Source organism: Chionomys nivalis (assembly GCF_950005125.1).
Source record: "Chionomys nivalis chromosome 23 unlocalized genomic scaffold, mChiNiv1.1 SUPER_23_unloc_1, whole genome shotgun sequence".
NCBI classification, from domain to species: domain Eukaryota; kingdom Metazoa; phylum Chordata; class Mammalia; order Rodentia; family Cricetidae; genus Chionomys; species Chionomys nivalis.
Window position 1 is genome coordinate 960,299 of NW_026646869.1, and position 140,144 is coordinate 1,100,442.

The window sequence follows — 140,144 nt, forward strand, 5'->3', positions numbered from 1 at the left end:
TTGTCCCCGAATAAAAGAGCTATCATAGCCACATGAATAGTGAGGTGAAGAGCTGGTGTGTTTTCAGAAACATCAGGCATCAGAAAATAGCAGAATAAATTCTCCAATGTGCTAAAAGAAAACAACCGCCCATCCCGACTTACACTTTGCAAAACTACTCAAAAATGTAAGATAGGGCAGAGAAATTGCTATTGAAGGTAAACATAGGACACCTAACTGGGTAGGCGAGATCTTACAGAATGGTGATGAATATAAATATTTGGAATTTATTCAAACAATGTATGGATGTTTGATGTGACAGAGACTTGCACATCAGCGTTTACTGCAAGCACCACTCATAACAACTAAGTTATGGAGCCATATGTTAGCAGCCGCAGAGGGATGGGCGTTAAATATGTCCGTATACTCAATGCATTTTTTTTCTGTCATGAAGAAGTTACACACTTTTCAGGAAAAGGGATGCAACTGGGGCTCATCTGAAGCCAGCTAAGCCAGCCTCAGAAGGACCAGCACCAAATGATCTTTCTCATTTGTAGTTCCTAGATTTTATATAGATACAAAAAATCATAAGCGTAACCATGCCGCTAAAGCAGAAATGTAATTACCTGCAAGAGTAAATGAAACCAATGAGGAGACAGTGAAGACGAGTGGAGGAGGAAAGGGGGATTGTGCTCAATGTACAACACTTACTCTATGAAATTATTCTTATGGAACAATGCCATATACAACAGAGATACACTGTGAAGATGATTTTTTAAATAACGCATAGCTATTTAAACATAACACAAGGATCAATACATTACACCATACTACTGCATAAGTAGGAAACTGTCATGTCATCTCACTGGTGCAGAAAAATAAAAACAAACATCCAACAAATTAGAAATACCAGGGAACTTCCCCCGACATACACTGGGTCCAGTGCTATCCCCCAACTTGATATGTAGAAACCCTAACCCCAAGGTAATAGTGTCAGTAGGTGGGGTCTTTAGGAGGTAGCTATGTCATGAGATAGAAAACTACAAAACATTGCTGTAGAAAGTAAATAGTAATTAAGACATTCTTTGTTCATGACTGGAAGGTTTGATGCTAAAATGACATTACCAACACAATCTATAGATTCTGTAGGGATACTACACAATTCCTATCCAAGGCCCTCTTTTGTATAAATGACAACTCTGTCCTAAAAATCCCTGTGGAATTACAAAGGTCGCTCAGGAGCCAAAACAATCTTGAAAAAGAAGAGTTGGAAGGCCCATATTTTCTGATTTTAAAACTTTGTACAGAGCTGTGTGGTGGTGGCATAAACGTTTGATCCCAGCACTCGGGAGGCAGAGGCAGGCAGATCTTTGTGAGTTCGAGACCAGCCTGGTCTACAGAATGAGCTCCAGGACAGCAGGGCTGCACAGGGAAACCCTGTCTTGAAAAACAAAGCAAAACAAAGAAAAAGAAAAACTGTGTACAAAACAAAACTACAGTGCTCAAAAATAGTTGTGGTTTAAGAATCTAATATTAAAAATCAGCTGGTTCTCTATAGAGACTCCATGACCATTCAATGAAAAAAAAGAACCTTCAACAAATGGTGCCGGGACAACTGCATAACCACGTGGAAAGGAATGAAATTGGGCCTTTACTCATATCCTATTTAAAAACGGACTTGAGATGGAGTAAAAACCTAAATGTAAGAACTACTTAAGTCATGAAACTCTTTACAAATAGAAAAGAAGGGGGCTGGAGAGATGACTCAGTGGTTAAGAGCACTGGCTGCTCTTCCAGAAGTCCTGAGTTCAATTCCCAGCAACCACATGGTGGCTCACAGCCATCTATAATGAGATCTGGTGCCCTCTTCTGGCCTGCAGACACACATGGAAGGAATGTTACATACATAATAAAAAAAATAAGTCTTAAAAAAAACAAATAGAAAAGAAGAAAAGAAAGAACCGGGTTTGGAAAGATGGTTCAGCAGTTACAGCGCAGCTCTTGCAGAGGACCCAGGTTTGATTCCTAGCACACACAGCAAATGCTCACAATTGCCTGTAGCTCCAGCTCCAGGGGGTCCAGCACCTCTGGCTTCTGCTGGTTCCTGTGCTCATGTTCAGACTCACAATTACACAAACACAATTTTGTATACACACACACTTTTAAAAATGATAAGTCTTTTTTTTTTGGTTTTTCGAGTCAGTGTTTCTCTGTGTAGCTTTGGACCTGTCCTGGAACTCACTGTAGACCAGGCTGGCCTCAGACTCACACAGATCCACCTATCTCTGCCTCCCAAGTGCTTGGATTAAAGGTGTGTGCCACCACCACCTGAATGATAATAATAAATCGAAGCAAGAGAAAGGAGTGTAATGGTTAATTCTTATGTCGACTTGGCCCCCATGGACTCATATGTTTGATTTTTGTTTGAGACAGGGTCTCTCTATGTAGCTTTGGCTGTCTTGGAGTTTGCTGTGTAAACTATGCTGGCCTCAAACTCACAGAGATCCTCCTGCCTCTGCTTCCTGAGTGCTAGGATTAAAGATGTGTACCACTACGCCTTGGCCAGGCTCATATATTTGAATGCTTGTTCCCTAGTAGGAGGAACTATTTGGTAAGGATTAGGAGGTGTGGCCTTGTTGGAGGAGGTGTGTCACTAGGGGTGCACTTTGAGGTTTCAAAAGCCCATGCCATTCCTGTTTGCTCTTTCTGCCTCTAACTTGCAGATAGGAAGTAGGCTCTCAGCCACTGCTCCAGCTCCATGCATGCATACATGCATACCTGCTTGCTGCCTTGCTCCCTGCCCTGATGATTATGGACTCACCCTCTGAAACTCTAAGCAGGCCTTCAATTAAATGCTTTCTTGTATAAGTTGCCTTGGCTATGGTGCCTTTTCACAGCAATAGAACAGTAACTAAGACGCTGTGCTTACAGAGGATCAGGTTTCAGTTCCCAGAAGCCCCGACTGTCAGCTCTGACTGCACTTCCAGATAATCTGGCACTCTCTAGCCTCACCAGAGCCTATATGCATGTGGTGCACATAAACTCATGCAGGCACATTCAAATAATTTAAAAGAGAAGGAAGCAGTGCAGGCTAAGCCCATATGCATAGATAGATGACTTCGGTACTGATGTTGAGAGGCAGTGATTGGTTCCATGTCAAGGCCACACAGCATGAGTGTCCTGACTCTCTGGGGATATGGTGGTGACTAAAGGGTGCACAGAAAGCGTCAGCCCCATGCCTGACAGTGACCACTCACACCCGATGCCTGAATCTGTTGCATACTGTCTTCTTCCCATCTGTAGATCTTTTCCTGTTTGAAATAGACCTCAGATCCTGTTTTCCCCATCCCCACCTGGGAAATGGAAAATGAATGGGTATCTCATAGAACGCTGTGGTACTGTCCCTTTCTGTGTTAACTTTAATGATGCTGGTTAATGGAATTTTCTGGCATGATGAAAATGTCCTGAACCTATGATGTCCAATAGGAAAGCCACAAGGTACTTACAGCAGCTCAGCCCCTGAAATATAGCCACACTGAATGTAGAATGCTATCTGAATTAAATTAGCTGGAATTGGAGTAGCTCATGTGGTTTGTTGCTACCCCACTGGGCAAGCAGTCTTCAAATGCTCTGATTCCATTTATCAAAATTATGGGGTTTTTGGGGGGAGGGGTATTTTCTTCTCCTTTAAAGGGTTCTTTTCCACTTTTTTCCTTTTCTACACTGTCACCTAGACTGGCCTCAAACCCATGACAATTCTCCTCCTGCAGTCTCTCATGTGCTGCTATTACAAATCATGCCCAAGTTTGTGGGGTCCTTTCTTGTGGTGAGTTAACTGGTATTGAGAATGGCTAGTCGCGTGATCAGATCCTCAGTAAAAGGTGGCTTCAGCTTTAGGCTCCTGTGTGCTCGTTTCCCTATCCAACCCCTCCCTCTTCCTGATCTGAGAACTGATCCGCAGGGTCTCACCCCTCCGCAGACCCTCGAGATGCTCTTTGGTCTCTTCAGAAAGCGAACAGTTTCACTGTCCGCCAGGTCCTGCAGGCTTTCAGGAAGATGCATAGTGGCTGCTTTTCTTTGTCCTGGGAGGTGGGGGCAGAGGTGTTGGGTGCTGCTTTCTGGGCACCGCTGTCTGTGTGCTTCAAGTCCACCCCAGAGCTCAATTGCTGCAAGACAACACAAATGGGAATGTCTGAGTAGGGGTGCTGGGAGGTGGGAGCACTGGCTCAGGCTTGGGTAGGGTGGAGGCTGGAGTCAGCAACTGGTGTCAAGGGAGGACTGGGTGCCCAGAGGTGGGAGCCAGTTTGAGACCAAGGGTCCCAAGGCGGGGAAGGACGGACCGAGGGGCTGTTAGGAGCTTTAGGAAGAGAGGGGAAGAGGGTGAAGGGGTTGCTTCAGTTTTCAGTAGTCAGGAATATGGGGTGAGAACCTGCTGGGTGGTCCTGGGTGCTGGGGTAAGGGACGATAGGTTCTGGGAATGGGAACCCAGGTCCTAGAAGTTGGAAGTAGGCTCAAGGACTGTTGGAGGTCTCAGGAGCTGATAAGTGTTCTGAAGACCCTGGTATTGGGAATACAGGATGAGGGTGATGAGGGTGACAGACCTGCTGGGTTCTCAGAGTGGTTAGGGACCCCAGGACATGGGACACTAGTGAGGAGGGTTGTAGACGGGAGTCCCGGAGGGAGTGTAGCTAGCTCCCTTGGCATAGAAGGCCGTGGAGGGCCCAGGCATATCTGAGATATTCCCTGACTTGGGTCATTTCCCATAACATGAGCCTTGCTTAGGCTTTAGCTCTGTCTCAGGAAGACACATTGTCTCATACTGGGGTCTGGTCTGTCAACCGCCACTCATGGGACAACCTTCTTAGAACAGGGCCTTCTCTCACCCCAGGGGGGCGCTGCCGGAGGAGGACCACCTCTTCTCCGAGGGCCGAGGACCACCTATTCTCCGAGGGCCGAGGACCACCTATTCTCCGAGGGCCGAGGACCAGCGTTCACCTCTGGGAGATAGAATCCTCGTCTGCCTGCCCTCCTCTCCCGCTCCCCGACACCTCTAGCCTCCTTTTGGGTCCTCTTTATCCGCCTCTTCTGTTCTCTACAGGTGATTGGCTGCACCCAAGTCCCGCCCTTTCTTTTCCACCTATCCGAACTGACTAGAGGATGGGCGTGGCCTTGGCCGACGTTGGGCGGGTCGCCGTTGGCCGGGCGCGCTCGAGGGCCCGACCAGCCCCAGCCTCCGAACTTGTCGCACCCGCTCCGCCTCTCTCTTTGAAATAGCGGGCCGGGTGACGCTTCTTTGGTGCGTGCGCATACCTAAACACAGATTAGCAGTAAAGCCTGCGTAATTGAGATAAAGGCTCTTTAAAAAAAAAAAAAAATGGTTTCAAAGACCCAGGTTCTGCGCATGCGTCTGTTTGCTGAAGACTATCCTCTGGGCCCAGGATCTCTTCGTGCACATGCGCAGAAGACTCAATGACAGTCGCGCGTCGGCTAAGGTGAGGGAAGGGTGGGGGATTGCATGATCCAGGGAGGACGGCCCAGCACCCGCTATTAACTTTAACTGGTTTCTCAACACTCCCGAGATTCACCTCGCTGTCAAAGCTCCGTAGAAACCACCTGTACCACTACAGAGCCCCTGAGCCTGCAAAATGTTCCAAACTACGACCTCTGCCCCTAGTCTGTAACCCACCTAAATGTGCAGTGTAAAAGGAACCGGACAAGAAAGCTAAGATAGAGACTGTCCCCCGCAAGGGCGGGGTGCATGGAGGTACTGCCTCCAACTGACCTTTGACACCCCCTCATTTGCTTATGTTTAGGCTCTGGGAAAGGGGGCTGGGGCCATGTTGCATGTGACCTGGGGGTCCAAGGTCCGAGTATGGTCCCTGGTGCCTGCCCTTCTTGGGACTCCCCGGGCTCTGTCGTCCCTGGCGAACAAGATGGGGGTGTACCGAAAGATGTGGAATCCCACGGAGCCCCGCGACTGGGCCCAGCAGTACCGCGAGCGCTTCATTCCATTCTCCAAGGAGCAGCTGCTCCGCCTCCTGATACAGGTACTGCCCACCAGTGGTCTAAGAGCCTGGGGACTACAATTTCCAGCCGACCTTGCGACTGCACCACTATACCTGCTATTGAGGCCTGCTCTAGCGCATCCTGGGAGTTGTAGTTCCTTGTCCCTTAGCATGTCAGTGGTTGCCAGAAGAGTTAGAATGCAGGGGCAAGAGCTCCAAGATGAGCTGCCTAATGAACTCCAGACCCGGGCTTCTTCCGGGCTTTAAACAGGCACTCTGAGACCTGAGGTTTTCCCTTGAAATAGATTTAACTGTCCTCCTCATCATTACTTTCTACTATGTAATAAAATCGTACCTTCAAATCTATAATAATAATTATTATCACACTTTGAGTTCTTACTCTGTGGCCCAGGGCTACATGGTTGTCATGTATAGAACCATCAGAACAACTCAATAAGAAAGACCACCATCATCCCATTTTACAGGTGAGTTAAAAGCAGAGCAATGACTCACATTGGGCTGACTCTCCGAGTGAGTGCCTTACCTCACCCCTGATGTACTAAGAGTCTGAGCTCTCAGCCCGCCATCACTGTCAGATCTACCACTGCTGAGACGATCTTACTCTGAGTTACTTATTGATCGCCTGCCATGTATACCAAGTCCTATGCTAGACTATATACCCGTGCACATAGCGCACATATGGTCTCATTAAAATTTCCCATAGTTGGGCTGGGAATATGGCTTATTAATTAAGAGCATTTGTTACTCTGCGGGAGACCCAGGATCTGCTTCTAGCACCCACGTGGTAGTTCACAGTCATGCATTGCTCTAGTTCCAGGGGATTCAGTGCCCTCTTCTGATGGCTGTTGGCACTAGGCATATACGTGGTGTCACGTACATACATACAGTCAAAACACATATGCACAAAAAATAAATAAATTCTCCATAGCCATCTGCTCACAAGGAAACTGAAGCTCAGGCAGGTTTGGACATTTGTCTGGATAATGGCTATCTTCATGTGGCACTCTGGAGCCAGGTGGACCTATCATGACCCTCTGCAAATGGCTTCACTGAGCCTGTTTCCCCCTTTGAAAAACTGGGGTTCTAACTCCACTCACCCTCTCTCTTCTCTGGGGGATGATTCTGTCAAGAAAGAGCACCTGCCACACGGCACACATTCTGGGAATGTTTAACATTAGTGCGGAGCAGGTGCCCAGCCTCGGGCTCTCCCTATGCGATGTATACTGCGGCTGTATAATTGGTCCAGAGTTCCCATCCTGTGTGTGGGTTACCATGAGAGGTAACCTTCTCTGGAGGAAGAGGAAAGAAGCCTAACGAGGTTTTCTTCTGGCTACCAGGAGTTCCACTCTAGCCCAGCAGAGAGAGCGGCTTTGGAGGCATTCTCAATTCACGTGGACTTCTGTACCCTGTTTCACTACCATCAACTCCTGGCCAGGCTGCAGGTCTGTCATGTCTTGTCATGCATGTTTGTTCTTTGTCTGTTTAGTACTTAGTACATGCTTGGAGCCTAGTTCTCTTTTAAGTTCTGAGGATAGACCAGGACAGATGTAGCCATATGCTCATGGAGTTGGCACTTCAGATGGGGAGCCAGAAAATAAAATGAGTGTAAAATATGAAGTCTGGGTTCAGGATCTGCAGGGAGAAGGAACTTTCTTTCCCTCCTCCTCCTCCTCCTCCTCCTCCTCCTCCTCCTCCTCCTCCTCCTCCTCCTCTTCTTCTTCTTCTTCTTCTTCTCTCTCTCTCTCCAATCTCTCCCTTTCTTCCTCTCCCTCTCTCCCTCTCTCTGAGATAGTGTCTTACTCTGCAGACTAGGATCCAGGATGCTCTTGAACTCACAGAGACCCACCTGCTTCTGCTTCCTTTGTGCTGGCTGGCATTAGAGGTGTGTGTGGCAGTATGCCTGGAGGAAGTTAGTTATCTGAGCAGCTTGTTGGCCTGTGGAGGATGACAGGAAGACTCTGCAGTGAAGAAGCTTTGGAAGGATGTGATGATACTGAGACTCAGAGGATTAGTGTTTTACATCAGGATATGGTAACAAAAATGCAATCTGTTGGCTGTTTTACACATTAGTGTTTGAGCTCTAAATATCAACTCAAGGCATCCAGGATCTAGGACCTAATGAGGCTGTGTTTTGGTTTTTTGAGACAGGGTTTCTCTGTAGCTTTGGAGCCTGTCCTGGAACTAGCTCTTGTAGACCAGGCTTGAACTCACAGAGATCCGCCTGCCTCTGCCTCCCGAGTGCTAGGATTAAAGGCATGCGCCACCACCGCCCAGCACGAGGTTATTTCTTCATTCACACCTGTTGCTCTCGGCCTCGTCCTCACACATGGGAGGATTGAGCAAGAACTCTGTGGTCTCTCATAAGGATCTCCGTGAGAGCCCTGGCCTCACCACCTCAGTCTAACCTGCCAATGTCACATCTTGGCCTGGAGGCCGACCCTTTTTCTCTAGCTCGTCCATAGATTAGACAGAGCTGATAGTTTAGGTGCAGCCATACTTACAGTGACAGCAAAGGCCGCTTGAAGCCATCAAGGCTGCAGGCCAACCAGACGATCACTATGAAGGGCATCCCTGTATCCCTAGGTTAGGGATCCTTCTCACCAGCTGGTGAGGGGCCAAATTTTCTTGAGATGGTTGAGGTTGGGACCCCATAGTTGATTTCACATTCCAGCCTCGGGCTGCCCCCCTCTTCCTTGAACAACAACACTTCTGAGCCCCGCGTGCACTGTGTCTGGCTGCAGCCCGCTCTGCTACTGCTAGCCCCATTTGTACAGACAAAAAGCCAGGCTCAGGGAGGATCTAGGAATGTTCAAGTTCGCAGGGATCACAAGTACTGGATCAGTCCCAGATCTCCTCACCCGCCACCGCCACCGTGTTCTGTCACTGGGGCACATGTGGCTTCTAGAGGTAGAATTAGTTCTTTTTCAAAATATGTTGCTATGTAAAATTTACTGTCCTTCCCTCTCTTCCCCCTTCCTCTGAGTCGGGAGGTCTCACTATGTAGCCCTGACTGGCCTTGAGCTCACAGATCTCCCAGCCTCTGCCTCCTGAGTGCTGTCGTGAAAGGAGTGGACCACCATGCCTGACCTTGCTATGTAAATGTTTGAGTACACAGAGATGCAGAGTAGAATGTGAGCATACCATTATTGGTGGGGCAGATTTCCTGGTCAGGAGCAAAGAGGTAGAGGTGCCTTAGGTTGGTGCTATGCACACTCCCCCACCCCAAAACAAAGAAGTTTCTGAGGAGGGTTTTGCACAGGGGAACTGGACCTATGGTCAGTGTGAGCAGGCACCTCTAGTGGTCTCTTAGTAGAAAGTGTGGTAAAGGCATACTGAAGTCCTGCAACCACAGCCCCAGTCATTGGTCCAGTGCCCCAGCCTGTTTGGACAGTCAGTCCCCAGAACATGGGAAGTGGAGTTGGGATGGGGGAACCTTGCAGGTGCAGATACTGCTGGCCTCGGGTCTGTGTCACCAGCTGTGTGCTCAGATCAGGCCTAGACATGGTTAGGTCCTGGGTCTACTTTGAACATAGTGCGTTCAGGACTGCTTTATGCTGGGACATGGGCCAGTGAGAAGAGTCCAGGACAACCCAGGGTGTGCCCTTCTCACTGAGGAAGGGAGGATGGTGAGTGGGCAGCGTTTGGGTGCTGCCGGGGGTAGCCTGAAGCTGCAAGGACTGGATCAGCTCTGGGCTGCGCATCAGGACACAGGTGGGAGGCCCCAGGACGTGGGTTACCACCAGATAGCCATTGCCTTTTGTTCTTTAGCAACGTGAGGCTCCCCTGAGCCTGGAGATAGGCGCTGAGTGGGAATGGTGGGGACAGACAAGAATCAGAGCCCCTTGTGAGTGTAGAGGACTGGTCTGTGTAGCTACTGAGGCTGGCTGTGACTCTCCATGGAGGTCAGTATGCAGATTCTGAAGTGGTAGCCTGGCAAGATACACTGTTGTAGCAACTGACCTCATGTGGTTTTTAAGTTTAAACTTGCAGGGACCAAGTCTGGCAGTGCACTCCTATAACCCCAGCATTGGGAGGTAGAAGATCAGGGTTCAAGGTCAGACTTGGATACATAAATGTGTTTCAAAAAAGCAAGCAGCACCAATGACTCAGCTTCTAAGGGATGGGGAAACTATCGCATCTAATTAGGGTGTGGCTACCTGGGGCCCAAGTAGAAATACTGGGAGATCCAGGTGCGCCCCCCTCTCTCCCTGTGTGGTGCCCACCGGACATATAGGACGTCGGACCTCCCACTCTTGTAGCGTGTTTCCCCTTTTCAACTATTAAAGTATAACTGTTATTCTTGAGCTGGTCTGGTTATCTATCGTACAGACCTAATTCCCAACATAAGGGTGCTTGCCACTAAGTCTGATGACCTGAATTTGGTCCCTGGAATGCACATGGTGGACGGAGAGAACCAACTCCTTCAAGTTATCCTTTGACTTTCACACCTGTGTGGTGCTGTGTGTTATATATGTGCACACATACAGGCTGGAGAGATGGACGGCTCAGTGCTTTAGAGCACGCGCTGCTTTTCCAGAGGCCCCTTTGGTTCCTAGCACTCACATCAGGTGACTCATAACCACCCGTGACTGCAGCACCTGGGAGCCAATGCCTTCCTCTGGCTTCACAGTAAACACACATGCATAGTTAGAAGAAAAATAAATCTTAAAAATTATGTAATAAAGTAAAACTTGTTTCTCAAAAGCTCCATCGTGGCTATTGAGGTGATTCAGCAGGTGAAAGTTCTTGCCATGCAAGCCTGATGCCCTCGGTTCCAGCCCCAGCACCCATGTCAAGGTGGAAACAAACACACCAGTATTACATGCAAGTTTTGTACGGCCTTACAGGTGTATGATTCTGCTTCCCAACGACAATGGAAACCTTGCCAGGGCTTTATTTATTTATTGAGGTGTGGTCTCATTGGTAGCCCACGCTGGCCTCAGATCCACAAATGCACAATCCTCCTGCCTCAGCCTCCCAAGCACTAAAGGGCTTTTGTAAGTAAGTGGCAGATCTGGGTCCATAGCTCAGTCCCACATCTGTACCCAAGGATGACAGTGGTCCCATTTTCACATGCTGGAAATGTGCCTCCAACCTGCTTCGAGAATAACAGAAACATGTGCAGGATTTCCGTTTGCCCTTTCCGTCCTTCGCTGAGATGTCACAGCAGTGTGAGAGAGTGAGCTGGCTGCAGGGCCCAGTAAGGTCTTGAGACCATCCAGATGGGGAGGCCAGCCCAGGACTCAAGCAAAGTTGGCCACAGACCACATCCTCAGATGCCCAGAAGGACCTTGAAGGATTGCATGGCTGGGACTGAAGCTGCATCCTTAGAAGATGAGGATGACGATGAGGGGAGGGGCTGTATCCTTCAGGCTTCGCCACAGCCAGGTTCTCCTCTGACAGCTTTAAGGTAGACACCTAGGCATGGCGCATGGCCTGATGCGCCTCCTCCCCATGTTCCTTTTCTCCCTTCTCCCTGCCTCCCTGCTCACTGCTTTCCCTATTTACTCCTCCTCATGAGTCGCTGTCCAGCACAGACATGCTTTCCCCAGTTCACTGTACCCACCCGCAATGTAGATCTAACCACCACGAGCTTCCCATTTGTCTTTGCTTGTTTGTTTTAATTTTTTAAGATTTATTTTATATGTATGAATACTTGGTCTACATGTATGTATGTGTACCACATGCAGGCCTGGTACCCACAGATATCAGAAAAAGACATCAGACACCCTGGGATACCTGCTCAGAGATTGTTCTGATACCCTGAGACCCCGTGTCCCTCAGTTGTGGGCTGGGTTCCACTTCCCTCCAAGGCAAGTCACACTGTTTGGGACCAGATAGGCTGGCAGCTGTGATTCTCCCTCATCTTCCCCCACCCCCAGAGGGTTGGGGGTGGTTTCAGTACAGAAGATGTGGGGGGCTAGGGCAGATTTGAGGGGCTCCTAAAAAAGATTCACCTTTCATTCCCAATTCAGTGGAAAGCTGTGAGGCGAGGCTTTGCGTTAGCTTTACGTGGGGAGAGCCCATAGGTAAACGGAAGCCTCAGCTGGGAGTGGAGGGGTCAGGAGAGATGGGGTTCAGTGTGTGGAATCAGGAATTGAATATGGGGTGATGATAGGAGGGAGCCTGCAGATGAAGTATCCTGGGAGGGGAGTGCTGGGGGGCTGGAAGTGACAGGCTGGCATGTCTAGAACCAGGTGGGACATCTTGGGGAGGGAAGGAAGAGTGGCCATTTTGATGGCATGTTGGGCTGCAGCAGTGTGAGGTCCTGATGGGGTGTTGGCACTAGTTAGTGCACAGGCTCAGCTGTACACACAGATCCTATACAGGGTTGTAGAGGCAGGGAGTCCTGTGGGGCCCTGGGACAAACAATTCCTTCCATGTTACTGACCCCTGTGATCTGCTGAAAGTGTCTGTTTTTCTTTGTTCTTTTAAATATTTTTGCTATGCTGGGACCCAGGTTGCTGAGCCACACCCCAAAACCTCAACAGGGGATTCTAGGCAAGTTTTCTACCATGAACTTTATCAGAAGCCTCTTCCTTCCTTCCCTTCCTTCCTGTCTTTTCTTCTTTCTTTCTTTCTTTCTTTCTTTCTTTCTTTCTTTCTTTCTTTCTTTCTTTCTTTCTTTCTTTCTTTCTTTCTTCCTTGTCTTTCGAGACAGGGTTACTCTGTAGCTCTGTAGACTAGGCTGGCCTTGAACTCACAGAGGTCTGCCTGCCTTCACCACCTGAGTGCTGGGATTAGAAGCGTGCGCCACCACCACTTGGCCTCTTTCATTCATTTTTGAGACAGGATATTGCTAAGTTGCCCAAGCTGGCTTTGAGCTTTCCCTGTTCTTGCTTCTTCTTTAGAAGATGGGAAGACAGGCCTTGGCACAAGGTCCAGATTATGTTATCTTTTTTTTTTTTTAAATCATATCAGGGAGGTTAGCAGGTACAGCCATGGGAGGGGATGTGGGGGAGACCTGGGAAAGCATTTACTTTCCTCACTATCCTGGAGGCAGGTGCCGTCCAAACCACATTGTGCTGGGCCACACCAGGCAGGCCTGGGATGCTGGGAGCTCTTTGGGGGTTTCTGAGAAAGGCAGGGAAGAAGCAGAAACTTGGAACTGTACATGATGAGACCTTCTGCAGGCTTGGCGTGGTGGGCTGTGCGTGGTCTGGTGCCTCCGAGGAAATGGCCCCTGTGGGAGGACTGGAGGCATGTAGGCAGCTTTCGACCAACCGATCACCTTGCCCACCTCAGACACACTTCTGGCTGGGCCTCTGCTGCTGCTGGGATGGCCGTGCCTTCCACAGCCTGCGAGGTTTCATTCTGACAGAGTCTTTCGACAGCCCAGGCTCACTCGTATGTTAATCTCCTGAGCGCTGGGATGACAGTGTATCCCACCATGCTTAGCCAATACCTCTCCCAGCCCTCTTCTTCAAGGATTCTCCAGCCAAAGTACGGGAGGCCCAGTGCCCTAATGTACAAATTTTAAAGCACTCATAGTTCATCAGGCCACGTAGGGTTTGAGGCTTGCCCAACAAGTAGGAGTAGAAGTTCACGGGGCAGCTGTCACCTCCATTCAGTCCCTCCATGTGCCCTCGCCCTGGGCGGCTGGGAGGTTGCTCTCCACCTGGCAGTCCGGCCTCCTGCAGCTGCCTGGGAGGAGGAGAGATGCACTCGAGGCAGACCTAAGAAGGAAGCTGGCGATGTGGGTGAGCTTGTCCGCACAATGTTTTATTGTTTTTTTTTGTTTTGTTTTGTTTTTCTTTTTTTTTTAACATTTATCTATTTATTATGTATACAATAGTCTGTCTGTGTGTATGTCTGCAGGCCAGAAGAGGGCACCAGACCTCATTATAGATGGTTGTGAGCCACCATGTGGTTGCCGGGAATTGAACTCAGGACCTTTGGAAGAGCAGGCAATGCTCTTAACCTCTGAGCCATCTCTCCAGCCTGTTTTGTTTTTCGAGACAAGGTTGCTTTTTGTTTTGAAACAGGGTTCTCACTATGTTGCAGTGGCTAACCTGGAACTCTTTATGTAGGCCATGCTGGGCTTTAACTCACAGAGATCAACTTGAGTCTGCCTCCCAAGTGCTGGGATTAAAGATGTGCACACCGCCGCATCCAGCTGCACAGTGTTTTAGGTGTGTGTGGCAGGGTAACACTCTCTCTTGGAAGAGAGCATAGCACACCGAGCTCTGGGCTTCCCCAGGCCCCAGGGTCCATATCCCTGTGTTGTAACCTCCCTGTTTTTCCTGTTGTCTCCCCTCAGGCCTTGTATGACCCCATCAACCCTGACAGGGAGACCCTGGACCAGCCATCCCTTTCTGATCCCCAGCGTCTGTCCAGTGAGAAGGATGTGCTCCAGGCTCTGAAGCCCCTGCTGGCCCAGGCCAACTTCTCTGCACTCTCTGAAGATGCCCTGGCCTACGCACTTGTCGTCCATCACCCTCAGGATGAGGTCCAGGTACCTGTCCCCAGAGGAGCCATGTTTTCTTACCTAGAGAAAGCACCCCTCTTCCCCAGCCACTTTGGTCCTCAGTCGGGAACGGGTTATCAGATGAGGGTCTTGGCCAGGTGCGGTGCTGCCACCTGACAGTTCTGTGGTAAACAGTGTAAAGCTCATTCCGTGGGCTGGAGAGATGACACTTGTTGCTCTTGCTGAGGACCCAGGGTCTGCTCCCCGCACCCACATAGCCTCTTACAGCTGTCTGTGATTCAGTTCCAGGAGACCCAGCACCTTTTCTGGCCTTTCAGGTGGGCACCAGGCATGCCTGCAGTGCACTTACATACGTGAAGACCAAACACCTGTACATATAAAATAAAAATAAAACTTAAAAAATTTCATAGGCTGGTGTGGTGGTACACACTTTTAATCCCAGCCCGTGGAAGGCAGAGGCAGGTGGGCCTCTGAGAGTTGGAGCTCAGCCTGGTCTACAGAGTGAGTTCCAGGCCAGTCTTGACTATATAGTGAAACCCTGTCTCAATGCACCAAACAATAACAATCAAAAAACCTCTCTGTCTTCCCTTCTATAAAGTCAGCAAAGGTGAAGAAATACTAAAATCTTCCAGTTCTACATTTTAGAGAACTTTAAACTGTATTTTTTCTAGACATACTCTGTCATATTTTAGGATGTGATCTGGGCGGTGGGACATGGTTTAAGTGACGATGTCTTGTCTTTGTAGTTGCTTCATAAACGGAAACTTTTAAAACCAGTGCTGTCGTAGATTCTAAGCAGTTTCTTGTGTGCAGCCCCAACCCTATGCAATGTACAACATGGACCATGCACGACTCCCTTACCTACACACTGCATGTTCAGCAACAGAAGGCAGGCTCCATTTCTGGGTCGGATGTGTATGCTGGCACCCTGCCCTTAACACCCGGCTCATGTTCAGCTACCTCTGCTTCCTTTTTCCCCCTTGGCAGGTGACAATAAATTTGGATCAGTATATCTACATGCAGTTCTGGGCCCTGGGCCAGAGAGTTGGGCAGATGCCCCACATGTCCAGTGTGGGCTCCAAACGTGACTTCTTCAGAAAGTTGCCCCCTGTGGAGAGGTGAGGAGGCCCTTGTTCCCCAGTTGCAGCAAAGGGGAGCAAGGTTTGAGTTGAGAGGGGATGATAAGTCAGTGTCTGGCTTTGGTGTCTTTGGCCAGGGAGAAGTCCGGAAATGGGAGGTATGATTGTCAGAATGCAGCCTTTTCTTCCCAAGAGGAAGTGTGAACTACTGTCTCTAGAGGAAGAGTAGGGGAGGCCAGTCATCTCCATTTTCCAGATGAGGAAAACTGAGGGCCAGAGAGGGGAGGCCACATCCCGAAGAAGTGGCACAGCCATGCTCTGGTCCAATAAGAATATAAAGTGACCGCCCTCCGTGGCTGAACGTGTGATCTGCTTCTGACTCCTTGTGATTAAGTAGCTTTCTAAAGGCCATATAGCATGGAGACATGGAGTTTTAGGTGTGTATCAGTCAGAGCTGATTATATGTGTGTGTGTGCATATATATAATAAGTCATGTATATAATGATCTGTTAGACTGGCTTTCAGGCTGTGGTCAGGGTAGTCCAATCATGGCTGCCTCATGATGGGAAGGGTAAGAATCCAGTGTTTGTTCAGTCATGGAGGTTTCTGGAGAGCTGCTGAGGAACCCTGAAGTTAGTCCTAACCCAGGAATGAGTTTGCCAGTGGGAGTGAGAGCAGGCAGGCAGCAAGCAGAAGCCTCCTTTCTCCTGCCCCTTTATTTATTTGTTCTGAGACATGGTCTCCCCTTATGTTGCTCTGACTGGCCTGGAACTCCCTATGTAGACCAGGCTAGCCTCAAACTCAGAATATCTGTCTGCCTCTGCCTACTGAGAGCTGAAATCAAACGTGTGCACCACTGAGCTTGGGGTGGGATGGAGCATCGGATTCCCCTCTGAATGCTCCCCAGAGTGCTGTGAACGGGCAGTTGGGGGTTCTGAGGCTGTCATTATTGGGAGGAAACTGAGTGCTTCCCAGAGGTAGCTCTGCTGCCTGAGAAATTGTTTTTTAAAAAAGTTTATTAGTTTTTATGCATACAGTCTTCTGCCTACATGTATGTCTAGAGGCCAGACAGGTGAGCCAGCTCACATTACAGATGGCTGTGGGCCTCCCTTGTGGTTGCTGGGAACTAAGAAATTCTTAAAGAGACCTCGACTCAAATAAAGATGGAACTCTTTTTCTTTTTTAAATTATCACTATTTTATTTCTAAAAATAAATATTTGCTATGTATCAGGATTGCATTGTATGGTTTAAAGATTATAATTTAATTAATCGGTTATTTCTGAGTCAGGGTAGCTGGAACTTCCTATATAAAGCCTCATCTGCCCATCCCTACTGGGATAGAAGGATGAGCCACCACTCCTGGCTTTTATTTTTAAATTACATGCCTGTGGAGTGTTGTGTGTGTAAATGCATGTATGGGGGTGTCCATGGAGGCCAAAGGAGGGTGTCAGATTCCCTGAAGCTGGAGTAATGGGCTGCCAACTGCCAGACCTGAGTGCTGGGAAACAAACTCCTAGCTCGGGTCCTCTGCAAAAGCAGCTGGTGCTCCCGCGGGACAGCCAGGGCAGCCGTGAGAAGCTAAGTCTAGGCAGATCACCCAAAGAAAGTTCTTTACTTCCAGCCGTTATCACCTGCCAGAGTAGGACTCGGCCAAATTTAATAAGAGGCCTGAGTCTCAGTAGTTTACCCTGAGGCAATCAATACCTGGTTACAGGAGGAACCACAGCTGAGATTACCTGACCTCCACCCAAGATCACACCATTCAAAGGAAATGCCTGGCATTCTAACTGCTATAGATGGGAACACCTGCCAAAACACATTCACCAGGACACCCCTAGACAAATGTCAGTCAGTCAAGAGTCCTGAACCTCAGAAGCCCCTCACCCCCACCTTTACTGCTATAAAACCCTATTTTAATTGAGCTCGGGGCTCTCCATTTATTCCAATACATTGGACACACCAAGAGACCGAGTTTGCCTTAGCCGTGGTGTCTTATCACAGCAATGAAACAGTAACTTAGACAGGTGTCTTTGCGTTGTCCCTGTGTATACCAGAGTAAATAAATAAAATTTATTTTAAAATTAAATTAAGATTAAAATAAAGGCTCTTTGCTTTTACATACGGGACTTGGTCTCCTTGTTGGCTTTTGCGGGGACTTTGCGGATTTGGGCATAACACTCCTAACCACTGAGTCATCCCTCCGGCCTCGTGAGTCAGTGTGGAAACCGAATTGGAATTAAGATCTTAGGACTGAAGAGATGGCCCAGTGGTTAAGAGCAAACACCTGGGTAGGATTCCCAGGAAACACGACAATCTTCTGTGACTCCAGTGTTGGGATTTGATGCTTCTGTGTCACTGCACACGTGATGTGCATGACATCATACAGACAACACACACACAGAAAATGTTAAAAGTGAATCTCTTTAAAAAAGTGTAGGGCTGAGGACATGGCTCACTGGATTAAAAATGTTTGCCAGGTAAAATGACATTCCAAAACCCACATGAAGCCAGGTGTGGAAGCATGAAGCACCTCAGTGCCCAGAGGGAAGGTGCACACAGGAGACCCCCCCGAAACTCGAAGGGCAGTCACTCTGGTATACCCAGTGACAACGCAAAGACACCAGTTTCACAGGGTTGGCCCAAGCTCATGGTGGCGGGGAGTACAGGCGGCTGTGGTGCTGGAGAAGCAGCAGAGAGCTTCCATCCTGATCCACAGACAGGCAGCAGGCAGAGAGAGGCTCATAGGGCCTGCTGTGGGCTTTTGAAACCTCAAAACCCATCCCAAGTGACTTCCTCCAACAAGACCATGCCTCCTCTTCCTCCTAAGTCTCAAATAGTGCCACTCCCTGGTAACTAAGCATTCAAATACATGAACCTATGGGGGCCATTCTCATCCAAACCATCAGAGCACCCTGTCTCCCTGTCTCCCTCACACCTGCCTGCCCCCTCTCCCTGTCTCCCTCACACCTGCCTTCCCCCCTCTCCCTGTCTCCTTCACACCTGCCTGTCCCCCTCTCCCTGTCTCCCTCACACCTGCCTGTCCCCTCTCTCCCTGTCTCCCTCACACCTGCCCCCTCTCTCCCTGTCTCCCTCACACCTGCCCCCTTTCTCCCTGTCTCCCTCACACCTGCCCCCTCTCTCCCTGTCTCCCTCACACCTGCCTTCCCCCCTCTCCCTGTCTCCTTCACACCTGCCTGTCCCCCTCTCCCTGTCTCCCTCACACCTGCCTGTCCCCTCTCTCCCTGTCTCCCTCACACCTGCCCCCTCTCTCCCTGTCTCCCTCACACCTGCCCCCTCTCTCCCTGTCTCCCTCACACCTGCCCCCTTTCTCCCTGTCTCCCTCACACCTGCCCCCCTCTCCCTATCTCCCTCACACCTGCCACCTCTCTCCCTGTCTCCCTCACACCTGCCCCCTCTCTCCCTGTCTCCCTCACACCTGCCTGTCCCCTCTCTCCCTGTCTCCCTCACACCTGCCTGTCCCCTCTCTTCCTGTCTCCCTCACACCTGCCCCTCTCTCCCTGTCTCCCTCACACCTGCCCCCTCTCTCCCTGTCTCCCTCACACCTGCTCCCCTCTCCCTGTCTCCCTCACACCTGCCCCCCTCTCCCTATCTCCCTCACACCTGCCCCCTCTCCCTATCTCCCTCACACCTGCCTGCCCCCCTGTCCCTGTCTCCCTCACACCTGCCTGCCCCCTCTCCCTGTCTCCCTCACACCAGTTCTATCTATGTCCCTCATGGGAGCCTCCTGGTTTCTGTCTTTACCCTGTAAGCTGCCCTGTCTGTCACCCCGCTGCCTGTCAGAACCTCTGTCTGCCACATTGCATGTGACTCTACAGTACCAGCTGCTCACCTCTACCTGGGTGTCTTTCTTTCTCTGGGTCTCTGTCCCTCTTTTCTAAGTCTCTCTCTCCTCACCCCACTTCATGTGCCTTCGTTTCAGCCCACCCCACATTTTCAGAAGACAGGAGTCCTCCACCCCATACTGTACCCCGCTTCCTCAGGCTGCCCCAGGGCCTCTCAGCCTCCACCCCCAGTTTCTGGGTTCCTCTGCTGCCTCCTCTTCTCCTTCCCCTTGAGGGAACCTCAAGATCTGGCCCAGCCATCTCCGGATTCCCTTGTCCCCACACACATAGAGCAATGGGTTGAGGAAGCAAGTAGATCACAGCAGAGTGAGCCCCAGAGGTCTCAGCAACACCCACATATCCCTCAACTGCAGGCCGGACCCCCACATGTCCAGGGACTTGAGCAGCAGCAGAAGGTGGACAGGCTGGCTGCAGTGCCCCCTGGAGAACCTCCCCGAGACTCCATCCAGCTGCAGCTGCTTCTGATAACCCCAGTGGCACCCCAAACCCAGAAACTAGCTGATCCAGCGCAGGGTTCCAGGCCGAGGGGTCCTGGCCGTGCCTGGAGGATTCCAGAGTTGTCCTGTTGAGAGGGTCACTCCAGCCGTTTCAGTTCCTCAAAGTTCCCAGGGTTCTCCCAGCCAGGCCCAGCAGAAGGATCCAGAACCCACCAGCCCAGATAACTATTTGGCAAACTATATAATGACCCAGTGCCCAGGATGGTTGGAGCAAGGAGGTACAGTAGTCAACGGCCATATGAGTCAGCAGCCAGACATTGGCACTGAAAGTCAAGAAGGCCAGATGTGGATCCAGGTGGCCCAGAGGCCGGCACCTGTGGAACCAAATGAAGCTGAGAGGTAGAAGCCCCAAGAAGATGATGTCAGGTATGAGCTAGTGACAGACAGAAGAACAGGAAGAAGAGATTCTCCAGCCTAGGCCAGCAGGCTGTGACTAGCCGTGTCCAGGAGGTAAGAAACAACTACCACCAGAGAGTAGAGGAGAAAGAGAATCACTCAGGCAGGTATAGAGTTCCCAGAGGTGCTGGCTGCTGCATCTCCACAGGGTCCTCCATGGCTGTATGGGGCTGGAGGGTCAAACGAAGCCTCCACATCAGAGCACACTGTCCCAAGCCTCTCAGACCCGCACCTCAGGGACGGTTCCAGCCCCCAAATCCCAGTGTCATCTTCTCTTCCTTTGTTCCTGTGACCTCCCACAAGGTCATCTTGACAAATCATGCCTTCATCACCCTGACCCAGCTCACCCTGCCCTCCAATGACCCCTCAGTTTGTCCTGATTTGCAGGGCTGACCTCCGTCTGCACCCTCCCCTGTCCTGTCTATGTTTTCCATTGTTCCTGTGAGAAGTCCCAGTCCCTGAGTCCTTCCCCTTTTCAATACGCCCCCTGCTGTCTGACCCTCACTCCCCAGACCCTCCCCTTCACTCCTACCACATCCCTCCATTCTGAAGAACACAGTTGCTTCAAGGTCCACATCCTAGCCCATCAGTATGAAAAGCCCCACCAAGGCCATGAGGAGGACTCAGGACTTGGACCTCGTCTCATTCCTCAGTCCTCTAAGTATTGGGTGTCAGCTCAGAATTTTGACTCGGGTCCTATTACCACTTACTCTAGATCCCCTCATGCCCTGAGCTTACCGGTCATTGGGTGTGGGGGTCTTCGGGTCAGTGTCACCAGTGAGCAGGTGTGGGGGTCTCCAGGTCAGTGTCGCCGGTCAGTGGGTGTGGGGGGTCTCCGGGTCAGTGTCACCAGTGAGCAGGTGTGGGGGGTCTCCGGGTCAGTGTCGCCGGTCAGTGGGTGTGGGGGTCTCCGGGTCAGTGTCACCAGTGAGTGGGTGTGGGGGTCTCCGGGTCAGTGTCACCAGTGAGCAGGTGTGGGGGGTCTCCGGGTCAGTGTCGCCGGTCAGTGGGTGTGGGGGTCTCCGGGTCAGTGTCACCAGTGAGCAGGTGTGGGGGGTCTCCGGGTCAGTGTCGCCGGTCAGTGGGTGTGGGGGTCTCCGGGTCAGTGTCACCAGTGAGTGGGTGTGGGGGTCTCCGGGTCAGTGTTACCAATGAGCGGGTGTGGGGGTCTCCGGATCAGTGTGACCGGTCAGTGGGTGTGGGGTGTCTCTGGGTCAGTGTGACCAGTGAGTGGGTGTGGGGTGTCTCTGAACACCCAAACAGCAGCTGTTGTTCTGGTCTTCTCTTGACCCAAAGTTTAAATGGGTGGTGAGCTCTCAAAACAGGGACTCAGGCCTGCCTGGAATCCAGAGAGGCCACCCGGTAAGACTGAGTCTGAGCCTCGGTTCCCCACTCTGAGAATGGAAGGAATAGCTTGTTTATCTGAGTACCCCCAGGTAGGGTCAGAGCCCCTTGGGGTCTGTGTGTTGAGACTTTACCTACCTCAGCAGCCTCCTGGTCATCACTTCCCTTCCTCCTGCACTGTAGTACCTAGAACAAGCCACACACTTCACACACACACACAAACACACACGTCTATGCACCGTGTGTGCAATGCCTGTGGAGGCAAAAAAATATGGCAGACCCCTAGAATCGGAGTTACAGAAGTTTATGAGCCACCATGTGGGAGCTTGGAACTGAACCTGGGTCCCAGGGCTTAGTGACACAGGCCTGCAATTCCAGAATTTGGGAGGTACAGACAGGAGGATCAGAAGTTCAAGGTCATCCTCACCTATATAGCATCTCTGAGGCCAGCCTGAGCTATATAAGACCCTGTGCTAAAAAGGAAGGAAGGAGGGAGGGAGGGAGGGAGGGAGGGGGGGGAGGGAGGGAGGGAGGGGGGGGAGGGAGGGAGGGAAGGAAGGAAGGGAGGGAGGGAGGGAGGGAGGGAGGAAGGAAGGAAGGAAGGAAGGAAGGAAGGAAGGAAGGAAGGAAGGAAGGAAGGAAGGAAGGAAGGAAGGATGGCTTAGCAGGTGAAGATAGTTGTCCCAGGACCTAACAGTCTGAATTGGATCCTGGGAAACCACAAGCTGTCCTCCCACCGACACACAAACACCACGTGATTTTACACACACACTCCCAGTAGATAAATAAATGCAATTTTTAAGTTTAAATTTTGATTTTATATTTATAAGTGTTTTGCCTGCTTGTATTTCCCCTAAAAAGGGGAGGCCTGGAGGGCATTGGGTAGGCTACGGGGGGGGGGGGGGGGGGGGGGGGTGCGATAGTGGTGTTGGAGAAGAGGAAGTAGGTTAAACCAGGCTTTGTCTTGGGGTTGCTGTGGGAAGTGGGGGAGGGGACAAGGAAGGAGATGGGGTATAGAATTGAGCCGCAGTCAGCTCCCACCTTAGCCCTGCACTAACCTGCTCTCTGCCCATCAACTGCTCTGGGCTCTCCAGCCAAAGGCTGCCTCCTCTGCCCCTAGATCCAGCCCTGTCTCCTCCTGTTCTGCTCACCCACTCATGGGCCCTAGAGGCACCTTTTTGCCTTCCAGTCCTCTCTGCTCACAGACCTCACACAACCACCCCCCCACACCCATGAGACAAATCCCACCCCAACCCTGTTCCTCCCACCCCCACATCCCTGTCTGTCCTTCCTGGCCCAGCCACTGCTCAGACACAGGATGAGAAAACGCAGACAGGCTACGAGGGAACAGCCATAGCCGTGCTCCTGTTCTCAGAGCAGATTCCACATTGGGTGGGGAGATGTCAGGGACCAAGAGCTTGTGACAACTCTTTCCCACCAGGGGTGACAGACTGTCTCCTCTGGCTGAGAAGATAAAAACAGCCCAGACTGGGGGCTCTGCCTCCCCTGCCACCTCCTGGGAGAGACGCACAGGAGGTGTTAAAGGGTAAAGCCTCCTTCCAAAGGACAGGTCTGTGTACCTACCGTGTGCTTGCGAGAAAGGAGAATGAGAGAAGTCAGGGGCTCTCCAGCCCAGCAATGGGCCTGCTGTGTGATACTAACTCCTCCTCTAGCTGCCAGGCTCTTCCTCGTGAATATTAGCACCATCCTAAGATATTGGCTCCTCCCTGATTGTCCACTGTCTACCTGACAGGTGTCCTATGAACTTGATTCTGTGTATTAATGGAGTCACACCCTCCTCGCTATGTGACCCTCAGTAAGCAAGTGACTTAATCTCTCTGCTAACCACCCTCCTCCGTGACAAGAGGGTCCAGGTGCTCGCTCCACAGCTTACAGGCACACAGACGGCTGCCTGGGGCCGGGACTCAGGATGCAGTGAGCATCTCTGAGCATCATTGTCTGACAAAGGAGTCATCTTCTTATGGGGATCTCGTTAGAGATGTTCGGGTCCACTGACAAAGGGCAGCAGACCCAGGAAGGTCCCTGTGACTTCTGCAACCACAGAGAGGAGTCATCAGGAAGCCTGCTCAGAATCCTACTCTCCCTTCCAGAGGAAGGGAGGTCCAAGACTAGCAGGTGGCTGGGCAGAAGGGACCCATGGGATACAAGGAAGTGGGAACAGTGGGAAGTGAGGGGGTGGGGACAGTGGGAAGTGAGGGGGTGGGGACAGTGGGAAGTGAGGGGGTGGGGACAGTGGGAAGTGAGGGGGTGGGGACAGTGGGAAGTGAGGGGGTGGGGACAGTGGGAACTGAGGGGGTGGGGACAGTGGGAACTAAGGGAGTGGGAACAGTGTGAACTGAGGGGGTAGAGACTGAAGGGTGGTAACAGTGGGAACTGAGGGGGTGGGAACTGAGGGAGTGGGAACAGTGGGAACTAAAGGTGTGGGGACTGTGGGAACTGAGGGGGGTGGGGACAGTGGGAACTGAGGGGGTGGGGACAGTGGGAACTGAGGGAGTCAAGGAAATGGGAACTTTGGGAAATGAGAGAACCCTAGGAGTGGACTATGGGACTTAAGGAAAACATGGGAATTGTGGGAAGTAAGAGAACCCTGGGAAAGAACCGGTGGGTGTCAAACCATACTGGAATCACCCTGTGACCTGGATCCCAGGAGCTGCCCCCATAGCAGCCTTGTCTCATTTCCCCATCCACTCTCCCTTTCAGCTTTGGTGGACATATATTAGGCACTGAGAAGCAGAGCTACAGGAGGTCCATCAGGGTGCTGGGGGTGGGGTACGCACCTAATCCCAGCACTTCAGAGGTGGTTCAAGGCTAGCCACAGTCACAGAGTGAGGTTGAGGCTAGCCTGAACTATATGAGACCCTGTCCCAAGGAGAGAGCGATGAAGACACTAAGGAAGGCGTGTGAACAGGAACAACAATGGCTGCTCTCACCATAGAATTGGCTTCTCCCCGAGAATCTGTCCCCTCCCTAGTGCCTATCAATGTCTCCTCTCAACTTGTCTTGCATTTATCCTCTGATTCTTTTTCTTGCTTCTTGAACCATTTGCTAATTTCCTTTTGGACCTTGTTTTTCTCCTCCTGAGATTTAAATCTACAGATCTTCCTCTGTGTATAACCTTGATGTTCCTGAATGAAGTGTGGCTTTTGCTTGTGTATCCCTAGAGCACAGAAATTCTTTCAAAGGGCACTCTCCAGTGTTTAAGGAGGTCAGAGTTCTTTCCCTTTTCTTAAAAAAAGAAATTTACTTTTATGAGGAAAAAAAAACATCATGGTTGTTTTGCCTGTAAGCCCCTTAAGGCATGGGAGTAGCCAACTTCACCCCCACACACACTCCTGAGGACTTCCCAACCTGCTAGGCCCTGCTCCCCAGAACACTCTAGCAGGGGGACACAGCCCTCACGATGCAGGTAAACAAGCTCCACCCTACAGAGTACAAGGCCCAAGATCAGGCCACAAAATCCCACCAATGCCAGGCCACCCTGAAAAGCTCTGCCCACGCCCCCAAGAAACCCTATGTAAAGCCTGCCTCCCACTCAGTTCTTTGTCGCTTCTCTCCCATGCAGAGGCAGAGGCAGAGGCAGCCACCCACCCTCCTGTGTTTTTACCAATAACGGCTTGTGTGAGGTTTGCTGTGCTGTGTGACTGTGATATTTCTTGGCTCCCAACTGCCAGGATACCTTTCCCCTCATGTGTGTCTGTGTGCTGTGTGCCCACAGTGCCCTCACAGAAACCAGAAGAGGGTGTTGGAGCTCCCGGAACTGGAGTTACAGATGTAAGCTGCCATGTTGGCTTGGGGTCAAACTGGAGCCCTCTGGAAGAGCAGGCAGTAACTCTTGACCATTGTACTGTCTCTCTTGTCCTTTGTTTCTATGTGACTGTGTCTGTGGGGTATGTGCATTTGAGAGCATTGTCTACAGAGGTCAGGAGAGGGCGTCAGAGCACCTGCAGCTGGAGTTCCAGGCAGCCGAGAGCCTCCTGGGGTGACAGCACGGTGAGGTTGTGGCTGTTCAGCTGAAATGTCCCTGTTCTCAGTACTTGAGGCTGAGGATTCCCAGATAAATATGATCCACACTTACGCAGGCTTTCAGGGGGTTCAGGAAATTCCCTGAAATGGACTATCTTGTCATCTTGTTTAGTTTTTCTTTCCTGTTTCTCCTTTGTTTTGCTTTTTTGTTTAAGTTTTTAAATCAGCAGATAGTAATTACACCCAATAGTAAGTTTTATTATGACGCGTTCTTTCGTGTTTATAATGTAATGTTTAATCATATTCATCCCCCTTTCTTTCTCCTGTCCTCCCACTGCTACTGAACGTTTTCCTTTTTTCCTGCTAGTCCCTGTTGTGTGACATTATTCCTGGGGAGATACAAACATCTAGTCACCTAAACGGAACTGAAGACAGACCAAAGAACGGGTGCCACCAAAGTCCATCTTGATGAACCGATGAGATTTAGAAATTATGTACAGGGATGTCGGGGACCTCTGAGTGCCAGCCTCAGTGTCCCCTCGGGGTTCAGAAGAGTCACAGCAAGCACAGTTCTTCCATATGAGATGAAAATGAACTCTCCACTACATACTGTTTCATATCAGCTTCTTTATTCCTGTCCTGCTGGTCCTATTCTGTAAAGTTTTCAGTTTATACCCACACACAAAACAAAGGCAATTCTGTAAGCTTGCACACCCTTTATCTTTGAAGGTCCCAATGTGATCTATGTCCTTTATATCTGACTCCTTTCCTGACTGCATGTCCCGCCAAACGGAAGGTAGTTGCTGGGAGGTGGTTTCTGATGTGTCCTAGGGAACGAAGCAGAGATTAGACTGTGGGAACCAAAGTTATTGACTATGTGACTAAATTTCCCACTGGAGATCCCACAGAGTGTGTGGGGGTGACCCAATATACCACTACATGGGAAAGAGTTGTGTCCAATAAGTATACTCTGCTGAATCTTGCACCCAGGAAGAGCGCTCATGGCTTCACAAGAGATCCACTGTGAGAATCAGTCAATGTGCAAAAGGTGGTGGCCCAGCACCTTGCACATTGGGTTTGCCTCATCAGAACGCATTTGCTCTGGTGGGTCAGCCCTTCTGCTCTATCAGCTGGAATCACACTGTATGATTCCTACAGACCGCAGCACTGGGTTATGGGTGAAGGGTAAATACAGAAGCAGAGATGTCTCAAAGACAGCTTACTTTGGCCAAAGCCCATCCCAGCACAGGTGACAGCTCACAAAATCTGGGACTCTGAGTACAAAGGTCTGGGTTTTGGAAACTGTGAGTTCCAATTTGAGGATTAGGAATGCCGTATAACTAAAATATTCTCCAAATGCATTGTTTGCTGCTGGCAGGGTGGCACCCCCCCCCCATATTCAGGAAGATGATGCAGGAGAACCACAAGCTGAAGGCCAGCATAGACTACATGGTGAAACATCTCTCAAAAACAAAAGGAAATTAGGGAGATGTCTCAGTGGATAAGAGTGCTCAGTTTGCAGTCAAGAGACTGGAGTTTAAATCCACATTTCCTGTGTCAAAAAGCAGATCTGGGGGATGGGGTGGATGGGGTAAGGGGAGATGGGGAGAGAAAAGTGAGAAGGGGAGGATGGGAGAACTTGGGGAATGGATGGTTGGGATAAAGGAGGGTGGGATATGGGAGCAGGGAAGTATATATCTTAATTAAGGAGCATTTTAGGGTTGGCAAGAGACTTGAATCTAGAGGGCTCCAGGTGCCCAGGGCATTGTCCCCAGTTAGTTCCTTGGGCAGCTGAGGAGAGGGAACATGAAATGAACCTATCCTATAGCCATACTGATGAATATTTTGCATATCACCATAGAACCTTCATCTGGCGATGGATGGAGATAGAGACAGAGACCCACATTGGAGCACCGGACTGAGCTCCCAAGGTCCAAATGAGGAGCAGAAGAGGGAGAACATGAGCAAGGGAAGTCAGGACCGCGAGGGTGCACCCACCCACTGAGACAGTGGGGCTGATCTATTGAGAGCTCACCAAGGCCAGCTGGACTGGGACTGAAAAAGCATGAGATAAAACCGGACTCTCTGAACATGGTGGGCAATGAGGGCTGATGAGAAGTCAAGGACAATGGCACTGGGTTTTTTTTTGTTGTTTTGTTTTGGTTTTTTTGTTTGGTTTTTCGAGACAGGGTTTCTCTGTGGCTTTGGAGCCTGTCCTGAACTAGCTCTGTAGACCAGGCTGGTCTCGAACTCACAGAGATCCGCCTGCCTCTGCCTCCCAAGTGCTGGGATTAAAGGTGTGCGCCACCATCGCCCGGCCATGATACTGGGTTTTGATCCTACTTCATGTTCTGGCTTTGTGGGAGCCTAGCCAGTTTGGATGTTCACCTTCCTAGACGTGGATGGAGGGGGGAGGACCTTGGACTTTCCACAGGGCAGGGACCCTGACTGCTCTTCGGACTGGAGAGGGAGGGAGAGAGGGAGTGGGGGGAGGGGGAGAGGAGTGGGAGGAGGGGAGGGAAATGGGAGGCTGGGAGGAGGCGGAAATTTTTTTTTCAATAAAAAATAAAAAAAATTAAAAAAAAAAAAGAAGCAGGCATAGCCAAACATGCTCATACAACCCCAGCGCTGGGATAAGAAAGTAGGCAGAACAACCAGTGAGGGGCTGGGGTGTGGCTCAGGGGTAGAGCCCCTGCCTAGAATCCCCCAGTGAGGGGCTGGGGTGTGGCTCAGTGGTAGAGCCCTGCCTAGCATCCCCCAGTGAGGGGCTGGGGTGTGGCTCAGTGGTAGAGCCCCTGCCTAGAATCCCCCAGTGAGGGGCTGGGGTGTGGCTCAGTGGTAGAGCCCCTGCCTAGAATCCCCCTTGAGGGGCTGGGGTGTGGTGACATATCCGTCCTTCATCACTCAAGGCAGGGCAGCACACAGCATGTTGGCTCTCGTTCCCAGCCTTTTGAAGATTCCTTGGGCCAGATCAAGTTTGCTACATGACATCTTCTGTTTTCTTCCTTTTTAAATCTTGCTTTTGTTGGGATTGTGAATGCTATTTTTAACATTTTCTAATTGCTTATTGGCATTGTAAAGAAATAAAATGATTTTGTTATCTTCTTAATGAACGTGTGTGTGTTTCTGTGCTGCATGCAGACCCCAGAGGAAGATGTCAGGTCATTCTGTTAAGATGAGATTTGGGGCCAGCAAGGCCTGGGACATTTCCTGTGTCCTCTTCCATCAGCACCGGGGTTACAGACGTGCACAGACATGCTAGCTTTCCAAATAGTTGGGTTCTGGGGATGCAAAGTCAGGCCTTCACATGTGGTGTAGCAAGCACACTCCCCTACTGAGCTCTGTCCCCAGCCCATCGCGGAGACTCCATGTGCTCCTCTTGTCCTGGAGACTCTCTGATCTCTGCGTGTTTGTCCTAGTCTTTGTTTGGGTGGATTGACAGTGAGTGCATGCTTATATCACATTCAAATAATGACAGCTTACTTGGTTCCCTTCTAGTCTTTGGCTCTAGAAACCCAGCCCAGAATCTGGCACACACCAGGTAGTCTACCACTAAGCTCCACTCTTGACCCTTCCTTCCCCTGTTTCTCTTTTAGGATTGATTTGTTTTTTTGATTGTGTGTGTGCGTGCATGCACACACATGTACCACATATGCGTGACATACCCAAAGAGGCCAGAAAAGGATGTTGTTTGTTTCCCCGAAGCTGTAGTTACAGACAGTTTGAGCCACCATGTGGGTGCTGGGATCTAAACTCGGGTCCATCTCTCTAGCCTCTTCCTTTCCTTTTCTTTATATTTTAGACAGGGTGTCATAGCCTATGCTGGACTCAAGCTCACTGTGTCTGTAAGGATGACTTTGAGCTCCTGCACTGCCTTCACTTCTGCAGCATCACATCCTGTTTATGTAGTGGTGGGGGCAGAACCCAGGGCTTAGTGAATGCTGAGTAAACACTCGACCAGCTGAGCCTCATCTCCAGCCAATACACACCACAGTGTTCTGATTCACTTCAGATCCGAATTAATGAAGTCAGCTGATCATAGAACAATGCCTCTGAATCCAAGAGCTAAAATAAATTTCCATTCCCTACACAGCAATCTAATAGAACAAATAAACAACCTCAGAACAATGTCAGGTGCATAGCAAAATGATTGGACACTGGCTGTGCCCAACAGTGGCATCTGCAGAGAGACACTGCTAACTTACAAGAGACTGTGTGGCAAAGCCTTTGTCAAGAGGCACTCTCAGACTGAGTGGAGGCACTTTTTAAAGGGGGGAGGGGCTGCTCTTCCAAAATGTCAGTATCCCAAATATGGAGGCATTCCAGACTGAAAGAGGCTATATAGTGGGGTGCAATGGGGTATGCTTGTCACCCCAGGAGAGCAAAGCCAAGGGAGGAGGACATTCAAGGTACAGACCTGTCTGGGTTAGACAGAAAGTTCCAGGACAGCCCAAGCTATGCAGGGAAACTTGATATTAAGGAAACAGAAAAAGAAACAAGAGGCAGCTTCTGTAAAGGAGGCTTCAGGAAGTTACTACTAAACTAACGCTGACCCCGGACTGCACCCTCAGCTGGGAAGAGAAGTTCCCCTGACAAACCCCACCAAGGGCACTGCAGACTGAGGGTTCTGTGAGGAAAGCCTCCAACACTCGCATCCACAAGCTGTGAATGGCAGCACGTAATCCCAGTGCTGAGGAGGAAGGAACGGGCAGATCTAGGGGCTGACTAGAGTCAGCCACCCTAGCCAATCAGGGAATGACCCTGAATTGGAAATTAAGGTGAGAGAGACTAAGGAATACACAGGACCTTAACTTTTGGTGGGAAAAGTTAGAAGACCGTCAAGAGATAAAGTGTGTAGACATCAGGCTTGTGGGTCGAGTAACCAGGCCTGCCTCTATTCTTTGGAAGCAAATGTAGGGTAACAGGCCGGTAGAAAATCACCCTGCCCCTGACCTGCCCCCAACTCCGTGGCTTGGAAATTCCCACCCCCACAACTTAGGGTTGTTGGCCAAACAACACTTCCAGTTGCGCTGTACTTTTCCATTAGCTCGCTGCCCATGCTCCAAAACTCCTAGAAAGCCTGCCCCGCTGTTCTCACTCAGGGGCAGACAGCATTCTGTGCTACTCCCCAACGGATCTCTTGGGTGAGGTCTTCGACTTTGCAGTTCCTTGGCTCCCAGTTCCTAAGACACCTATGTGCTGGAAAACCCATTAGTTTCATGACTTGGATAAGGCTCTTTCTGTGTCTGTGCTTCCTCTTGGGATCTGAGAAACCCTCTCCTTCATCTCCAGTCCACCAGAGACAGGCTCACCAATTGCTCAGCACCCTACCAACCAGTGGCAATTGGTAAGATTCCGCCTCGGTTGGTATATATAATTCCTTGAGTAGTCTTTAAGGCTACAGCTGGCCTTCTTTACTAACCCTGCTCTTGACCTTTTCTCTGGATGAGACTTCATCCCTGAGTTCAGTTTCCTGCTTTCTAGCATCACTTAAAAGACCTGATACCAGGCGCTGAGTCTTCTATGACTGCACCAAGTGTGGTGATGATCCGCTTATCCATAGGTCTTCTCTTGGACCTCTCTGAGTCTTGGAGATGCCCTCAACCACAAACTGTGGTACCATTCTCCTCTCTGTCTGTCTGTCTGTCTGTCTGTCTATCTGTCTGTGTTGGTTTGAGTTAAAATGACCCTCATAGATGCATATGGAATGGCATTATCAGAGGTGTAGCCTTGTTGGAGTAGGTGTGGTTTTGTTGTAGAAGGTATGTGTGTGTCACTGGGGGCTCTGAGGTTCCAGAAGCTCAAGCCAGGCCCAGCAGCTCACTGTCTCTTCCTGCTGCCTGTGGATCCAGATGTAGAACTCCCAGCTACCTCTCCAGCGCCATGTCTGCACCTTGCTTCCTGCCATGACAGTAATGGACTAAACCTCCAAACTGTAAGCCAGTCATCCATTGGAACAGGATGGCCCATTTCCCCTTGTGTAGCCTTTTAGAAAACCCCAAACCCTCCACCTGGCATCCAACCTAAAGGGTCCCAAACTTACTTGGTTTTACAGTTGGATCTGGCTCGCTATCCCTTCGATATACCAATCCAAATGGCTGCCTGGTGGCACTCTGGATCCCAGTAGTTTTTGGAATCTTTACAAGTACTGTAAACAATCAGAGGGATGAAGAAAGATTCCCTACATTCAAGCCTTTTCTTAATTCCAAGCTCATACAATACCTAGATGCTCTTCTCTGTATCCATGCCTACAAATTAGCTAGGCGGACACATCTTCTCTACTCAACTTCCTGTCTGCAGACATAGGGTCTCACCCTCTAAGGTCCAGCTGTCTACCCCTCAGGTTGCTTATCTGGGACTATTATTCCAACTCTTAAGGCCATCAGCCCCGATAGAAAAGACCTAATCCAGTCAGTCACTCTTAGTCCTTACACCCTTTCTAGAGTGGCTGTTTCCCCCTTTCTCCTTTCCTGATCACCCCTATATATGACACGGCTCTTGGCCCCCACGAGTCCATCCTTTTGCCCATTGCCAAGCCTTTTTGCAAGCTTCAACAGGGCCTCCTCCAGGCCCTGACCCCACATATTCCAGATATCGGAGGGATATGTGTCAGGGTCCTGGATCACCAACTGGGAACCTTCTTTTGTGCCCATTGCATATTTATCAAAACAACTAGACCATATTGTCTAATGATGGGCACCTTTCCTGTGTGCTCTGACCACAGCCAAACTCCTTATTTGTGAATCAAAGATGTTAACCATGCTGGTGGTGCACACCTTTAATCCCAGCACTTGGGAAACAGAGGCAGGCAGATCTCTGTGTGTTCAAGGCCAGCCTGGTCTACAGAGTGAGTTCCAAGATAGGCAGGACTACATGGTGAAACCCTGTCTCAAACACACGCACACGCGCACACACGCACGCGAATTAACCTTCAGGTCACCTACCTCTGTCTTCTCTTCTCATCACCTACCCTGTCTCATAATGTACAAGGTTTCCAAACACTACTTCTTCCCAAGTTCTCTCCCTTCAGACAGAGGATGCCACACTTACCTTTCAGGCATGCCCACCTCTCAACATTCCAACGCTTCTCCACTGGTCACCTCATTCTTGCACTGAGACCTTAGAATAGTTCCTACCTCATCCCACACACATACACGAGGGCCCTCCACTGCAGACTACCTACACCTGGTACACAGATGACAGCTCCTTCCTATGCAGGGGTTCCAAAAGGCAGGAGGCGCCATCATCTGGGACACCAAGGTGGTTAAGGAATCACCTTATTGAGCCCTTTCAACTCAGCCACAAACCAACAGACTGAACTACTAGTTCTTTTTAAAATGTATTTATTTATTACTCATACAGTGTTCTGCCTCCATGTGTGCCTGTAGGCCAGAAGAGGGCACCAGATCTCATTACAGATGATTGTGGGCCACCATGTGGTTGCTAGGACTCGAACTCAGGACCTCTGGAAGAGCAGCTGGTGCCATCTCTGCAGCTACTAGTTCTTACCGATGCCTTGAACTAACAAAGGGACACTCTCTAAATCTCTTCACAGACTCCATGTATGCCTTTCATATCCCTCTGTCATACACAGCCATCTGGAAGGAGCATGGACTGCTAACAATGAAGGGAGGACCAATAACCAACTCATGGCATTGTGGCCTATACAGTTTTATTCATCAGCCAATAAAAGCAGAACATATATAGAAGGAAATCCCGCATCACCCTTCACTCCAATACTTCAAAACAATGGGATGGATCTTTATTTTACACTTCAGCTCCCTCAGGCCCTTGTTCCCTTAAACTTCAGAAGACATAGAGACTGCCTTTGACCTCAGAAGAGCGAGGCTTCACACAGTTGACCATGCTCAGCTCTCCTCTATTGGGCCTTGCTCCCTCCTTCCCTATTTCTTCCTCTCTACACCTTGGCCCTGAAATTTTTTTAAATAAAAAGATGTATCTTAGTTTCTTGTCACTTTTTAAACTGTTGTGGTGTAGCATTAGCAATTACTTTCCAAGCAAAATAAAATTTTTGAGGGCTGGAGTCCAGTTTAGTGGTAGTGTGCTTGCCTAGCGTGTAGGAGGCTCTGGGTTTAACTCCCACTAGCAGGTGAAAAATATTTTAAAAGAATATTGCCCCCATCCCATTTCAGGTGGACATCAAGTGACTTCCTTCATCACTTCTCCTCCCAATACTTTGAGACAGGGTCACTGAACATGGCTGGGTAGGCTGGCTGGCCAGTGGAGCACCAGATCCACCTGCTCCATCTTCTCTCTCTGTTTCCCGGCTCTGGGGTTGCAGACACTCTCTGCCGGGCCGGGCCTTTTCATGGTGCTGAGGATAAAAGCTCAGGTCCTCACATTTATAGAACAAACACTTTGCTGACTGAGCATCTTCCTAGCTCTCTTCAATCTGTTTGTTTTGGGTTTGTGGTATTTGTTTGATTGGTTTTTGTTTTTTTCTTTGTCCAGACAGGGGTTCATTCTAAAATCCAGGCTGCCCCAAAACCCTAGGCCCTGCCTCCTGTCTTCCCAAAAGATGGGACTGCAGGTATCAGCCTCCACTTCTGGCTGAAAAGAATTTTCGTGTGTTTTTAATATCCTACTCAGTAATGTTGTAAAGAAATAGCCAGCCTGCCTCCATCTTAGGTTTAAAATCCACTTTATAGTGAAGATAAACTGGGCTTGTTCCTGTTTATGAATGAACTCTGTTTTTCATGGATTGGGCTATGCCCTCCCTGCAACCTTAACTACAAAGGGTTCTGTACTGCCAGTTCCAGGAAATGGCAACCATGTCTTTGTTTCAAAAGGTTTTTCATAACCATCTTGCAACTCTACCTTTGTTTCCACTGTTGCCATGACTACCTTATTAGGACCACCTTGCCCCTTGCAACCTGTCTTTGTTTCAGGTCATTATGACTAACTCGTCATGCTATGATCTGTTCCTGTAACCCCACCCATTCTGCCCACCAGATCCCACATTTGAAAACCCCTCAGCTATAAAAACCTTGTCCTTCCTCACATTCAATTCCTGAACTCTCGAACCCTACCTTAGGGGGAGGCAGCTGGTGTACACAAATAAAGACTTGCTTTAATTGCTTGTTTACTTTTATTAATTCAGCCATGATTTAGGATGGTGATCTTTCTCCTCAAATCCTTGGGATCAATAGTTAACACCCAAATTTTCTTAACCATTTCCTACACATATGTATATATTTAATATGAAGCAATTTCACTTTTAAAAAGTTGTTTGCATCTGTCAATGAAAATTCACAAGTTTTCCAATTTTTTGTTTATTTGTTTGAACTCTTGGTGGAAAGGTATTATTATGCAACCATCCAGGGACTGGACTACATTTCCCTAGGTGCATGGGGCAAGCCCGGTGGATGGAGAGAATTCAGTTTTTGTTGGAGACAGCTGATCTATGGTCCTCAGGCATACTGGGAAATGTAGGCCAACACCACATGGAAGGAGAAGGTGGGGCTTGCTAGAGGACCTGCATGAGACCTGGGCTCCAAGAGGGGAAGACTGACCTAGCTTCTCGGATAGGAAGTAACTGAGGGAACCCGAGTGTTCCCAGTGTCTGACCGCATGCTCTGGAAGTTGTGAGACGTAAGGTTGGAGTGGATGTCTCTCCTCTCTGGAATGGGCTTGATGAATCGATGCTCAGGGAAAGCAGGTCTGAGAACCCTGGTCAACACAAGACAAGATTAAACGGCAGGACCTAGAGCACACTTTATCTCTCTGCTGAGGAGCAGTGACAGGGCTCAGGTCCTAAAGGCCCCTGAGGAAGCATGCTGGGCATGTTGGCATCTGCATGGGTGCATGAGTACACCAAACATCTGTGCACATCTACGTGTTCCTGTGCGCATGTGCTCTCCAACATTCTGTATTTTAAAAAGACAAGTACAAGTATCCAAAGTCAGGGTCTGGTACTTCCTGATTCTCCCCAGGCAAAATAAAAGTCAGATGTCTCCATAGTTCCTCAAATTATATTATGGAAGGGTTTATTGGCACTGAGCTTAGCTGGGAGCTTGAAGCTTCGAGGACAGATGGGGACATGGGGAGGCTGCATAGGCTATGTCTCAGGGGAGCCCAACCATCCAGGATTGGTGGCACTTCGGGGCCCAAGGAAGGTTCAAGATGCATGGAGCACTGTATAGGGTGCAAAGCGCAAGGCATACAGCGTGGGGCTCAGGGCGCACGATGTAGGTGTGGTGGTGAACATTACACTGAAAAGTTTAGACTTACTCTGTCTGCCTGAGAGACCAAAAGCAGAGAGTGGCTCTAACACGATGAGCTCCTGTCAGCCCACTTCCCTTATCCCGACCCCAGATGTGAGACTCTTCTTAAATGACCGATTTTGTAAAATGTGCTGTTTTAGCAAGACAGTAAGACTGCTACTTCTGCTTTTGTAATCAAACTTGCTTAGTCTACTCAAAAGATGACCAGGACGACTGCAAATAAGCCCCTGCTCTACACGTAGGCACTACGTGCAATCTTGTGGAGTTTGCCTTTCTAAGCTCTGGGCTGATACGGCTAGGGGCTGCATCTTTGGAGTTCTCTCGACGGCACACCTGGCCTCAACCACCCTGAGTGCCAATATCTAAAATAAAAAGCCTTTTCTTATTAAAATTTATTCATGGTTATTGTAAACCTCTGAGCGACCCCAGACAGCAGGGTACACGGAGCAGAATGTCTTAAGAGCTCTGAGGCAAGGACTGGCTCTCTAGAAAGGGTACTCGCAGACGAAGTACAGGCGCCGCTCACAGTCATGGTCCCACCAGGAACCGTCGTCTGAGGCCTGCGCCACGCAGTTCTCCAGGACGCCGCCATTGGGCTGATCCGGGCTGAGTGGATGTGATGCCGCGATAGGATGGGCGCCAGGCTCCGGGCTGGGCGCGCGGTGCCAGGCGAAGAAGGACACGCGCTGTCCGTTCTCGAAAAGGTAGAGCCCTTCCGAGCGCCGGTCGTTCACGCCCAGCCACACCGGCCAGTTGTAAGGGGCGAGCGAAGCGCGCAAGTACCGGCCTAGCGCATCCATTTGCTGGCGGTCTGCCGGCTGCGCTAGGTTACCGCCCCGCGCCTTGCACCGCGCCTGCGCGGCTTCCTGGGTCTCGAAGTCCCGCGAGAGCAAGAAGCACTTGTGGCCCAAGCGCATGCCCTTCAGACAGCCTGTGTGAATGGTGAGGCGGAGTCAGAACATAGGGGCAAGAGGGGGCGGGACCAGAGCGAGGCTCTGGGTGACCAATCAGGCGGAACCAAGGTTTCTAGAGGCGGGAGAGGGAGGGGCCTATAGGTAAAGGGAGGAGCCAAATCAGTTGATTGGTGCCTGAGGGTGGAGGGCGGGGCCAGTGAATGAGAGACTGCGATGGCCAATGAGGTAGAGGCAGGCTGCTGGGGGCGGAGCCAAAACTCTGGGTTAGACAAACCAATGAAGCAGAGCCAGCCAGGGCTGCAGGGGGCGGGGTCAGAGCGTTAGTGGCGGGGAAGAGGGCGGAGTCAGAGTGAAAAGTGAAGCTAAGACAAGGGTGGTAGGGGCGTGGCTAATTAGGGGAGGCAGAGCATTGAGGACAGAGAGGGCGTGGATGATGGGATGGATTAGAACTTCAGTGACCAATGAAGCCTGGCCATGCTGTCAGGGGCAGGACCCAAGCGTTTGTGGGTTGTAAAAGGGTGGGGCCAGAGGGCAGTCTTATTAGAGCGGCAGTGTCTAACTAGGTGGCCTTAGAGGGGCGTGGCCAGGGTGTAGGCGGTGCCAGACAGTGAGTGGGTGGAGCTTCCAGGGTGCGGCCCAGGTTGAAGAAGCGAGGAGTGTCTCACCTACCACATAATCCAGCTACTGATGTGCCAGCCCATCCCAGTTCTATGTGGACCCTCTAGTTTCCTGACACCCTTGGTCCCCAGGTGTTCAGACCTCCCTGGGGCGCCTCCTCTCACCTAGGCCCTCTAGGTGCTGCTGAGACTCACCCTCCAGGCGGCCGTGCTCCTGCTCAGCCCGGACCTGTGCCTCCTTTAGGGCTTGCACGGAGTCGTGGGTATCACTTGTAGCATCTCTCAGCTGCCGCAGTCCCTGGGTCAGCTGGACCACACGGGTGTCCAAAGTGTGCAGACGAATATGTAATTGGTGTAGGCCTGCATCCAGGCCGGACAAGCGGCCCACTGTGAAGGGACAGGATAGTCAACTGGAGACACAATCAGGGGTCCTAAGGAAAAGGGAGGGCATAGCCCTCCGACTCCCAAAGATGGAATGAGTGAGGTAATCTGGACTATATAGATGAGGTTCAGTGGTTCGGGCTCTTGACAGGCATGGGGGCGGGGGACGGAACCTGGGGCTCCCTTGATATGTCTGGGAGACATATGGGTCAGTGATTGACAGACAGGCCATCCTGGCTTCTGGATACTCACAGATGTAACTGATGGTGTCCTCCGGTGTGGGAGAAGGGCTGGGGAAAGGATTGGAACTGGAAATAGGTGATGTGGCTTCCTCTTCCTCTTCTTCCCCTTGGGTCTCCTTGGTCCCCAAGACCTCTTTGCCTTCAGAATTTCCAGCAAGACTGTCATTACTTCCCATCCCAATGGGCAGCCCCAGGGCCTCCTGTGGGACAGAGAATACACATCAGTCTCTTCACCTGCTCTCTCAGCTCTTTCTCTGAACCCCTTGCTCCATCTAAGCCCCATTTTTCCCCATCTCTACAATGCTTCACCCCAAGCCCAACACTCACCTTCAACATGAGTGACTCCCGCTTTCGCTCTTCCTCCAGGGCACCTCCCCAGCCTCCCTCCCAGGCCCTCCCAGGACCCCGGGCTCCATGGCCAAAACCCAAAAGCTGAGGGACCACTAGGGCCCCCAAAAGCCAGGCTGCCTGCATCCAGCTGGGCTTCCTAGCACTCAAACTAGTAAAGGTCAGAATGACTGGGATAGATAGGACTGTGGGAGGGGTCTCAGACTGATGAGTGTCTATCTATGGGCAGATCACTAGCCTCTTGATCCTCCACTCTGCTCGTCTCTCTCTTCTGCCTCCCTCCCGATGATCTGGTCTGTCTCAACTTTTGGTCTCCTCAGATTTTCTTGGTGTGTCTCCCCGCCCCTCTTGGCTTCCAGGAGGCTCTGCCTCTGTGGCCGGAAACCTCCAACGTTCCAAAGTTTGATCCCGCCTCGCCTTGGGTCTCCCCACACCCACTCCTTGCCACTTTCCAGAACTGTTTCTGCCCCTTTTTACTCCCTTTTGCAAGTATAAGCACTTAGATGGACAGAAGAAAGATGGAGAACATTCTGTAGGGCATCCTTGATACTGGCAGGCCTCAGCCTTGGTCCATGAGCCTTCTTAGAACAAAGCAGGCCACAATAGGATGCTGGCTTTGGCTTTGTTCCTTTCTCCGCCTCCTGGCCATTCCTGAGGAGGGAGCAGACTGCAGGGTATGCTAAGGTTGTTATTATCTGTGGTCACTACTGACCACACAGAAGGGGACTCTTCTGCCATTCTCAGGCTCCAGGCTCTCCCAGACCCCACCCAGATGGTCTATCCCTGCCCTGCCAGCCCTTGTGTATGCCTGCTTGTGGAGACATGTGTGAACAGCATCATGTGTACAGCTTGAAATATGTAACTCCAAGGTTCTCCTACAAGCCAGGCCCTGAGCAGGCTAATGCTGGGGTGGGAGGTGGTGGTGGGCCCAGTGGTCCCCATCAAAGAGAAGAAGGGGTGGGCAGTCAGAGCAGGTATCTCCAGGAAGTGAACTAACCAAGCACTGGGCTCTGAGCAGAGAACATTTTACAAGCTGCCTCACCCCAGCCTAGACCACTGCAGTCCCCTCCCCCTGCTCTCCCCCTCCTTCCTCCAAGCCCCTCCAATCTGGGCTGCTTGCCTGCCGCAGCCAGAGCAATCCGTCCAAACCATAAATCAGATCACATTACTCCCCACGCCCCTGCTTCCTCACCTTCCCATCAGAAGCAGGAGAGAAGCCAAACCTGGGCCTCAGTGCTCAGTACAGCCTGCAGCGCTGGGGCCTGGGAGAGAAGCATTTTCTGCAGGCTCACCTCATCTCCCCTCACCCTCCACCTCGGCTGTGTCCTCCCTATCCTTTTCCTCCTGCAGACTCTTCCCTCAGCTCCTCCTCATCGCTGGAGTCTCAGCTCTGAGCGCCATATGAGATGCTTTTCTAAAACGCCCCCTTTTCTTCAAGGTATGATCCAACCAGTATGGCCTTGTTTATTTACATCTGTTTCTTGCAGATCAAGGCTTGGATTCTTGGGTAGTTCTGTATCCCCAAGTCAAAGCAGGGTTTCCTCGTACCTAATAACTGCTCAATTAAGATGTTGAATAAGAAGGTTCCTGGCGGAGTAACAACAACTTGGTCAAAGGCCTCAGAGACAGACTTTTGTGTTTAGGTTACACCTGAGTTCTCAAGGTGTCTGCCTAGGTGGAGGTACTGAAGCCCATGGGAGGATCCAGTGCTGGGGGAGTAGAAGGCTGTGCCATGCCCACTCCATGCCAGCACCATAAGTCCTGCAGGGCTTTTCCAACGATAGTCCAGCAGGTCTTGCCAATTCACGAGCCAGAGCTCTAGGGGCCCAGGCTCTGCATGGAAAAAGCAATGAAGCTCAGAGAAGGGACATGGCAGTCTCATGGAGCCCTATGGTGGCATCTGGCCAAGACTGCTGGCTCCAAGCAGGTGCCTTACATCTGCCCTTGACTGCTGAGAGCCCTAGAAGGGGTCTTGGAAAGGAACACACCAGTTTTCAAGAAATCCTGGAACATGGAGGGCAGAGTGACCTTGGGCAGCCTCCCGGCTCTCTCAGAGCCTCTCGGATGCTCATCAGTAGCGCAGAGGTCCCTCACCAGAGGCTGGAGACCTCCACATAATAACAGCCTTGTAAACTATTGAGTGTGCATAGCCACTCAGTCCTGGTGCCAGCACTGACAGCTGTTCTCCATGGGCTCAGCTGCTCACCACCTGGGTGGGTCCATCAAGATGAGGGCCTCTCTGAGATGGCACTAACTCGGCTTATCCCAGGATGCTCCCGAGAGCCCGCAGCTGCGGATGAACCCAGAAGCTACCTGGAACCATCTGTAGGTGATGGTGTTCCCTTGTGGCTCTAGGGATGCAGCTGGAATTGGGACAAAGGAGAAGTCAGGACTGACTGAAGACGGCTGCAGGATGATGAACGGATCTGCCTTGCCTCTATAAATGTACCAAGCACCAGAACGCTAAGCCCCTGCACACTCTTTATGTGCCCATGTGTGTGAAATTAGAGGTGATATATGGTGAGTGAAGATACACAATGTTCTTTGGGACACCATAGCAGGCCACTGGAGACTTCAGGGACATCCTCTATGTTCTTCATCCTTGACAGAACCTCGTTAGAGCTGGGTGACCTGAAGCAAGCTACTTAGCCTCTCTGTGCTTGAATAGGAACCCCCGTACTCAGGGATAGCTGTGGAGGGGGTGCTATGAGTGGGGTGTGCAGTCAAACAGGTGTGCACACCTGTGATGGACAGGGGGTGGGTGAGCTCGCTCAGACAGCTTGCATGTCTGTCTACCGTGTGCTTCTGTGGGCAGATCTGAGCAGGCAGTTGGAGTATGGTGTGGGTAAATCTTGCAGGGTGCTGTCGGTATGCTGTGACACTGGGGTGTGACACTGTGCATGAAGCCAGGTGAGTGTCTCTAGTCCTGTGTACTGGGCAGACATGCCCTAAGGAGTAGGCAGCTGTGAGTATGTTTCCTTTCAGGACCAGTAGGGAGAAGGGACATATGCCTATCTCAGGTACTTTCGTGGGGGGGGCTTATATGAAAAGGTTCGTGCATGCATGTGTGTGTGTGTGTGTGTGTGTACACGCTCACAGTGGGGGGAACCACAGGACAGGAGTCTATAACCCTCAGCATTCACTTTGGGAATATACAGACTCTCGAAAAATACAAATAGCACCCCACCATGTGTAGAAAGAGTGGGGAGCACTCTGGGAGAGGGGCTCCTCTGGGAGGAGCAGGACCCCATTTGGGATACAAGGGGGTAAGCAGGGGTGGAATCTGGGTTTGGGGATGGGGAAGTGGAGATGAAGGGTGGAGGAGGGCGAGGGGAGAGGGGCGGAGCCGCGTTTGGGGGGGGAGGATGGGCGAGGTTTGGGGGCGCGGGGAGGGGCGATATCTCTCTGCGGGCTTCTGGAGGGAGGGGAGAGAGCGGAGGGAGGGGAGGGAGGGAGAGGAGAGGAGAGAGAGAGAGAGAGAGAGAGAGAGAGAGAGAGAGAGAGAGAGAGAGAGAGGAGAGAGAGAGAGAGAGAGAGAGAGAGAGAGAGAGACCGGGTGAGGGAGAGACAGCTAGTGCGAGAGAGCGAGCCGGGTGGCAGTGAAGGCGCCGAGCGGGAGCAGGCGGCGGCTCGGCGGCCCCAGGCAGAGGAGGAGGCAGAGCGGCCGGCCGGAGCCGCGGCGCCCGTAGCCGGGCCGGACCCCAGCCCCGGGGCGGGCGAGGAGGGGCGCACGGGCGCGACAGAAAGGGGGGCGCGCTGCGGATGGCCGGGCCCGGCCCTCGGGGGGGGTGAGGTCCGCGGTCCCCCCGCCCTCCCCCCAGCCCTCGCCCGCCCCCTCCCCGGCCCGCTCGCCCTCCGGGGCGGTGGGGCATGGCCTGAGGGTCCCCCGTGTACGGGGGGGTGGGGGGTGGGGGGCGAGGGGGGAGGGGCCGCGGGCGCCGCCGACCGGGACTCAGCAGCCCCGCCAGGCAGGTAAGGGCACGGGGCACCCCAGGGGGTTTCTGGGGTAGGGTGCAGCTGCGAGAGCTGGGGTTGCGGGAGAGGGCGGGGGCGCCCCGGATGTCCTTGGCCTGGCGCCGGCTCCAGCCTGGGTGTGCATTTAGGGTGTGTGTATGGGGGGGAGTGCGGGTGTGGAAGGGAGCGTGGCCCCTACGGGTGGCATCAAATTGGGTTGCGACCCAGTCCCGGGTGCCCCGTCCCAGATAGCATCCTTGCTGGGAGGGTGTGCCCCATCCCCCACGTGCTGCGCCCCCTAAGCCGTACTGGTTGGTCTCTTAGGCTCTTCAGGGCCACCACTGGGTCCCGGTCCCCGCCTCCCAACCCTGTTCGGCCACTCCCCCGCCTCGCCCACCCTGGCGCACCTGAGCCCCTCCCCTAGGTCACCCTGGTGCCCCAACCCCTCCAAGCCCAGGGTCTGGGCCAGAGCATCCTACGCCCGCCGCGTCTAGACCCGCCGCCCCTTACAGGCGTCTCCAGTTCCTTCCTACTCGCGCCTCGCCTGTCCATTGCACCTCCGGTTCCTTCTCCGCGGGTCGGCGCGCCCCCTCTGCTCCCGCCCCCAGTCCCAGCTCCCTCTCTGACCTGGGGCTGTCCCCTCACCAGCCTTCCTGCCTCAGCCCCAGCTCCCGCCTTCCTCAACCTCCATTCATTCTCCCGGGGCCCGGCTCCTGGCCACGCCAGCCGTCCCCTGTCCCCCCGCAGCCTCGCAGGGCACCCCCTCTCTCCCCATCGCCAGCTCCCCCCGCCCCTTGCCGATCCCTCAGCCCGTCTCGGTACCAGCTGCGTGCCAGCTATTCTTAGCCGCCGAGCTTTTGATTCATGCCGCCCCGGCGGAGTGTGCCCGCTCCCTCCCTCAAGGCCGGAGGGGGAGGGGCCCGAGCTGTCCTGGGTGTTGGGGCAGTGGAGCCCGCGCTCTTGGTCCTGGCCCATGCTGACCTTTCATCCCACCTGCCACCGGTTCCTGTAGAGCTGAGGCTGCAGAGGGGATGTCAGCCAGGGTCAGCCGAGGGGGAGTGGCTGAGGTCATACTGCCAGGTGGTATGTGGTGTAGGGCGGTCAGCGGACTGAACTGGAGGCCGGAGTCTCCTCCGGAGCCCCGTAGCTTGGGCAACAGGGCCAACTGGGGCGTGGGGACTTCGGAGCTCGGTCCCCACGAGGGGGAGGGGTCCTCAGCCCGTGGTTAGATGCCTGCTCGCCTACAGTTCTTGGAACTCTCTTCCTTAAACATTTCGTCTTTCCTTCCCCAACCCTCCTCCCCCCAGCCCATCCCCACTCCCCCAAAGTCAGCAGTACCCTCCACTGCTTCCCATCTCCATGGCAACGGTGCAGGAGCCGGGCCTGGTGTGGGGTGGGAGGGACCAGACCAGACATTCTGCTTTCCGGTTCTAGAGTGGGGAGTGGGGGGTGGCGAACAGGAGAGAAGAGGACCGCTTTTGGAAAGGAGCCACCCCTAAGGAGGCCACTTTGAGAGGGTTGACCCTCCCCACCTCCTGGTCCCATATCGCTGCAGTTCACTTCTTAGCCCTCTCCCCAGCCACCCCACCCAATCCAAGTTCTCCTCGGTGGAGGCAGCAGCACCAAACAGTGCCAACCCACCCACCCTGCTGTGCCAGCCCTGAAACACACCTACAGGTCACTCGCAGCAGCCCACGCCCACCCAGGCCACCACAGCTTGTCACCTGGACTGTTCCACCTCCACCCACACATCCTCTTCATATGCCCCAGTAACCTCTCATAGGTCCCCTGGGTACAGCTCGGGGGAACTTCTCTTTTCTGTCCATCCACCCACATTTGTGTCCCTCGATCCCCTCCAGGGACAGCTCATTCCCCAGCAGCCCTCCAAGCGTGGTCAGCCACACTTCAGTGAAGTCACCAGCTCTCGGGCACCTCCTGCTGCCCCAGGCTCAAAACTCACACCTCCATCTCGCCTTTACTATAAAAGTCAGTCTTCGCCTCCCTGGGGTGAAGAGGCCAGGCTCTGGCCAGGAGGGCAGGATACTGGGGTGGATTGGTCCACCTGTCTGTCCTTAGCTAATTTTAGCTTCATTTTCTGTGGCTTGACAAAGTGGGCCAGTAGCTCCCGTGGTGATTCTGTGATTTCTGGGACACACTGGGTCAGAAGCAAAGTGGAGCGCAGGGGGGTGGGGGCTGCAAGCAGGGCCAAGGACAGGGAGGAGAAGGGTGCCAGGAAGGCTGCAGAGGTGGTGTGAGCTTGTCTGTGCAGAGGCCTGAGGGTATGTCTAGTCTCCCTTACCTATCCCAGGGCAGAGGGAACGGGCTTCCACTGTGTCTGTCACTGAGTGGTACTAAGTAGCCTCTGAGTGGCTCTGCACTGAGGGTCGTCTTTGCCTTGCCCAGCTGCCTGTGATGCTGCTGTCCCCCGTCGCCCCGTGGCCCCACGATGACCCACAGCCCCGCGACAAGCGAGGACGAGGAACGCCACAGTGCCAGCGAGTGTCCCGAGGGGGCCTCAGAATCCGACAGCTCCCCAGACGGGCCAGGGAGAGGCCCCCAGGGGATTCGGGGCCGGGGCAGTGGAGCACCTGGTAACCTGGCCTCTACCCGAGGCCTCCAGGGACGCTCCATGTCTGTCCCTGACGACGCCCACTTCAGCATGATGGTTTTCAGGATTGGCATCCCCGACTTGCACCAGACGGTGAGTGGCTAGTCACCTGTCAGCTGATAGACATATTGACCAAGTCTCTTTCCCCACCCCCAATCCCAGCTCCAACTGGACTCTACTCCTTTTCCAACCCACCCTTCACCCTCAGATTCTTGACACAACCTAGTCCTGGCCATCCTATCTCCCACCAGAAATGCCTGCGCTTCAACCCCGATGCCACCATCTGGACAGCCAAACAGCAAGTGCTCTGTGCCCTGAGTGAGAGTCTGCAGGACGTGCTGAACTATGGCCTGTTCCAGCCGGCCACCTCAGGCCGGGATGCCAACTTCCTGGAAGAGGAGAGGTTGCTGAGAGAGTACCCCCAGTCCTTCGAGAAGGGGGTACCCTACCTGGAGGTGAGGCCACAGAACTCTTAACAGAAGTCATGCCCTGGAACATATCCACTATGATTCCAAGAGAACCCCAGTGAGCTCTTCAAGATTTCCTGAGAACTCATAGGAGAGAGTTCCTGAGTCCAAATCACCAGCTGAGTTGCCTCCTTCCTCCCCTAAGCTCCTTATACCATCAACTGGTGAGGGAATTCCAACTACAGTAGTTCTTCTAGAACATTCAATGTATGTAGGGGTTACATTGCAATGTAGGGGTTATAGTGCAATAGACCTTGATGGCCTGGTACTCCTGGAAAGGTCACCCTACCTAGGGCCATTTCCATGCTAACCCTAAACTCATTCTGGGAGGAAGGGAGGGACACTGACATTATTCCCCAGCAAGGACTCTAATTGCCAATCTGTGTCTCCTCATACCCAACCCCTGGTCTCAGTTCCGCTACAAGACACGAGTCTACAAACAGACCAACCTAGATGAGAAACAGCTGGCCAAATTGCACACGAAGGTGAGTGCCCTGGTATAGACCTCCTCTGGGTGTGCCCCCCGCACCCAGAGCGCCTTTCCATCACCTTCATAGTCAGTATTTCCCCAGCAGCTCTCCCCTCTGCCAGCCCCTCAGTTACGCCAAGTCCTCCGTTTAACTTTGAATTCTGTTTGGAGACACCCATTTATCTCCATCATAACCCCTCCCACTTCCCTTTATGGCCTCACCTGCCCAGAGCAATGCTATCTGCCTGGTGTGTGCATTTGTAGGAGGGGTGGTGGAGGTGGTGGTCATGGTGGTGATGGTGGTGGTGGAGGTGGTGGTGGTGGTCATGGTGGTGGTGGAGGTGGTGGAGGTGGTGGTGGTGGTCATGGTGGTGATGGAGGTGGTGGAGGTGGTGGTGGTGGTCATGGTGGTGATGGAGGTGGTGGAGGTGGTGGTGGTGATGGTGGTGGTGGTGGAGGTGGTGGTGGTGGTCATGGTGGTGATGGAGGTGGTGGAGGTGGTGGTGGTGATGGTGGTGGTGGAGGTGGTAGTGGTGGTGGTGATAGTGGTGGTGGTGGAGGTGGTAGTGGTGGTGGTGATAGTGGTGGTGGTGTGGGTGGTGATAGTGGTGGAGGTGGTACTGGTGGTAGTGGTGGTGGTGGAGATGGTAGTGATGGTGGTGGTGGTGGTGGAGGTGATGGTGGTGGTGGTGGTGAAGGAGGAGGAGGAGATGCATATGTGGAGGCCAGAGGACAATGGACAATTTGGAGAAAGTCAGTTTCTCTTTTCACCATCTGAATCCTGGTAATGGAACTCATGTGGTCAGACATGGTGGAAAGCACCCTTATCTGATGAGCCATCTCATTGGCCACACCTTACCTTTAATACAGTCCTTTACTGGTCTGAGGGTCACCATGTAGGCCAGGCTAGCTGACCTGGAAGCCCCAGGGATATGTCTGTCTCCACCACCCCCTGTACCCGGATTTCAAGTACACACCATCACCCGTGGCTTTTTCTACTCAGGGTCTCACGCTTGCATGACAAGCGCTTTACTCCTAGCCCTTTAGCCCATCTTTAACTCTGTCTTCTCTGCTAGAAGCACTTAGGGTCCTGCCTGGGTAGCACTTCATAGACTCCCACAGTTCCCCGCGCCTCTATCTCCATCAAGCACACACTCTGCCTTTCCTTTCCAGCCACATTTATTCTGTTGGGTGCTTTCCCTCCAGACCTTGGGTGATATCTCCCCTGTGTCCCCTGTGTCTGCCCTGGTCCCTAGGAGCTGGGAGGAAGTTAGCAGGCTGATGTGGCCAGAGAGAAGCAATTCTTGACATTTAGTGGGAAGAAACTTCCTTCTTTTTTTTCCTCCCCAAAGCTTCTCTGTCCCACACCGTCCACTCTCCTGTCCCCTGTCCCTCACCGTCCACTCTTCCCTGTCCCACACCGTCCACTCTCCTCTGTCCCACACCGTCCACTCTCCTCTCCTCTGTCCCACACCGTCCACTCTTCTCTCCTCTGTCCCCCACCGTCCACTCTCCTCTGTCCCCCGCCGTCCACTCTCCTCTGTCCCCCGCCGTCCACTCTCCTCTCCTCTGTCCCACACCGTCCACTCTCCTCTGTCCCCCACTGTCCACTCTCCTCTCCCCTGTCCCCCACCGTCCACTCTCCTCTCCTCTGTCCCACACCGTCCACTCTCCTCTGTCCCCCACCGTCCACTCTCCTCTCCTCTGTCCCACACCGTCCACTCTCCTCTGTCCCTCACCGTCCACTCTCCTCTGTCCCCCACCGTTCACTCTTTTCTCCTCTGTCCCCCACCGTCCACTCTCCTCTGTCCCCCACCGTCCACTCTCCTCTCCTCTGTCCCCCACCGTCCACTCTCCTCTCCTCTGTCCCACACCGTCCACTCTCCTCTGTCCCCCACCGTCCACTCTCCTCTCCTCTGTCCCCCACCGTCCACTCTCCTCTCCTCTGTCCCCCACCGTCCACTCTTTTCTCCTCTGTCCCCCACCGTCCACTCTCCTCTGTTCCCCACCGTCCACTCTCCTCTCCTCTGTCCCACACCGTCCACTCTCCTCTCCTCTGTCCCCCGCCGTCCACTCTCCTCTGTCCCCCACCGTCCACTCTCCTCTCCTCTGTCCCACACCGTCCACTCTCCTCTCCTCTGTCCCCCGCCGTCCACTCTCCTCTGTCCCCCACCATCCACTCTTCCCTGTCCCACACCGTCCACTCTCCTCTGTCCCCCACCGTCCACTCTCCTCTCCTCTGTCCCCCACCGTCCACTCTCCTCTGTCCCCCACCGTCCACTCTCCTCTCCTCTGTCCCCCACCGTCCACTCTCCTCTCCTCTGTCCCCCACCGTCCACTCTCCTCTGTCCCCCACCGTCCACTCTCCTCTCCTCTGTCCCACACCGTCCACTCTCCTCTCCTCTGTCCCACACCGTCCACTCTCCTCTCCTCTGTCCCCCACCGTCCACTCTCCTCTCCTCTGTCCCCCACCGTCCACTCTCCTCTCCTCTGTCCCCCACCGTCCACTCTCCTCTGTCCCTCACCGTCATCTGTTCATGTCTTTCCTCCCCTTCGTGCCTTCTCCCTCCCTCCCTGTGCCGCCACTCTGGAAGCCAGTGGCCATGTGCAATTCCACTGTGTCTTTTTTTAAGATTTATTTTATTTTCAATTTTGTATGTGTATGTGTGTGGGTATGTGCATATGAATGGATGTGATCCAGGAAGCTAGCAGCATCAGCCACCCCGGTGTTGGAGTTATCTGCCATTGGTTGGTGCTGGGAACTGAACTCAGGTCCTCTGTAGGAGCAGCACGCACTCTGAACAGCTAAGCTGTCTCTCTAGCCCCCATGATATAGTTACATACTTATTTATTATTGTGCATGTCTGGTTTTGGGGTGGAGATGGCATGTTTGTGTTATCGATCACATGTGGAGGTCAGAGGAAAATTTGTAGAGCTCAGCTTTCTTATCTCGTGTGTTCTGGGGATCAGATTCAGGTTGGTAGGCTTAGCTGCATGCCCATGATATTTTAATTATTTTCTTCTGGATTGTGTGTGGAACCGGTAACAGTAGAGATGTATTCCTTTAAGAACGTGTGTAACCAGGGTAGATTTCAACACAGTGCACAGTTCCCCTTTGTCATGGGGCATTTACTGCTGTGAAGAGACATCATGACCACAGCTACTCTTTCAAAGAAAAGCATTTCATTGGGGCTGGCTTACAGCTCTGAGGTTTAGTCCATTATCATCATAGTGGAAAGCATGGTAGCACACAGGCAGACATAGTGCTGGGTAGATAGCTGAGAGTTCTAGACCCCGACTGGCAAGCAAGGAAGAGACAGCCACTGGACCTGGCTCGAGCTTCTAAAACCTCAAAGCCCTCCCTCAGTGACACAGCTCCTCCGATAAGGCCACTCCCTATGAGCCTATAGGGGCCATCTTCATTCAAACCACCATACCCTTCTATTTCAGAATATTACTTTTAAGACAGGGTCTCACTACATAGCTCAGGCAGGCCTAGAACTCGTCATCTCCCTGTCTCTGCCCCCAAATGCTGAGATGACTGGGAGGACCCGCCACACCAGACTTCCTTTTTGCCTTGGGAAGGCACTGGCTGTGTACTCCCTGGGTGCTGTCTCTGATTGCTGCTTTCTTCACTTGATCCCCAATCTCCCTGAATCCCCTGTCTTTCCTTGTACGCGATTCAGACGGGGTTGAAGAAGTTCCTGGAATATGTGCAGCTCGGGACATCTGACAAGGTGGCGAGGCTGCTGGACAAGGGGCTGGACCCCAATTACCATGACTCAGATTCAGGAGGTAGGAAGAGGCGTGGGCTGTGAAGGACTGGGCTGAGGAGCAGCGTTGGGTAGAGAGGCCAGGGACACATCCCAGCTAGGAGACCAGGGGTGGAGTCTAAGGGCTGGCGCCCGAAGTTCTGCCTCTGAGGATCTGCTCTTGCCCTTCAGAGACACCTTTGACCCTGGCGGCCCAGACGGAAGGCTCAGTAGAGGTGATTCGAACGCTGTGCCTGGGCGGGGCTCACATAGACTTCAGAGCCCGGGATGGCATGACAGCGCTGCACAAGGCTGCCTGTGCTCGACACTGCCTGGCACTCACGGTGAGGCTGCCGGAGCCCCCAGATGGGGACCCTTCCTTCTTTCCCATTTCTGTTCAAAAGATCCCTTGTCAGCCAGGTCTGAGGTACACGCCTGCAATCCTAGCGCTCAGGGATCCAAGGGTGGCCTAGGTTACATGAGACCCTGTCTCACTGCCCTCCAGCCTAAACGGTTCCTCTGCATCCCCACTACACCATCGGATTCTGCACACTGACAGATACACAGTTCCCGCTGTCCGTCTGTCAGGTGCCCCAGCTTAGCGAAGCTGGTTGTGACTCAGTCTCTTCCCTGGGCACTCAGAATGGCCCCCTTCCCTCTGTCCAGCCAGTGTGCACCCTACCTCTGCCTCTCCAAATACCTACCCTTAAAGGCCTTAGGACAGAGAGAGTGAGTTCCTGCTACTCAGGGAGACCATCTCCACGCACACCCTGGGTTTGTTCCTGTGTTCATCCTAGCCTAGCCCTTCATCCCTCACAGGTAATCCTTCTTCTCACACCTAAGACACAAAACACACTTCCCCCCAAACAGGTGTGGTGGCACAAGCCTGGCATCTCAGCGCTTGGGAGGTAGAGGAAGGAGGATGAGGAGGAGTGGAAGGTCAACCTTGACTACATAGTGTGTTTCAGGCTAGCACAGGCGTCATAGGCCTCTCGCAACAGAGAAACAAAATGTGGTTTTCCAAACAAATAAGCCCTATGTGCCCACAAAATGCACAGAGCGAATTTGTGTGCAGTTTTCGTTTGTGGTGTGTGTGTGTGTGTACAAGTGCATATGTGTGTAACCCACGAGCAGGCATATACAAATGTGGCAGTCAGAGGACAGCCTTAGCTATTGGTCCTCAGGAATTAGCCACCATATTTCTCCACTGGAGAACCAAGGGAGCTTTCATTGGCGCATAGGGCTCACCAGTTAGGCTAATCTGGCTGACCAGGAATCCATCTGCCACTGCCTCTCCAGTGTTGAGATTGCAGCCGTGCAACACTTTTCCACGGATCACTGAGATCAGACTCAGGTCTTCATGTTTGCATGGGCCCTCCAACCCCGTAGCCCAGCCCTTGCGTGCAGCCTCATTTTAAATACTCTCTCTTCTGCCTCTGCCAGGGCACCTGGTCTCTCTTTTGGCACTGGCTGCTCCCAAAGATTGAGACACACGCATATGCACAGGTGCCCCAGTTCAGTGACCCATCCCTCTTAGCTCGCCCTTTCCCAAAGAGCCCCTTGGTGTAGCCAAACATTGGCATGAAGAATTGGTGTTTATAGCCAGAACTAACGGGTACTCTTTATGTACCTCTGTGTGTTTCCAGATCTTTGCTATCAAGTTCCCTAACCACTGGCCACACCAGGGTGTTTAGATTTAACATAATTAAAATGGAATAAAATTAAAATCACACTTCCATGGACTCGCTAGCCCCAGTCAGGTACTCATCGCCCCCCTGTGGCCACCATGTTGAATGGCACCACAGGTCACGGCAGTGTCCTACCACACAAGGGCTTCTGTGGAGCTGTCTACACAGGGGCAGCTCTCAACACTTGACCTTAAACTTCGCGTTTTTCACCCTTTCTCTCTTTCCCCTAGAACCCCCACCCTCAAGGATGCTGTCTCAAACTTGAGTTTACCCCAGCCTTGCCTTTCCCAGGCTTCCTTTTGTGGGTGTCTGTGTGGTGCTCCCACACTCGGTCAGGGGCATTCTTAAACTTAGACCCCATTCTTACCTGTATTAAAAGGCCCAAGGCTGTGTCCACCCTCCAGTGGCTCACCAACCGTCACCCCTTAGAGAAAGGGTGAGCCGCATGTCAGAGTGAGAGGGTCCTGTGAGGCATTGTCTCTAAGACTGTCAGAGGGGCTGGAGAGGTGGCTCTGTCAGTGGAGGGCTATGCAAGTGTGAGGACCTGAGTTACAAGTTCTAACACACAAACAGAAAAGGCACAGGTGTGAGCCCGTGTGGACCGTTTAAGGCTCACCTCCCTACCAGCGTCTTAGAGCTAGAGCTGCCGTCTGTCCTTTCTTCCTGAGTTGTCTGTCCCTCCTTAGGCACTTCTGGACCTTGGGGGCTCCCCCAACTACAAGGACCGCCGAGGGCTGACCCCCCTGTTCCACACAGCTATGGTGGGGGGTGACCCCCGCTGCTGCGAGCTACTTCTGTACAACAGGGCCCAGCTGGGCATTGCGGATGAGAACGGCTGGCAGGAAATCCACCAGGTATCCAGATTCAGTCCCGAGCACTGGGGAGAGCTTGGATACCTGGGCTTTACAGCATCCAAGGGCTGGGATGCAAAAGAGATGGCAGAGTTCCTTACAGAGAGGAGAGTGAAATAATCAGAGTCCTCACAGAAGAAAAGGTAAAAGGACTCGGAGAATAGATACATGGAGAGGTTGGGTGCTTGATTCACTTAAAGGGCCAGCCTGGGTATTTATACATTGGAGTAACTGAATGCTTAGAGTCAGAAAGTTAATGGCCTGGGTCCCAGAACAGGAATAAGGGCAAAACATAGAAGGGGATGCGGATACAGTCTTCTGACCTCAAGGAAGAGGGCCTTGGAAGGGTTCTGATGAGGTCTAATCGGGCCTCTCCACTCCCTGTCCCCCAGGCCTGCCAACGGGGCCACTCTCAGCACCTGGAACACCTGCTCTTCTATGGGGCTGAACCTGGAGCCCAGAATGCCTCAGGAAACACAGCCCTGCACATCTGTGCTCTCTACAACAAGGTCAGCCCCAGAAACATCTACCTGCCCCTTCAAAGACATGCTCCACAGTTCACTCAAACCTCCTAGCTCTGCAACCTCTGTTCATTCAGTTTCTACCCACCTGTCAATCCATCTACCCGTCCGTCCATCTATCCATCCATCCATCCTGTCTATCCACTCACTTCTCCATCTACCTACCCATTCACCCATCCGCCCACTCATCCATGTATAATCCACCTCCACACCCAGCCATCTACAAACCTATCCACTTATCTATCCACCCACCTACCTACTCACTCATCCACCCATAATCCAATCATCTTCTGTTGACTGAGGTTTCTGTCCTGCCCAGTTTCCGCAGTTGTTAAGTCCCAAAGAAATCACACAGAGGTCTACATTAGTTATAAACTGATTGGCTCATTAGCTCAGGCTTCTTATTAACTAATTATTATAACTTACATTAGTCTATAATTCTTGTCTATGTTAGCCACGTGGCTTGGTACCTTTTTCGGCGAGGCAGTCACATCTTGCTCGCTCTGTGTCTGGCTTCCTCTGTGTCTGGGTAACAACTGTAGACTGAGTCCTCTTCCCAGAATTCTCCTGTTCTCATTGCTCAGCCTCTACTTCCTTCCTGGCTATTGGCCAACCAGCATTTTATTAAACAAGTACAAGAAACAAATCTTTACGGGATAAAACCATTGTCTCACAGCACACCCCCATTCTGAGCTAATGGGCGGGACAGAAAACCTCAGTCAACAATCATCCAACTACCTGTCTACTCACTTGTCCATCTCTGTCTACTCATCTACCTATCCTTCATCCATCCACCCACCCATCATCCATCCAGCTATCTGTCCATCCATCCATCCATCCACCCACCCACCCACCCTTCATCCATCCAGCTATGTGTTCATCCATCCACCCACCTACCCTTCATCCATCCAGCCATCATCCGCCCATCTACCCATCATATTTAATGAGTTTCTCCCCTGTGTCTGGCTCCAAGCTTTATACTGAGCTGCTGGTCTAATCCTAGGTGTTCAGTAAAGTTATGGAGAACATGTTCCCATCTTCCCCTGGGAGCCAGATCTGGACTTGGCTGGAGGTGGCTTTCTGAATGAGGTCAAGACAGCAGGGGCAGATGAGGGGGAAAGAGTGCTCCAGGAGGGGAGCATAAGCTGTGCAAAAGACAAGCAGCTGAGCAGGGGGCCCTTTGCAGGGGACAGAGGAATGAGAAAAGCACAGCCTGGGGATGAGTCTTGTATTTTCAGCAATTCAATTTTGTGGAGGGTCCCCTCTCCAGGAATTTGGGGGAGAGATGGGCTGTAAAACAGAGACAAGGGTCTCACCAAATGGAACGCTGTCAGCAAGAGCTAAGGTCCCTTTGCCACCTGAGTACCAAGTGACCTCAGATGAGCCAGGCCCCTTGGAGCTCCAACCTCTGTTCTCAGAGATCCTTGCCCTTGAAGAGCTGCTTGGGGGACTTCAGGGTAGAGAGGACAACACCTGCTGGGATGCTGCTGATCTGCCCTCCCTTCCTCCAGGAAGTCTTCCAAAGCAGCCCCAACCCCTTCTGCCTCCAGAGAACTCTCAGTGCTGGGGATATGGCGGGTATCCAAGTGCCGCCTTGTGGCAGTGAGCAGAATGCTCAACGCCAAGGGAAGACTGGTGTTTCTCAAACCCAGCAACATCGTGCTGGCATTTCCTTCCCGCTCGCTACTGCTTTCTCTACTGCTCCTCATGCAGGCCTCTGGGCCAGGACCTCTGACTCGGAGGCAGGTGCTTTGATGGAGAGAAAAAAAGACCTGGCCTCACACAGCCAGGAAGACCCTAAACAAGCTCCTTCCACTCTCTGAGACTTCGTCCTCCCTGAAAAGGGAATCATGTCAGCTGATTGAAAGAGATGAGTGATTGTGTACATGAAGTATTCATCCCTAGAATACAGCCATGATAATAATTGTTATTATTAGTATCATCACCAGTGTCAATTGCCAGGATGTGGTCAGAAGGCTGACATTCATCTGAAAGGGAAAATTGAGTACAGAGAATTATACAGCAGCCACTATTCCCCAGAGAGGACCAGATGAGCATATTGTTTTGCTTTCTTCAGTTCTCCCATTTCCTGCCATCTGTGAAATGGGTCAGTCATGAATATCTTTCAAAGGATCAAGCAGGTGAACACTTTGCTTACTATCAGATCAAGTAGATGCTTAGCAAATGTGAGTTCATCCTCTACTTCTCACCCGTCTTCTCTGCTTATCCTAGTCAGCCAGACACCTATAGACACATGAGTGCACCCATCTACCACACACCCATCCATCTACACATTTATCCTCCCGCCCCCCATCCACCCAACAACCCATTCATCTGTCCATTCACCTCACCATCCATCCCCTTCACTCATCCTCATCTATTCACACACCACCAGTGCATCCATCCATCCATCCATCCACACACCCACCCATCCACTTACCAACCTATCTACCACCAACCCATCCATCCATCCATCCATCCATCCACTTACCTATCTACTACCAATCCATCTATCCATCCACCCATCTGTCCATCCACCCATCTGTCCATCCATCCATCCACACACCCACCCATCCACTTACCAACCTATCTACCACCAACCCATCCATCCATCCATCCATCCATCCATCCACTTACCTATCTACTACCAATCCATCTATCCATCCACCCATCTGTCCATCCACCCATCTGTCCATCCATCCATCCACACACCCACCCACCCACTTACCTACCTATCTACCACCAACCCATCCATCCATCCATCCACTTACCTATCTACTACCAATCCATCTATCCATCCACCCATCTATTCATCCACCCATCTGTCCATCCATCCATCCACACACCCACCTACCCACTTACCTACCTATCTACTACCAACTCATCCATCCACCCACTCATCCATCCACCCATCCATTCATCCATCCATCCATCCACCCACCCACCCACCCACCCACCCACCCACCCACCCATCCATCCACCCATCCACATCCATCCATCCACTCAACCATCCATCCATCCATCCATCCATCCATCTGTCTGTCCTCCTGTTCATTTTTCCACCCATTCGTCTTCTGGCAAAGGTCAGGTTCCCTAGGCTGCAAGCCTCTCAAGGGTGGGGACAGAATCTGGTAGGTTCTGGTTCTGTTCCAAGCCCCAGAACATAGTAATTCTTTTACACCCAAACACCCATCCCTGCACCCACCCATCCATCTATTTATATATCCATCTGTCCGTCCATCCACCTATCTGGGCTGAGTCTGACTGTCACTCTTTACTGTCTGTCCCCTTGACCCTGTAGTTTGCACAGACCGGTCCTAGACTGTGAGTCTGTCTCATAATGGGGATAGGATTTCATAGACTGCTCTATCCCAAGCCCCCAGAAACAGTATCCTTGTTCCTTCTGAGAGATGAATGAATGCACGGCTGACTGAGTGGATGGTGGAGCTGTGGGTCTCCACCAGAAGTGTGAGCAGCTCAGGACTTAGAACTCTGGACAGGTGGCTGCTGCCTTTGACAGATTGAATGACTCAACAACTGAATGAATAATTGAGTGACTTGAGCAAATGGGTTTTGACTGACAGCTCCACATCCTCCATCTTTATTTCTTCCAAGTGTATTTCTTGAGCACCTACTGTGTGCTTGGTGCCAGTTCTGGGGATAGGAGATGAATCAGAGATAATGCAGGCCCAGGAAAGGTAGAGGATGATCTCAGTACGGTGAATGTTTAAACAAATAATCAGAATTCCGTGAGATAAGTGCTAGTTTGTAAATAAACACAAGGTTCTTCAGGTGTCCAGTGGAGGGAGCTACTCACTAAAATGTGGGCATTTAAACTTGGTCAGATGGGATAAAGTACGGTGCTGTGACTCACACTGTGATAACCCCATCCCCCTCGAGCATGCAAAACATACAAATATGACAGCATGGGAATACGTGGTTATACGTGCTTATACACAACACAACCAGAACGCAAACTGGACTTGCAGGAAGTGATGTTAGCAGTCAGACCCAGACAGACAAACACCAGCATCTGAAGGCCAGGTTCATACCCCACCTGCTCCAGGAACTTTCTTTAAGGGTTTAGGCACAAATGTTGCCTGCTCTGATCCCATCCTGCAGAACAAGCCTGTATCAAGTACAGAGTATACACTTAAGGGTTTCCCATGTAGAAGGTGTGTTAAATAGAGGCACTAGAAATTCACATTCAAGGGAGCCAGAGCGGAGTGGAACCACAGGCCAGTGTGGGTTTGTCTCGGCTAAGACAAAGGCCAGAGGACATTTCCCCACTGAGTAAGTGTCCCTGGGTAGTTCCTGTGGGCTACACACTGCTGTCGGAGGCTGGGGTCGCAGACAGAACCTTTGTGTGACATACCGTAGAAGACAGAAATATAGAATATGGGATGTCTGGCATATGGTGTTTTGAAGGAAATGGGTTAATATTGGCTTAGAAGAATGCTAATCCACGCAAGAGAGTTCTAGAGAGATAAGGAGGAAGGGATATGTGAAAAATTCCTGCCAGCACTTAGGAGGCTGAAGAAGACTGGCATGCATTTGAGGCCAGCCTGGGCTGCACAGCTAGGAGCAGGCTATTCTGAGACCCTGTCTCAAGCAGACAGCAAAGGGTAGGGCAGTGAGGGAAAGGGCTCTCTGAAAAGATGGTGCAGTATAAAACCCAAATGAAGGTGGTGGCGCACGCCTTTAATCCCAGCACTTGGGAGGCAGAGGCAGGCGGATCTCTGTGAGTTCGAGACCAGCCTGGTCTACAAGAGCTAGTTCCAGGACAGGCTCCAAAACCACAGAGAAACCCTGTCTCGAAAAACAAAAAAAAAAAAACAAAACAAAAAAAAAAACCAAATGAAATGAGAGCTACTGTGTAGGAATGGATGGATGGAGAATTCCAAGCGGCTCTTTAGAGTGCAAAGGCCCTTGAGCAGAAGAGTGCCTGCTATGGGGAGGAAGTGGCCAGGGGTTGGAGAAAGGGACTGTGATAAGCACTGAGGTCAGGGCAGGAGAGCTAAGTGGGTTGTTTGGGTGAGGTTTGGGGTCATTTCAGAGACCTAGTTTAGCACAGAGTGAGGGAGAGCCAAGTGACTGACGGGGCTCTGTATGTCCCCGCTGTCTCCCACCTGACGTCTACCCTTGACTCTGTGTACTCCTCCTTCTGAGACTGACAGAGAGTGCCGGTAAGACAGACTTGGGAGACTGGGGTGATGGATCAAAGCTTAAAGGCACTTGCATGCAAGCAAGAGAGCCTAAGCTCAAATCCCAAGAACCCGTGTAAAACAGGCATGATAGCGTGACTGTGTAATCCCACTGCTCCTACAGGGAGATGGGAAGTAGAGGCAGGGACATCCCCCAAAACTCATGGACCTGCTAGCCCGACATAGGCAGCATCAAGCGAGGGACCTTGTTCTCCAGCAAGGTGGAAGGAAAGCAGTATCGTCTTCTGACCCCCACCTGGGCATAGTCACCCACAGGAACACATGCACACATTGTTCCCCCACACAGACACACATGCACAAATGCAGACCTGGAGTAGAATCTGAGGCCAATGAGTGACCTTGAATGTGCAGAGAGCTTAGCCTCCCCAGCTGGGAGACAAGCGCAGTGATTTCTGTCGGGCCACTCAGTGACCTCCCTTCTGAAGTTCAGCTCCTGACACACAAGACAAGGAACCCCTCACAGAGCTGAGGGCTGCTTCTGGCTTAGCCACATCTGAAGCCCAACCACCTTAGCAGGAGGCAGCTGCTGAAATCTGGTGGGAGAAACCAGAGAGCTGCTATCACTTCACTAGGAAGCAGCATAAAACAACTAGAGATGGATTTCTCGCATGCTAAGTCCATGAAACTGCCCATTTATCTATACGTCTTGTGCTGGAGATGGAACCAGGACTTTGCACATGTTAGGTAGACGTCCTACCTGAATCACACCCCAGCCCCTCACTGGGGGATTCCAGGCAGGGACTCTACCACTGGTCTGCATCACAAGTTCACTTTTTACTTTTTATCTCAAGACAGCATTTTGCTAAGTTGCCTGAGCTGGTCTTGATCTTGTAATCCTTTTGCCCTAGCCTCCCAAATGAACTAGGATGAGAGATGTGAGTCCCCAGGCCTAGCTTCCCAGCGTACTTTAGACACATAGTCCATCTCTCCCTGGGACCACCACAGTGCCGAAAGGCTGCTCTCCTGGCTAACGCTAGTTTAGGTCGGAGTGTTTCTGAAGTCCCCAGCATAACAACTGTGTTACTCATGCTAACTAACTTACTATTCCTTTCCTTCCCTCCTGGACCACCGCTGTCCTTTTCAGGAGACCTGTGCCAGGATCCTCCTCTATCGTGGAGCAAACAAGGATGTGAAAAATAATAACGGACAGACACCCTTCCAGGTCTGGGCTTCGGAACTGAGGCAGGGGACACAGAGGACAAGGGGACAAGAGGAATGGCAGTGAGGAAAGCTGCAAGGGAGCATGGTCTGGGAGAAGGGACAGGGTCAGGTCAGTGGAGTGGCTTAGATGTTTCCTGTCCCTGCTCTCTGCTGAGTAGCGACCTCCCTGTCCCCCTCCTACAGGTGGCTGTGATTGCTGGGAATTTTGAGTTGGGGGAACTGATCCGTAACCATCGGGAACAGGATGTGGGTGAGTGAAAAAGAGCTGGGATGAAGGAGGAGCTGAGGGTTCATGTTGGGGTCACAGGCTTGGTGGCCTTATTGAAGGGTGTCAGGGTGGGACACAGACTCCTCAAAGTTTCAAAACTGCCCTGAGGAGGGGAGAGGGAATGACTCAGCACCGCCCCTCCCCCATTGCTCGTCTCCCGCCGCCTCTTGCCCTCGCGGTCCACCCTGCTTCTGTTTCCCCATCCTACCTGCCTGGCCCTGACCACCACTCCTCACTTTCAGTGCCCTTCCAGGAGTCCCCCAAGTATGCAGCCCGCCGTCGGGGACCCCCGGGTGCAGGGCTGACTGTACCCCCAGCACTGCTGAGAGCTAACAGCGACACAAGCATGGCGCTGCCTGATTGGATGGTGTTTTCGGCCCCAGGGGCCTCATCATCTGGGACCCCTGGCCCTACCTCAGGACCCCAGGGCCAGTCACAGCCCTCGGCCCCCAGCACTAAGCTCAGCAGTGGGACCCTCCGAAGCGCCAGCAGCCCCCGAGGTGCCCGGGCACGCTCCCCATCCCGAGGGAGACATCCTGAAGATACCAAGAGACAGCCTCGAGGCCGGCCCAGGTAGGCGGGACTCAGGTCCACAGCCGCCGGCCCAACCATTCTAGCACCCACACAGCCCAGCTGCTCACCTCCTGTCCCAAGGGTGGCGGTCCCCTACACACCTGTATCTCTCATTGTTGTCTCATGGGTAAAATGACGGTGTTAGGGACGCCTGGCCTCACTGCTGGCATGGGCTGAGCGGAACACTGGAAGAAATAGCTTGCAGCCTATGAGCACAGACAGATGGCGGCGGGGCAAGAGGAAAGAGAGCAGGAAGAGGGGGTTGGGGTAGGTAGGGGCTTTGGGAATAATGTCCAAGGCTGTTCAGGGGTTCAGGGAGAGGAAGCTGAGAGCCGAGGGAGCAGGAGAGGGGACCGTTCTTTGGTAAGAATGCCAGGGAGAGAGGGAGGCCCATGAGGTGTGGCCCCTGGTCCCAAGGAAGTGGAGAAGGCTAGGAGCAGTTGTCCGCGGCCTTGGACCTGCCCCAGGAGGAAGCTAGGAGTCTCTGAAGGAAAGCTCAAGAGCTGGAGGATGTACCAGCACAGGTTCAGGAAGCTGAATCAGGCTGCCTGTGCAGACCGTGGGAGGGGTGGAACTAGGAGTCTGAAGACAGGAGATGGGGTGCGCTGGTCTCCCAAAGATACCAGAACTTGGAAAAGCAGTACCTGTCCCTGCCCTGACTGTCCCCAGAAATGCCCTGTCCCTCTACTCTCCCTGCCTCTCACCACTTCTGTGTTTGCAGCTCCAGCGGGACACCCCGAGAAGGGCCGGCTGGGGGCACTGGGGGCTCTGGGGGCCCTGGGGGCTCCCTGGGCAGCAGAGGCAGACGTAGGAAGCTCTATTCAGCGGTACCCGGACGCTCCTTCATGGCGGTGAAGTCATACCAGGCTCAAGGAGAAGGGGAGATCTCTCTGAGTAAAGGCGAAAAGATCAAAGGTGACAGGGCAGGGCTGGGTGGGTACAGGGTGAAGGGAATCTCTCGCTGGGGACCTTAGAGAGCCCTGAGAGGTCCCACTGGCTTGGAGGAGAGGGAGGCACTGTATGGGGCAGTGTCGGGAGGAAGAGACTGAGTTTTGGAGGAACATTGATTGACATGTAGTAGGCCTCATGGAAACTTCTTGGGGTTTTTTTTTCTTTCTTTTTGTGTGTATGTATGTTTATGGTGTGTGGTCTTGCATGTGTGCAAGAGTGTTTGAATGTGTGTTGGCACATGTGCGTACTGGTGTTTGTGCACATGTGTAGCGTGTATGTCGAGGCCCAAGGCTGGCATTAGGTGCCTTCCTCAATCCGCTCTCCACATTGTTTTTGTGGGACAGAGTCTCTCACTAAACTCAGACAGGCTGGCTACCCAGCAAGCTCCAAGAACCCACTATCTCTGCTTCCTGTTCTGGGGCTTACAGACACCCACAACTGTTCCTGGCATTTTATTTGGGTGCTGGGGATCCAAACTCGGGTCCTTGTACTTACACAGCAGGCAGTTTACGGATGGGAACATTTTCTAGGCTCCTGGAACTTTTCTTCTTGAGGCAGGGTCTCATGTTTCCCAAGCTCACCTCAAACTCACTTAGTAGCTCAGGTGCACCTTGAGCTTCTGGTTATCCTGCCTCCACCTTCTGAGTGCTGGGATTACAAGTGACCATGCCCGGCCGTCTCTCAGGATGGCAGTGTCTGTGACCCACAGGATGGGCAGTGTGCCTTCCTGGGTAAATGGGCGCCTGGACGTAGGGAACCGTGTTGATGAGAATATGATTCGTATCAAACAGAGGATAATTTTCTGCTGTATTCTTATCTATCCAGGGGCCCTCAGTGCAGCAGCTGAGCAGCAGGCTGTCTGAGCTCAAATCCTGGCCCACCACCTCTTAGAGGAAAGAGTTCTAGAAACCAACCTCTCTGAGCCCTGGTCTCACTGTCTTTAAAACAAGACTCTAGGGAGAATCATGAAAGTCACTAAGTCTCTTAGGCCAGTCTGTGGATACTGTAAATGCCGCATAAGAGGCAGCTTTCCTTCTCATGACCACTTAGAGAAAGACCAGTGATGGCTGGACAAGCATCCTTTCAGGGGACATAGATATGAGGAAGACCTCGAAGCTTGTTCAGACGTTCTCACCCAGCGAGTTGGATCTTTTGTGGACTTAGTGGTCAGCTTTCCCTTAGCAGGGCAAGATTAGGGAGGATGTGTGTGTGTGAGAGAGATGCATCTATTATCCATCATGTATGTGTGTGTGTGTGTGTGTGTGTGTGGTGTGTGTGTGAGAGAGATGTATCTATTATCCATCATATATGTGTGTGTGTGTGTGGTGTGTGTGTGAGAGAGATGTATCTATTATCCATCATGTATTTGTGTGTGTGTGTGTGTGGTGTGTGTATGAGAGAGAGAGATGTATCTATTATCCATCATGTGTGTGTGTGTGTGTGGTGTGTGTGTGTGAGAGAGATGTATCTATTATCCATCATGTGTGTGTGTGTGTGGTGTGTGTGTGAGAGAGAGAGATGTATCTATTATCCATCATGTGTGTGTGTGTGGTGTGTGTGTGAGAGATGTATCTATTATCCATCATGTATGTGTGTGTGTGTGTGTGTGGTGTGTGTATGAGAGAGAGAGATGTATCTATTATCCATCATGTGTGTGTGTGTGTTGTGTGTGTGAGAGATGTATCTATTATCCATCATGTGTGTGTGTGGTGTGTGTGTGAGAGATGTATCTATTATCCATCATGTATGTGTATAACATGTAACTTTTAATCTAGCCTACAATCTATTAGCTGTATCTGTATCATGTACCATCTATCATCTATCAATCTATTTATCTAACAATCTATATATCTATCAGTCTTGAGGTAGGGTTATCACACTGTAGCCCAGTGTAGCCTTGAACTCATTCTGTAGCCAAGACTTGCCTTAACTATCAGCAGTCTTCTGTGCTGGGGTGACATACATGAACCAGCATGTTTTGGTTTCTGACACTCTGTACCATTTATGTACATATGTACATTTATGGAATATCCTGCCATGGTCTCTTTGTGTCCTCAGCTACTAGGGTGTCTCAAGTTTCAGGGATATCTGGATATGTTGTTCATTATTCAGTTCACTGTTTTCTGCCCATCCCCCCATTTTAAGAGGTATTTACTTGTTTATATGTGTATGCGTATAGGAATATACATGGTGCCTATGCCTGTGTGAATGTGGAGCCATTGTCTGCCTATTTCTTTGAGGCAGAGACTAGGCTGAAAGCCAGCAAGCCCTGGCAATCCTTCTGTCTCTACCCACCTTAGAACTGGGACTGTAGGCATGCGTGGGACACCCAGTTTGTTACATGGTTCTAGGTCCTGAACTCTGGTCCTAACGATTGCACACAAATGCTCTTAACCACTGAGCCGTCTCTCCAGCCTTACTTCCATTTGAGAGTTTGTGTAGAGGTTCTGGCAGGGCGTGCAAATACTCACATACCCTTGAGTGAAGACAGGTTCTCCTCTACGGGAAAAGGTCGTTCTCTTAGACTGAGCGAGTGCACATTTTAGGAGGGATGCACTTGAGTGGTGAGAGAGGAAGGGGACACCTGGCTAGCCATCCCAGCCAGCCAGATCATCCAAATCAACCCTGGAAGCCAACCCTTCACATCCACCTCCACTATTTTATTTTAAATCTTGATTTATTTTTAGTTTATATGTATGTATGATTCGTCTGCATAAATGTATGTCCCATGTGCATGCCCAGTGCTACGGAAGTGAAAAGAGGACATCAGATCCCCAAGAACCGGAATCACCAATGGTTGTGAGTCGCTGTGTGGAAGCTGAGAGTAGAACCCGGGTCCTTTGCAAGAGCAGCCAGCACTCTTAACCTCTGAGTCAACTCTCCAACCCCCACATCCCTGTTTTTTTAAGACAAGGTGTCTACTACATAGCCCTTGCCAACCTGGTACTCACTGTTGTAGACCAGGTTGTCCTTAGACTTTACAGTAATCCTCCTGTATCTGCCTCTGGAGTGCTAGGGATAAAGGCATATGCTCCCATGCCTGGCCTCTTCTGTCCCCTTGATCAGTATTCCACTTGGAAGTTCCTCCAAGGGCTGCTGGTGTGGAAGCTCCCCTAGGGCAGGAACTCCATGGTTGTGTCCAGCTGTTTGTCTCGGCACCTGACACTTGATCAGTACTTGTTTGTCTTGTAAGCAAATGATTGCTCTCAAGCCCAAGCAGCCAGGCATGGCAGAACCAACCGAGAGCCCAGCTCCCTGAATGCCCTGTCGTCTGCTTGCATCTATGGCCTGGGTTTTCTCTCACGTCATTGCCCCTTATCCTTGGGGGAGCTTTATGGCAATACCTAGTGTCATCTGAGCTCTGGTGGAGGCTTTTCAAGTGTGGTCCTCAGCATCTTTGAGTGTGTGTGCGTGCGTGCATGTGTGCGTGTGTGTTTGTGTGTGCGTGTGTGCATGTATGTGTGCATGCGTGCGTGTGTGTGCGTGTGTGCATACATGTGTGCGTGTGTGTGTGTGTGTGTGTGTGTGGTACATAGTTATGCATACAGTTGAGTGCTTATGTAGAAACCAGAAGTCAACCATGGGTGGTGTTCCTCAAGACCAATCCTCCTTGCTTTTTTGAGACAGGGACTCTCACTACCCTGGCGCTTATCAAGTAGGCTAGGCTCACTGACCAGCAATCCCCCAGGATCTACTTGTCTGTACCGTCCCACAGTGAGATTATGGTGTGTGCTACTACTTCCAGCTTTCTCTGTGGACTATGGAGGATTGAACTCGGGTTCTCACGCTTGTGAGGCAGGCACTTCATCCACCAAACCATATTCCAGATCCTCAGTCGTTTCCAGTAGTTGGAATTGAAGTGAGGAGGCAAGCATTCCATCGTTAAGTTTAGCACCCCAGCACCTCTTTAGGGGATTCTAGGCAGGACCTCTATCACTGAGCAACACCTCAGTCCTCCACTGTGGGATTCTAGGCAGTACCCTACTGCTAAGCCACTCCTAGCCCTTCTTCCACTTTTCGTTCTGAGACAGGGTCTCAATAAGTTGCAGAGGTTGGCTTTGAACTCACTGTGCAATCTAGGCACATCCTGAGTTTGCCACCTTCCTGCCTCAGCCTTACAAGCAGCTAGGATAACAGCTTGTGCGACCAGCCCCAGCTTGCATTCAGATTTTTTTTTAACCTAGAAAAAGTTGAGGACTGACTGAGAAGGGAAAATAGGTGAAGGACCAAGTACAGACAGAGTTGGGGGAAAATACTGAGATACAGAAAAGACAGTGTGTCTGTTGCTACTGGCAACAGTATTGAGATCCTTGGATGGGAATTCAGGCACACACTAGCCACTCAAAGCTTTATTCTTGCAACCACACAGGCTTGTGTTCCAATTCTGCTGCGACAGTAACTAGCCTTGTGACCTTGGTCAGATAGCAAGTGGCATTAGCTCTCTGAGCTTCTTTGTCACTAAAATAGGAGTAGTAAAAGTGTCCCCTCTCGAGTTCTAGCCTGGAGTGAGAACTCAGTCTCCTTGCCATCTCTCTCTGCTTCAACACCAGACAGGGAACAGGATGAGAGCAGGCTGGTCTGCCAAAGGACTGAGAGTTACCACTGCCTACAACTGTGGGTGGGGAGGGAGGGATGGCAAGAGACGTCTTCAGAGCAGCTCTCTGAGCTACAGGATTTTGGAGGGTTAAGGGTACACCCAGGTAGGCTGTGGGTGGTAACTAGAAGGGACAAGAACCAAGTGTGGACCTGCCCCTAGTCAGGGAGGACCATGCCACAGAACCCAGTCTGTTCCCCAAGCCTACCTGATATGCTCCTCTGGTGCAGAAAGCTCACATGCAAGAATGTCCCATCTTGGTTCTCCATTGTGCTCACCCCCATTTCTTGGACCCTCTGTTTTTGGTTTTGAGGCAAGATCTCTTGTGGCGCACGCCTTTAATCCCAGCACTTGGGAGGCAGAGGCAGGCAGATCTCTGTGAGTTCGAGACCAGCCTGGTCTACAAGAGCTAGTTCCAGGACAGGCTCCAAAACCACAGAGAAACCCTGTCTCGAAAAACCAAAAAAAAAAAAAAAAAAAAAAAAAAAAAGACTGGCTTTGAACTCTCTAGGCTCTAAGACCCCTCCAGGTTTATAGATGTTCTGTCCCAGCTCTGACTCTGTTCTGTTTGGGGTTTTGGGTGTGATATGGTAGGTGCACACTGTGTACAGGTGCACGTGAGCAGAGGCCAGAGGAGGGCTCGGGGTGTTCTGCTGAGTCGCTCTCTGCTTTATCCCTAAAAGTGGGGTCTCTCACTGCTCTTGGAGCTAGGCTAGTAGAACACAAGCCCCAGTGGCCCTCCTGCTTCCTAACAGCAGTGTTAAAGGTCTGTGTGTGGTTTCAACATGGATCCAAACTCTGGTCCTTCAGGTTAAATAGTAAGCATCTTACCCACTGAGTCATCTCACCACCCCTTACCCCTAAGTTTTTGTTTTGATTTTTAATAAGGTCTTGTGATATAGCCCAGGCAAGCCTTGAATTCACACAAATCCTGCACAAGCTATTTTTTAAAAAAAATATTTTTATTTTACTTTATGTCTATGATCATTTTGCCCACATGTGTGTCTGTACAACACTTGTGTGCTTCTGGGACTGGAGTTACAGACAGTTATGAGCTGCCTTGTGGGTGCTGGGAATTGAACCCGGGCCCTCTGGAAAAACAGTAGTCAGTGCTCTCACCCTCTGAGCCATCTCTCCCTCCCCATGCCTCAAATATATCTTAAGGACATCTTTGGGTATTAGAATGACAGGGCAGGGTGCACCAGCAGTGTTGGGAGCAAAAATGAAGCCTAGAAACGTCGAGGAGGGGTCCAGTTGCTGGAGGATTTAGCATGCACAAAGCCCTGGGTTCGATCCCCAGCACCACATAAACTGGATTTGCTGGTACACACCTCTCATCCTAGCACTGAGGAGGCCAAGGCAAGAGAATCAGGAATTCAAGGTCATAATCGCTATACAGTGACTTCGAGGCTGTCCTAAATACATGAGAACTTGTCTCAAAAATATAGTGGGGTTGGGGGGACACGTGGAAAGAAGAGAGGAGAAAGTTCAAGACATTTCCCTGTCCCCTGTCCCCGCTCTCCTATCCAGTGCTCAGCATCGGGGAAGGAGGCTTCTGGGAAGGCCAGGTCAAAGGTCGAGTTGGCTGGTTCCCCTCTGACTGCCTAGAAGAGGTGGCAAATCGCTCCCAGGAAGGAAGACAAGGTAACCAGGAATGGTCTCCCTCACACCCTACAACCTTCCTGCCCCTCCTGCCCCAGCTGATGGGGTGCAGGAATCTGGGGGTAGGCTCGAGTTTGCTATTTACAAAGTCAGGAACCACGGTATTTTGTCCCTGCAGAAAGCCGAAGTGACAAGGCAAAGAGACTCTTCAGGCATTACACAGTGGGCTCCTACGACAGCTTCGATGCCCCAAGGTAAATGTCCTCACACCCTTAGGTCGCCTCCGCTCCCAGCTCCCTTTACACTCCCTACTTTAAGGCCTCTTTCTCATCTTGGTCAACTTGAAAGTTCAGAAAAGGCAGAATTCTGTTAATGAACAGCCCAATCCCAAATCTGCCCCTAGCAGCCACTGGGACCATCTAGTTTGGGAATACCCAAAACATGGGTTGGGGTATCTTGGGGCCCTAGATTCTTGTGTGGGGGCTAGTTAGCATTCCTGGTCTCCTTCTTGTTTCCCTATCTGTGTGCTGTCCCATACTGTAGACATTTGTACATCCTATGTGTTATACAGTGTGTGGGGGGTGGAACCAGCAAGACTCCATGGGTGGGGACAGAACGAGGGGCACACTGACACCTGTCCCCTCCTTGGCTGCTGGCTGACTTGCTTCTGAAGTCTGATCGATGGGATTGACTCAGGGAGGTGAGAGGGGCGGGGTAGGGTGGAGATTGAACCAGGATGGGGTGCTTGTATTTGGGGGATGAGAATGCGTATGTGTGCATGAGCCGAGCTGAGGAGTCCCCGCGTGTGGATGCTGTCTGTCTCTGCCAGTGTGCATGTACAGGCAGAAGGCCCTGAGTTGGATATCACTGTGAATATACCCTAACCAAGGCTGTGCGCTGCAGTTCTCAATGCACATGGGTGCATTGGTGTCAGTGTTGACTACGTGGCTGGCTTTGCACATGTGTGCTTCTCTGGCTGCAGCAAGCAAGCCCTGCCAGAGCTGTCCATGTGCCTGCTCACACGTGAACAGGGGACAGATCTCTCTAGACACCCTGTGTTCCTGTGTGTGCTTTTGCTGGCCCTGGTGTGTGTGTGTCTTCTCTATGACTGGTTCTTGGGTTCAGAACCTGGAATGCTGTGGGAGGGAAGGGCAGAGGAGGGGTGATTCCCTGGACACAGGACTCTGCTCTGGGGAAGGGCTGCCATAATGTACGGTCCGAAAGGTGACACCCTCCTCTGCCACCCCATCCCACCCCAACCCAGGGAAGGCTCTCCCTGTTTTCCTTATCCCTCCATTAAATGTGTCCAAACCTGTGTCTGTGTTCTGGCCAGTGGGGGAAAGGTCTGGGTTGCGGGAGGAGAAAGCAATGATACCACGGATGGGGGACAAGGTGGGGCTGGGTGCCAGCCACTCTGCGCCCCAGGGTCTGAGGCGAATCATCTTGTGCCTGTTCACCTGGTACGTCTCTGGCTCTGGGCACCGGGTGAGTATGGAGGCTCCCTCTACCCCAAGTCGGCCTCTGGGGGGGGGGTCTCCTGGGCCTGGGTCTTGGGGTGATGTCACTTGTTCTAAAGACTGATGCAGAGGGGTCTCTTTCAATCTCAGTCTCCATCCTCCCTTTCTTATTAATATCCTGTCTTGAAGCCTTACCATTTCTGTCCCTTCTCCACATCTCCTGGGGCTGAGATCCAAGTGCCCCTTCAGTACCGCCTTCCCTCTGCTCTTCCTGACCCAGTCTCCGGTGACCTGGCTCCTGTGCTCACACTCTGCATCTTATTGTTGGTCCCCAGCATCCCAGCCAGAGCTGGGCCGTGCTTGCTTGTGTACCTACCCCGTGGGGTGTGCCACCCTCTCGCCTCCTGCCTGGGGGAGGGGCAGTGAGGTGGGGGGGTCCATGGTTCTGGTGAGTGGTGGTGTGTGTGTGTCCCTCACTACTCTCTGTTTCGGTGTTCTGGGTCCTAGTTGAGTGTTTTAGTTCCCCCACCCCACCCCCTCACCCTGCCTTCTCTTACTATGTTGGGGATGACTTGTGTGTATGTCTGCGCTGAGGATGGGCTGTTTACCCTCTCTTGGGGAGGGGTCGGCCTCTCTCAACCTTGAGTGTCCCTTGCCCTGAGAGTGTGGTTCTGTCTGCCTGCCCGTCCCTGCACGCTGTGGCGAGGCATCTTAAATGATGTGTGGCGCTGCGTCCTTCTCCCTGCGCTCCCGCTCTCTGGCTCGCTCTCTCTGCACCTGCGCGAGAGGACTCTGTAAAGGGGGAGGTATGGGGGGGGCAAACCGGAAGTGACTCCCTCCCCCTCCCCGAGTCTTACCCCTCCCCCTCCTCCCGCCAAAGGGGCCCCCGCGTTACCCTCCCCCGCCCGCCCCCCCACTCCGCCCGGCCGCCCGGCGCAGGACGCCAAGGGGTTAACGCGGGGCCGCGGCCGCCTCCGGAGCTGTCCGCGGTGCTGGAGCCTCAGCCATGCACTGTCCCCCACGCGCCCCCCGCAGCATGTGAGCCCCCCGGGGCTGCACGCCCTCCCGAAGGGGGGTGCGCGCCCCCTCCCCCGGCCCCTCCCCCCTCCCGGCACGGGTCAGCATGAGGCGGGGCCTGGGGGCCCGGACACGGGGGTTCAGCCGAGCGGGGACGGGGACGCGGCGGCGGCGGCGACGGCGGCCGCGGTGGTGGCGGGGGCGGCCCGGATCGGGACCTGGGCCGGGGCCGCGGTGGCGATGGCTTTGTCTGCAGTCGGGGGTGGCCCCGGCGGGGGCGCCCTGCCCCAGCCGCCCCCTGCGCTCTCCTCCAGCTGGCCGGCGCTGGGGCCCCGGCGGCGCAGCGTCTGGTACATTTACAGGTAACGGCGCGCAGCCCGCTCGTCCCTGGCACGACCCTCCGTGCGTTCAGGGCCCCCAGACCTGTCCACTTTCCTCTTCGCAGCCTCCCTTCTTTAGGCCTGAGCCCTCCCAGACCCTCTCTCAGCAGCTCAGCACCCGCCTCTCTTCCACCTCCCTCCTTCCTGTGCCTCAGACGCTGCTCCAGGGCCTCCTGTGCTCTCCAAGACTTTTTGCCCACCCTCCAATGAAAAGAGCCCACTACAGCTAGACTCTGCAACCCACTCTTGCCCTTTCTGGCACCCCTAACTCCTCTACTCTAAGGAGCCCTTCCCCAGGGTTTTCCCCCAGATACCCCAGGCCCCCATCCCTCCAATCTTCCGCATCCCCGCCCCTCTTCCTAGACTCAGCAAGTCCCCCCATTCATACCCCTGTCTCCCATTCACAGTCGGTCCCCCCACACACACCTCCATCACACAGGCATCCCGCCCCCGGCCTTCCCTCCCCTCCTCTTTTCCGCTGCGTGTCACTGTGCGGCTGTGCGCGTGTCAATGATGTGTGTGCCTATGACCGCCTGCGTGTGTGTGAGGGACAGACGGAAATGGAGAGGCTGTGGGCTCCAAGCCCACCCCCCACCTATGTCCATCTGTGTGTCCCTGCGTGGGGGGTGTCTGTCTCTGTGTGACTTAGAACCATAGCGAAGCTGTCTGGGGACTGTGTGCGTATGTGCGCCTATGTGTCTGTATGCGTGCGCGCACACGTGTGTGTGTGTGTGTGTGAGAGAGAGAGAGAGAGGGGAGAGAGAGAGAGAGAGAGAGAGAGAGAGAGAGAGAGAGAGAGAGAGAGAGAGAGAGAGAGAGCATCTGTCCCAGAGACTGCGGCTGTGTTTCCCAACACCCAACCTCCTCTGCCTTGGCCTGCCCCCTCCTCCCCCGCACCCTCTCGTCAGTTTGCTCTTGTGTTTCTGTCCCCACGTACCCTGCTCCGTGCCCCCAGGAGTCTGTGCATGGGGAGGGACGACCCTGGAGCCCGAGGTTCTACCCTCTGCGGGGATGGGGGCACGTGGGCTGAACCTCCTCAAGCTTCTGCATGGGGCTCCGGCACCTGCCTGTGTGCTGCTCTCAGCATGGGGACAGGGGCCGACTTGCTTGCATGCGGGGGCCCTGTGCAGGCCATGGAGAAGCCTGCCGAGATGGGAACGCAGGGAGGGAACTGAGGACCTGAGGGAACACTGTGGATGGCAGCCGGCTCCAGGCTGTTGCATCCTGAGTGGGCAAGAAGGACCTGGGGTGGGGGTGGGGAGCAGTCGCGCCGCAGTCTCCAGGAGGGAACCAGACCTTCTCTGGGACACGGAGTATGGCCTGGGGAAGGACATGGTGCCAGCTCCTGATGGGCAGGTAGTCCGCACCACATACGGTGGTCCTGTGTGTGCACTGGAGGGGGTTGCGGGGAGGGGGAAGTGCGGGTTTGCTGGACAGAGGGGAAATAAAATGTGTGGGTACTGGAAAGGGTTTGGGTACTGGAGTTTGGGGGTGCTGAGTGCCAAGAAAGGTCCCGAGATGAGAATGGAAGACAGGCGGTAGGAAGAGGATTTGGGGGCGGGGATCGGACACCAGAGCCTGGAGTTTGCAGGGAATGTGAGCAAAAGCGGCTGCTGGAAAAACCAGCCTAGTCCGCAGGGCAAGCTGTGGATACCCAAAGGAGAAAGAGCTTTCCACGGATGGCGGGGCAGGCAGTGTGGAAGGAATGTGGAGGCTGTTCGGGGACACCATGAGCTTCTCTATATAGGAGGCAAGAGAATGTGGGGGCCCGAGGCCCAATAATTTTGGAGAGGAGGCAGACAAGGGTGAGGAGATGGTAGAAATACAAAGAGGACCCTTGGAAGAAGGGATGAGCAGAGTGACTGGGAGCAGGGGTGATTTCCCGGTATATCCTAAGGACACCGTCAGACCGGCTGTCTGATGAGGTAGTTTGGGGAAACATGGGAATATAGGATGGTGCAGAGGGAGGGGTAGAAGAGGGAGGAGGCAGAAAAGCAGGTACCACATCAGAAACGGGGCACACGAAGAGCTGTGGGTTCAGAGAAACTTCTGCAGCATGCTGGGGTCCATGTGCCGGGGAGGAACAGATGGGAGTGCTGTGGGAATGGGGAGAACTGGGTGCTACTGGGATGTGTGGCTTTCAGGAAACCTAACTGGTAGTCTTGACCATTCTAGCCGGTGTGATCTTGAGCAGGCCCTTCTTCTGTGCCTCAGTTTACATAGTTTAAAGATGGGAACACTCGCAATCAACCCCACTCAGGAATGTTGTAGTGACTTAAATAATAATGACCTTAAAAGTGGTTGGCCATGCATAGTTCATAATGTATCACTTGTGTTACTGGCTGAAGTTAGGATAAAGCCCAGAGGCTGGAGGAGCAGTCCAGGGCTGTCTTAGTTAGGGTTTCTGTTGCTGAAACAAACGCCATGACTGAAAAGCAAGCAGGGGAGGAAAGGGTTTATTTGGTTTCTACTTCCACAACACTGTTCATCATAAGGAAGTCCAGACGAGAACTCAGCCAGGGAAGAATCCTGGAGACAGGAGCTGATGCAGAGGCCATGGAGACGTGGTGCTTACTGGCCCGCTTCCCATGGCTTGCTCAGTCTGCTTTCTTATAGAACTCAGGACTTCCAGCTCAGATGTGGCACCACCCATAATGGGCTGGGCCCTCCCCCATCAGTCACTGATTAAGAAAATGCCCTACAGCAGATCCTATGGAGGCATTTTCTCAGTTAAGGTTCCCTCCTCTCAGATACCTCTAGTTTGTGTGTCAAGTTGACCTAAGGCCAGCCAGCATAAAGGTCACCTGATCAACTTTGGAAATGTGTGTCTGAGGTGTTTGGGTGGTATGACATGAAAGAAAGTCTAACTGTGGTCACCCGAATATTCTCTTAGCTATTGAAGATTCCTTATCAGCTAGGTATAATGGTACACACCTTAAATTCCTAGCACTTGGGAGGCAGAGGCAGGTGGATCCCTGTGAGTTTGAGGTCAGCCTGGTCTTCAGAGTGAGTTCCAGGACAGCCAGGGCTACACAGTGAGACTCTGAATGGAAAACAAGCACACAGTGTTACTGTGTGTCTCTGGAGAGTTTCTTAACCTTTCTGTGACTTACTTCCTTGCCTATAAAATGGAACTTAGTAGCTTTTACGTCTTCTCCGTGGACTGGCTGTGAGGAGATACCCGGTGGGTCTGTTGTGAAGGGTTTTCAGTGCTGCCTGGTCTGTAGTGAGCCGTGGCCTTGGCATGTGAACAAGAGGCTCAGGTCTGAGGACAGGTTATGGGAGGAGGTTTATGTGTCAAGCTGGGGCTGAAAGAGATTGCAGAGTTGGATGTGGTGGCTAACATACATCACCCCAACACTAGGGAGGCTGAAACAGGAGGATTGGTGTGAGCTGTAGACTAGACTGGGCTGGAGAGAGAAAGGGAGAGAGGAGAGAGAGAGAGAGAGAGAGAGAGAGAGAGAGAGAGAGAGAGAGAGAGAGAGAGAGAGGGAGGGAGGGAGGGAGGGAGGGAGGGAGGGAGGGAGGGAGGGAGGGAGAGAGAGAGAGACTTCAGAGCATGGGGAAAGGTGAGGGTGGCAGGCATGCATGCATGACTGAAGATGACTTTGCCTTGGTGAGGTGTAAAGGGGCAGCATGAAGGGCATTGTTGCCTCATGGGGAGGTTCTTGGCATGTGGAGAGAGTGTCATAGTAGTAAGGACATAAGGGCTTAGAAGAGGTTGTCACCCTGTGTCGGGATGAGACTGCCACAGAATACAATAAGAGCCAAAGTGCCCTGACCTCTGGATTGTCCTCAGACTGTCCATTGGCCTCACCCTTCTAGCCTCCTTAGACCCATTTCTCTTACCCCCCCACCCATCCCCTTTCTTCAACCCTTCAATCTTCTCCCAGCACCTGCTTCATGCAGCTGCAAAGACTGCTGGGAGGGGGGAAGGGGAGGGCTGTGTGGGAGGAGGCGGGAGCCTGTGGACAGGCTTGTTGACCTCTGGGGAAGCACAATGGCTGGGGTATGCCTCTGTGTGCATGCATGATGTGGGGCCCATTAAGCACAAGGAAGGAGGCAGCACACAGGCATGTGCAGAACACCCACTGATGTACAGGAGCATGGGTCTTTACCGTGGACACTCACAGAGGGTACTGACAGGGTACGGTGGCACTAGACACCATGTTATCCCCATGTGCTGGGAGGTACTCAGAGGGCGTGTAATGGGAATACACTGATATCAAAGTGAGGGGAGTCAAAATCAGGGCATACTGGGATGTGTGGGGGTGTCACTGAAATATACTGGAGTACTTGTGGAGGGCTGGTAGCTGAATATGTGGGGGTAGGTAATTGGGGAACCCGCATGGATATTATTGGAGTGGCTGAAAGCCACACAGATCGAGCTGAGGTTTGGTGTGTGTGGAGGGGGTGCTGAGCCTTGCTGCAGAGAGAGGGAGCATGGCGCTGGCCCTGGGTTCTAGATGCTAACAAAGAGGCACTGCAGTGTGTGTGTTCTGGAGTGTTCTGAGAGGAACTGGCTTGAGGTAGAGCAGTAGTTCAGGTGTTCCTGTCGTACACTGGGATGAGCAGGCAGGGAGAGTGTGGAGTGGGGTGCAGTGGTGATCCAGGACTGAGGCTGTGCTGCAGCCAATCTGAGGAAGCAGGAAAGCAGGTGCTATGATTAGAATTTTATCCGTTTCCTGTGTTTGTATCCTACTAAGACGTCCAGGTGAGATATATGGCTTTAGAATTAACACCATATTCAGGTGGAGTTGGTGTTTACTTTTTCCAGTGCTGGAGATGGAACCCAGGGCCTTTGTGCATGCTGAGGTGCTCTACTATTGATCCATACCCTAGCAAATGTTCTAGGAAGAAGCCTCCAGCCACACCCCAGCCCCCCACTGGAGGATTCTAGGCAGGGGCTCTAGCACTGAGCCACACCCCAGCCCCTCACTGGGGGATTCTAGGCAGATGCTCTAGCACTCAGCCACACCCCAGCCCCCCACTGGGGGATTCTAGGCAGGGGCTCTAGCACTGAGCCACACCCCAGCCCCTCACTGGGGGATTCTAGGCAGGGGCTCTAGCACTGAGCCACATCCCAGCCCCTCACTTGGGGGGCTCTAGGCAGGTGCTCTAGCTCTGAGCCACACCCCTAGCTCTCTTTTCACACAATGTCTCAGACAGAGCCTCACTAAGTTACTCGGGCTGATCTTGAGCTTTTGCTCCTCCTTTCTCAGCAGCCTCCCCCAGTAGCTGGGATGACAGGCTTGTATCATCAAGACTGGTAGTTGGTGTGTGACCAGAGTGTACCGACAGCCTATGTGTGACACACTGGACACTTCTCAGGGAATGCAGCAGTCAGCACTGTCCATCGGAACTTTCAGTAACTGACAGGAGTGTTCTGTGTCATCAGGGACACCACATGGCCACCGTAACTGAGGAACTGACACTTTAAAATAGTCCTATGCAGCTAGAGGCTGCCATACTGGACAGGGCAAAGTAAACATTGTTTCGATCCGTCCTCTGGAGGCCTTCCTGTAGTAAAGGAGATGAGGTGTGTTAGTACATTCGCCCTCTTGGCTTAGCACCTTGGCCTATGACATGGTGTAGGCCCTGTGCCCCACCCTGTGTATGTAGCACGACCTCTGGATGTCTCACAGTCTCCTCAGCCAGGCCCTCAGGACAGACTTGGAAACTGAAGCACAGAAGGTTAAAGTCATAGGTTCAAGGTCACAGACAGGACACTGCCAGTCAGCACTCATTCAGGGCTGTGATCATTCACAGCTTCTTCTGCCCACCCCACTGGGTGCCTGGTGCGCTGTGGGCTCGGTAACAGCTCTGCTGAGTGGATGGGTGGATGGATTCACGGAAGGATGAATGAGGAAAGAGTGGGTGGAAACCGGAGCACCCCGGGCTTTGAGGGGGTGTCTGGAACAGAAGTACAGACTGGATGGGAGTGGGGAACTGAGTGAATGGTCTCCACGCAGAGCCTGGGGCACCCTGTGACTAGGTGGGGCACCAACTCTGTGCCTCATGAGTCCTTCTCCACCCCCATCCCTTCTTCCTGCCTCCTGCCAGTGATTACATCATCAAGGAGAAGACAGTCTTACTGCAGAAGAAGGACAGTGAGGGGTTCGGGTTCGTGCTACGGGGGGCCAAGGGTGAGTGCTGGCCGGGGAGGGGATGGGAGATCCTCTCTGACCCAAGCAGTAGGGCCTGGATAGGGAGGATGGAAAAAGAGAAGGGACCCCCCTACACACACACCCTTAAGCCCACCCATTGCCCCACCCTGGGGTGCTGGTCCCTCAGCTCCAGTGAGTCCACTGTGACTTGGTCTGAGCCCCATCCCCTGCTCGGCCTCTCCACCCCCTCCCCTCCGACCCCGCCGGCTCCTCCCCGTCTGCAGCGCAGACCCCCATCGAGGAATTCACCCCCACCCCGGCCTTCCCGGCGCTGCAGTACCTCGAGTCTGTGGACGAGGGTGGCGTGGCATGGCGGGCTGGACTACGAATGGGAGACTTCCTCATCGAGGTGAGCCCCAGCCACACTGTCCTTCTGGGGACCCTGGGGACAGACTGTCACCTGCTCACCACATTCAGCAACTCTTCCTGGACCATTGAAAGGTGCCCACACCAGAGTGGTGGCTCACACCTGTCATCCCAGCTAGCCATCTCAGGGAAACTGCCACTACCACTAGTTCAAAGCCAGCCTAGGCCACCTAGTGAGTTCCAGGTCAGCCTGGGCCACCTAGTGAGTTCCAGGTCAGCCTGGGCCACCTAGTGAGTTCCAGGTCAGCCTGGGCCACAGAGTAAAACTGTACCTAAAAAAAAAATAAAAATAAAGTATCATAGAATTGTCTCCCAACATATGCAGTACAGGGACATGAAGGGTGTGCAGGTCAGCTCATTCCTGGGGACACGGGAATTACAGGGAGCCGTGGAAGGGTTAAAGGATAAGAAAGGGTGGGGTAGAAGGTCACTCGGTCGGGCACTCAGGAGCTGAAGGTCTTCTACCCTCTCCTTCACTACCCAGGTGAATGGACAGAACGTGGTGAAGGTTGGCCACCGTCAGGTAGTCAACATGATCCGCCAGGGAGGCAACACGCTGATGGTCAAGGTGGTAATGGTGACCAGACACCCAGACATGGACGAGGCTGTCCACAAGAAAGGTACTTCTTCACTGCTGTCACCGTAGCTGTGTCGTGGAGAGCTGGCCTGGCACACACAGAGCCCTGGGCTCCAGCCCCAAGGCTGCAGGGAGGGACATTATGGTGCCCACCTACAATCTCAGCACTCGGGAGGTAAAGGCAGGAGGATCAGAAGGCAGAGGCCATCCTGGGCTACTTGATGAGTTTGAGTTAGTCTAGGCTACGTGATACTTTGTATCAAAATAAAGGGGCATCTCCAGCTACCAAATTAAGACACTTAGGGTCACTCCTCAACCCCCCACAAGGCTCTCCTTCCCCCTCAAGGCCTGCCTGTTCATAACCTTTCTGGGGAGAAACTGAGGCAGAGAGGGCTCAGCGTGCTGGGGTGCTGTTCTCAGAGTTCTGGAAGCACAGTGGAAGGAATGGGTGTCGAGGGGTCTTCTCCCTGCAACACTGACACCTCCCGCCCACCCCCACCTTTCCAGCATCCCAGCAGGCTAAGCGGCTCCCGCCCCCAGCCATCTCCCTGCGTTCCAAGTCTATGACCTCAGAGCTGGAGGAAATGGGTGAGCCTGTGGGGCTGCCGGGGCTGAGGGCCAAGGGCGGCCAGGGGCAAGGGGCTGGACCACCCTTGACTTTGTCAGTGTTGTTAGTCACGAGGGGTCCTCGTCCTCCTCCTGTCCCGCCCCCCCTCCATGTCCTTGGGCCAGGTTCTGTGGCCTGCCTGTGTGTCACTGGGGAGTTTTTGAGTCTCCCCTCTGCCCTCTTGTATCTCTGTTTCTCTGTCCTGGGTCTCTGGGGGGTCTGTATGTGTCCCCCTACCATGGGTCACTCTCCTTTTGTCCCCTACCCCTTCTTCTACTGTCTCTCTTGACCAACAGAGGAAGGTTAGCGACTCCTAGCAGGCAGAATATCATGACCTGGGCGGGTCTCATTTTCCTCTGACCTGGGGCCAGTCGGGCAGATGACTGAGTATTCCGCTATCTGGGTCCTTAGGGAGGTGGGCATTCCAAAGAGGGGTCCCTCACCTCCCCCTGATGTCCTAACTCTTGGCTCCTCTGCTGTCTACCCCTGGGCTAGTCTCCCCCTGGAAGAAGAAAATTGGTGAGTGGGTTCAGGTCTGGTGGGAGGGGCCCAGTCTCCTGACCCCAGCGGCGGATTTACCCTTCCCTTGACCCCAGCCCCTCACTGCCCCCACCTTGTGCTGGCCACACCTGCTGGTCCACACCTGCTGGCCATGCCCTCTGCAGGGGTACCCTTGAGCTTCATCCCTCTCCTTTGCCCACAGAATATGAACAACAGCCGGCACCAGTGCCCAGCATGGAGAAAAAACGGACTGTGTATCAGATGGCACTCAGTAAGATGTCACAGCATGGCTCCCTGATGCCAAATCCCCCCTCCCCGCCTTTGAGAATGCTGCCTGCTTTTCTGCTCTCCTCCCTGGGTGCAGCACTTGGGGCCCTGGAAACCCAGTTACATGATTGTGTTACCCACTCTCCTGTGCCTTGTCATCACTGGGTTCTGCCTGCTGGACCGGGAGGTGTTCCCAGAGACAGGACTAGGACCACAAGAGCCCCGCGGCGGCCTGGTCTCTGTGGTAGGCCACTTGCATGGTCTCTTTGACTGTCTTCACTCCCCACAGACAAACTGGATGAGATCTTGGCCGCTGCTCAGCAGACCATCAGTGCAAGCGAGAGTCCTGGGCCTGGTGGCCTTGCGTCCCTGGGCAAGCACCGGCCCAAAGGATTCTTTGCCACTGAGGTAGGTACCCTGGTGTGAGAAGGAAACTGAGGGGCTCACGTGCAGGTTTGAAGACGCCCAAGTGTCTTCATGTGAGCTCCACACTCGTCTTGAGAAGTACCACACTTCCTTCCTCCTCTTTCATCTCCCTCCATTCTTGATCAGTCCGCTTCTCATGTTAAGTCTCATCCGCCCTTTCCTTCTTCCCATTTTAGGGACCTCACATAAGACAAAGCAATGCTATAGAGATGTAGCATGATGGTTCATGCCCATCATCCCAGATCCTGAGAAACTGAGTCAGGAGGGTTGCTGTAAGTTTGAGACCAGCCTGAGCTACATAGGGAAATCTTGTCTCTGGATCAAAAAAAAAAATTAAGAAAATGATGTTATAGTTATATATCCTCAGCATAATCCTAGATGTTCAACAGATGTTAGATGGCTATTAAAATATTGATGCCGGGACTGGAGAGACAGCTCAGGGGTTGAGAGTATATATTGTTCTTGCAGAAGGCTGGTGTTCAGTTCCCAGAACCCCCTGGGGCCGCTGACAGCTGACTATAACCCCAGCTCCAGGAACTCTGATGCCCTCTCCTGCCCGCCCAGGGCACAGCACAGTCCACGTGCACAGTCCCACATGCAGACACATGGACACACACATGATGTTTTAAAAATAGAGTTGAAAGTGATTGAAGACACCTAAATCCAACCTACACACACACACACACATACGCATGCAGGTGTGCACACACATATACACACACATGCATACACACTGTGAACAATGGCTCTCCACCTGCCCTTCCCCACAGATAAAGGCTGGTCTGTATCAAGTACTTGTTCAACAAATTTCAGATACGGTGCTCCACACAGATACTTCATGCCTGCCTTAGAATCTCCCTGTGAGGGATACTGCAGTGGTTGGCGCAGTACAGGTACCTCATTCCCGCCTTAGAATCTCCCTGTGAGGGATACTGCAGTGGTTAGCGCGGTATAGGTACCTCATTCCCGCCTTAGAATCTCCCTGTGAGGGATGCTGCAGCGTGGTTAACACGGTACAGATGATCCTCATTCCCGTCTTAGAATCTCCTTGTGAGGGAGGCTGCAGCATGGTTAGCGCGTTACAGGTACCTCATTCCCGCCTTAGAATCTCCTTGTGAAGTATCCTGCAGCGCGGTTAGCACGTTACAGATGATCCTCATTCCTGCCTTAGAATCTCCCTGTGAGGGATGCTGCAGTGTGGTTAGCGAGCTACAGATGTGGAGCCTGGGCTCTTCTTCCCGGGCCCTGCTGGCTCTGCCCCATGGGTTTGGCCCTCTTACACCAACACAGCCACACCAGACAAACCTGTGTGTCCACACTGCCTGGCATCTCTCTTAGCCTATGCCTTCTGCCCACCACAGCTCTGTCCTCAGGTGAGCCCAGGGTCTGCTTGGCAGACTGGTGTGGGCTTCCTCAGCTCTGCTTACTGCATCTCTGTCTTAGAGCAATGCTCATAGAGAGCCTGTGACATAGATGAAAGCCAGTCCCCAAAATAGCTGTTCTGTGGGGCTGAACCTAGGGTCTCATGCGTGTGACCACTGATACCTTCAGCTCCGTCACTGGGGCGTCCTAGAAAAGGGCTCTACCACTGGACCATGCCCCTGGTCCCTCACCGAGGAGATTCTAGGTCAGCAGTTCTCAGTGTGTGGATCAGGATCCCTTTTATCAGACATCCTGCACATCAGATATTTACATACCATTCATAACAGTAGCAAAATCACAGTTATGTAGTAGCAATGAAAACAGTCTTATGGCTGGGGTCAGCACAGCTTGAGACTGGCTCGCTACCTTAGTTTTGAGGAAGAAGAGGGCTGAGTTTTCCACTGGAGGATGTGAAGACAGGTTGTCATTTGTTCCTCGGACCACACACTCCAACCCCAGAGAGCCTGCACTTTTATGCAGAGGCAGGGAGCAGGTTTTGCAGCCAGACTCCTGAAATTCCCAGTCTAGTGGGCCCTTCTCTGGCTAGCAGAGTGTCCTGCAGGCCCCGCCCTCCCGTCATGCCCGTTCTTGGTTTCTTAGGATATCCGAAAGGTCTGCAGTTGTTAGGGTGGGTGATTGCTGTGCCATCCTGACGCACAAGGTCAGAGCAGGAAAAAAGGGAGAGCTGGGTGTGCACCCGGTGGACAAGTGAACACTCAGCAGGGGCAAGGCTCGTGTTCAATGAGAGCCAAGGGTGTAGTCAGTGGGCAAGTGCACACTCAGCAGGAGCAAGGCCCCGTGTTCACTGAGAGCTGAGGGTGCCCTGGTGAACAAGTGCACACCCAGCAGGAGCAAGGCCCTGTATTCAGTGAGAGCTGAGGGTGCCCCCCGGTGAAGAAGTGCACACTCAGCAGGCACAAGGCCCCGTGTTCAGGCTGCAGCACCAAGAGAAAGGAGGTGGCAGGCAGGAAGAGAGTGTGGGTGAAAAGAGCAGAGAACTAATGGTGACCGGGAAGGGAGTCAGAGGGCACAGGTCTTTCAGCCAGGCTGCGTTCTCCCTGTTTGACTTTGAACCACACTATCTCATCCCCAGCATTTGTTTCCTGACCTGTAGAATTTTGAAGCTTGCTGCACTCAGGAGGGTCAAGTGAGGTCAGCTCCTGTCCCGCAGGGCTCTCAAAAGCAGCAGTCTTCCTCTGCTGCCTGGTGCCGTCACCCTCTGATCTCACTCCAGCACATCCCTTCTGAGTCGCAGGGCCCCAAACTGTCCCCTGACAGCCCATTTCTTGTGCGTGTGCTCATGTGTGTACGAGCACAGACTTTGGTGTCACCCGTCTTGTTTGCTGAGGTCTCCGGCTGCACCTGGAGGTCACTGATGCGGCTAGCCTGGCTGTCAGCAGGCCCCAGAGAGCCAAGTGTCCTCCCACTCAGCGCTGTGATTCCAGGGGCAAGCCACCACTCCAGGCCTTTCCCGCGGGGTCACGGCAAGCATTTTACCAACCGAGCCATTCCCCAGCCTCAGCTCTTAAGTTTTACTACTTCTATCCCTTCCTTGTTAACCATCTAGCTGGTGCTTGAACAAATCTAAAGACAGGAGCTCACAACCTCCTATTGTAGCTTTTCTCTGTATGGACAGACTTCTAGAAAGCTCTTCCTTACATGGACCCCAAATCTACCTTCCCTGAACCTTCAGTGAACCTTTTCATCATGGTCTTCTCTGACAAGTTTCCTTGGAGGGGAGAGAAGATCACCTCGATTTTCTAGATGACAAACGGATGTTAGGGAATTGAACTCACTTGCTCAGGCCTCTTGGAAATGTCTATCCAATCCAAGCAGAGTTCTGTCGAGATTGGTCCCACTCTTTAGCTAACCCAAGCAGGCAGGGGTGCTTTTTCCCCAATATTTCTTTAAGCATGTGTGTGGATGTATACTGGGTGTGTGTATGCATGAGGGGTTATATATTGGGTGTGCATAGGTATATGGTGTAGGCATGTGGTGTGTGGCATATGTATGTGCATGGTCTATGTGTACAGTGTGTGTGGTGTATTTACGGTGTGTGTATATGTGTATGGTATATGGTGTGTGTATGTGTGTATGGTATATGGTGTGTGTATGTGTGTATGGTATATGGTGTGTGTATGTGTGTATGGTATATGGTGTGTGTATGTGTGTATGGTATATGGTGTGTGTATGTGTGTATGGTATATGGTGTGTGTATGTGTGTATGGTATATGGTGTGTGTATATGTGTATGGTATATGGTGTGTATATATGTGTATGGTATATGGTGTGTGTATATGTGTATGGTATATGTGGTAGGTGTGTATGGTGTGGGTGTGGTATGTATGTGTGTGGTGTGTGATGTACAGTGTGTGTATTGTATGACGTGTGCATGATGTGATAGGTGAGGGTTGTATATGTGTGCTGGTGGTGGGCGGGGTACATGGGTGTGTGTGTTTGTGTGGTGTGCAGCATGCAAGTGTGGCACATTCCAAGACCATGCAGGACAGGTACCGCCCTCCATCACTCTATCTTGTTCCTTTGAGACAGATTCTCACTGAACCAGAAGCTCACAGTTTTGTCTAAATTGGCTGTCTGTCAAGATCTAGGAATCCATCTTTGCCCCCTCGCCACCCCTGAGCCCCAGTGCTGGTATTACAGGCACGGGCAGCCAGGCCCAGAGTTTTATGTAGGTACTGAGGATTCGAACTCAGGACCCAGTTGCAGAACAAGTGTTCTTACCCACTGAGGCATCTTCCCAGCTCCTCACCCATTGTTTTGACCTGAACTTTTCCAAGCCAGACTATTTTTTCTTGGTGTGCAGATCATGCCCTTCCCTCAGACTGGGCTCCCTTGGGAACCTGCTCTTCCCCCTAAAACCTTCTCTGTGGCTCTCATTACCTCGGGTTCTCTTCAGTTCCAGGCTCTCTAACGCGACTCCGTCACACTCCTGTTTCTGCTGTGACTCAGCCTCCCTCTTCGCCACCTCCCTCTCTTGTCACCCCTGTTCGGTCCCTGGAATCCCTGTGAGGAGCCTGTTCCCCAACTCTCAGACTCTTTGCTGGTCTAATGGGATAACAGGCACTTACCCTGTTTCTGGGTCCCTGGGCCCTGTGGAAACAGCACTCTCCACAGGGCATCTGCCTCTCCAGGCCGGGGATGTTAGGTGTAAGCCAGCACACTGAACTCCGGGTTCTGTTCTCTAATTTATTTACAGCTTGCCTTTCACGTCAGGACATCCTTGGCCGTGGAATGAACAAGACAAACATAGCAACAGGCAGTTCTAACCTGGTGGGCCAGGTGGTGCCCTTGAGACCCAGGGGAGCCTTGAGTCTCTCAGGCCACCACTGCCCTCTGAGGTCTCCAGGACGATGGACATAGTCCACATGTTTTGTGTGGAATCACCATCACAGCCAGTGTGATGGGTGGGTGGAAAGTCATACGGACAGAAAAATCTGCATAGATGGAATGACAGACAGATGGGATGGTGAATGGACAGCCAGAAAGGACGCGGAGAATGATGGACACAGGATCGGACAGACATATTTTTCTTTAATGGCCTGAGTGGGCCTGGAAAGATGGTCCAGTGACTGAGGGTTTGTTGTGTTGTCATGAGGATGGGAGTTTGGATGCCAGGCCTACATTAGTCCAGCACCCCCACATCTGCAACTCTAGCTCTGGTACTCTTTTCTGGCCTCTGAGCAGAGGAGTGTGTGAGCACCTGAACACACCGCACACGCACGCACACACACATATACACATGCACACGTACGCGCACACACACATGCATACACACCCACCACACACCCACACACCCACACCACACACAGGCAAACACACACGTGCGCGCATGCACGCGCACACACACGTGCACATGTGCACACACCACGCACACACCCACACCACACATGCACACCCACATATACACATGCACACACCACACACGCACACACACATGCACACACTCACGCACACACACATGTGCACGCATGCACATCTTTAAGATAATGATGAACTGAAATTGAAGAGCAGCTCATGTAGGCTCTGATAGGACTGTGGCTGTACCAGTTTGGCCTCATACCTGGGTGCTTCTGTGGTCTGATATGGGCTGCAGCTGCCAGGGATCAGAACCGAGGGCCTCGTGCTTGTGTGTGTAGCAAAGTGCTTTACTGACTAAGCAATCTCCCCAGCCCTGATTTCTTTTTGAAAGACTCTGCCAAGTCTGGAAAAGAGACTAGAGAGGGGTGGACAAGAGAAGCGACAGAAATCCAGAGAAGTGGCTGGTACAGGCCACGACCGCGGGTGGTGCTGGCTGAGGGGACAGCTCATGCTTGTTTTTCTTTCCTTTTTTCTGACTGTCACCCCAGAGAAGTTCTTCAGAAACTGCTCCCCAGCTTCCCCACACCGCGTTTCTGTTGTGCAGAGACCGAGAGGAGAAAAGCCTCCAAGTGTGGAGAATTCTGACTGATCCTTCTCTACTCTCTTCTCTCTCTCCCTCTAACTACTACGCTGAAGTCGAGCTTTGATCCTCACCACCGCTCCCAGCCGAGTTATGACCGTCCTTCCTTCCTGCCCCCCGGACCTGGCCTTATGCTGCGGCAGAAATCTATTGGTATGTCTCTCAGAGTGGGATGTGGTCCGGGAGCATAGGAGAGGACTGTCTCGGCTTGGCCATGTGTTCTAGCACCACATTTGACCCTGGTTCAATGAGGTCGGGTTTGGATGAATCCGGGGTTTGCTTCTCAGCTGTGTGACCTGGGATGGGTAGTATCTAGACAACTGGGGTCTTTCAGGGTTCAAAGGATGGAGGATTGGTAGCAGGCAGGTAGTAAGTAGAGAAAGATGCTTGTTGAGGAAGAAGTCAGCTGCTTCTTGCATGGCTCTATGTAAAAATGATAGATAGCCTTTTCTTCTTAAGCCTGCCTTAAACTCACTCCAAATCGCCATTAAATTATCATGTGCGCAAACCTTTGAACAACTAGTAAACGGCGCCCCCTCGTGGCCGAATGGTGAAATTCACTTAATTGAGCCTTTTCCCTTGCGCCCCTGCTGATGATTGCTGTTACGCAGTGCACAGCTTGCATCTAGGAGGAGCTGGTCCAGTCTCCAATTCCTCCCTTGGTCTTGTGTGTCTCAACAGGGGCTGCAGAAGATGACAGACCCTACCTAGCACCCCCAGCCATGAAATTCAGCCGTAGTCTGTCAGTCCCCGGTTCAGAGGACATACCCCCACCACCCACTACATCCCCACCAGAGCCTCCCTATAGCACACCTCCAGCCCCCTCCTCTTCCGGTCGCCTCACTCCGTCCCCTCGGGGAGGCCCCTTCAACCCCGGTTCTGGGGGTCCCCTTCCTGCCTCCTCCCCCTCATCTTTCGATGGGCCATCTCCTCCTGACACCCGCGCTGGGGGCCGAGAGAAGAGCCTGTATCACGGCGGAGCCCTCCCCCCTGCCCACCACCATCCACCTCACCATCACCATCATCACGCCCCACCTCCGCAGCCCCACCATCACCATGCACACCCTCCTCACCCACCGGAGATGGAGACAGGAGGTTCTCCCGACGATCCCCCACCTCGACTGGCCCTGGGACCCCAACCCAGCCTTCGAGGCTGGCGGGGCGGAGGACCCAGCCCGACCTCGGGGGCCCCATCACCTTCCCACCACAGCAGTAGCGGAGGCAGCAGCGGCCCCACTCAGGCTCCCGCCCTGCGCTACTTCCAGCTGCCCCCCAGGGCGGCCAGTGCAGCTATGTATGTGCCTGCCCGCACGGGCCGCGGTCGCAAGGGCCCACTGGTCAAGCAGACCAAAGTGGAAGGCGAGCCCCAGAAGGGCAGCCTCGCTCCCGCGTCCTCCCCAACATCCCCAGCGTTGCCGCGGCCTGAACCACCTCCGGCTGGGCCATCGGAGAAAAATTCCATCCCCATCCCTACAATCATCATCAAAGCCCCATCCACCAGTAGCAGCGGGCGCAGCAGCCAGGGGAGCAGCACAGAGGCTGAGCCCCCGACCCAGCCCGACGGCGCGGGTGGCGGCGGATCCTCGCCCAGCCCTGCGCCTGCCACGTCCCCGGTGCCGGCGTCTCCGTCGCCCGTGCCCACCCCTGGGTCGCCCAGCGGCCCAGCAACCCTGGACTTCACCAGCCAGTTTGGAGCAGCCCTGGTGGGCGCGGCACGGAGGGAGGGAGGCTGGCAGAACGAAGCCCGGCGGCGGTCCACGCTGTTCCTGTCCACCGATGCGGGAGATGAGGATGGAGGCGACAGCGGGCTGGGCCCGGGGGCTCCCCCAGGTCCCCGGCTGCGGCACTCCAAATCCATTGATGAAGGCATGTTCTCCGCCGAGCCGTACCTCCGGCTAGAGTCAGGGGGCAGCAGCGGGGGCTATGGGGCCTACGCAGCCGGCAGTCGAGCCTACGGGGGCAGTGGGAGCAGCAGCGCCTTCACCAGCTTCCTCCCCCCGCGGCCTCTGGTGCATCCGCTGACTGGCAAGGCCTTAGATCCCGCCTCTCCGCTGGGGCTGGCCTTGGCCGCCCGGGAGCGGGCCTTGAAGGAGTCCTCGGACGGTGGGGGCACCCCTCAGCCGCCTCCGAGACCCCCGTCGCCACGCTACGATGCCCCGCCGCCCACCCTCCACCACCACTCGCCTCACTCACCCCATTCGCCACATGCACGCCACGAGCCAGTGTTGCGCCTGTGGGGGGACCCCGCGCGCCGGGAGCTGGGGTACCGGGCAGGTCTAGGGAGTCAGGAGAAGGCCCTTCCCGCCAGTCCACCTGCAGCTCGCCGCTCCCTACTGCACCGTCTGCCCCCGTCAGCTCCAGGGGTCGGGCCGCTCCTGCTGCAGCTGGGGCCGGAACCCCCAACTCCCCTTCCTGGGGTGAGCAAGGCCTGGCGCACTGCAGCCACGGAGGAGCCTGAGCGGCTGCCTCTGCACGTGCGCTTCCTTGAGAATTGCCAGGCCCGGCCTCCCCCAGCGGGCACGAGAAGGTCCTCCACTGAAGACGGGCCTGGGGTCCCACCGCCCAGCCCTCGCAGGGTCTTGCCAGCCTCTCCCACCTCTCCGCGGGGCAGTGAGGAGAACGGCCTTCCGCTGCTGGTCCTGCCGCCGCCAGCCCCTTCGGTGGATGTGGACGACGGCGAATTCCTCTTCGCGGAGCCGCTGCCTCCACCCCTGGAGTTTTCCAACAGTTTCGAAAAGCCAGAGTCGCCCCTCACGCCCGGGCCTCCCCACCCGCTGCCCGACCCTCCCTCCCCAGCTACCCCTCTACCTGCAGCCCCACCCCCGGCTGTGGCCGCAGCCCCTCCCACCCTGGACTCCACCGCGTCTAGCCTGACCTCTTACGACAGCGAAGTGGCCACGCTGACCCAGGGGGCTCCCGCGGCTCCCGGGGATACTCCTGCTCCAGGCCCGCCAGCTCCAGCAGCCCCAGCTCCCCCAGCCCCGCAGCCAGGCCCTGATCCTCCACCTGGCACGGATTCTGGAATTGAGGAGGTGGACAGTCGGAGCAGCAGCGATCACCCGCTGGAGACCATCAGCAGCGCGTCCACACTCAGCAGTTTGTCTGCCGAAGGAGGAGGCAACACGGGGGGCGTGGCTGGGAGCGGGCCCGGGGTGGCCAGTGGGACTGAGCTCCTGGACACCTACGTAGCCTACCTGGATGGCCAGGCCTTCGGGGGCAGTGGGACTCCTGGCCCACCATACCCCCCACAGCTCATGACTCCCTCCAAGCTCCGGGGCCGGGCGCTTGGGGCTGGTGGAAATTTGAGACCTGGTCCCAGTGGGGGACTCCGAGATCCTGTCACCCCCACCAGCCCCACGGTCTCTGTGACCGGAGCTGGAACAGATGGGCTTCTGGCCTTGAGTGCTTGCTCAGGACCCTCGACGGCAGGTGTGGCAGGAGGTTCCGTGGCGGTTGAGCCAGAAGTCCCGCCTGTACCTTTGCCCACTGCCTCGTCCTTGCCTCGGAAGCTGCTACCATGGGAGGAGGGTCCGGGACCTCCACCACCGCCCCTGCCGGGGCCCCTGTCCCAGCCTCAGGCCTCTGCCTTGGCCACGGTCAAAGCCAGCATCATCAGCGAACTCAGCTCGAAGCTCCAGCAGTTTGGTGGGTCTTCTGCCGCGGGAGGAGCTCTGCCTTGGGCTCGGGGAGGCAGCGGGGGCAGCACAGACAGCCACCACGGAGGAGCCAGTTACATCCCAGAGAGGACCTCCTCCCTGCAGCGGCAGAGGTGAGCAGAGATCTGTAACTGGCGGGTGGCTACGGCAGGTGCTGGAGCCCAAGGTCCCCAAAGAGCCTCGGAGTTACAGAAAACAAACTGGGCTGTCTTGCAGGAATCGGACCTCTAAGAAGCACACTTTCAGCTCCATGGTCACCATAACCCATGGCCCAAGATGAATGGCTACATGTTTTTATTTTGTTTTTGATGGTCCTGGGGATCAAACCTAGGGCTTCAGGCATGCTAAACAAGTGCCCCACTATTGAGCCATGGTCCCAGCCCCTCACTGGGAGTCTAGTCAGGGGTTCTACCTCCAAATCACACCCTGACCTCTTACTGGGGGACTGTAGGCACGGGTTCAACCACTGAGCAAAGCCCCCAGCCTTCTTCTTATGTTTTGAGTCAGGACCTGGTTAAGTTGCTTTGGCTGGCCTTAAACTCTGTTTAGAGTTCAAAAACCAAGTTTAGATTTCTAATCCTCGTGCCTCAGCCTCCTCAGTAACTGGAATGACAGACCTATACATCCCCAAGCCTAGATACAAACTATCAACAGCAAAACTACATTAACTAAAGGTGTCTGTGTGGCTCTTCACAGTGCCTACTTGCAAGGGATTGAGGCAGAACTTAACTTGAGCCACTGCCGTCAACATGATGGAGGAGGGCAGGGCATCTTTGGGGAACCCAGCTCCCTCTAGATAGGATGATATGGGCCCAGCTGTCACTCCTCAGATACTCCTTCTTTGTGGTCTCTTTGAAGCCATGACCCATTCTCACAATGGCTAGAAAGCAATCCCATCTTTAACTCAGATGCACGGAGGAGAGTTTGAAATACTTCTTATCCGTCTACAGTGCACTGCGATTCTGTCCCCTGTATCTAACAATCCAGGGTGGATTTAGCAAGCTGCGGAGATAAGAAACAATTCACTCATTGTCCTTCAGGGTTGGGTGGGAGGGTGCTGCAGGTAGGCATCAGTGCATGGATTGGATGTTTAGCACAGCAATGTGCCCTCTGGAGAAGGGGAGGGGCACAGTGAACATTTCAAGCCAGACCCAGAGCGCATCTTGCTACTAGTTTATTAAGGCTCAGATGCCACACTGGGGGACTCTAGGCAGGGGCTCTACCACTGAGCCACACCCCAGCTAGACAGTAGGCACAATAATAACAGCTACCCTCACAAAACAATCCACGAATTGGTTGGTTACAGATCTCTCAGAGGTCCCCAGGCCGTGTGGGGAACAGTTAGCCACCCCGTGGGAATAGCTAGTTCAAAGGCCCTGCTGTGTGGCCATGTCGAAGGGAGCTCAAGGGATGAGGGGACCTTTTTCTCCCCTTGTTTCTTCTCTCTTCACCTCCCTCTCTTCACCTCTCTCTCTCTGTTCTCTGTCCCCAACCCCTTCCATCTCTTTCCCCCTTGAATACCCACCCTCTTTTTTGTTTGTTTGTTTGTTTGTTTTGTTTTGTTTTGTTTCTGTCTCCCTGTCTTCCACTCTGCTATGACTGACCATAACCAAAAAAGGCAGTATAGAGTAGTGGTTAAGAGCTCAGACTTTGGTGACTTCTAACTGGGCTCTGCCACTCCCTGGCTGTGTGTCCTTAGGCAAGTTTCTTAAGCTCTCTGTGCTCTTGATGATAATAGTAACCTTCCACCAGGGATGTTGGGGATTAAATTGAGATGAGATTCAGAAAGCCTTTAGAGCAATGCCTGACACACATGAGCTGCAGCAAGTGGTGGCGGGTGTTATTGCTATCACTTAATGGTTCTTTTTCTTCCATCTCTCTTGGCTATCACCCTCTCCCTGTCCTATTTCTTGCCCTTCACTTCTCTCCTGACATTCATCTGACCCTCCCTTACCACCACCCATCTTCTCCATCTCTGCCCCTACCCTTGTGTCTCTCCCTCTGAATCATGACTTCTGCCTCTTGCCCTCAACTCTTCCCCCCAAACCCTTCTCCCTTACCCCTGGTCCCCTACCCCCCACCCCTTGTCACATTCCAGGCTCTCCGAAGACTCCCAGACCTCTCTTCTATCCAAACCCAGCAGCAGCATCTTTCAGAATTGGCCTAAACCCCCTCTGCCTCCACTCCCCACCGGATCTGGGGTCTCCTCCTCAACAGCTGCAGCCCCAGGAGCTACATCACCTTCAGCCTCACCCGCCTCAGCTTCCACCCGACACCTGCAGGGCGTGGAATTTGAGATGCGGCCTCCGTTGCTCCGCCGGGCACCCAGCCCCTCGCTGCTGCCTGCCTCGGATCACAAGGTCAGCCCAGCGCCCAGGCCCTCTTCTTTGCCCATCCTGCCTTCAGGACCCCTCTACCCGGGCATCTTTGACATCCGTAGCTCCCCGACCGGAGGGGCAGGAGGCTCGGCTGACCCTTTTGCTCCAGTCTTTGTACCACCACACCCCGGGATGTCTGGCGGTCTCGGAGGAGCCTTGTCGGGAGCCTCTCGCTCTCTGTCACCCACCCGCCTGCTCTCGCTGCCCCCGGACAAGCCATTTGGCGCGAAGCCTCTCGGATTCTGGACCAAGTTTGACGTCGCCGATTGGCTGGAGTGGCTGGGCTTATCAGAGCACAGAGCCCAGTTCCTGGACCACGAGATTGATGGCTCCCACCTGCCCGCCTTGACCAAGGAGGACTATGTGGACCTGGGCGTGACCAGGGTGGGCCACCGAATGAACATTGACCGGGCTCTCAAATTTTTCCTGGAGAGGTGATGGCTGGCCTGGACGGACCAACCCGTCCATAGGACCCTTCAGCCCGCTGACCTCTTGACCTCTGACCCCTCTGACCATCATTCTCTCCCCACCCTCTCAGGGGGCCAGGGATTCTGCTAAAACTGTGCCCTGCCCCGTCTCCCCAGGCCTGACTGAGGTCCCCGGATGGACCGGATGCAGGCCAGACACTGGCACCTCACAAGAGGTGGGCAGCTGACACTGGGCTGCAAGTGGTGTAAGGGGGGGGTATGATTAGAAAATGACACGGGGTACTGAGGAGGAGGAAAAGGTCGACTGAGGGGGACAGAGCCATAGAGGGTCAGCCCAGAGCCTGACCGGATGGGGGCTGCCCCCCAGGCCGCAGGGGAAGATTGCCCTCCTATTCCATCACCTGCGCCCCTCTAATAACCCTTTCCACCTGTCCAGGCCCCTCAGCCTCCCCCTCCCCCTGCCTCTTGCTTGCCGGCTCCGCACCCTGGCTGCAGTTTTGCACAAGCTTGTCCCCTTGGCTGTCTTGACCTCTGCCTGCAGAGCCCTCCCAGCTCTCTGACGGCTGCATTCTCTTTTTTCTCTCAAGCGCCATGGCCTTTGCTAGCTTGTTCTCCGCATCCTTTCTTCTTGGGGGGTGGGGTTGCACCCTTTCTTTCTCTGATCACCCTGGACCCATGCTGCAGACACACATGGGACTTTCCTTCCTCTCCTTTTCACAGACCCAGGCATACTCCTGTAGCCCCTGGCCACCCCTTCTTTATGCTCTGTCCTTGCACACTCTAAACACACTTACCTCCATTCTCATACCTGGAAACTCGTTCCTGTCCTGGCGCCCCCGAGCCCTTACTCTCCCTCTCTCATGATGGCACTCCTGTCCCCTGCCTTCTCCATTTTCTCTGATACTTGGCACATCCCTTGCACACTCACATCCCAGATCTCTCTCCTCTCTCTCTCTCTCTCTCTCTCTCTCTCTCTCTCTCTCTCTCTCTCTCTCTCTCTCTCTCTCGTTTCCCTGTGTAGCTCTGGCTGTCTCTGGAACTCACTCTGTAGACCAGGTGGCCTCTAACTCAGAGACCCACCTGCCTCTGTTTCCCAAGTCCTCTACGGCCCAACTTTTGTTGACATCCACCCTCTTTCCTGCACTCTCTTGCGCACTTGCTCTCCCCAGCCTTTTGCTTCTCCCCAGGAGCCTTTCTTTCTTTCTTTCTTTCTTTCTTTCTTTCTTTCTTTCTTTCTTCCTTTTTATTTTTTTATGGTGCTCAGGTGTGGGATGTATGTGCTTGCTGCGCTGCTTTGGTCTGTCTAGGTGACTTTCCCTGGTTGCCCTGCAGAGCCTGGCCTCTTTTCAGTTCGCATACTTGCCTCTCTCTAGGCACTCTTAGCCAGAACTCTCCTCCTCTTTTCCTGCGCCCACCCTAGGTCTTTGCTCACCTCCTCCTGCTGTTCCTAGGGAGAGGAGACCCTGCGCATGCACGCTGGCTCCCTGCTCACTAGGCTGTCACTCAGACCATCCATCCGTCTGTCAGTCCATTCTGCACGAAGATCCTCCTTCTCCCCCCACCCCTTTCTTCTCTCCTAGATTACCCCTCCCCCTCCTTTCAGCATGGCTCCTCCCTCCCTGCACGTCCCCCCCCCTGCTTCTGGGGCTTGGGAATTTGAAGCCACCTCTCCTCCCCTAGGTAGCCCCCTCCCCTGCTGTGGGTAAAAGGGGGAAGGGCATCGCCCTCAGGTTCCCCCCCCCATGTTCAGCTGCCAAAGAAGGGAGCTCCCCTCTCCCCCAGCCCATTCCCTAAAGCTGCCCCCCAGAACCCCCGGGGGCGCTCCGTCCAGGAGGGGAGGGCCAGCCCCCTCCCCTCACCATGTCAGGGAAATGCAGGGAACCTTGTGGGAGGGTCGCGGGAGGGGGGAGGGGTGGCAAGGACTGGAGAGGAGGTGGCACTGGGCCCCTACCCGCCCCCTCCCCCTGGTCGGATGCCCCCCGTCCGCAGGGGGCCTGCGCGGCGCCTGTCTATCAAGGGCTTGTTAATTCCGGATGGGTGCCGCGGGGTTGGGGAGGGAGTAAGGGGTGGGGTTAGGGGGGGAGAGGAGTGGGGAGAGGGAAGGGGGAGGGGCCGGATGGGGGAGCGGGGTGGAGAGGAGAGACGAAGCAAAAAGAGAAATAATAGCAAAAGAAAAATATACAAAGCAAAATAAAAATTAAAAAACTAGAACACACACAAATCCAAACGGGGGAAAAAAAACTCCTGAAATAAAAGCCCTAGAACTGTCTTCCAAGGGGGCGGGAGGGGACGAGAAAGGATTTGGGCTCCTTCTGCTGCAGGGATGGGGTGTGACCTGGTGGATGACAGTAGAGGTCTGCCCCGCCCCCCACGCCCAACAAGACTTTGCTGAGAGAAATGGCTTTTGTATCAGGTCATTCTTTATAATTAAACTCACAGTATCCACCCCCTCGAGCCGGCCCCGCCTCCTTCCTAGGGAGGCCACGCCCCTTACAAGCGGCAGGTCTGGGGGCGGGGCGCATCTGGGACCCGCCCCCGCCATGCGTCAATCTTCTTCGACCGGCTCCGCCCCCAGAGCCTGGAGCATTCGCCGTCGGACTAGGGATCGGCGCAGGTGAAGGCGGTAGTCGCCCAGCAGCAGATCGTCGTGGCGCACCAGTGGGTAAGCGATTCCGCGGAGGCAGAGTCCCGAGCGCAGCAGGCGCGAGCGCGTTTGGAAGTCTGTGACGGTGATGAGCCATCTGCGGGCGAGGCGAATACCGAAGGATGTGGCCGCCGCTGCCATTTCTACTGGTGTTTCTTCCACCTCACCAAGGATGCTCCAGACCCCGGCCTCGCTGCTGTCCTTATCCAGGCCCGCCCCCTCAGTGCCATCATCGTTCTGATTCTAACCAAAGTGTCACTCAGCCTAGGATCCGCCCCTCTGGGTGGTTCTGAACCTCAAACCTCACTGACCCCCCTCACCTTGACTTCAGTCTTTTTGTTGCTTTCAGTTCCACCCATCACTCACCTCCTTACTCTAACCCCACCCACCAGCTTCCTACTCTAGGCCCCGCCCCCTTACTGCTCACTGTCCCTCCCCTCACTTCCCCCTCACTTGCTCGGACTCCACCTCCAAGCTCCATTTGCTAAGACCTCCCCCCCCAACCCCCACCCCCCACCCCGTCTCCCTGGTTTCACCTCTCAGCCGCTTAACCTAGAGCACGCCCATGCATGGGCTCACCTGTCTCTGCGGCCGGCCGTCCCGCAAATGACATTCATGTTCTCATACCGGATGCTGCTCACACGCCCACTCTCCATGGCCCCGGGAATCTCCGCCTCCAGAGCCTCCAGCACCTCCAGGTGCGTGAAATCCTCCTGTGTGGGGAGTATACAGCTTCAGTCTGGTTGGAGGTTGGCCCAGACTTCACCTGCAGAACCACTAGGTTCTGTCACTCTTGTCAAAAGGGAGACCACAGGTGTCTCTCAGATACGAAGGCATCCGCCACTTCAAAACCAGAATGATTACGATTTCACCACCCTACAAGGAAACTCTCCCAGAAACCAGCCATAGATGGTGCCTTAAAGTTCTGGAAGGTGCTCGGTAGAGTTCGGACCTATGGTCTCACGTTTAAGGTGTCAGAAGGATCAGAGGAAGTTGTTTCAGGAGATGTGCTGATCCTGGCCACAGTGCCAAAGGGGAGGAAACCATTGTCCCAGCACATAAAGCCAATGAGGATGGACTGACACCACAGTTTAGTGGGTAAAGGTGCTTGACTTGAGTTCAATCCCCATAACCACATAAAGGTGGAAGGCAGGAACTGAGGTGCCTCTGACTGCCACCTATCAGACATTAGGTGTGTCTGCAGGGGAGGCTGGATGGCCTCTTCCTCCCATCCATGTACTTGCTTTGCTTCTGAGCTCGAGAGAAAGCTGCTGTGCCCTAGGAGGGGTCCCTTCCTCAAAGGCACAAAGGAAAGGAGAAATGGAGTGGGGACTTGTCCCCAAGAAATGAGGACAGCAACCCCCATGACAGAGTAAAGTCACACAAGTACCCAAAGAGGTGCCCGGTTCAGAGTAGGTGCCTCTTAATGTCAGAACAGCAGATATGATCTTGTCCGTGTGTGTGTGTGTGTGTGTGTGTGCACATTTGCTCTTAACGTCAGAACAGCAGATATGATCTTGTTCGTGTGTGTGTGTGCGTGTGCGTGTGTGTGCTCTTGTTTGAACCAGGAGCTCAGGTAGCCTAGGCTAGCCTTGAACTCATTGTGTACCTGAGGCTGACCTCAAACTCCTGCTCCCCCCGACTTTGTCTCTAGAGTACTGGGCTAATAGACACACACTACCATGCCTGGCCCTGAACCTTAAACACTGGCCATCTCAGTTCTGAGCAGGTGAGCCTCTCACTACCCAAACCAATCCGTGCAAAGGGTTGATGCCTCTCACCGAAGTCTCCATGCATAGGCAGAGGGGCTGGGCAGAGGGCGGTGCTGAGAACTTTCGGATACACGGGAGCTCCCGATCCAGTGCCTCATACTCTGAGATGACCTGCCGTAGGTACTGCTTTCTGGGGGGGGGGGGGGGGCGGAAGCAAGACAAGGAAAGGGAGCTCTGAGGTCAGGGGCTGCTGCTGTCACCGCTGCAGGAGCCGAAGTTAGCGCTCATGGAGCCAGGGGATACTCACGAGGATTTGACGGGTCTGCCCAGGCTCCGAGCCATGGACTCCTCTGTAGCCTCCAGATCCACAAGGACGGATCCTAGGGACAAGAGAACCCAGTGGCATTTCCCAAGTGCCCTTGGCAGCCACGACTCTTCAGAAGAGAGTCACCCAACAGTGTACACACTACCCCAGAAAGCTCTATCTCAGAGGCCAGTCTCTGAGATGCCACCTGGAAGCTACAAAATCCACCCTTCCACTCTGGTTCTGAGACTCTGGGTTCCTCGTCAGGTTCAGGCTGAAGGGGCCTGCAAGGGAAAATTAATCCCAAAGTTCAGCCTGCGGTTGGACCTTGGCTGGCAAGTTCCATGTGACCCCTTCTTGTGAACCTGCTCATTAGTTGGTGGACCGCCCTTTCCCCTGCTAGTGATCGACACACACGACCTATTCCTCCTCTTTACCTCAGCCCTAGGGTTGTACAGGCACAGGGGTGTCCAGCCTCCCTCACCAGCTCCTTTGTGGCCTGGCAACTGAATTCTCACCAACAGTATAAGCAACGGTGAGCCATTGACATAAAAGAGTGTCCACCAAGTGTGGTGGCGTGCACATCTGTTATTGCAGCACTAGGAAGGCTGTGCAGGGGGTTTGCCATAAGTTCAAAGGCAATCTTGTCACACTGTGAGTGTAGGGTCAGCCTGGGCTTCACAGGAAAAGTGTGGGAAGGAGGGAGGGGTAGAGAAAAAAGAGCAGTAGAAGGAAAAAGAGAGAAGGAGACAGGGAAGGAAGGGAAGGAAGGAGGGAAGAGGGAAGGAAGGGAAGGAAGGAGAGAGAGGGGAAGGAAGGAAAGGAGGGAGGGAGGGAGGGAGGGAGGAAGGGAGAGAGGAAAGGAGGGAGGGAACTGTCTTTGCTGTTTGGTTCCTTTCTTCAGAGGGACTGGAATGTGAATGGAGTAGCAGCCTAGTTTCAGTCATATTAGGATATGCTGAGCAACAATGTGGAAGGATCCTGGGCCTATGAGTTGTCCTGTAGGGTTCAAGGATCCCTCAACCCACTCTAAGATCAACTAAAGTTTGCCTCCTTTATGTTATTGTGTTTCGAAGCAGAAAAGAGAAGAGTTGCCCCTGACAGTCAGGGCTCCTTGACATCAACTTCAGACAGGGCCAGTAGGGCAAGACCCACTGAAATGAGAGCACTGTGAGGTTATGTCATGACAGGGAACAGACACACCTGCCCACAACACAGACTTCTGAGCCGCGGTGGCACAGGCCTTCGGAAGAACTTGAGTTTGTGGCCACTATGGTCTACAGAGAGAGTTCCAGGACAGCAAGGGCTATGTGGAGAAACCCTGTCTCTAAAACCCAAACCAAACCAAACAACATAGAAACTACAGAAAGGATCAAACAGCCCCTCCTGGCTCAGAGCTGATGGCGGTATCTCACCTCAGCGTCCTGTGCTTGAAGCCCCAGCTACTCCATCTTGCATCAGAAATAAAACACTCCTTTTGTGCATGTGGACTCTTCTGGAGGTAGTGTGGGGACCTTGTTTGTTTGTTTTTTTAAACTATTTCTTTTTTAAAAAAATATTTAGGGGCTGGAGAGATGGCTCAGAGGTTAAGAGCATTGCCTGCTCTACCAAAGGTCCTGAGTTCAATTCCCAGCAACCGCATGGTGGCTCACAACCATCTGTAATGGGGTCTGGTGCCCTCTTCTGGCCAGCAGGTATACACACAGACAGAATATTGTATACATAATAAATAAATAAATAAGTATTTAAAAAAATATTTATTTGTTATGTATACAATAGTTTATATCTGTGTGTATGCCTGCAGGCCAGAAGAGGGAACCAGACCTTATTAGAGATGGTTGTGAGCCACCATGTGGTTGCTGGGAATTGAACTCAGGACCTTTGGAAGAGCAGGCAATGCTCTTAACCATTGAGCCATCTCTCCAGCCCCATGGGGACCTTGTTTGAAGGCAGCCTTCCAAGCCAAACCCAAGACTAGAATCTGCATCCTGTGTTGTTGTATTGCTGTTTTTGTTTTCTAAGACAGGGTCTACACAGCCCTGGCTGCCCGGGGACTTACTCTGTAGACCAGGCTGACCTTGAGATCCACCTTCCTGATCCTCCCAAGTGCTGGGATTAAAGGAGGAGGTCACCACGCTTGGCTACTTTTGTTCACTTTTATCCTGTCTTTCCACCAACACCCCAGCTTAGTTAGAATTTGCATTTTCAACAAGATCTCTGCCTCTTGCCTCTTTCCCATCTTCAGGTTCTGTCGTGCTTCAGATACAGAAGTTTCCCAGAGTGTATCACTGTGGTGTATCCAGTGACTCACTGGTCAAGCTGGGAATTAACCCCGGGGGCTTTCCCTGAGACATGACCCCAGCCCCTCACTGGGGGGTCTAGGCCAGCACTTTCCTGGTAATGGACATGTCTCCTCATGTCATGCCACCTTGTCACATGGCCGCTCTCCCTGCTGCAGATGGTCTCTCATGTGCACACACTCTGTGATCTGCTCTCCATATAGGCACAGTTACTAAACTAACTCCACAATGCTGTACAGTTGGCTGTCAGCACCTTCTGAGCAGTTACAGGTCCGTGCATGTGGAGGTCAGAGATGAGCCTCAGGTACCAGTCCTTAGGCACTGTCCGCTTTGTGTTTTGAGACGGAATTGCTCACAAGACTGGAGCTCACCAAGTCGGCTAGGCTGGCCCGTCCCTGAGCCCCAGGGACCTGCCGTCTCTGCCTGTGCGGTGCTGGGGTTGCGGGTGTGCACCACCACACCTGCTTTGTTTGTGAAAGATTTATTTCTGTTTTTATTTGTGTCTGTGTGTGTGCCACATGTATGTGAGTGCCTGCAGGGGCTACAAGAGGACATCAGATCTTCCGGAGCTGGAATAACAAGTGGTTGGTGGCCGCCTGATGTGGGTACTGGGATCTAGTCTCGCGCCATCTGCAGGAACTGCTGAAGCCATCTCTTCTGTCCATTTTGTTTTGTTTAACATGGGTTCTGGGGATTGAATTTAGGCCCTTATGCAAGCCTGGCAAACACTTTGCTGACTGACCCATCTCCAACCCTTTTAATGGTGTTTAAAGGCCGGGTCTCATCTACAGCCCAGGCTGTCTTGTAGCCCCAGCTGGCCTTGAACTCATGGCAATCCTCCAGCCTTTACCCCTGAGTGCTAGGATGGTAGGTGTGCCTCACCATACCCAGCCCACAGCCTCGATGTGTTTTATTGATTTTTTTGTTTTGGTTTGTTTTGGTTTTTTGAGTCAGTGTTTCTTTGAGGAACAGTCCTGACTGTCCTAGAATTCACTCTACAGACCAGGCTGACCTCAAACTCATCTTTTCCGCCTCAGACTCAATGTGCTTGCCCGAGCATCCAGCAAGTGCTGAATGCAGACACGGTCCAGTGTGAGCGCTGACTGGGAAAGCCCCAGGTTGAGTTGCAACCCTTGTGGGGACCGCTTGAGTCTTAACTTGGCCAAACCAACTGGAAATGAACAAAAACAAGCAAACAGATCTGGACATAAGCCAGGGATTTAAGTCGAGATTTAGATATATGAATCCAAATATGTACTACACAAGAGAATCTCCTAGAAAAATTGTGGATTTTGTCAGCTGTCACTATGACATGGTAGATATGTCCTTAAAAGTTCCTAGCAGTTTGGATGGGGCTATGAGGACGGCTCAGTCTGTAATGTGCTTGCCTTGTGTGATGCTTGCTTCTAATAGTCAATGCGATACAATCTGCAATCGTCTTGGGAAAAGTCTCACTGAGGCACTGTCCGATGAGGGTGTTCTGTGGGTGTGTCTGTAGGAACTGATCCTGTGAAGCATGCCCACTGTGGGCAGCATTGCTCTCTGGGCATGGGACCCTCGGCCATATGAGCAAGAGTGGAGACAGCAAGAAGAGCACCAGCTTGCATGTATGCATGGGCTCATTGCTCTCTGCTTTTCCAGTGCATGTCATCATGTCCCCGATGTCACAGCCCTGGAACTGTGAGCCGAATAATCCCATTCTCCCTTAATTTTAGGGGGGTCAGGGTATTTTGTCACTACAACAGAAAACAAACTAAGATGCCATGCAGGCATAAATACTTAAGCGTGATTCCCAAAACTCATGTAAAAATCAGGCATATCAGTATATGCCTGCAATCCCAGGGCTGGGGAAGTGAGACAGAAGGGCTCAGTCGCCAGCCAATCTAACCGAATCAGTGAGCTCCAGGCCAGTGAGACAATCCTGTCTCAAAAAAAAGTGACCTGTGATTGAAGATGTCAACCTCTGATCTACACACACACACATACACACACATAGACACACAGAAACACACACACAGAGATACACACGCACACCAATATGGAGGCACAGGTGAAATGGAAATTGGTAAAAATGATATTGTGACTGCAATTTATGGTCCACACAAATGTCGCGGGGTGTCTGTCCACACAAATGTAGCGGGGTGTCCGTCCACACAAATGTAGCATGGTGTCCGTCCACACAAATGTAGCGGGGTGTCCACACAAATGTAGCGAGGGGTGTGTTCACACAAGTGTAGCGGGGTGTCTGTCCACACAAGTGTAGCGGGGTGTCTGTCCACACAAGTGTAGCGGGGTGTCCACACAAATGCAGCGGGGTGTCTGTCCACACAAATGCAGCGGGGTGTCTGTCCACACAAATGTCGCAGGGTGTCTGTCCACACAGATATCGCGGGGTGTCTGTCCACATAAATGTAGCGGGGTGTCTGTCCACACAAATTAGTGGGGTGTATGTCCACACAAGTGTAGCAGGGTATCTGTCCACACAAATTAGTGGGGTGTATGTCCACACAACACAATCAGGAAAATATTGCTCACATTGCACCTAGGGATCTCTGGGACAAGTGAGTTCATTAAACTATTGTCTGATTTTGCCATGGGGTAAAACTCTCCATTTTAAAACTCTCTGCATTTCTATCCTGACGACTTAGAAGGAAATCGATGCCCTAGAAATGTGTGTTTGATCATTGGATGATGTGGCGTGGCAACGCTTGTTAATGAGAATGATTTCTCAGGAAATGTGATATTAAATACATATTGGATTTTTCTGAACTGTGACAGCATTTCTAGTCCCTATAATTATGCAAAAAATTACTGAAAGTATGTTTATTCAGTGGTAGAACATTTTCATAGCTTTCCCATCACTGCCTACACGTGTACACACACAAACACACACACAGAGTCACACAGTCACACGTGCACACACAGAGTCACACAGTCACATGTGCACACACACACAGACTCACACAGTCACACACACAGTCACACACATACACACACACAGAGACACACAAACACACAGAGTCACACAGTCACGCACACACACAGTCATACACGCACACACACAGTCACATACATACACACACAGTCACACACGCACACACGCACACACACAGAATCACAGTCACACATGTACACACACAGAGAGTCACAGAGTCTCACACACACACACAGAGTCACACAGTCACACACGCACACACACAGAATCACAGTCACATGCACACACACAGAGAGTCACAGAGTCTCTCACACACACACAGAGTCACACAGTCACACACACACACAGTCACACACGCACACACAGAGTCAGGTATGGTGATCAGTCTGTCATCCCAGTTATTCAGAAGGCTACATAAGGAGATCAAAATTTCAAGACTGGTGTGAGCTACAAACTGTGACCCTGCTTCAAATAACAAAAGGATGAACGTGTGGATCAGTGGTACAGCCCTGCCTAGAACCCCTGAGTGTTTTAGTCACTGTTCTATTTCTGTGAAAAGACACCATGACCAAGGCAAATCTTATCAGAGAAAGCATTTAATTGGGACTGACTTACAGTTTCAGAAGCTTAGTTCATTATCATCATGGCAAGGAGCATGGTGGAGTGTGGACAGTCATGGTGCTGGCACCATGTCCCATCATGATGACAACAGACTAACCCTCTGAAATTACAAGCCACCCCAATTAAATGTTTCCCTTTATAAGAGTTGCCGAAGTCGTGGTGTCTTGACAGCAATGGAAACCCTAACTAAGAGGACACTGCTGCTACTTTTCTCCTCAGAATGTACATTTTGTGTTTCTCTTTGTAAACTTGTTCCTTTTCATTATATGTCTGCATAAGTGTGATGTACTGGTTGCTCATGCCTTTAACCCTAGCCCTCAGGAGGCAAAGACAGGATAATCTCTGAGTTTGAGGCCAGCCTGGCCTACAGAACAAGTTCCAGGATAGCCATGGTTACACCAAGAAACTCTGTCTTGAGAAAGAGAGAGAGAGAGAGAGAGAGAGAGAGAGAGAGAGAGAGAGAGAGAGAGACTAATAACCACACGACACATGGCATTCCAACATGGCACACGTACATCCACATAAAGCCTGAGAAAACTCTAAAAAATATGTGTTTAAAAAAGGGTTTTAGACGCACAGAAATGGTACCAAGACCAGTTTCCTAATTTGCGGGCCTTGGCACAGAGGTGTATTCCTGGTTGTAGGCTGTCAGCTTGAGCTGCCAGTGCTGCATGGCAGGCTCCCACAGTCTCTCATGCTGGCCGCAGTACAGATACGCCACTCACAGTTTAAAGGCTCATATGTCAGAAAAAGGATAAAGATACACAATCAAAACAGATTCAGACAAAAGGAGCCTCTAAATGAGTCAAAGAGAAAGAATATATACAGTCTTACATTTAAAAATATAGTTTTAAAGTCCTTAAAAAGAAATGGAGTAATAAAAAATATAATAAGCCATATAAAGATGTGAAATACACAGAGTCTGGGTCCCATATGTTATTGTGTGTCTTTATATTTTTAACTGTTAATGAGCAAATGATAACTGCTAAGAGATATTTAATTATAAAAGCTACTAAATCAAACAAATGTATATAGTTTAAAAGTATCTTAGCTTCAAAATTTAGGTCAAAAGATATGTCACTTTGGGGGAGAGGTTATGCTTCTATTTCCACAACAAATGAGTGGCTATGGATTCATTCTGGGTTAAAGAAAATCAGATTTGATCAAGGAAGACCCCCCTGAAAATCCTGGGTACATACATAAAGAAATAAACCTAAAAGAACTACAAGATACATAATGTATATTTTACCTGCTCAAACATGCAACAGAAAATCATCTCTGACTGGCTTGTGTACAATGCACAATCTGTACTTGTATTAATACAGATAAGTATGTTAGCTTTAAAAATTTATGTACTTTCAGAACAAGGAGACCAGACACCAATGAAAAATGAATGGCTCAGGTGATCCAGCATCTTAAAATACCTCTGTTACAGTTTTCTCTGAGTTCTGCATTCAGTACAGCTTCAAGGTGACTGTCAAAGATGCTCCAACCCTTCAGACTACTTCAGTCAATACTTAGCAATTATTCTGGTTTTCTCAAGGGTCCCTCAAAGACTACCGGTGCCCCCAGTCAACAGGAAGTAATATGGAAGATTATGCCCACATTCCCCCAAAATTTGGATTATAGACATTTATTATTATTTAAGGGCAGTTGGTTACAAAATGTTATTGGTCATAATCAGAAAGAAAAGCTAAAAGATGGATTTAAACTCAAAGATCTCTTTCTAAAGAAAAACGGGAATAGAATACGGAAATGACAAAATAAGAGGGTAGATGGTTGAATCTACTTTAATCATCCCAAAATATTTTACATCAGTGTAGATTTTAGTTTATTGATACAAATTTAAAGTTATTTTTGTTTCAGTGTATGTATTTTTAAAATATTTATTTAACTTTATTTTATGTGCATTTTGTGTGAAGGGGTCAGATTCCCTGGGACTGGAGTTACAGACAGTTGTGAGCTACCATGTGGGTACTGGGAATTAAACCCAGGTCCTTTGGGAGAGCAACCAGTGCTCCTAGCTTCTGAGCCAACTCTCCAGCCCTTGTATATATTGTGCCTAAGAAGCTCATTTAAACCAGGCAGTGGTGGTGTACACCTTTAATCCTAGCACTTGGGGAGGGGGGGAGGGGGTAGAGACAGGCAGATCTCTGTGAGTTCGAGACTAGCCTGGTCTACAAAGCTAGTTCCAAGACAGGCTCCAAAGCTACAGAGAAACCCTGTTTCAAAAAACCAAAAAAAAAAAAAAAAAAAAAAAAAAAAAAGAAGAAGAAGAAGAAGAAGCTTATTGAAAAATATATACAGGTTAAAAGTTAGTCATCTATAATAGTCAAACTTGCAGACATATTGGGTATGTTTTTCAACGTTAAATAAATATGTATTTTTTAAAATATTTATTTATTATGTATACAATATTCTGTCTGTGTGTAATGCCTGCAGGCCAGAAGAGGGCACCAGACCTCATTACAGATGGTTGTGAGCCACCATGTGGTTGCTGGGAATTGAACTCAGGACCTTTGGAAGAGCAGGCAATGCTCTTAACCTCTGAGCCACCTCTCCAGCCCCCAAATAAATATATTTAAAAAGAAAGATGGTCTTGAAATACTTCAAAGACCTACAGAATAAGGCATTTAAAATATTTTAATAACATTAGGCTTTTTATGACAGTGAGACATGTCTGCCCCTGGCAGCACCAATCTACTTCAGAGAAGATGATGGGCATCGAAAAACTCCATATGGATTTTTTTTCTTTAAGGAAAAAGTTAGCCATACAGGCAAAGAAAATGCTCTTTCCACAGTTGCTGCCAGTATACTGTCCAAACTGAACCAGCAGGATGCAAAAAAGGCAACTGCCAAACTTTGCCAAGACAAGATAGGACAGTCCCTTAAAATTCCCTGCTTCACAGAAAAGTCTGTGGGATATGCTAGGCCTGTAGACCAGAGCTGGATGTCCCAACATTGCAGAAGACCTTTGGGTAACTGTCCAGGCAGTCAGATGTTCCTGTCATTAGGTATCATTTCATCCATCTTTGATGGAGTTGAAGACTAAATAGTTATCATTATAGTTTTCCTTAGTTATAATAGGAAGGAAATTCGGGCCAAAACTTTACTCACCAAGGTAAGACAGATAAGTATTTTCTCTAATTTTGCCAAATACAAATGGATTATAATATTGTTACTTTAATTCTTACTTAATAACTGTTTTTGTTGTATGTGATCTTACTACATTAAGGTTAAAACCTTTCTTTTAAAATAGACAAAAGGGGGAAATGCTATAGAACAATCCTTTTTCACACTATTAATATGTATTACTCTCATTGTCTAATAAAAGCAGATTGGACAATAGCCAGGCAAAAAATATAGGCAGGGTGATCAATCTGAGGAAACAGGGAGAAAGGAGGGCAGAGTGAGAGAGTCAAAAGAAGACATGGAGAAGCAAGATGAATGTGTCATGCAAATAAAGTTACTGTCATGTGGCAGAGCATAAATAAGAAATATGTGTTAACTTAAAATGTAGTAGCTAGTTAGTGATAAGCCTGAGCTATTGTCCAAGCATTTACAATTAACATATGTCTCTGTGGTAATTTGGAAGCAGCACTCAGGACAGGAAAACTCTGCCACAGCCAGTAGGGCATCTTGAGAACTCCACTGCCAATGCTCTTTTCAATTTAGTCTCAGGCAGGTATTTAGAATAAGGGCAAAAGATGTCACATTCTTTTCCAAAATATCCCAGGAATGGTATCTTAGTTAATATTCTATTACTGTGAAGAGACACCGAGACCACAGTAACTCTTATAAAGGAAAGCATTTAATTGGGGCTGGCTTATAGTTCAGAGATTTAGTTGATTGTCATTATGACAGACACGGTGCTGGAGAAGGAGTTGATAGTTCCACATATGGGTCTGTAGGCGACAGGAAAAGAAGAGGCCTCTGGGCTTGGTTCTGAAACCCCCAAACCACCCCTTTGACACACTTCCTCCAGCAAGGTCACACGTCCTAATCCTTCTAAGTAGTGCCACTCCTTGATGACCAAGCATTCAAATATACGAACCAACGGGGACAATTCTTATTCAAACCACCACAAAGAGTTTCTAGCCATTTAGTTCTCCTCTGAAACTTCTTGAGCTGGGCCCCTACAGTTCAAATCACCCTCAAGAGTGTCTCCCATGTGTAACACACTTTCTTTTGGCCACAAGCCAGCTCTCAAATCATGACATGGAGACTTCTTAGTTATGAATGCTCGGCCTTATCTTATGCTTGTCCTACCAGCTCTTATAACTTATAACTCATCTGTTTGTCTGCATCTTCTTTTTGCCTCAGGGCTCTTTATTTTTCTTTCATTCTTTATTTTTCTTTCATTCTTTATGTCTTACTTTTCCTACTTAGTCAATGTCTAACCAGACAGGTTGGCGGTGGCTACCTGACTATCTGGCCCCAGGCATCTTTCTCTCTTTCTCCCACTTTCTCTCTTCTTGTTCTTTCCTGAGCCTACATTCCTCTTTCTACTTATTCTCTCTGCCTGCCAGCCCCAGCTGTCCCTCTACTGCCTATCTATTGGTCATTCAGCTTTTTAGTAGACCAGTCAGGTGCCTTAGGCAGGCAAGGTGAGACAGCAACACAGCTTTACATTGTTAAACAAATGCAGCATAAATAAATGTAACACAGCTTTACATAGTTAAAGTAATATTCTGCAACATTTCCCTCTTTTTGTCTAAATAAAAAAAGGATTTAACTTCACCATAGTGAAACTATGTACAATAAGAACAATTATCAAGTAAGAATTACATTTACAATATCCAGTCCCTTTGGATTTGGCAAATTTGGAGAAATCACTCTATTTATCCTATCTTGATAAATCCAAAGCTCCGTACTTAATTTACCTTCTGTCATAACTAAGGAAAACTATAATTGTAACTATCTAGTCTTCAACTCCATCAATGACCCCAGAAGGATATGTTACCTTAGTAAACAGGAAATGCAGAACAAGCCACTTCCAAAACTATAGAAATTGGCAGAGACATCTGGCTGCCTGGAGAGTCATTCAAGGTTCCTCTGCATCATTGTGGGGCATCCATCTTTGTCCTACAGGCCTAGAAGATCTGGCAGACTTTTCTATGAAGCAGGAATTTTGAAGGACTCTCCTGACTTGTTTTGGCAAAGTTCAGCAATTGCATTCCTTTGTGTACTGCATGTTCAATTTGGATGGTCAGTGGTCAAGGAAAGGGCAGTTTCTTGCCCAAATGACTAGTTTTGCTACAATGAAAGCAAACTCCATATGGAGTTTCTTTGATACACACCATCCTTTTTTTGAAGTAAATTGATGCTGCCAGAAGCAGATGGGTTTCACTGTCATAAAAGTCCTATGTTAACAAAATATTTTTTTAAAAAAATACCATATTCTGTAGGTTTTTGAAGAGTCTGAAGACTATCTATATATCTAAAATATAGTTCGGTTTTTTGTTTTTTTTTTTTTTACAAGACAGGGTTTCTCTGTGTAGCTCAGGCTGTCCTGCAACTCACTCTGTACACAAAGCTGGCCTTGAACTCTCAAAGATCTGCCTGTCTCTGCTTCCTGAGTATTGGGATTAAAGGCATGTACCACCACTGCCTGGCTGAAATATAGTTATGTATGATTTTGAAATCATACCTAACATAACTTCAAGTTTCATTGTTATAGGTGACTAATTACTAAACTGCACTTCTTAATTATCCTAAATGGTTTATAATAACCATAAAGTTTTAAAATGAACTGCATTGCATTATTTGTAATAGCCAGAACCTGGAAACAACCTAGATGCCCTTCAATGGAAGAATGGATGAAGAAAGTGTGGAATATATATACACTAGAGTACTACTCAGCAGTAAAAAACAATGACATTTTGAATTTTGCATGCAAATGGATGGAAATAGAAAACACTATCCTGAGTGAGGTAACCCAGACCCAAAAAGATGAACATGGGATGTACTCACTCATAATTGGTTTCCAGCCATAAATAAAGGACATTGAGCCTATAATTCACGATCCTAGAGAAGCTAAATAAGAAGGTGAACCAAAAGAAAAACATATATTTATCCTCCTGGATATGGGAAGTAGATAAGATTGCCGGGAAAAAAATGGGAACTTGGGGGTGGGGTGGGATGGGGGAAAGGGGAGATGGGGAGAGAAAAGTGAGAAGGGGAGGATGGGGAGAGCTTGGGGGAATGGGATGGTTGGGATAAAGGAAGGGTGGATATGGGAGCAGGGAAGTACATATCTTAATTAAGGGAGCCATTTTAGGACTGGCAAGAGACTTGACTCTAGAGGGGTTCCCAGAGTTCCAGGGAGATGTCCCCAGCTAGTTCCTTGGGCAGCTGAGGAGAGGGAGCCTGAAATGGCCCGATCCTATAGCCACACTGATGAATATCTTGCATATCACCATAGAACCTTCATCTGGCAATTGATGGAGATAGAGACAGAGACCCACATTGGAGCATTGGGCTGAGCTCCCAAAGTCCAAATGAGGAGCAGAAGGAGGGAGAACATGAGCAAGGAAGTCAGGGCTGCGAGGGGTGCACCCACCCACTGAGACGTTGTGGCTGATCTAATGGGAGCTCACCAAGGCCAGCTGGACTCGGACTGAAAAAGCATGGGATAAAACCAGACTCTCAGAACATGGTGGACAATGGGGGCTGCTGAGAAGCCAAGGACAATGGCAGGGGTTTTGATCCTACTGCATGTACTGGCTGTGTGGGAGCCTGTTTGGATGGTCACCTTCCTATACCTGGCTGGAGGGGGGAGGACCTTGGACTTCCCTCAGGGCAGGGAACCCTGACTGCTTGGACTGGAGAGGGAGGGGGAGGGGAGTGGGGGGAGAGGGAGGGAAATGGAAGGCGGGGAGGAGGCAGAAATTTTTAATAAAATAAATTAAAAAATTAAAAAAAGAAAAAAAAATAAAATGAACTGCATTAAGTACAATGCCTTAAACAAGAGTAGAAGCATATATACAGTATGTTGCAACAAAAATAACCTTAAATTCGTATCAATATACAAAATCACTTAAATAAAAGTAGAAACATATATAAAGTATGTTAAAACAAAAAGCCTGAATTTGCATCAATATACAAAATTCATACCAATATAAAATATTTGAGATTAATAGTTGCTTTTTAGTTTAAAACAGATTCAATAATCTATCCTTTTATCCTGTCATTACTAGCCCCCTATTTCTTTTCAGAAAAAAAAATCCTTGAATCCAACCTCTTTGCTTAGTTTTTTTCCTTATCATGACCCATAACAATTTGCAAACAGTCCCCCTAAATGATGACAAACATCCATAACCCACTGAATGAACAAAACCCACCCAACCCACCTCTTGGGAATGTGGGCATCGTATTCCTAGAATTATTTCCTACTGTCTGGGGTGATGGTACCTGTAGGGACCCTGACAAACGTGAGAGAATGGTCAAGTCCTGGAGAACTAGCTGTGGTATTTGTTGTCCAGTCTCACAGCTGTTCCCATGCAGAGACCAGTATATACGTCAACTGCCTTGCAGGTTTTCTTGGTTTAATTTTTTTATTTCTGTAGCAAAGACTTTCAGGATGCCTACCTCGATCAAAACTGATCTCTATTAACTTTGAAGGAATCTATAAACTTTCATTTTCTGTGAAAACAAAAGTATAGCCTCTTCCCACAATGCAATACATTTTCTGACTTCCATTTTAAAGTTAAGGCACGCCTAAAGTATCTAGGCTGGTTTAGTTCAGCAGTCCCTTTGACAGTCCTGTCTCTCAGAAGCTGCTGTGTGCAGCGTCAAAACATTCGCAGTCAATACAGCACCATTCAGGATCCAGACTCCCTGTGTGTTTCTCGTCCTTACATGGCTTATTCTTTTATATTCCTTTACTCTCTCTTTAAAGACTTTATTATTTATAAACTATTTTTTCAATGATTGTCTATACCCATTTTCATGCACATTTTTAAACACACTGCAACCTGTTTAGAGGATTTTTCCATCTGGACCCATCTTTATTGCATGTCTCTAGCCTTTTCTGACTGTATGAACCAAACCTCAAACTGCTAAGCAGCTTTGCAGTGTGGGTGGCTCTGCCCCCGTAAGTCCACAAAGGCCAAGCTTTACGGCCGAAAGCTGCGTTCAACTGGGAGCTGAGTCTAACCGGGAACTACATTTAACAGCCCCGGCTCTGGGAGGTTGGCGTCCGCACTGTGGCGAGCATTTTTCACTTAGCTTGCTGTTTCTACTCAGAATACTCATCACTGCATGACAGAGCCACGTACAGGTACCGTGTCCAGTTTGTTTCTTGTCTCTTAGCTTCCTTGGTCCTATGTGGAAATTTAAGTCCCACATTGGAACTCCAAATGTAACATACTTCTTTTGACCACCAACCAGCTCCCGGATCACGACATGGATACTTCTTATTAGTTATGAACGTTCAACCTTATCTTATGCTTGCCCCACTAGCTCTTATAACTTATTTTAACCTGTTTGTCTTCACCTAGGCTTTGCCTCGGGGCTTTTTACCTTTCTTTCTGTTTGTTTCACTTGTCCACGTCTGTCTGGCTGGCAGCCAACTGGCCCCAGGTGTCTCCCTTCCTTCTCCCTCATTCTCTCTTCTCTTTTCTGCATTCCAGATTCCTCCTCCTCCTTATTCTCTCTGCCTGCCAGATCCACCTATCTATCCCTTCACTGCCTAACTATTGGCTGTTCAGCTTTTATTAGACCAATCAGGAGCCTTAAGCAGGCAAGGTGTAACAACAACACATCTTTACACAATTAAACAAATGCAGCACAAACAAACGTAACACACTTTTACACAACTAAGTAAAGTAATATCTGCAACATGCCTGTTCCTACTAGTATGGCCCATTAAGCCTCATGTAAAACACTCAACTGCTTTTCTAGTCTGAAGTCCCAAAGTCCACTTTCCTTCATTGAGCAGCCTGGTCAGGCTTGTCACAGCAGTACCCTGCTCCCTGGCACCAACTCCTGCCCTAGTCAGTGCTCTATGACCAAGGCAACCTTAATCAGGGTCCAGGGTTTTGGTCAAAGTTTCAGAGGCTTAACCCATTACCATCGTGTCAGGAAAGGATGGTAGCACACATGACACTGGGCAGTAGCTAAGAGCTAAGAGCTGCATCCTGGTCCACGGGCAAAGAGAGGGATGGGGCTGGCGGGCTCTCCAGCAAGGCCACACCTACCCATCCTTTCAAACAGTTCCACCCCTCAGTGACTAAGTATTCAAATATATGAGCCTTGGAGAGCCATTCTTATTCTAACCACCACACCTAATGAGGAGCTGGTGACAGGGCTCAGCCCCTGCCTAGCACTCACAAATCCTCGGGTTTGATTCCAAACATTGAAAGAAAAAGTATTTACTAATTAGTTAGATTCAGGAATTTCAATCCTTAACGGCATCTCTATGGCTTCCCATGTATCCTGGAGGACACTGGAAAGAATTCGTTCACCAGAAAATTTAACACAGTATTAAATGACTGATACCCACTTCTCCCCTGAGAATTCCCAGTCTAGCAGAGTGGAGAGGAAATCCGCTTCCCTACGGAGGTGGGGCCCACATAAAGGCTGTAGGAAGTTAGCAAGCTCGTAGTTTGCATGTGAAATATTCCTACTGGCTCAAGCATTTGAACACACGATACCTAGTTGGGGGCGCTGTTTTGGAAGTGATGGCATCTTTTGGAAGTGGGGGTCCAGATGGAGGAAATGGGTCATGGGAGGGGGTCAGCACCACCTGGTAACCATTTAAAACCTAGGATTGCCTGAGCCCTAGTGGCAGAGATTTTTGTTAAATGAGCCGTGGGTGCAGCTTGAGCTGAAACCCTAGAGTGAAATAGTAAGGTTGTTCCTCTTGCTGGTAGGATGAGGTGGGCAACTGAGTGTTAGCTGAGATGGGAGAAGAGGACATCTCAGGAGCTCTTTGAATGAAGACTTCTGGAAATGACGGTTGAAACTATGGCCTTGTGACCATGAGGCAGGCGAGCTGGTATACCAAGGAAATGTATCTCAGATTAGAACCTTGGGAGATGAAGGGAACTGGCTCCCTGATGGTGTCACTAAATTTAATCCCTGTTTTTTGTATAGGACAACGCCATTTCTATTCTTTCTGCTATTTATAGCCATGCAGAGTCTTAATGGGAAGCGGGTGAACTGTGCTGACAGGGGTTGCAAGCCTGGGGCTGATGTGAGCAAGAGGCAGCTATGGCCTGGGTGTATGTTAGAAAGACTCCCTGGAACCAGGCTGGCCCCTGGTGGAGCAGAGACTAACGACAAGGAGGTAAGGTCTCTGTTGGAGTCAGAACTATGGACAGAGAAAAGAACCAGACATAGCCAGAAGTCAGTAAGACAAGGATGGGGGCGCAGGGGGAGGAACCGCGTGGCATCTGGGGTCTGTTTCAACATCTGGGTTGGTGGTGGGGCCATCTGAAAATAAAGAACAGGGACTGAAGACAGGAAGACGGTAAACTATTCTGCAAGACCAAGGAGTGAAGGCATCTAGGAAAGAAAGGAACTCAGAGGCATTGTCGAGGCCCAGGAGGCTCATGAAGTTCTGGGCTCAGAAATGTTAGCCAGGACACTGCAGCATTTCAAGGTAAATTATTTGTAAACCGAGGGTATCGGCCAGAGAACTGCAGAGGGTGATGGGAAAATGAGTTCTAAACACAGAGTATTAACTAGGGAACTGCAGTGTCTCATGGGAAACATAGGTTTGGGACCAGAAGTAGCGTTCTGTGCGCGACAGAACTTCATGTAAAAAGACTATTAATTAGCCCGGTAACTGCAGAGGCTGGTGGAAAATGTGGTTCTGGACTCAGAATATTGGCCAGGGACCTGCAGAGTCCTATGATAAATGTAGTTCGTAGTCCAGCGTCTTGGCTAGGGCCCTGCAAGGTCTCCTGGGAAATGTAGTTTTGACTCCAGACTATTAGCAAGGAAGCCTCCTAGGAAAAGTAGTTAAGAGCCCGGGGAATTGCAAAGTCCTCTGAGAGATGTACTTTGGGGCTTACCCCACTGGCGAGAGACTTGCAGAGTCCCAAGGGCAATGTAGTTCTTCTATACCCAGACTCTCAGTCAGGGGCTCCTGGGAAATGTAGTTCGAAGCTCGAGGACCAACTGTGCCGGAACGCCGGTTCGCCTGCCCCCCAGGCCTGCTCACCTGCCTCCCTGTGCAAGCCGTAGATGGCCAGGTTTGGGGAGCTGAGTGGCTCCACCCCTGACTGCATCCTGGAGAGGCGGGTCGGAGGAGGTCCAGGAAGATGGGGCGGCGTGCTCACACTGGACCACACACCCCAGCTCTTTCCGTCGGCTCCTGCTTCTTGCTCTTTGAAACCACGTGGGACAAACACGGAACTGGAAGGCTGAGACCACAAGGACACGCGCGTTCCCCTAACCTCGGGGACTCGGTGTGCGCCCCAGTCTACTTCCTTCCCCGTCTCTCCCCGTCTTCTGGTCTCTCCACTCCTCCTGCCCCATCCCTGTCTTCGGTTTTCCCCCAACTTCTCTGCCTGCCTCCCTCCCAACCCCATGCCCCAGCTGTCCTCTACATTTCTCCCAGAAGACTCTCTCCTCTTCCCCTCCTCACTGGTCTCTCCCTCCATCTCCTCAGCCTTCTCCATCAGCCTCCCCAACAGCTCCCTAGGCCCCCGGATTGCCGGATTGCCCCCTCTTCATTCTTTAGAGTCTCTCCCCAACCCTGTCACCCTCTCTGAGCCTCTCTACTTCCCCTTCCCCTTCTCCCAGATTGAATCCTCAGTCTCTCTTCCATAGCTACTTCTGGCTCCATCCCCCTGCCGCCCCGCCCCGCCCCGCCCCTCTCTCATCCCCTGTCCGTGCCCACTTGCCCTCTGTTCATCCCCGACTAGGTACCTGGAGACAAACAAACTGAGTTCTCTAGAGGGGGAGGGGACGTTAGGTTGGGCCTGGTTACCATGGCGCCGCTAGAGGGGAAGCAGGGCTGGGGTTCATATTCCTGAATGTGGGAAAAGTGGAACTGAGGGCCAGGACCGGAGGCTTTATGCAGGCAGGTGCCCAGTTAGGCCATCAGGGAAGTTTTGTCTCTGTGCCCCCCAGGCTCCCTCTTTGTATCTTGTATCACTCTCTTCTTACCCCCCCGCCCCCCTTGAGACAGTTTGCCTCTATAGCCTCGGCTGGCCCCTGCCTTCCAGCTGCAGAAACCCTGAGGCTGGAATCCCTGCTCTCCCCTCCCAGGAGGTCTCTGTTGTGTTGACGCTGCTGACTGCTTTCTGAGTTTACCGATCAATCCAGATTCTGTAACCAAAGCTAGAGACGCATTCTCTTTCTCGAAGTGGCGGTAGCCAGTGTGCCACCTTGCAGGTACAGAACTTGCTTGGAGGAAAGACAGGTGGCGGGGAAGACAGCTTTCCGGTGATTGGCTGTGTCTGAAGCTCGCGATTCCCTGTTAGGAACTGGTTTTGTTTGGGGAGGTGTTTTGATTCTGTCCGAGAGGGACTTTGGCAGCCGGTGAGAGCCCACAGTGGGTGAGAGACAGACAAATATGCCAGATAGGTGAGGGGTTTAATGAGATGAAGGCATGGGGGGGGTCTCTTCAACCGACCCCTGGGGACAGGAGCTGTGGAAGTTGGGGGGGGGGAGCCAGGTTCGTCTGGATGCTAACAGGAGGGTTGGTTTTTTTTTTTTTTTTTTTTGTCTTTTTCAAGACCGGGCTCACAATGTATCACTGGAACTTACTATGTAGATCAGGCTGACCTCGAACTCACAGTCAGCCTGCTTCTGCCTCCTGAGTGCCAGGATTAAAGTCATGCCCCACTATGCCTGGCTGTTACTGGCAATTAAAAAAAGTCCATACTTCAGTGGTCTCAAACAATCTTCTGTGGCTATGACTTTCAGTGTTCTTACAGAGAGAGAGGGAGGGAGGGAGGGAAGGAGGGAAGCTTTGAGGGGTGCATGCTCTGGAGAGCGAGAGTGCTCCTGTGGTTCTGGGAGCAGAACACAGAGTCCTGTGTTCACAAGGCAAGGGCTCCGCAGCTTCTCTGGCTCTTCCCTTCCTCTCTTTTGTTTGGTGGAACCTCCACCTTGTGCCCACCCCTCTCTCCAGATCCCACCTTCAGTAAGCCTACCGAGCAGCCTGCCAAGGCTCCTCCCCTTGAGATGCTTGAGACTATGCTTACAGGGTACTTAAGCCTTGGCCCATAGACCAGCCAGGTGATTTCTCTCCTGCCTCCCCCAAGAGTCACCAAGGAGTTGCTTTGATCTGTTTATTAAACCTGGTTTTATTAATCCAGCTAGATCTGGCTTATTGCATTGGCAGAGAAACCTGTTAAGTCTGGAGCGTAGCCCCCAGCCCCTGGCCTGGGAGTTGCATTGGTCTGGACTCAAATCCCAGCATGCCAGGTCCTGGGGGGTCAGCACCACTCCCACAGGGTATTTAAGTGAGCTCCCAGAGGAGAAACACGTGGTTCCTGGTTTGCATGGGCTCCCTGCTGTCCTGTCTCCCCCACCATGCCTGAGAGTGCTGTACTTAATAAAACGATGGGCATTTTGATTTGATTTGATCTGACCTAATTGGATTTCTTACATTGGCGGAGCTGCCCCCTTTTAGGATATTTTTCTTAATAAAACCCACAACTGGGGCTGGAGAATGACTCAGTGGTTAAGAGCATTGCCTGCTCTTCCAAAGGTCCTGAGTTCAAATCCCAGCAACCACATGGTAGCTTACAGCCATCTGTAATGAGGTCTGGTGTCCTCTTCTGGCCTGCAGGCATGCATGCAGACAGAATATTGTATACATAATAAATGAATAAATATTTTTTAAAAAACCCACAACTGGAGAATTTCAAAAATACTTATCATTAAACTGCCTTCTTCAATCCCGTCTCTGTAGGACAAGGACCGTCCTTGACTGCGGAAGCCCGCAGGGTAGAGGCATGCACACTGAATGAACGAGTGCACTTCTGGGTCTCACAGTGCTGCCCAGTCCAGGGGACTTGGCCCCTCCTGATCCCTGTGAGACTAACGAGTGCAGAAGAAGAGAGTGCCGTCTCCGACCAAGCAGGTTGGCCTGGAGTTCTGTGCGGCCTGGGTGACTAATTACCCACTCTTTGTTGCTGTGATCAACACCATTACCAAGGCGACTTATACAAGAAAAGGTTTACTTGGCCTTAGAGTTGCAGAGGGATGAGAATCAATGGTGGCTGCAGGAACAGCAAGCTGAAAGCTCACATCGTAACCACAAGCAGGACACAGAGCAAACTGGGAATGGATTTCTTTGAAGTCCCATAGCCTGCCCCGAGAGACACGCTTTTAGGGCATTTTCCTCCTCTCTTGCTAGTGACAAGGACTCAGTAGACGACCTCTGTCCTGGCTCACTTTGACTGTCAACTCCACACAGCTGAGAGCTATCTGAGAGAAGCCTCCTTTGAGGAATCTCCTAGCTCAGCTTGGCCTGTAGGCACATCTGTTGGGACTTTCTGGATTATTAATGGCTGTTGCAGGACCCAGCTCACAGTGGGTGGGACCATTCCGTAGACAGGTGGACCTGGAATTTATAAGAAAGATAGCCAAGGAGAGGCATGGGTGACAAGCAAGCTAGAAAGTAATTTTCCTCCATGGTTCCTGCCTTCAGGTTCCTGGCTTCCAGTGATGGCTGTGCCCTGGAAGTGTGAGCCACATAAGCCCTTCCCTCCCGTAAGCTGCGTTTGGTCCCAGCAACAGAAAAGTAGCTACAACTATCAATCCTCCAAACAGTGTTGTTCTCTCTCTCTTTCTCTGTCTCTCTCTGTGGAACCCAACCTAAGTTCTTAAATAAGTAAAATCAGATATACACATATGCCTACTTGTTTTATTTATTCTTTGGCAATTTTATATATCTGTATATTGTATTCTGATGAAATTCAGACTCTCCGCACTTCATCAGCCTCCAGCCTGCTATCTCTTCTTATTTTTTAAGTTCTCTTCAACATGGCCATATGTATTTCATTTATATTTTAATAAATAAAGCTTTCTTGAAGATCAGAGAGTAAAACAGCCACCCTGATCAGCCTTACAGACCAGGCAATGGGAACACACAACTTTAATCCCAGTAGCCACAGTAGTTTGTCTTAGAAACTGGGCAGGTAATGGTGCATATTTTCAATCCCAGCCCTAGAGAGGAATATAAGAAGGGAGGCAGGCTAACCATTTCAGACTGAAGTAAGAGGTAAGACTGTTTAACTTTCCTGACCTTCAGATTGAACCCCAATATCTGTCTCTGGATTTCTATTAATCATGCTACATTTGATACCCAATGTTTGGAGTATGAATTCACAAAAGAATTTGCCTGAGTGGTGTAGGAGTTCCTTCTGTTTGTGTGTTGCTTTCATTGGTTAATGAATAAAGAAACTGCTTTGGCCTAGTTGATAGGGCAGAACTTAGGTAGGCAGAGAAAACAGAACTGAATGCTGGGAGGAAGAAGGGCAGAGTCAGAGAAGCCATGGATCCTCCGCCTGAGATGGACGCCGGTTAGAATCTCCCGTAAGCCACTGCCACATGGCGATACACAGATTAATGGAGATAGGTTAAACTAATATGTAAGAGTTAGCCAATAAGAAGTTAGAGCTATGGTGGCTGGAGAGATGGCTCAGAGGAATAGAGCACTGGCTGCTCTTCCAGAGGTCCTGAGTTCAATTCCCAGCAACCACATGGTGGCTCACAACCATCTGTAATAAGATCTGGTGTCCTCTTCTGGCCTGCAGGATACATGAAGGAAGAAACCTATATACATAATAAATAAAAACCTTAAAAAAAAAAAAAAAAGAAAAAAGAAGTTAGAGCTAATGGCCAAGCAGTGATTTAATTAATACAATTTCTGTGTGGTTATTTTGGGACTAAGCTAGCCGGGTGGCCTCACCTTGCAATACCTGAGGCTATTTCCCTGAGGATTTTTCTCATCTCCCTCCCACCCAGCAGAGACCTGAGCTGGACCCAAACCTAGCCACCTGGGTTCCAGAGAAAAACTAGTACTCCCAACTCCCATCTGCCCCGGCTTAGGTTCCTCTTCTGCCCTGCCCATTTGCCTACCCACAGCTTCCCATGGCACCCACGGCTTGCTCCCGGCCCGCACAGCACCCATACAGCTTCCCGTGCCCCCCACCGTAGCTCTCTGTGACTCCTATGGTTCCCGCAGCTTGCTGCCAAGCCTACTTGCGGCTCCCATGCAGCTACCATGACTCACTGTGGCTCCCGCAGCTTCCCTTGTTTCCCACAGCCCACCATGCCTGCTGCACAGCTGCTCTGACTGGCAGATCTTTAGCAAAAATCCATTCAGTATGAGTTTTGAGTTCTGCTTAGAAAATTCACAGGTTTGTGACTTTAGAACAAGTAAGACCAGAGCGCCAAGGTCTCTGGATTGCTTTAGTAATGTAACTGTGACACCTACTGGCCCACATTGTTATTACACCTTAAAATTCTCATTTGAACCAGGGTTTTAAAAGAGCTAAGTCATCCGATAATGACTGATAATATCACCATCCAGGAATTTTCATTTCTACTATGGAGGGAATTCTAGCAGAGGGCTATGACCTACCTGGGACATATACATTCTTAGCCAGAGCTGCTATTAGTTTGATATGTCATAATATATTCTTAAAGAAATGGTTTGCTAACAGAGTCAAGAATGAGAAACTTGTAGAAATGATACAGACTTTACAGACAATAATGAGACATTGGCCAGAAAGATTTATACCATTGAAAATGTTAATCGTAGTCTGACAGGCAAAATTCACTCCATGTCAACGGGTTATGAAATCTTACAGAATGGTACTGAGAGAGTATCTGAAAGGATTCACACTGTTGAAACTGACAATCAAACTCTGTTAAAAAGTTATGGCAGGCTAGCAGATAGAACATCAGTCCCTGAAGGCAATCTACTTGCTGTACAAATAATCTCTAAGGATGAGAAGATATAATTAATGGAAAAATTTAAAAACTTGGGATCATATGTGCATGATGAGAGCCAGAGATTAATTGGTTTGATGAAATCATAGGAAATATCCACAGGCCAAGAAATTCAGAAAAGACAATGATACATAGATTTGAAACCACTAAAGAACTTGTCAGAGCTAGCTAGGTGGTGGTGGCGCACGCCTTTAATCCCAGCACTTGGGAGGCAGAGGCAGCTGGATCTCTGTGAGTTCGAGGCCAGCCTGGTCTACAAGAGCTAGTTCCAGGACAGGCTCCAAAGCTACAGAGAAACCCTGTCTCAAAAAAAAAAAAAAAAAAAAAAAAAAAAAAAAAAAAAAAAAAAAAAAAAAGAACTTGTCAGAACTGATAAGCAGTAAAGACTGAACATTGCCAGTACCAGAGTCAGACATGACTCACCAAGAGTTGTAGCTACTTATCCTGTTACTATCTCTGAAAAGCCAGCAAATACCGAGGGGATGTACAGAATGAGAATGGGAGCCTATACATATAAAAGATCTAAAACATATTAAGGAAGCTGTAGTTTTTATGGCATGCATTCACCATATGTGAGGTGAAGACATGAGCTTCAAGAAATAAGGTTACTCCACATGATTGGCTTCAGGTAGTCTCAGCTGTATTAGATCATGGTCCACAGTTACAGTGGAAGAGTTATTGGAGAGAGGAAGTTAAGGTCCTTGAACATGAAGACAGAGTCTGAGGTTTTAAAGCCTCCCAAGATCAAATTCTTGGTGAGGGTTTTTATGCTGATCCAGACAGTCAAGCTATATAAACACACACACACACACACACACACACACACACACACAATGAACATATCTTGTCTGTATGCAGTCAGTACAGCAGACTTGAATGATTGGGACAAGATTCAAAAACTAAAGCTATACAAATATGGGCAGCAGATCCAGAAGCTAGATGAATACTCATTGAATCTCTGGCTTTTGAAAATGCTAGTTTAGAATGCAAAAGGATACTTGGGCCCTTAAAGGTCAGATCAGCACCAATGAACAAATGGATCCTACACACAGTCATTTTGAGTCTTTTGACTATAACACTAAGGCTAGATAGGAGAAGTGATTTCCAAAGGTACGAAGAGACATCAAAATACAAATGTTTTAATTGAGGTAGAACAGGCCACCTGATAAGGGATTGTAGACAAGGCATTCCTAGAAATAATGTTTCATCTGAGAATGACTTAAATAGAAGGCCCCAAACTTCTGGATTATACAGAAGATGTGGCAAAGGCTGACACTGGACCAATGAATGTAGATCAATAGGAGACAAACAAGGCAACCCATTACCATTGAGAAATTCCTTGGGGGTCCTCTTTCAGCCCCCCAGGTCGAATGTGGCCCAGTTATTCCCAGTCACTGTAGAGGACATGCCTTCCCTGGAAAATTAGAAAATCCAGTGCCTGTTGTAAAAAAAAACCCCTACTGCTCTGGATGATAGAATAACCATGGGGGATGGATCAAAAATTCCAGTAGAAAATAGAAACCGTATATTTTGACAGACTTCTATAAATGATCACAACCAAAGCTGAGAGTATGAATAAATAACATTATAATTGAAGGATTATTGGACACAGGTGCAGAAGCGACTATTATTACTCCAGAATCTTGGCATCTGAATTGGCCTCTTCAGGAAGCAGATGTTCAATTTCTAGGAACTGGAATTTTAGTTCAGGTAAAGGAAAGAACCAGGTGGTGGTGGCTCATGATTTTAATCCCAGCACTTGGGAGGCAGAGGCAGGTGGATCTCTGTGAGTTTGAGACCAGCCTGGTCTACAGGAGCTAGTTCCAGGACAGGCACCAAAGTGGCAAATAAACCCTGTCTCAAACAAACAAACAAAAAACAAAGAAAGAGATGGGTTGAGTTCATGTGGCCAGAAGGACAGAGAAGAAGGCTGAGGCCATATATGGCTAATACAGCAGTGAATCTGTGGGTTCAAGATCTGTTGCAGTAATGGAATACCCAGATTAACATTCCTCCAGTCTCAGAAACAGACCATAAACCAATACTTGTTTCTGGGAAGGATATTATAAGGTACTATCAAAAACAGTCACCAACCATTCAGGCTGTACAAAAACACAGGCTAACAACTGACGAACCTTCAGAGATTCCAATGACTCTATCTTTAAAATGGTTAACAAAGAAACCTATATGGGTTAAGCGATGGCCTTTAACAAAAGAGAAACTGCAGACTTTAGAACAGCTGGTACAGAAGCAACTAGATGCTCAGCATATTGAAGAATCAACCAGCTCTTGGAATTCTCCTGTATTTATTGTTAAAAAGAAATCAGGGAAATGGAGAATGGTAACAGATCTAAGAGCTGTTAATAAGGTGATTTGGCCAATGGGCTCTCTACAATCTGGCATTCCTTTGCCTTCTCCATTGCCAAAAGATGACCTCTTAAAGCTATTGATTTAAAAGATTGTTTTCCCCCTATACCTTTACAAGAAAAAGACAGAAAATTTTGCCTTCATGGTTCCTACTTTGTTGGGTCCCTAGAGGACAGGCCTTCGCACCCTCACTTGATCTGTTTTGCACTCTTGAGGGTGGTTGAAAACAGGAACCAAAACAGGAACAATCTGTTGTTTTCAGCAATGTTTCTAAGGATGTTTACCCCTAAGCCATTGAGTTACGGTGATGAGCTTCCTGCTATTGCTGATTTGGCCTCCCCTGCTGAGGGCTATATATACTTGTGAGAAAGTGGAATAAAAGGCTTGTCTGCAGAACCTGAAGTTGTGTTGCGTGTTAATCCCAACATCCCTCGCTCAGAAGAACGACAGTTGCCGTGCTGGCGTGGCACTACTTAAAATAATTCTTAGCCTGCTAAGAGATATCAATGAAAAATTCTCCTATAGAGAATGTTAAATAGCCCCAGCCTGTGCCAATATTTTGTAACTTAGCCATTGGAAATGATACATAAACAATTTCCTGAATTTGTAGTTTACCATTACATGGACAACATTTTACTATCTGATTCAAATGTAAATACTTTAGAAATAATGTTTGAAGAAGTAAAGAAAAATTTCCTTGTTGGGGATTATAAATTGTTCCAGAAAAAAAAAAACACAAAAAGGAGATCTTAGTAATTATTTAAGTTATAAAATAGGTTTGCAAAAAAAAATTAGACCCCCAAAAGGTACAAATTAGGAGAAATCAATTACAAACTCTTAGTGACTTCCAAAGATTGCTAGGTCACATTTCCCATCTTCAGCCTACTATTGGGATAGCTTCTAATTAATTAAATAGTCCCAGGAAATTATCAGCTGAAGCTGACAGAAAATTGGCTTTGACTAAAGAGAAATTACAGAAAGCACATGTGGATCATGTAGATCTGAATCTTAACTACATTCTGGTCATGTTACCCTCCAAACATTCTCCTCCTACAGGAATTTTAATGCAGAGGGAAGATATTATCTTAGAATGAATCTTTTTACCATATAAAGAGTTAATAATTGAAAACTTACTTGGAAAAAGTCTGAGTTAATTCTGAAAGGTAAATTAAGACTTTGTCAATTATCAGGAATAGGCCAAGCAAGAGATTATAGTATCTTTTAATAATGATGAAATTGACAAGTTATGGGAAGAAAGCAAACCCTGGCAGAAAGCTTGTAGTGATTTTTTGGGAAAGATTAAGAACAATGATCCCAAAAGCGAGAGAATTCAATTTATAAAGAGAATTAATTGGATCCTTCCTCACCTTGTACAGGACACACCAATAACCCAAGCCCCTACATTCTATACTGATACAAGTAAATCAGAAGAGGCAGGTTACAGATCAGAAAATTTAAGCAAAGTTGAACAGGAAAAGAGAGACTATGGATTTATTCTCAGTCAAAAAAAATGAGGTTTGATCAAGGAAGACCCCCTGAAAAATCTCCAATAGGAATGGATGGCTCACATAATCCAATGTTTTAGAGCACCTCTGTTGCAGTTTTCTCCAAGTTCTACATCCAGAACAGTTTCAAGACTGCTGCTGAGATGTTCCAACCTCACAGAATACTCCAGTCAGGACTTAAGCATAATCTTAAATTACCAGCACTTACAATCAGCAGGATGAAGCTTAGAAAACTATGCCTGCATTTCTAAAAATAATGGATTATAGATGTTTGTCTTTGTTTAGTGTGTTGGTTACAAGTTGTTATGGATCATGGTCAAGAAAAAAGCTAAACAAAGGAGATTAGATTCAGAGGTTTTACTTTGAAAAGAAAAAGAGGGGACATGTTGTGAGATAATGTTTTTATACACTGTAAAGATTTGTCATTTGGGGTTGGAGAGATGGCTCAGAGGTTTAGAGCATTGCCTCCTCTTCCAAAGGTCCTGAGTTCAATTCCCAGCAACCACATGGTGGCTCACAACCATCTGTAATGGGATCTGGTGCCCTCTTCTGGCCTGCAGGCATACACACAGACAGATTATTGTATACATACTAAATAAATAAATAAATATTTTTTAAAAAAGATTTGTCATTTGTATTCATTTATTAAAATGCTGATTGGCCAGTAGCCAGGAAAAAAGTAGAGGCGGGGCAACCAGACTACTAGAATTCTGGGAAGAGGAAAGAAGAAAGTCAGTTGCAACCCAGATACAGAGGAAGCAAGATAAGAATGCCTCACTGAGAAAAGGTACCAAGCCACGTGGCTAAATACAGATGAGAATTATTGGTTAACTTAAATTATAAGTGCTAGTTAGTAATAAGCCTGGTTATCATTAATATAAGCCTCTGTGTGCTTATTTGGGACTGAATGGCTGTAGAACTGGTTGGGACAGAAACTCCTGTCTCCAGTGTGGTGGTTGATTTTTGGTTGTTCAATAGAATATGGATATTTGTCATTGTTTGAAGGGGATTGGTTACAAGTTGTTTTTGGTAATGGTCAGGAAAAAGCTAAACAAATGAAATTAGATTCAAGGTTCTTGTTTTGAAAAGAAAAAAGTGGAATATAGATATGATAGAACAAAAGGGTAGATTATTGAATCTACTCTGAAAAGAAAAAAGGAGGCTATAGATATACGATGAAAAGGTAGACTATTGAGTCTACTTTTATAAAGTGACTACTATTTTAAATGTTTTACATATGAGTGCATACAAATTCTATATATCAATACAAATTTGAGATTAATTTTGTTAGAACATGCTATACATACATTTCCACTCATTTAACAATGTAATTCAAATTTCTAGTTCTTGAAACTTATTATTACCAACTGTTTAGAATAGTAAGTAAATACAGTTAGTAATTAGTCACCTATTAAAATCAAACTTGTAGTCACATTATCTATGTTTTCACAGTCAAACAAAGATATATTTTTAGATAGACAGATCATCTTCAAACACTTCAGAGATCTACAGAATATGGCATTTAAGATGTTTTAATAACATAGGCTCTTTTTATGACATGTCTGCTCCTGGCAGCACCAATCTACTGCAGAGAAAAATGAGTATCAAAGAAATTCCACATGGAGTTCACTTTCTTTGTGGCAAAAATAAGCCACTGGGCAAGAAAATTCCCTTGCCTCAACTGCTGACAGTATGCTGTCCTAATTGGACAAGTAGGACACAAAAGAGAGGGACTGCCAAACATTGTCAAGAAAAGGAGGGACAGTCCTTAAGAATATCCTGACTCACAGAAAAGTCTGTCAGATATGCTAGGCCTGTAGGCTGAAGATGGGTGCCCCAACACTGCAGAGGAACTGTGGGTGACTGTCCAGGCCGTCAGCTGCTTCTGTCATTTCTCACATTTTTTGGAAGTCACTTGCTCACACTCTCTGCTTACTCAGTTAATACTATTTCCTTCTTGGGTCTCTGAGGGAGTTGAAGACTAGAGAGTTATAGTTTTCCATGTTTATCTGACACAGAAAGCAAGTTATGATGGATAGTAAATTAGGTACAAGACTTTGGATTCACCAAGATAGGATAGATATGAAGTATTTTCTCTGAATTTGTCAAATGCAAATGGACTGGACATTGTTGATGTATTTATTTTATATATATATTGTGTAAAGTCGTTGTATTTGTTGTATATAGTTTTTCTTATATTAGTTATAGCCTTTTTAATTTTATTCAAAGGGGAAATATAGTGATATTTCATTTGTATTTTAATAAATAGAGATTGCTTGAAGATCAGAGAGTAAACAGCCGCCTCGATCAGCCTTAGACCAGGCAGTGGTAACCCACACCTTTAATCCCAGCACTAGAGAGGAATATGAGATGAGAGGGACAGCTCTCCGTCAATCTCATTCTGAGGATTTCTGGAGGCCGGATCACCAATTTGGACTGAGGTAGAGGTAAGAGTCAGTTACTGGCTGTTTTGCTTTTCTGACCTTCAGGTTGAACCCCCAAATCTGACTCTGGGTTTTTGCTAATCTGGGTTTTTGCTACAGTTACCCTTTCTGTCTCCCCCATTCACCTCTCTTGTTTCCCTCCCAATGTTTCTGGAAGTGTTCTTTCGAATACCTTCCCCCTCCCTCTTTCCTGTCTTTTTTTTTTTTTTTTAAATAACTCTGCTGTGGGACAATGATCTTGTATCCTGTAAAGATTTATCAGTTGTATTATTTTAATAAAACACTAATTGGCCAGTAGCCAGGCAGGAAATAGAGGTGGGGCAACCAGAATAAGAGAATTCTGGGAAGAGGAAAGACTCAGTCTGCAGCAGTAGTAACCCAGACACAGAGTAAGCAAGATGAGAAAGCCTCACTGATAAAAGGGACCAAGCCACGTGGCTAACACAGACAAGAATTATGGGTTAATGTAAGATGTAAGAAGCCTGAGATACTAGGCCAACCAGTTTATAATTAATGTAGACCCTTGCGTGTTTCTTTGGGACTGAACAACTGCGGGACAGGGTGGGACAGAAACCTCTGGAAACATAACCTATTGAGTTTAGTTAGAATTGCTTGTATGAGCATGGGTATAGTTACTTACTAGAGCACAATTTGCCTGTAGCTATACTACTGAAGAAAAATGGTTTCCCCTCAACCAATAACCGTTGATCCAGAACCCCTCAGGGAAGGGAAGGGGTCCTATAAGCCTCTCCCACACCCATGCCTCCCACATTCAGCTCTTTCTAAATTTGAATCACCAAGCTTCACCCCCAACTTTCTGCATCTTTGTCATTCTCTGTGTCCCTACCTCTTTCTGTGTGTCCTGTACATCTCTACCTAATGCGTCTCTCCCTCTATCTCCCCCTCTCCTCTCTCCATCTCTATTGCTCTGTGCCTCCATTTCCCTAGCTGATCCCTCTGCCAAGCTGCCAGTCACTTCTCTCTGCCATTCTTGCCACCTCTGTCAGGCCATCAGCAGCCCTTGGCCACCAGCCTAGAGCCCACATTCCTGCATCAGCATTTTCTCCAGTTACACAGATGATGTCAGTACTGCAGCAAGGCTGGCTGCAGCCCTGTTTGGAGGGTTTCCTTTCCCATGGCTGCACTGGCTGCAGCCCTGTTTGGAGGGTTTCCTTTCCCATGGCTGCACTGGCTGCAGCCCTGTTTGGAGGGCTTCCTTTCCCACTTGCTTCTGCACAAACCCTGGCAACTTGGCTGACCTCTTTCTAGGGTCAACTCTTGCTACTGAGCGCTGGGAGAGAACATGGGCATCTATCTGTGGACAGGGCTGTGTGTGGATCTCTATGACTTCTCTTTGAACCCCAAGGCCTACCTGGCCCACCACAAGTACTGGTTTTTCAGGTGGTGTTGGGTGGTGCCACAAGGAGTTCCCAGCAGGTAGGCAGAAATGGGTGGGTGAAGGGAATACCTCAGGAGGTTGTGGGAAGGAAAACAAAGGGATTTGTGCAAATTTGTTCATTTGTTCACCCACTACCCCATCATTTACTCTTCCGATATCCTCCATAAACACCATCATCCACCCATCATTCCTCTCTCCAGTCTTTCAATCATCCATCAGTCCTTCCCTCCACTCTGTCCTTCAGCCAGACACCCAAGTACCATCCGTCTCTCCATTCCTCCATCTGTGTTAGCTACTTTTCTATTGCTGGGATAAAACACCATGGATAAAAGCAACTTACAGAAAAGTTTATTTGGGCTTCTGATTCTGGAGGGGAAGTCCATAATGGCTGAGGAGACAGGATAGAAGGCAGCCAGAGCAGGAAGCTGAGAGGTCTCATCTTCAGCTACAAAGAGGAAGCAGAAAGAGGGAACTGGAAAGCCCACCTCGAGTGAGTAGCCTACTTCCTACAGCAAGACTCTACCTCCAAAATATTCTGCAACGCCACCAACCAGGACCAGGAGTTCAAACACGTGACATTGTGGGGGCAGTTCTTATTCATTCAAACCACCACACCAGTCACACCCATTTCTTCTTTATTCACCTTCTCAGCAGCTTGCTCATCCATTTGTTCAGTTTGGTGAGTGTCTGTGATGTGCCAGGCACTGTCCCAGGCAGTGTGGACATCAGAGAATGAAAGAGCCGCGTGATGCCATCCTCACTGACTGGCCCGGTCCCTCTCCTCCGCCAAGCACCCGTCTTGGGTATTGTTCTGCTATGTGAAGCGCTATGACCAGGCAGCACTTACTTGGGGTCTTGCTTTCAGCTTCCATCATGGAGAGAGCATGGCAGCAGTCAGGTGGCCATGGCTCTGGAGGAGAGGCTGGGAACTCACATCTTATCCACAAGCTGCAGGCTGAGAGGGGAAGACTGAGTCTGATGTGGACCATTGAAAGCCTCAGTGACTTACCTCATCCAACAAGGCAACAGCTATTCCAGCATGGTCACTTCCTAATCCTTTTCAAACTGTTTCACTAACTGGGGATCAAGAACTCAAACATATGAGCCCGGGGACCATTCTCATTCAAACCACCGCAGCTTCCTCCCTTCATCTTTTCCTACCCTAAGCCCCACTGTTCCCCTGAGATCAGCTCATGCATCCAGAAGCCTCCCTTGACATCCTTCTCAGCACTGGGTGCCGTGGACTTTCCTGCGCAGCCCCAAGGTGGTCCTTGTCTGTGTCCTCAATCAGTACTCTCAATGTTAGCTTTTCTTAATTAAAAAAAAAAATATTTTCCTCATTGTATCTTCTGTGTGTGTTTACACACACATGCCACGGCACACATGTGTAGATCAGAGGATACCTTGGGGATTGAAGCATGATTCATAAAAACTCAGAGAGAAATTGGGGTTCAACCTGAAGATTCAAAAAGCAAAACAGCCAGCCACTGGCTCTTGCCTTGACCTCAGACTGAAATGGCGATCCTGCCTCCCAGAATCTCAGAAGGAGACTGTCTGAGAGCTGTCTCTCCCCGTTTTATAATCCTCTCTGGGGCTGGGATTAAAGGTGTGCACCACTGAAATTAAAGCACGCAGCACCTGATTTCTATGGCAACTAGTGTGGCTACTGGGATTAAACGTGTGTGTTACCATAATCTGGTCTGTGAGAGTGACCAGTGGGGCTGTTTTACCCTCAGATCTTCAGGCAATCTGTTTATTGAAATACAATTGAAATGCCACTCCAGGGGATGTCGGCTGTCTCCTTCCACCGCATGAGCCCTGGGGATCAGACTCAGAACATCAGGCTTGGTGGCAAACACCTTCATCCACTAAGCCACCTTGTCTTCCTGGAAAGAACTGCTGGACTGTATTACTTCCTCTTCTGTGAATCAAGTAGGATGAAGACAGCCAGCTCATTCTGTTTTCTGGTCCCCGTGCTTCACACCCAAGGTCCTCTAACATCCCGGATGCAAATCAAGGTTCCAGATGCAGACCCAAAGTGACTTTCACATTAACTCGGCCACTTGCCGGTCTGTGTGAGGTGAGTACTTGCCTTCTAGGGCCTCCATTTCCTCACCCGCCAGTGCCACTAAGGAACAAATGCACACGTATAACCGCTCGTTCTGACAGCACTAACCGCTAACCGTGAACGCATACCTTGGGCCGTCCCCTGAGAGTTACTAGACAGCTACTCTACAACTGAGCTACATCTTCTGTCCTCACTGGGCAGGCAGAACTCAAGATACTTTAGTCTTCAAAATAATGTTGTATTATCTGATTATTTAAATTATCATTATCAGGGCTGGACTGAAACCCCATTAGCAAAGTGCTTCCTGTGTTTCAGAATGAGTTTGAAGCCCAGCCCCTCACGTGAAAAGTCAGGGGTGGTGGCACCCTCCTTTAATCTCAGCTCTGGGTGCCGGAAACACATGGATCCACGGGACTCACAGGCCGGCTGGCCGGTCTAGCCTACTTGGTGAGTCCCTGTCCCCCCAAAAGACAAAATAGATAGCACCCTGACACCTGCATATACATGTGCATGCATTCGCACACACACACATATACACACACACACGCATGCACACAGGCAAACATGTGAACCAATTATCATCATCTTGGGGGAAGGTTAGTGGCACAGGCCAGTATTTCTAGCACTCAGGACGCTGGGGCAAGAGGATTGCTAGTTCCTATCTAGTCTGGGTTCTATAGTAAACCTTGTGTCTAAAAAATAGTTTTAATTTAAAAATCCTCATCATTTACAAAGGGGGAAACTAAGGCAGTTAGAAATAAAGCCACCCCAGGTTGCGTCGTGTGCTGAACTTGCGTTTGAACAAACGCATTTTCCTGAGTCGTACAGACGGCTAGTTCTTTCTGCAGCTGACGCGGCATGCTGGAGCCGCCTCAGATTCACGGTGTTTCTCTGGAAATGTGTCATGCGAAGCTGGCAAGCCCATCTGTGTGCACATTTCTGAGTGTGTATGTCACTGTCTGCGTCTCCCCACATAGGCATTTCTCATGAACCCTGGTCAGGCTGAGCTGCATGGCTGGGACTAACCGCTAAGGCCAGTCACACCTTTGGTGGGCAGACACCCCTGCAAGCTTCCTCAGACTGAAGGGAAGCTAGAACCATAAGCGTGGGGCCCTGGATGGAGCCAGGAATCTTTCTGGGGGCTTCTGATGACTGCAAAATGCATGCATAGGTTCCAATGGGGGAGGGCAATCTAGTTAAAAGGGTTACATTGAGCCCAAACATTTTCCCACCAGGCTATAGTTCAAGCTCCTCACTGGGAGATTCTACTAAACAAGGGTTCTACTGTTGAGCAATGTCCCCAGTCCCTCACAGGATAGGATTCTAGGCAGATGCTCTAGCACTGAGCAATGCCCCCAGTTCCTCACTGGGGGATTCTAGGCAGGGGTTCTACACCCCCAGCCCTCTTTTCATTTTGACACAGGGTCTCACTAACCTACAGAGGCTGGCCTTGAACTGGCCTGAAACTTGCTATTTTCCCTCACCATCCATAGTGACTGGGATGAGAGACCTCTGCCACCAGGCCTGGCAGCCATCAGTCTTGCCCTTGGAGGTTGTGTTTATTTTGTGTAACTGGTTGGAAGAAAAGGGAGGACAGTAGCAATGGGTGAGACAGGGACCTCCAAGGCGACCCTCCGGGATGCTCTCGTGTAGATGAGGACCCCGTCGGAGGGACTGGATCTCTACGGGCCTCAGTTGATCTGTGAAACGGGAATAACACGATTGCACTCATCCCTCTGCCAAAGTGAAGATGCCGCGAGAAGACGTCTTCAAAGCTCTTAACTCATTACCTCGGCGAGTGGCAAGTATCATTAGCTGGTATTCGTATCGCAAAACCCAATGCTTTCTGCCCATAAGTAGTTGTTAGCACCTGCTTGGTGCCAGCGCTTGATGTACATGGAATGGCTTCTGAAACTACGTCCATAAGGAGTAATTTCATTGTATTTTGCTGGACATCAGGATTTGGGATGCTTCGAGTCTCAAGGGGTCCACGGCAGGATTCAAATCTAGTGCCTGTGGTTCTACCTCAAACCTGAGACCTCCTGTGGCCAGCTTTGAATTCCTTCCTGCTCAACTGCAAACCCTGAGGTCCTGCTCTCTGGAGGACAGAGTATTTGTGACCTGGGACTTTCTGAGTCCTAGCCTTCTAGGTCCCTCAGGTGGCCTCGCACTGGGTGGAACTGTGCTGCCATTGTCCAGGGAGATGCACACTGTGGATACAGCAATTTTGACTTTTGGGTTGCTTGGGTTGAAGCAGGGGGAGGCCTGGAGGAGGAGCCGAGGAGCTGCGACCGGTGTGGGGAGGAGCCAGGCTGGCACCGCGGCGGGCGGGCGGATGCGCGCGCTGGGCTGCAGCGTCCGCGGCTCCGGTGAGTCCGCCCCTCCCCCTCCCCCGCCCCCGCCCTAGCCTCATCCCAAGGGGGCGGCCCCAAAGAGGTCGGTGCGTAGAGGGGCGCATCTGAAGCTGGGGAGTTGGAGTCTGTAGTGACAGCTCGGGGGAGGGGCACGTGGCCCTGGAAAAAGGGGGATCCTGATTCCAAACACCTGGGTGCACTCCACCCCTCGCCCACCCATCCCCAGGGCATGGGGATCAGTGACCTATTCCATGGCCCCTAAGGATTAGAGCCACGTGACCTTTCAAGGTCCTGGACATCGTTCACCTTTCCTGCAGCGTCTTGGGACCCTGACATTTTAACCCTTCCAACACCCCCCCCCCCAAAAAAAATCTCATCTTCTGCAGCCCAGAGATGGATTTGAGGACTTCAACTCCCAGCAGCCCTTGCAGCTCCGGTGCAATGAAACCGCAGTAGCACTAGCAGTAAGACCTGCTGGGAGTTGTAGTCCCTAAGCGTTTAACTAGCTGCTGGGGGCCAGGAGGTGGAAGGGGGCGGCTGGACCTCTCTGGGGTCACCTGGGGTCGCCCAGCTACTTCGAGTAAGGCAAGATGCAAAACTTGAGCTGATTTTTTTCCCTCCCGGCTTGGGTCCCCAGATCAGACACCAGCCCCCCCTTCTTTGCACCTGGCAAGCGTGGAGACCGGTCCGCAGCGGCTAGGCTCGTCCACCCTGCAACCCCCATGGGCTACCGCCCTCCGCCACCTCGGCTGCCACCCAGGACAAGGCAAGGGTAAGCACAGGTGAGTCTGACCCTGGCCGAGTGGGAGTCTTCCTCAGCAGACCCTTCACCTGACTCTGCCTGGCTCTTGTTCTTTCCTTCCAGGCCCCCTTTCCCACCCATGTCTGATGTCTAGCCCCAAACCTTGTGTCACTCTCTCCTCTCCCACCTCCACCTCTTGCTCCTGTTCTCTTTTTTCTGACCATGCGTTTGTCTATCTGTGTGCCCAACTCTCTTCTCTTGCCTTGTGTCTGAGGTCTCCAGCCATTGTCTGACTATTGGACTAGGAATTCAGCATCTCTCTCTTCTGATCTACCTGTCTCTTTGGAAGGTATTTCTGCCCACACTCCTGCCCTTCTTCACCTCTCCTCTCTCTCTCTCTCTCTCTCTCTCTCTCTCTCTCTCTCTCTCTCTCTCTCTTCCTCCCCCCCCCCTTTCTCTCTCTCTCTCCACCATGTCTTGGATTTAATGAAGTACGCGCTGCTCCCAGCCTCTCCATCCTGAATCCCTATGCTACACATTCTGTGTCCATCATTCCCTGACTTCACTCTGACCTCTCTCTTATCTATGTCTCTCCTCTTAGCTCCCCTTCCCTCAACTTGGGGTTTCTGTCCCCCGTGTGACTCTTCCTTCCTCCAACCCCCCAGCAGCTTCCCACCCTGAGCTTTCCACCAAAGCTCTTCCACCTGCCCCAAATGCTTTCTTGCCACGGCAGGCTGCCCACTACCGATGCCTGACTCCACCTTCCACTCTGGTTCACAGAGTGCCTGCCCTGACTCCCCTGTGCTCCCCTGGGGGCATGTTCTTGTAGTCTGAGAGTGCCCTATCTTTTACTGTCTCTATTGATCTGTTTGCTCCTCGATGCCTCTCATTGGATGGTGATCCCAAGAAATGTTCTTAACACCTGTCTGTTATTTCCATCTCCGGGTCCCTGAGTCACCGCCCTCTGACCTCTGCCCCTTTACCAGTCCTTCTCCCTGCAACTCTCCCTGCTCCATCTGCTTCTCTCCCAACCCACTCTTAAGTGTAGGACCACGTGGCCGCTATGTCTGGGGACTACGAAGATGACCTCTGTCGGCGGGCCCTCATCCTGGTCTCAGACCTCTGTGCACGGGTCCGAGATGCTGATACCAATGATAGGTGCCAAGAGTTCAACGAACTGCGAATCAGAGGCTATCCCCGGGGTCCGGATGCAGGTCAGAACCCCAGTTGTCCCAACTGGCCACTGCCTTCTATGCACCTCCACAGCAGCAACGACTCTGGGAAGGTCAGAGCAGGCTGCTCAGTGTTCCACCCCCTTATGAATCTTACCTGCTGCTGCTCTGTCCCCAAACCTTTGAACTGGGAGAAACAGTTGTGTGTTGCCCCATCTAACCCCTGACCTTGGAGTCGTTGGCCTCCTCCTCCCTAATTATGACCACCAAATACCCCTTCAGGAATCAGGAATCTGATTATTTCCCTCTTTTTTTTAAGGTGAGGGAGGGTTGAGGATCAGATAGGGCCTTATGGAGCCCAGGTTGATCTTAAACTTGAAACAGTCCTCCTGCCTCAGTCTCCCATATAGATGTGAACCATTATACCTAGCTCTAGGACTAAACTAGCCAAAAGCAGGGGTGCTGGTGGGGGAGAAGACAGAGGACAGGAGACCCCAGGATGACTGTCCAGCATTTCCTCTGTGAGATCACAGGTCACCTCTAAATCTCCCACCGTTGGTATGTGACACATTGCCCACTGGAGAAGCTCCCTGAAACCTAAGTACTTAGGGTTTTTTTTTGTTTGTTTGTTTTATAAGTTTGGTCATGTGATGTATTCATTAACTTCTACGTTGCCATGACCAAATTCCTGGTGGAAACAAAGAAGGAAGATTCACATCATAACAAAGGGCCATGGGCACAGCAGCACAGACAGCATGGCTGACCAGGACACAGAAGATCTTGGGGATGCTGGTGTTAGCTGCCTTTCCTCTTTCATTGCATTCTGGCCAGAGTGGGTCCTCCCTATTCCATGACTCCTCTCTGAAAATGCCCTCACATACACAGAGGTGTGCCTCAGGCTCCTGGGCTTTTGCTGCTGCTGGTGTGTATGCGTGAATGTGTGCGGGAGCGCATGTGTGTGCATGTATGCACATGTGTGTGTGTATGTGAGTGCATGCATTTGAAAGTCAGAGAGCTCTTTAAGAGCCGTCCATTTTATTTTATTTGTCTACATATTTTACTTGCATGTATGTCTGTGCACCATATACCTGCTGGTGCCCATAGAGGCTAAAAGAGGCTGTTCGATCCCCTGGAACTGGAGTTCCAGGTGGTTGTGAGCCGCCATGTGGGTGCTAGAAATTAAACCTAGAACAGCAAGTTTCTTAACTGCTGGCACATACCTTTTAACTTTTTGAGACAGGGTCTCTCATTGGCCTTGAACCCACCAAGTGGGCAGGCTGAGTGGGCCTGTGGGTGCTGAGATTATGAGCGTGCACCATTATGCTTGGCTATTTTTATATGGGCCTGGAGATTGAACTCCAGCTCCTCTGTGCTTGTAGTGCAGATGCTTCACTGACTGAGCCACCCCCAGCCCCTCGTTTTGCATTTTGACATAGGGTCTCACTGTAGCACAGACTGACCTGGAACTCCATATGTAACCCAGGCTGACCTTAAACTCACAGCAATCCTCCTATCTCAGCCCCCTAATTACTGAAATGATAACGATGAACCACCTACACCTAGCTCCTAGGTGATTCTAAATTTAATTGACTCGACAGTGAAGAGCAGCCATCACAGGTAGATATGGTGGGCTGTCCACATGGCAGCCCTTAATCTTTCCAGAGCATGAACTGATAGCCCATAGCTCCCAGTGTAATTTTACACTGCCATCAACTACCCAGCATGCCTCACGCTAGTTCTAGGCACACAGCTGCCTTGGCCTTGCACCCTCTGGACTGTGAAGACAGCCATGGGGAGCCAGAGAGACTTGAAGGATCTAGATAGAGTTCTCCGAATGGGGAATCCTATACTGGCAATGTCGGAAGTGTCTGGCCCGTTTCCTCTATGACCCCCATTGTCCCGGTGCCTCCCATGCACAAGAGGCTGCTAAAATCCCGGACTCTGGTTTCCAGTAGCGTTTAGGGCTCTCAGGGGGTGGGGTGGCCACTTAGACAGGAGCACTCTAAGGGAGGTGGCAGGATGAAGTTCAGACTTCCTGCACCAATGCCTGGCACATGTTCCTGAGACACCCCCTCTTTCCTACAGCATCAGTCTTAGGTGAGAGATAGGTTACATCACATGTAGGCTACACAGTAGCGGAAGGATTGATGTTACACCCTGCTTTTGCTTCACCAGGTGATCTAGAACTAGGAGGTGTTTCCTTTCTCCTGAGTGTCCTTGAACACAGCAATTATAGTGGGATGTCTGGGTGGCAGTGGCTGAGTTACCTGCTCCCACCCACCACGGTTCTCCATACAGACAGAGCAAGGCCTCGTCCTTATTCCACCTCCAATCCCAGGAGTCACCTTCACAGCCTGAAAAGTTGCATCCATGAACCCCCCTCCTGGTATCAATCACTGGAGGAGTCACAAAACCCCACCCCCAGTATTAATTTCTGAGAGCGACACAATGCACTGGTCTTAAGAAATGGGCCATGCCGAGATGCTGCTGGCCTGTAGAAGGCACCAGTTGGTGTGTGTATCGTGTGACAGCGGTCGTGAGTCTGAGCATTTGAATAAGGAAGTCTCTCTGAGGCCACTGCTCATCAAGCAGTACTGAGGCGTGACAGTAAGAGCATAGGTTTTAAAGTGTGGAGCCTGTAGGGTGTGTGTGTGTGTGTGTGCGCGCACGCGTGTGTATGTGTGTGTGTGCGCGCATGTGTGTGTCTGTGCGTGTGTGTCTGTGCATGTGTGTGTGCATGTGTGTGCGTGTGTATGCATGTGAGTGTGTGTGCATGTGTGTGTCTGTGCGTGTGTGTCTGTGCATGTGTGTGTGCATGTGTGTGCGTGTGTATGCGTGTGTGTGCATGCATGCGTGTGTCTGTGCGTGTGTGCGCGTGTGTGTGCGTGTGTATGCGTGTGTCTGTGCGTGTGTATGTCTGTGCATGTGTGTGTGTCTGTGCATGTGTGTGTGTCTGTGCATGTGTGTGTACGTGTGTGCCCGCTTGTGCAGGAGGTCAACCACGGATATTATTTCTGAGGCACTGTCCACCTTGCTTTTTTTTTTGAAAACAGACTCACTCATTCACCCAGTAGGCTGGGCTGACAGGCCAACAAGCTCCTAAGGATCCTGGCTCTGCCTGCCCAGTGTGGGGCTTACAAACCACCTGGCCAGCCTTTCTATGCAGGTGCCAAACTCAGGTGTCACACTTGTGCAACGAGCACTTTCCTGACTGAGGTCTCTCCCCAGTCCCCATCGCACCATGTCTTCTGACCTCCACTTCCTGTTGTCAACACTGGAATGATTGTGTGGTCGGTCTCACAGGGTGCTCTGGGGTGGCAGGTATATTGTCACATCTCGGCAAATATTTGTTCTTGTACTCGGATGTCAGCCGCGACAGAGAGCGGACTGTAAACCCCACAGAGGCTGAGGCAGATTCCCCAGGACAGACAGCTAAGGTTTTCCTGGTTGTCGCCGAGCTTTTTGGGGTCTTGTCCTTCAGAAGTTGCCCTATGACAGAGACAGTCTTCAGGATTTCCTTCTCCAACCTGCCACCTGCTACCTACAGAACGTGGTGTGAATCCCACCGCCTCGGCTAAGCAACCGTTATATAGCGGTGTGACTGCAGACGGCGGCGTACAAGGCTCCAACTCAGTCTTCCTGGGAACCACTCAGGACAGTAGATGCCAGATGTTCTTGGGAGAGCGCTGACCCCCCATGATCCCTGACCTCTCTCTTCACTCTTTCCAGACATTTCCGTGAGCCTGCTGTCGGTCATCGTGACGTTCTGTGGCATCGTCCTCCTGGGAGTCTCTCTCTTCGTGTCCTGGAAATTGTGTTGGGTGCCCTGGAGGGACAAAGGAGGCTCGGCCGTGGGCGGCCCCCTGCGCAAAGATCTCGCCCCTGGGGTTGGGCTGGCAGGCCTGGTAGGAGGTGGTGGGCACCACCTGGGAGCCGGCCTTGGAGGTCACCCCCTGCTGGGTGGCCCACACCATCATGCGCACACAGCCCACCATCCGCCCTTTGCCGAGCTGCTGGAACCGGGTGGCCTTGGGGGTGCTGAGCCTCCGGAACCTTCCTATCTGGACATGGACTCATATCCAGAGGCTGCTGTGGCCTCTGTGGTAGCCGCTGGGGTCAAGCCAAGCCAGACATCCCCAGAGCTGCCTTCTGAGGGTGGGACAGGCTCTGGGCTGCTCCTGCTGCCTCCCAGTGGTGGGGGCTTGCCCAGTGCCCAGTCTCATCAGCAGGTCACAAGTCTAGCGCCCACCACCAGGTGAGAGATGGTGTTGGGCTGGGGCCTTCACTGTGAGGCTTTGCTTCTCCTCTCTGTCTTCTTACCTTTGGCCCTTCTGACAGCAGGGTCAGAACAGGTAGTGGGATACTGACCCCTGGATCCAAAGGAGGATGAGACTGAGGCCTAGACTCCTGGACGTAAGAGGAAGGGAAAGGGGCCTTGGGCTCATGGGTCCAGATACAGAAGCAAAGCAGACAAGAATCCAGGGTTAGACACTAGCATGGTAGTGTACATATTCTCCTGGTCATTTCACAGGCTGAGGAAGGAGAGTCTAAGGTTTGAGGCTGGTCTGGGCACTAAGTGAAACCTGATCTTAAAATGAAATAAGAAAAAAAAAGATTAAAAAAAAGAAGGCTAGGATGCATCTCAATGGGAGAGCACCTGCCTAGAATTTCCCAGTGAGGGAGTGGGGGTGTGACTGAGAGGTCCCTCTTGAGGTGCCAGGGTGGGGTCCGGCACAAGAGCTCTGGCCTAGCTTCCCAAAAGCCCTAGGTTCAGTCTCAGCACTGAGGGCAGGGGTGTGTGGTTTCTGAGGGGTAGGCAATTATTGATCCCATTCAGTGTGAGCTATGGTTAGTAGCCTGGGCTCAGCGTTCACCTGATCATTCTGTCTTCCTCATTGTGTGCATGTAAGCTTAGGGTCTGGTAGGAACTGGACCAGAGATGCATGCTGTGCCCCAGGCCTCCACTCTCGGGCTCTGACAGTCCAAAGGGTACAAGTTAGGAAGACAGGGAGGCAGCTCTGGGCACTGCCAGAGCCCCACGGAGATCCGAGCCCAGGCTTGGAGGAAGCTGAAAATTCCCTGGAGGTAGAGGTACCTGGACAGACATCAGACATGGTGGGGAAGCTAAGACAGATGTGCAGGTAGGAGCGCATGTCCTCACCTTCAGGCCGGAGAAAGTGAGGACAGTAGAGGGCAAGTTCTTGATGGAGGAAGCCGGGAGGCGGCAGGAAACAGACCTGGACCAAGCCTGGGATGTGAAGCTGCAGATGCCAGATCAGCCAAGGCTAGAAGTGGCAGGAGTAAAGGCTGTGTCCTGAGGGCACTGGAGAGACACAGCAGGGTGTGAACCAAGGAGGAAAGGTGCCAACTCTTGAGCCATATAGAGAGGGAGAAATGAAGACCAGCAGCCCAGGCGGGCAGAGGACAGGCTCAGCCAAGAACAAGCCACAGAGACAGCAGTGACAGACTTGGGAGCTGGGAGGTCAGCTGAAGATGACTTGGGGGATCTGGGTAGGGTATCAGAATGAAGAAGTTCAGATGACCTCTGGAGCTAGAGTAGAAATGTGATAACCTCCCTGCTGTAGATGGGGAAACTGAGGCTCAGTAAGCACGGGTGTCTTATCCAGTCAAGGACAGGTCTGCATCTCACCTTGGTCTCCCCTTGTCACACAGGTACCCAGCCCTGCCCCGGCCCCTCACCCAGCAGACCCTGACCACCCAAGCAGACCCAAGCAGCGAGGAACGGCCACCTGCACTGCCCTTACCTCTGCCAGGCGGTGAAGAAAAAGCCAAGCTCATCGGTCAGATCAAGCCAGAGCTGTACCAGGGCACTGGACCTGGTGGCCGGCGAGGCGGCGGGGGCTCTGGGGAGGCAGGGGCACCCTGTGGCCGCATCAGTTTTGCCCTGCGGTATCTCTATGGTTCTGACCAGCTCGTGGTGCGGATCCTGCAGGCCCTGGACCTCCCAGCAAAGGACTCCAATGGGTTCTCAGACCCCTACGTCAAGATCTACCTGCTGCCTGATCGCAAAAAGAAGTTTCAGACCAAGGTCAGGGCAAGGAGGATGGATTCACAGTGTGTGTGGGATCCACCAGGTTTGAGGGAGGGAACGAGGGAGGACCCCTGGGTCTGAGGGAGGAGAGCTGAGGTCAGGATCCCTGGGTCTGTGGGAGGAGAGCAAGGGCCTGGAGCCCTGGATCTGAGGGAACATGGCTGGGATCTGAGGGAGGAGTCTGGGGGAGTCACCTGGGTCAGAAGAAGGGAGCTGAGGACTGGACTCCTGGGGTGGGGGAAAGAGTTTTGGATCTGAAGGGGGAAGGCAGGGGACTGTACCTGGATCTGAGAAAGAAAGCTTTGGAGGAGACTTAGGTCTTATGGAGGAGGCCTGGGATATGGATCTCTGGGCCTGAAAGAGAAGGGCTGGGGAGGACCCTCACACCTGCAGGAGGAGGCCTGGGGAGGATCCCCACACCTGCAGGAGGAGGGCTGGGGAGGATGCCCACATCTGCAGGAGGGGGATTGGGGAGAACTCCCACATCTGCAGGAGGAGGGCTGGGGAGGACCCCCACATCTGCAGGAGGAAGACTGGGCCTGGCTCTGTGGCTCTCAGGGAAGAGGGCTGAAGTCTGTGTCCTGCGTCTTAAAGAGGAGGCTCGGGAGGTCTGGTCTGAGGGAAGAGGCTGGGACAGGGCACATGGGTAGACATGGAGCACATGGCCTACTGCTTCTGGGAACAACACCAGTGGACATTCTGTCTGTCTCTGCCTCCACCCCCAGGTGCACAGGAAGACACTGAACCCTGTCTTCAACGAGACATTCCAGTTCTCGGTACCTCTGGCTGAGCTGGCACAGCGCAAGCTGCATTTTAGCGTCTATGACTTTGACCGTTTCTCGCGGCATGATCTCATTGGCCAGGTGGTTTTGGACAACCTTCTGGAGCTGGCTGAGCAGCCCCCCGACCGCCCACTCTGGAGGGACATCCTGGAAGGTGGCTCGGTCAGTGGCTCCACCCACATGGGCCCTCTGCATCCTCAGGCCCCCCACTGCCACTCCCCTCACCCCGGGTCTCACCACCTCTCCACTTCCCAACTCCGAGTGTTAGAAGCATCACTTCGCAGGGAATATGGCAGACATAGAAGCTAGGGTGGTAGAGGGACTCAGAGGGGGCTCCCGCCCTTCCAACTTTATAGAGCACTATTGTCAGGCCCTGGGCCTAGATTCCCACCCAGATATCTTGGGACTTCACACTGTGTCCCTGGTCCAGATGTCACCGTGTAACGCATCCTCCCCTCCCCTACCATGTCTCCTCCTAACATCTCCTTGTTCATTTCCCAACTCACAGGTGCTCAGGCCATCTCTGAAACTCTTTTTTCTTCAAACCCTTTCATAGTCTTTCCTTCTGCCTTTCTGGTTTTTTTGGGGCATCCTGACACCTGGTTCTTCAGATGTCTGATGTACTGGGTTCCCTCCGCTTTTCCCAGCATCAGAGCAAAGAGCCCACACCCCCTAACTCTGGT

General features: G+C 51.1%; 5 protein-coding genes and 1 pseudogene across 18 annotated transcripts in view; 3 read left to right on the forward strand and 3 right to left on the reverse strand.

Moving 5' to 3' along the window:
* The first annotated feature begins 5,169 nt into the window (after positions 1–5,169).
* On the forward strand, positions 5,170–27,548 carry LOC130868973 (transmembrane protein 143-like). Its single transcript, XM_057761050.1, has 6 exons — positions 5,170–5,471; positions 5,793–6,026; positions 7,343–7,447; positions 14,266–14,460; positions 15,421–15,551; positions 27,459–27,548. The coding sequence occupies exons 1-6, from the start codon at positions 5,433–5,435 to the stop codon at positions 27,517–27,519; spliced, it is 765 nt and encodes a 254-aa protein (XP_057617033.1). The 5' UTR covers positions 5,170–5,432; the 3' UTR covers positions 27,520–27,548.
* LOC130868966 (uncharacterized) lies at positions 19,425–20,427 on the reverse strand (annotated as a pseudogene).
* A 5,707-nt stretch (positions 27,549–33,255) lies between the features above and the next one.
* On the reverse strand, positions 33,256–44,691 carry Clec11a (C-type lectin domain containing 11A). Of its 5 annotated transcripts, none has more exons than XM_057761061.1 (5): positions 42,943–43,241; positions 39,536–39,605; positions 38,006–38,195; positions 37,568–37,759; positions 33,256–36,772 (listed from the first exon to the last, which is right to left on the reverse strand). In XM_057761061.1, exons 3-5 carry the CDS (start codon positions 38,169–38,171, stop codon positions 36,327–36,329), a joined length of 804 nt encoding a protein of 267 aa, XP_057617044.1. In that variant the 5' UTR covers positions 38,172–38,195; positions 39,536–39,605; positions 42,943–43,241; the 3' UTR covers positions 33,256–36,326. The 5 variants fall into 5 exon arrangements, with proteins under 5 accessions (XP_057617044.1, XP_057617043.1, XP_057617042.1 ...); XM_057761060.1 differs by having other exon boundaries at positions 42,808–43,241; XM_057761059.1 differs by lacking the exons at positions 39,536–39,605; positions 42,943–43,241 and adding an exon at positions 43,279–44,691.
* Shank1 (SH3 and multiple ankyrin repeat domains 1) lies at positions 41,866–93,182 on the forward strand. 5 transcript variants are annotated; one of them, XM_057761057.1, is made up of 26 exons: positions 41,866–42,315; positions 44,701–44,998; positions 45,157–45,360; positions 45,786–45,857; positions 49,528–49,636; positions 49,786–49,937; positions 51,968–52,135; positions 52,525–52,641; positions 58,963–59,040; positions 59,223–59,289; positions 59,550–59,880; positions 60,602–60,795; positions 66,956–67,069; positions 67,206–67,281; positions 67,701–67,727; positions 75,945–76,027; positions 76,273–76,397; positions 76,899–77,034; positions 77,499–77,579; positions 78,094–78,117; positions 78,302–78,370; positions 78,656–78,774; positions 84,729–84,825; positions 85,354–88,441; positions 89,947–90,027; positions 90,427–90,561. In XM_057761057.1, the coding sequence occupies exons 2-25, from the start codon at positions 44,744–44,746 to the stop codon at positions 89,990–89,992; spliced, it is 5,832 nt and encodes a 1,943-aa protein (XP_057617040.1). In that variant the 5' UTR covers positions 41,866–42,315; positions 44,701–44,743; the 3' UTR covers positions 89,993–90,027; positions 90,427–90,561. The 5 variants fall into 5 exon arrangements, with proteins under 5 accessions (XP_057617040.1, XP_057617036.1, XP_057617037.1 ...); XM_057761053.1 differs by lacking the exon at positions 89,947–90,027 and having other exon boundaries at positions 90,427–93,182; XM_057761054.1 differs by lacking the exons at positions 78,094–78,117; positions 89,947–90,027 and having other exon boundaries at positions 90,427–93,182.
* Positions 93,183–93,254: 72 nt separating this feature from the next.
* C23H19orf81 (chromosome 23 C19orf81 homolog) lies at positions 93,255–114,101 on the reverse strand. The gene is made up of 5 exons (XM_057761088.1): positions 112,821–114,101; positions 95,798–95,870; positions 95,560–95,680; positions 94,358–94,491; positions 93,255–93,875 (listed from the first exon to the last, which is right to left on the reverse strand). Exons 1-5 carry the CDS (start codon positions 113,278–113,280, stop codon positions 93,680–93,682), a joined length of 984 nt encoding a protein of 327 aa, XP_057617071.1. The 5' UTR covers positions 113,281–114,101; the 3' UTR covers positions 93,255–93,679.
* Positions 114,102–130,658: 16,557 nt separating this feature from the next.
* The window catches only part of Syt3 (synaptotagmin 3), a 14,527-nt gene continuing 5,041 nt past the window's right edge, over positions 130,659–140,144 (forward strand). For 3 of the 6 annotated variants that reach the window (XM_057761011.1, XM_057761012.1, XM_057761013.1), the window contains exons 1-5: positions 131,214–131,495; positions 132,504–132,669; positions 136,357–136,882; positions 138,301–138,676; positions 139,405–139,623. In XM_057761011.1, coding sequence (XP_057616994.1) covers positions 132,519–132,669; positions 136,357–136,882; positions 138,301–138,676; positions 139,405–139,623 — 1,272 coding nt within the window. In that variant the 5' untranslated portion in view covers positions 131,214–131,495; positions 132,504–132,518. Of the gene's footprint in view, positions 130,729–131,094; positions 131,178–131,213; positions 131,496–132,498; positions 132,670–136,356; positions 136,883–138,300; positions 138,677–139,404; positions 139,624–140,144 lie in introns of those variants that run through there. The other 3 variants (XM_057761008.1, XM_057761010.1, XM_057761009.1) reach the window with 3 other exon arrangements.

Excerpts from the sequence above, each read along its gene's own strand:
- Shank1 (XM_057761053.1), top strand. The coding sequence starts at position 44,744 with ATGACCCACAGCCCCGCGACAAGCGAGGACGAGGAACGCCACAGTGCC. Across the intron at positions 45,361-45,785 it reads AGGGGGTACCCTACCTGGAG|TTCCGCTACAAGACACGAGT; the intron begins GTGAGGCCACAG and ends CCCTGGTCTCAG. Across the intron at positions 78,371-78,655 it reads TGTGTATCAGATGGCACTCA|ACAAACTGGATGAGATCTTG; the intron begins GTAAGATGTCAC and ends CACTCCCCACAG.
- LOC130868973 (XM_057761050.1), top strand. The coding sequence starts at position 5,433 with ATGCGCAGAAGACTCAATGACAGTCGCGCGTCGGCTAAG. Across the intron at positions 5,472-5,792 it reads ACAGTCGCGCGTCGGCTAAG|GCTCTGGGAAAGGGGGCTGG; the intron begins GTGAGGGAAGGG and ends GCTTATGTTTAG. Across the intron at positions 7,448-14,265 it reads AACTCCTGGCCAGGCTGCAG|GCCTTGTATGACCCCATCAA; the intron begins GTCTGTCATGTC and ends GTCTCCCCTCAG.
- C23H19orf81 (XM_057761088.1), bottom strand. The coding sequence starts at position 113,280 with ATGGAGAAGGCTGAGGAGATGGAGGGAGAGACCAGTGAGGAGGGGAAG. Across the intron at positions 95,681-95,797 it reads GGCAGACCCGTCAAATCCTC|AAAGCAGTACCTACGGCAGG; the intron begins GTGAGTATCCCC and ends CCCCCCCCCCAG. Across the intron at positions 94,492-95,559 it reads GCCTATGCATGGAGACTTCG|GAGGATTTCACGCACCTGGA; the intron begins GTGAGAGGCATC and ends CTCCCCACACAG.
- Clec11a (XM_057761058.1), bottom strand. The coding sequence starts at position 38,469 with ATGCAGGCAGCCTGGCTTTTGGGGGCCCTAGTGGTCCCTCAGCTTTTG. Across the intron at positions 38,196-38,322 it reads GGGAGTCACTCATGTTGAAG|GAGGCCCTGGGGCTGCCCAT; the intron begins GTGAGTGTTGGG and ends TCTGTCCCACAG. Across the intron at positions 36,773-37,567 it reads GGAGCACGGCCGCCTGGAGG|GCTGTCTGAAGGGCATGCGC; the intron begins GTGAGTCTCAGC and ends CCATTCACACAG.